The sequence below is a fragment of the Leuresthes tenuis genome, unplaced genomic scaffold (genome assembly GCF_036924035.1).
Source record: "Leuresthes tenuis unplaced genomic scaffold, fLeuTen1.0.hap1 SCAF_6, whole genome shotgun sequence".
NCBI lineage: Eukaryota > Metazoa > Chordata > Actinopteri > Atheriniformes > Atherinopsidae > Leuresthes > Leuresthes tenuis.
This window is the reverse complement of record NW_027325360.1, coordinates 9,499,299-9,601,707: the sequence shown is the minus strand read 5'-3', so window position 1 is coordinate 9,601,707 and position 102,409 is coordinate 9,499,299. Positions and strand designations below refer to the sequence as shown.

Sequence of the window (102,409 nt, the reverse complement as noted above, 5' to 3'; positions counted from 1 at the left end):
CGGCGGTGACTTTATAATCAAAAAATAGCTTCTTGCGTAAAGCTTGTGTAAAAGCTGTTAATGAGCTGGATTACACCACAGATTGAATACTGTTAGTTTTTTCTAAACAGGCATCCTTCTGAGAGGTCATCTGGCCACTCGTGTGGTCTTTCCAAGTTGTCCGCAGCCAAAACATGACTTTTACTGACCAGGATATGGGTGGAAACTGATCAGCGTTTTTTACTGACATATTTATAAGACAAAGTCAGCATTTTAAAGGACAACAGGGCTGTGGGCAGTAAATAAACATGGCATCAATAAACAATTAAAGGGCTTGACCTATAATCCCAAAGGTGTGTGTTTTCCATCTCTTCCTAACTGACCATCACAACATGAACTCAATGGCCCAAAAGAGGACACAAAGAAAGAAAAACATACCCTTTTTGAGCCTGCTTGAACCTAACACGGTGAAAGGACTTTATATCTACATCTATAAGTAAAAAGTATAATATTTTATCACGTTTATGCCAACTAATATCAGATTGTGAACTTGAAGTTAATAAAATAACATGTCAAAAGACATTGTAAGTTGTATTGCATTTTTATGCTGTTAACTGTGTATTTCAAAAGGGTGAGTAAATCATCTCTTTAAAAATAATGACCCACTGTATTCAATAGCTGCTGCGATTCTGGACTTCATACTCCAGGCACAATTAATGTCCGTGCAATATCTTATATAGTCAATCAAGTGTTTTTAACCATATGAGTAAAATTCTGTATAAAAACAAGAAATCTTTACTTTTATACTATAGGAACTGTCAGCTGGCACAAGTTATCTGCAGCGACTGTTGAATCGGTGGAAGGTGACGGAGGTAAAGGATGCCAGTAGGCACATTTTTACAGCAACAAAAATCCAATCTCACTTGACTGAGCACAAGGGGCCCTGTACTTTTCCACTTACCTCTCTGCCAGGGCAGAATTGAGTCTTTCTGGCATGAAAACTGACAGTGGCGGACAATCATTTTATTCTTCTAGGTGTGGTGTTTTCATCTGTCTTGCGTTTTCACCTTTGTGCACACATCTGAACTGTAAGAAGTGAACCCCTACCTGTGTATTTTTCAAGGCATTTTCTGTATATGTTTCTCTTTTGATCAATAATATATATACGGGAACGTCCCTGATTTTCTTTTGAGATTAATAAAGCCTAATTCGGTTCAGCTGATCGTCATAGTTTTATTCAAGAGTGAGTTTGCTGAATTATATTTCAGTTAGATGTGAGTTAAAGAAGGAGAAGCTGTTAACATTTGTGACCTGGAAAACTACATAATAAATAATAGACAACAAACACACATTGTCACATGACAGTACCGCGTGCTATATAAATATTTGTGGAAAAATAGTACGAAATTAAAATAGCTGGATGAAACTATGTTGGCAGTTGAAATAAAATAAGAAAAAGATCAAATAAAATGAGTAACAAAAGATAGTCAAAACGTTGCACTTTACTCTGCCTCTCGGTTATAAACAAACTACTACTAACAAACACAGGTGAAAAACTCAGATCTAGACTTCCCATTCCAGCTTGGAGCATATGACAGTCCGGGTCTGATATGAGTAACAGAGGTGATGTCAGGAGGGAGGAGACTGGTTTACTTCACCTGGGCTTAGTACTGCCAAAGAGTGCAAACGGAGCAAGATGGTTCATGTCCTTATTCCGTCTTTCTGACTGCCCCAGTAAGTCAGCTGTATGCCTGTTTTGAATTAGTGCATTGGCTATGTTTTGCGGCACATTGCATACAAACTGTCTGACATATTACTTTCTAACTAGAAGAAATGATGTAATAAAATGATACTGAGAAATAACGTCTCGTTGTTTTCTACTTACCATTTAGCAGCGGGGTAGTATTATTCTATGAATAATAGTAACTAGATAGCGGTAATGTTTTGAACGTTTGTTAGCATTCTTCCAACTAAAACTAGCTATTTAAAAGCAGTTAGTCGAGTATCATTAACGGGATGTGAAAATAAACGTACCTTAACTCAGAGCATGGTTGAAATAACTTTAAGCGAGGTACATTTTCCAGTAATTTAGCAGCTAAATACGAAACTGAGACCCATCTTTATAGATAAACAATCTTTGACGGAGTACAGTCAACTGCCGCTATGGGAAATCCCTAGATGGTGCGGTAGGTGTGTCTATTATTTTACCATTTCTTTCAGGAAGTTGAATGTACTTTTTTCCCTCTTATTTGTCTTGAAGCGACTTGTTGTCAAGTGTACTACCAGTGTGCAGAGGCCGGGTAGAGTTAATGCTAACCTTTAGTTGTTGGCTGCCATGGGGGACTCTTTGGACAGGTCGACGAAAATCAGCTTGTTGAAGGAGTCGGTTGTGAAGAAGCTCTGTGAGGTGCTGGATAAATCGAGCACTAAAGGATGGCGAAAACTTGGAGAGATTGTCGGCAGTGACAGGCGGTTCAAAGTCAGGTAGGTTAGAAAAGACTATTAGTGTTGTAGTTACTATTATTATGAACAGCTTTAATCTACAGATTACCAGCATGAGATTGTTCATGGGAAGCCTTTGTAAAATGCCCAGTAATTATACTCTTATGTATGCTGTGTGTTGCAGTAACCTTTTAAAGTAGCTTTTAAAGTCACAGTAGAAGGAGTTATTGTTCAATTTGTTAGACACCATGTAGATATGTTTTTCATTTGTTTATATTTTTATGATGAAGAGCTGTTCAGCTGGGATTCCAAAATCACACCATAATGACTCCATCTCCCAGAAACCTCTTCTTCTCATTTCTTTTCCTTTAAAGCCATTAAGTATACTTGTTTCCTGCACCTCAGTGATATTTTTAAAGTTTATTTTGATTCGAACTTGCCACCAGTCTGCTGTATCATCCTTCAGCTCAGATGATATGGAGATGTGCTCTCTGCGGGTGTTGGAGGTGGAAGGCAGCCCGAGCTTCATGCTGCTGAGGCTGATGGGAGAGCGAGGCTGCACCACCGGTCACCTGATTGACTACCTACAAACTCTGGGCAATTCGGAGGCCCTGCAGTGCCTGAAACCACCAGGTACAATAAAACAGCCTCCAAAAGGTTATTTCTGTATGTTGTGACGCATCCAGGTTGGTCTTTGTTGTTTTGTTATCTTTAAGAGGAATTGATGACTCATGTTGTGGTTTTGTTGTTAAAGCATTTACTTAATACTCAATGTAACCATGTTACTGGAAGCAATGTTTTATGGAAAAGGAAACACAATTCTATATATGAGATGGTGTGATTCACTTAAGAGAAGAGTTGTTGTCTGGGTCGTAAATTAACGATTAACGATGAGCACTTTCAACTCTTGCGGTTAACAAAAAATAATACATTGCATGTAAAGTATAAGAGAAAAAAAAGCTAATTCGCAGTGGACCTTTTCTCCACAAATTCACAGCCCTGCAGATTCTCATTCAGCCCCAGTCTGTTGCTCTCATATGTGGCCGCAATCTGCGCCTCAGCTGCCACGCCGTGGGGAAATCTCCAGTCCAGTACCAGTGGTTCAAATCAAGGGAAGAGGTGAGTTACAACATACAGAGACTTTAAACCGAAATATTTTCCGCAAGGAAAAAAAAGTCTGAGAGCTTTTCTCCCTATCAGGTTCTAGCATATTTAAAGGCACAACAATCTTTGTAACCAGAGGTAAATTTAGTGAGACTGCCGAGACCAGAAACTGCTAAATGGGTCGGACACTGTCAGTTGAAAGTTTTGCCTTGGATGTTTACCCCATGTTATTACATTGCAACCATTATGATCTGATGTCAGTATGGATCCAATTGTAAAGCTATTTCTGCTTGTCAGTATTTTATTAAGGGAGAGTAGAGTAGTTTATCTTTTCTTTTTGTGTTTTTTCCCCTCACCTTTATATTTTGACACTTTGTAAAATATTTTATCAGCAAAAATAATGTAATTTCCTTGTGATGTATTCTCTGGAACAGTGTTCCTTAGCTTTGAAGTTGAAGGAAATGCACAGTGAGTCACAGTTCTAAAGTCAAATAACACACAGGTTTGGACTTGAAATCTCCTACATCGGCACTTCCCCCCCCACACGAAACATTGCCTTTTTATGCCCTTGTTGTATTGTGGTACTTGAGTTCAGTTTACTGAAATCGCCAATAGATGGATCTTAGGTTGAGATTAAAATGCATGATAAACCGAGGACCAGTCTTATGGTGGGTGTACATTCCCAATGACGCTGTTTGACACATGGACACAGTCTTGGACCATATCACCTTTTATAAAGCTACCACAGAGAACTGAGGAGAGTGAATATAAAGAGAGGATGAAGTGATGACCATATGTCTGCAGACGTTGGACGCTGTGTCTCCTCTGGGCTATAATGATGTTATACTACACTTCCCAGTGATAAACACGATTCACATGTTCACAACCGTAGGTGCAAAACAGTTCCTCTCCAGACCTGGTGATTAGTCCCGTCCATCTGAAGGACGCCGGCTTTTACATCTGCAGGGTCAACAGTGGGGATGCCTGTGAATTCAGCCAGTGGGCTCAGGTGGATGTCCTGAATGTCGGCGTGTCTCCAGGTAAGATTGTCCCTTGAAGAGCACGTAACGGTTGCTCGACATCTTTACTTCTTTTGGACTATGACCAGTTACTCTGTGACTTTCCCTCCTTTTTTCCACTTCAACAGGGCAGAGTTATCATTCCTTAGATGGTCGGCTGAAGTTGGTGATACATCCCCAGTCTCAGCGGCTACATGTTGGTGAAATCCTGCAGCTGGAGTGCGGAGCCGTGGGACGGCCCATCCCTCGATACCAGTGGCACAGAAACGGAGTCCCAATCCCAAACTTCACAAAAAGAAAACTCACGGTGATATTTTACTCTTGTTATTCCTTTTATTGCTTCTCTTTGAACTATTTTTCTATTTAATTACACATTACAAATCATGATCTGAAAGCTGTAAATATGTGGTATCATCATCGGGGCTAAACATAGAGCGTGTGTGTTTCAGATTCCTCATGTGATGCAGGATCATCATGGCAGGTATCGCTGTGAGATCAGCAGCAGCACTGAAAGAATGTGGACCAATGAAGTTGACGTTCTGATAGGTAGGTTTCACCTGAGGGAGGTTTTTGGTACTGAAAATGCAGCTTCTTTGTCATTATGTCTGAGCAACTGTTTGCTTTTGTTCTTGACTAAAAGCACCAAAGATATCTGTCCAGATTACTGGAGCAATGGAATGCTCTGAAGGTAGGGTTGCGTGCGCTGGTGGATGGTTTATTAAACAGACTAACAGTCAGCATGCATTAGAGGCATGTAAATGTAAATCATAACCTGTTCAAAACTGTGAAGTGTAACTGTTCCTGCATGTGGGTTGTGATCTAGGTAACCATAGCAAAGCTTTCACAGTTTTATTTTAGTATTCACTTGCATGAATTTCGATCTGGGTAACATCATGGCTTCCAATCAACACAAGACGATGGTAGTGTTTTCAATCTGTGTTATTGTCAACAAATCCCATGAAATGACTGACAGCAACACTGAACTGCTCTTACAGGCTGAATTCAGACAATCTTGTTGTAGTGTCTGGATTTATAGTCTTTCTATGTGATATGAGAAAATTATTCAAGAAATGAAGTTATGTTGGTAAGCTGTAAGTCTGCTGTGACTTTGTGACATGGTTGGTCCCTTTATGACATTAGCTGTAGTTTTGAGGCTCGTGTCTGCATCAGATGTGACATAAAGAAAACATTGTGGTTTGTTTGAACCTCACTTTCTTTTAATTAATGTGGCTATTGTTGTCAAAGTTTGCTGGAAATAAGTCTTACAAGTCTTTTAACCTAAAGCATCTTTTTTTTCTCAATGTTTTTTTTTTCATAATTCCACCTAATCATCCACACACAGGTTTTGTTAACATCTGAAGTAACAAACTTCCTAGTGAACGGCTTTATTATGGGCATGGTTGGTGCTCACTTTAATTTGATGTTCTGTTGTATTTAATCAAACATAACTGAACAGACAAGGCTGCACCAGTCACCCCAGTATACAATATACAGCTTGCACACTTTTCTGTCGAACTCAGCGTTCAAAGGAAAATTATTCCAGGTTGAAATTAAATTTATATTTCACTTTGCAGCCAAAAATAGTACCTACGAAATGTTGTTTTCCTAATTTAAAGAGTCTTTCTGATATTAAAACTAATGCACGTGTTCGAAAAATGATAAACTTAACGTGCACTTTTTTGGAGCATGTAAAGAGCTTGTTTGCTGCTTTGTCAAACATTGCTGGCCTGCTCAGGGGGACTTGTTGGCAATAAGACAATCATGTTAAAGATTTCGGTCTACTGAGTTGACTCAGTTGCATGAAAACTTCCACAAGGTTCACTTTCCCTTTGATTGATAATTTCCCTCTTTATAAATGTTGTTAATCTGAATACTCTATGTAAAGACACTAAAGCTTATATCATGATCATATATTTGTGTTTCATTTCCTAGATGACATTTATGCAATTGGAGGAGGTAAGAGAAATCAAAGTCAGAAAGCATTTATACAGAGTTCAGACTTCAAATGTTCACTGTTTGTTATTCTTTGTTGTGTTTACTGCAGTTTTAGGTTCCTCCGAATTTGCCCTAAATAGTATTCCGGAGCAACTGTATGGTGAGTGTCTTTAAAAGCATGAAAGTCTAATCAGATTTACTTATTGTGGAGCTTCTTATGGCTTGCACACTATTTATCTATATATCACATGTTATATATATATATATATATATATATATACCTTCTTGTATCAGAAGCCACACAGGTGGTTGAAATTTGACATTTTAAAACAAGATGCAAACAGTGCATAAGACCAAAAGGAAATAAAAAACATGGTTATTGTCAACAGAAAAAGGAAACTGCAAGCCTCACAAAGGGCTGATGTATTGAACGACATCAAACAGTAACAAGTGCCTTTGTTTGGATTTCCTCACAGTATGATCCGCTTCCTTCCTCCCTGTATGTCTGTGTTATCACGATTTGTCTTTTTTCACTTTCTTTCTCTCGCTGTTACATCTACAAACACCTGAAAAAGTTATCACGTTCTATGGAAATTGTAGCCTGCTCAGCCTGCTCAGCTGCTCAGTTGACAGCTCGTAATACTGTCCAGGATCTCTCACATCATGGGGTTCCAGATTTTGGCATCAAAATGCTACACCTACAGTAGCTCCTTGCTAGCCAACAAAATTTATGTAGCTTTAAGGTGTTTCTTCATTGGCTTTGCAAGAAACCCCTCCTTTTAATCTTGCGTGGAAGAGTAGTTAAAAATTTCAGCAAGCTGACATCAGAGACTGGTAGATGATTAACGAAACAAACACCAAAAAAGTTAGTGCTGCTCAAAGGGGGTAATACTAACTTCTAAAACCCAGGATGTATTCGCTTTTCCTCAGATATCATCTTTATGAGTTGGCCCTCTTTAATAGGGGATCAAAAGTTTTGTTACTGGGTAAATTAATTATTTACCAGCAGTGACTCTTTGATTGCTCAAACTTCTGGTGGATAGAGTCTGATCAGGCCGTTGTGGTTGACCAAACAGCAAATGTGGCTTTTTGGGAAGCCAAGCTACCTCCCTAGCTTCTGTTTTTGCAGGAAATTTTTAATTTGTAGTGCCAGCTTGCGCCCCACTTGCTGTCTCATGGGAACTTTAAAAACAAGCAAAGAGTTTAACTGATATTTCTGTCAGCTAAAGCAACAACAAACTGATTTCTTTTTTTTTTTCCATGACAAAACCTCAGAGGACTTCATAAAGCAGGCAGTGTGACTAGACCGACATGATTAACCAGACAAACACATTTCCACAGACGTGGAAAGCTTGTTAATCATGTATACATAACAAGAACACAACATCATGTCTAGATAAGAAATAAAGATGTAATACTCGTCATGCAGTCATTGGAAATCGTTGTGTTAAAGCAACAGTGTTGTAATCACCACCTGTGTAACAGACTGGATTTTTCCTTCTCTCTTGTATTCGACCACAGCGACTGACAAAGTGGCCCTGCTGATCGGCAATCTGTCGTATCAGAACCACCCTCAGCTTAAAGCTCCCATGGTGGACGTGTACGACCTCACTAATCTCCTGCGGCAGCTCAACTTCAAAGTGGTTTCACTGTTGGACCTCACAGAGTCGGAGATGAGAAACGCTGTTGACGAGTTCCTGCTGCTGCTTCACAAGGGAGTCTACGGTGAGTTTGGATTTATGCTGACACGGATGGTTCTGGATGCTGTGACAGAAATGCACACATCTGAAAATAATGCATGGAATGGATTTAACCTGAGGTTTTTTGTGTTTTATTTATGATAGTTTATAATGTACGAGGTGAAATTAGAAAACAAAGTATTATGCAGAGCATTTAAAGATTCAAATGTGACCCTAAGTAAACTAATTATTTTGACCCTTTGATGACCCATTTATGTGGCCAAAATGAGATCTTCTGTATCTAGATTACATGACTCAAAAGCACGCCTCTCTCTTCAGGCCTGCTGTACTACGCTGGTCATGGATATGAGAACTATGGAAACAGTTTCATGGTGCCAGTCGATGCACCAAACCCATACCGGTCAGCCAACTGTTTGTGTGTGCAGAGCATCCTAAAACTGATGCAGGAGAAGGAGACGGGCCTCAACGTTTTTCTACTGGACATGTGCAGGAAGAGGTGTGTCCTTCCAGCTCATTACATGTCATTTAAATTCAGATAGTACTTTCATGTTCAACTGTTTGAATTCTAAGTATAGAGACTCTTCCAACGTTAAAAGCTAACTGGAGAAAGAAGGGCAAGTTTCATATCCACACAATCGCTGAAATATGACCAAATATTCATATCGATGCGTCTTTAGAACTTTTATGGAACTTTTTTGTTGAAAATAGTTATGCAACCAGCTGTTTTAAGGGTTCTAGTTTTGTCACCTGGTAGAAGTTAAGCTTATGTTCATAGTAGTGTTTTTACATTGTGGGAGGTTTTTGGATTGAAGGTATTGGATAGATGATGGCAGGCAGATAACGGTTCTATCATGAAATCTTCGTTGAAAAACACAGCCATTTATAGTAAATAAGTTTAAGAGTTTAGACATCCTATGATCAACAAGGTTTTCGATGAAGACTAGAAATAGAAAGAGGTTTCCCCCAGAGTTTAGACACTGGTGGTGGAAAGTGCAGAAATGGTTTTAGAGTAAGTGGGAAAAATAACGACTACCGTAGATAAGAGCAGTGACATGGAAGTTGAGTGTAAATTTATTGTTTGATTTATTTTGGGAAAGCAGAGATGAAGACTTAAATGGTCAGTATTGTCTTTAGAAGCGAGGGTTTTTAAGAGTGTGAGGCTTTCGTCCCCAGGGGACGCCAAACAGCTTTCAGGTAAGTTTCAGTGAACGGAGGTGAGGAAATCTGACAATGGTTATCAGAAGAAAAACTCAAACTCTTGTGATGAGGATTAGAAACTCAGCGAGAGTAGTCTGGGAGGAACTGGAGTTCCTTTTCTTAAAGTGTGAAACTAATTCCAACAGAATAACAGAATTATTTTCTTTCCAGCACAAAGAGCTGATAAGGTGCTCAGAAGTTTTATTTTTTAACAATTTATTCTTTTTCCAGGAATATTCATGATGACAGCGCTCCCAACATTATTCTGAGAGTTACAGCCAACATTGTGTTTGGCTATGCCACGTAAGTCTGAAACATCAGTTGTGATTAAAAGTCAGCTTCTGCACTGGACGTTGTATTATAAATTGCTGTATGCTTTGTGGGGCTGTTCAGGTGCCAGGATGCAGAGGCCTTTGAGCTCAGCTCCACTGGTTTCACAAATGGTGTGTTTGTCAAGTTTTTAAAGAAGCGACTGCTGGATGATGAGAAGATCACTGTGGTGCTGGATAGAGTCGCTGAGGGTGAGACGGAAAGCAAAAGTATTCTCAAACCAGGCAAATCTTTTTCATAAGAAATAGTTTGTGACTGAGGAGATCAGTGGGCTGAAGGACTTGAAAGAATCAGCAGACTGTATTACTATATTAGTTAATTGATGTACATTTATGTTATGTTATGTTTTCCTCAGGAGGTTTTTCAATAGATTTTTTTTAATGGGGAGCTAAAACCTTATTAAATGCAGCTTCATTTACATTATTAATGTGAAAGCTGTATCTGTATCCTTAGGGGATAATGGGGTTTCCTTAACAGTGAAAATAAATCACTTAAGGATCTATTTATATAATATTTTATTAAAACGGTGTTAACAACATGGACAGGAAGCCTCTTTAACTTGAATTCAAAATGAAATGCCCCTCACAGTGGAGTCAGTGTTCTGCTCCCGTAAGTTAGTTTGTGAGAGCCTAAAATTTATAGCCTGTGATTTAAGATTTTTTTTTTGTCCCCAGACATGGGTCAGTTTGATGCTACGAAGGGTAAACAGGCTCTGGAGATCCGCAGCAGTTTGTCAGAGAGGAGAGCGCTGACTGATCCTATTCTACCAGGAGACAGCGCCGATCTCGCTCACGCACACAGCCGCCAATGGGCAAAAGCTCACGGCAAGTCTGAAACTATAAATCCAAAGGATTTGGTAATCATCTGTTATCAGTGGTCTGGAAAGTCCCCATTTGCTCACTGTGACTCATCACAGCTCACACATTTAGACTCTTGCTAATGTTGACAAAGCACACAATGCAAGTGAATACGTTCACAAACACAGACACAAACGGGAGTTTCCCAAAAACAACTACTCTGTTGTTTGAAGCTGAGTCTTGGTAAAGTCATTAACACCAATTTGCCATTAGAAAGAATCTCACCAAAACTGCTCACTGTTTGGTTTGTGATTACAGTAAATAAAGAGGAGCTGTTTATTTAAAATAATATTTCTACCATGTCGTGACAAATGGTTTCAGCAAACAAACAAAGTTGGATGCATCTGATGGTGCTACAAAAACAAGATACAAGTGGAAATATTTTTACTTTAACGTTTAGAATAAAAAGAGTTTAACATATTAAATGCATCAGTGGGATTTGTGAGGAGAGCCTGAGAGCCAGTTGCCGTTTGTAAAATAAATCAAATGTTTAGGTTCTGAATCGTTTGTTTCTGCATGTCATTCCAGAGCTTCCTGAGAGTATGTGCCTCAACTTTGACTGCGGGGCTCAGATCAAGTTGGGCTTCGCCGCAGAGTTCTCCAATGTGCTCCTTATCTACACTCATATCATTAAGAAACCTGAGGACATGTCTTTCTGCCAAGCTCATGTCACCGACTTCTCACAGGTCACTTCATCCACATGTGATGTCAATATCAAATATCTGGGATCTCTTCTTCGTGTTCTGTAAAATAATTATTATTACAACTATTATAATTATTTTGAGTTGCTTTATGAAAACTTCCTTGTCTCACTGCAGGACCTTGATGTGGACCCCAAAGAGATGAACAGAGAGACTCCAGAGGAGACAGGCATCTACCTCCTGTCCAGCAGCCTGCCGCAGCACTGCCTTTACACCAGACTCAGCTCACTGCAGAAGCTCAGGGTAAGAATTTGAAGACATAAAACTCTGTACAGTACAGTCTCATTTATATATGATATATATATATATATATCAGGTATTCATTTATTTTCAAGTATTATTATTTTTTGCCAACTAACCTGGTATAACCTGGTATTTTTTAGCAGAAATTATATTCTTATTCTATCATGGGGGCTTGTCATCTTTTAATAATTTAAAAAGACTGCAGCTGCAGCCATGCTGCTGCTCTCCAAGGCTGTTCTGATATGCAGCAGAGCTTGCTCAGCAGCTAAAGGCTGAAATCTGCCTGCTAACTTGATGGGCAATTACAATAATGCACTTAGTGTAGCATGCTATCATTTGCAGAGCTTCTACTCTCCCTCAGCTCCACCGTAGATGCTTAAGTATTGCTATAATAATCCAAGGGAAATAATTATTACCCATATGGATTTCCAAGATTAAAGTCTTTAGTTTACAAAACCATAACTAATAGTATTTGACATTAAGTGGAATTAATTTACAATAAAGTATCAGAGATTTAAAATGAAGAACATATCACATAAATAATTAGTGTTCTCGCTCCTGCCAGCAGAAATTTTCGCTCACCTACCACGAGTTGAAGCTTCCGGTGCTCGTTTACATACAGAGTCGCACAGCTTCGCAAAAGTATTGTAGATTGAATTTTACATACAAGGCTGATAAAGGCCCTAAAGGCACAACTTTCTAACTGAAACATCGCTCAGTCTGAAGCTTCACTGTGCAAAACAGCATGTGCTGCAGCAACCCTCAAACCTCTGTTCCTGATGCATTTTTTTATTTAACAATTGTACCGTATTTTGCGCACTATATGGCTCACCTGATTATAAAGTGCACCCTCAATTATGGGGTCCATTTCTGTACTTAACCCATACATAAGGCACACCTGATTATAAGGCGTACGTATTACCTAATGTTCTCTGATTGGTTTATCGCTGCCGGCACACGTAGCGTATGTATTACGTCCCTGCATCAGCGGGACATGGTCCGACGGTCAAGGACAACATCGGTCGTTTTTACACTTATAAACTTATAAACTGCATGTCAGTCTGCATCACCCATCTCAGACTGAAGAACAGGCACTCACTGGGACATGGGCAGAAGCATTAATGATGACACGATTCAATCGCTAAGTACGAGCTCGATACAATCTTCGCCCCATTCAGAGTGAATGGCTGGAATCAGCATAACCCTAGATTCACGGAAGTGACCAGTTGCCATTCAATTCCAATGTACGAGAGCGAAGAGGCTAAAGTGAACGTGGCGCTGAGCGGCGCAAAGGGAGAGCGGTGAGTGATGCGGAGGGGGATTAATGCCCCGATGAGTGCTTGGCGCTCCCCGCGGTAAAGTCAAAATGGTGTGATCTGGGACAGATTTTTTTTATTTTTGGCGCACGGCTGTTTTTTGTGAAAATGTATGGCTTTTAGGTGCGCCTTATGGTGCAGAAAATACAGTACTCTTAAATCAATTAATAGAGACCATAGAGACAAAACCAAAAGAAGAACAAACTAGGAAACATACATGTGTCTCCCCTGGAAATGACATATGCAAAACAAGTTGTCTGGGACAGTTGCTGACACCTGATGAAGAAGATGAGATATTTCAGGATTAGCCAAAATCACAGCTGTCACTTAGCAAATCTTATAATTCATTAAAGAGGTTTAATCAAATAAAAATGTTTATTTCGTGGCAGCACTGTAGAAAAGTCTCAGAATCACCAGATAATCCTCATGGTCATCTGTTGCTGACCATGAGACTGAACACAGAATTACAGTTTGATTACTGGAGTTACACTGGTAGCATGGCTAAAACGAACAAAGTTAAGGGGCAATAATCTATCCTCTTATTTACCCTCAACTGAGCAGTTGTCCATCCTACAAAATATCTGGTTTAGATTTGCTTTATAAAAAGAAACTTATAAAAGCTAGACAGTGATCTCTCTGTCTTTACTAAAATCCCCATTTCTCTACCAACACTTCTTGCAACAGGAGGACCTGGCCTTCACCGTGTGTCTTCAGGGCGCTTTCGCAGCTATGGACGACGGTCATCCCATCCATTGGACCAAAAGCGTTAACATTGGAAAGCCTCTGATTTCTCGACTGGACCTCCACCGGGCGATGCGTCGAAATAGCTGCCTGCAGACCTGCCCGATGCCCCACAGCCCATCCCAAAGCCCCTGTCACAGCCCAGGTCCTGAACACCACCTCCACCTCTATCACGGGTCGCACCAGGCACAGGACTACAGCCGCCTCTCGCCACAGCACCTCTACCTGGACATCTGTGAGCATCCTCAAGGTGCAGTGGGAGGTTGTGGGGTTTCCCACTATGACCATCTCAACCAGTATGGCTGCGAGCAAGCGTACGTCTCTTGTGGGCTTTCAGGCTCACCAGGCAGGCTCAGCATCCCCATAGAGGCCAGTGACGACATCAATGAACTGCAGACGGTGTTCATCAACAGCCTGCATCTTCAGCCTCAGTGAAACCAAAGAGGCTTTAAATATATTTAATTATGTACGTCGATACCGCTGCTCTTTCAGTTACATGCTGCAAAAAGATTAATTATTTTTGGATTTTTATCTGTTATATTGCCTCAACGAGCTGTAAGCTGACTTTGTACTTTGTAAAAGTTACATTTTATAAATACGTTTTTTAATATAATGAAAGTTTCCAGATGATTGCTGCAGGTGTGGTTTTTATAGCAGTTTATTTTATGTTGATATATTTTTTTTTTCTAATCTAAGGCCAGGTGTGCACAAACAATTGAAGCATTAAATGAGCAGTGTTTTAGGGATTTAGGGACATCTAGTGGGTAAATTACAGATTGCAACCAGCTAAATACGCTTCACCCTTGCAAGAGAAACTTTAGTTGCTGCACAAATGTCAACAACCTTCTCTAGAGCTAGTGTACATTTTTCTAAGAGTTCAGTGCAACATTTAATGGGTTTAATGAAACGTTGATGGTAGACTGGATCACCCAAAGGGACACTCCACCTTGCTGTGAGGGGATGTCAGGCAGCTGATGAGGCTCTGGGCATTAAAAAAATGTTTTTGCAGGTAAGTGGGCTTACTTTTGGACTTAGTGGCTTTGGCTTAGTTTTGCTAAGACCAAATCACTCTTAAAAATGAACTGTGGAATACTATTTTATAGTCCTAGTTTTGTTGTGTACTGCTTTGCATAAGCTGGTCCATTAGGGAGAGCTGAGGTGCATCAGGTCCCCTTCCTTTTGCTTTAATATTACTATTATAAAAGATGTATGCTTTTATTCCTTATTGTTTATCTTCATTGTCCTTTTTTGAATGTCAGCTACAGTCCTGTTTTTTAATCCATGCTTGTTCGCTTCTGGGGCGACCCGCCAAGATGTGTGTTTGGATGTGTTTGTCAGCTCTCTCTTTAGTCCACAGAAGAATACATGTTGCCTTTGTTCATTCTCCTCTGTTGGTGTGATCCCGATTAAACCCCTTTATTTTTTTTCTTTTCAGTGGCAAAACAGGTGCCATAAAGTCACAAATTTGACTTTTAGAACCAGGCTAAGCATGATCTATTCATGCTTCGCTTCTTTACATACCAATCACAAGCACATTGTCAGAAATGATCTCAAGACTACCGTACGTTTGTGTAAATGTAAGAACATTTTTATAAATTAGGTCCCTTTAGGTTTTAGCTCAGTGATTCAGGTTTATATATAAATGATGTAATCTAAAATATGATAAACATACGATGGTAAATCATGTTTTACCCAGGACAGTCGAAGTATAAACTCCACTAAACTGTACTAGATTCCTAGTACAAGTACCAAAAAAATATCTGAATATCAGTGCATATGAATGAAAAATTTCTCTTAACACCAACTGAATTTCTACAAACGCTTGTACCGTTGAGTATTAAATCATAGCTCTCAGTTAACTGGCAGTAGAAAGTGTCTGTCTGAACTCAGTTCTGCATCCTACAACTTTTTCCACAACATTATAAGGCCAGCTTATTTCTTTATATAGCAGATGGCTTGATTACTCTGTGCCTGCTCCTCAGTCAACCATAAAACTTTCCTCATGTGTCATTCCTGCTGAGATTTCATCACCGTGCGCTCTGTGACGCATCACAGCTCCAGGTGGTGTTGTCCGCTGCTCATTTGATTGACATCATTGTTTGTGGTCCAAGTTTGAATGTGCAAATTAGAGGACAAAATGCCAGACTTCTCTTTAATTCAGCACTTGTTTTTTTTAACTTTATTTCACCAGAGACAATGCTTTCTCTAGATAAGGCAGGAAAAGTCTGTTTCCACTGATGCTGTGTTTATCTAATTAGATGTACAGTGAATACTGCAGTGCTGACAACACAATGAAAACCCACTGCAACAAATAATTTATACTATAATTATAATTATTATAATTTCTTTTCATCTCTTGAATACAACTTTTGATTCAAAGTCAAATAATGAAAATAATGTTTGAGAGTAACAAAAACCACATTTTTTGGAAGGGGGGATTTCAATAAAATAACTCAAATGCTGAGATAACGATAATGAGTGCTTGGTTTCGGGGGACTGAAAAGGAAAGAGCTCATTTCATCTGTGAGGATGACTTGCGTTGAGCCTGGCCTCTCAGGCCTTCCAGGTTTAAGATTACAGCCTGTTTTCAGAAGAATCAGGTGATCTGATTACATTCACCTCTGTCAGTGCCCCACATTTAAGCCCCCCCAATCTCTCTCCGACTGATTCTTTTCAAACAAAAGCAGATAGAAGAAAAGAAAATATTGCACTTTGAAGACAGACAAAGGTGAACTGGTCTGAACTGGAGTAACCCAAAAAAGGAACAATAAATAACTGCCTGCAGTCCTTGTATAATCACTTACCCAAGTAACCAGTCCATAGCCATTCAAATGTAGTTTTGTTCATGTAGGTTTTCCAGCAATAACATTAGGTTTTCTGTAATGCACATTTAAGCATGCCTAAGTTAGGGTGGCCAGGTAGCTGAAAAGTTAAAAAGGACTTGGTCAAAAGAAGCACAAAAAAAGGCCGGAAAATGCATTTCTATGAATGATTTGGATGTTCAAATGTTTTGACATCTTTGGCCATTAGTTGCACACTTAAGTGGCATTAGAAGAGGGCAGTGGACTGAGCAGTTTGAGGGAAATAATCCATGTTCTCAGAGCTTCATGATATTACTCTAACACACTAACCCTTCTATAACCACAGTACATAATGCCATGATATGCAAATAGACTCAGGCTCCCATTTTGTTCTATAAAGAGCTGAAAATGTATTCCAACTGGGAGTGACTCAGGGTTTTTTTTCATGTATTTTACTCCCCATGCACTTTATTTTTGCACTGTTTATCTGTACATTAATAGGTAGTTTTGTAGTGATAGTCCTACAGTATAAGAAACTACTGAATACTTATTTGCTCCACATTTTTTCTGTGCTTATAGGACACCATAAATGTTGTGCCACTGTATCCAGCACAGTAACAGAGCAGGCAAACCCTAATCCAACAGTTCAACCCCATTTTACCTATACTCGGTCTTTGTTCACTCAGGCAAGATTATTTCAAACAGCTAGGAACACTGAGGACAATGGAAATATTGCTTAAGAAAAAAGTAAATCATTAAGAAATTTAAAACTACTAATGTGGAGCAAATGGATGATTATACAAGAAAAATGTGTGCTCCATGTCTGAATATTCTCCGACACCATAACAAGGGAGCGAGTTCATTTCAGTGACACATTTCTTCGTTTTTAAACCTTGATGAACTCGTTCTATGATGAACTATAACCATAGTTCCCCAAAAGTTAGGACGATGTAAAATGCAAACGGAATGCAATTGTTTGTGAGTCTTAAACGTTTTTATTCACAGCAGAGCATAGAAAAACTGTCACATGCTTTGCAATTTACGAGAGACTTTGCCTCCTTGAGGTGCTCTTTTTAGTGCTTCTTTTTATTCCCAGTCAAGAAAATGATCTATCGCCAATTAACCTAATTAGCTGCTGCATGTTTTTCTCCAGTCTGTTGTTGCTGTTCCATCTTGTTTCAGACACGTTGCTCCCATCAAATGCAAGATGTGCTCTTATTTTTTTCTATGAATTAGTGAAATGTTTCACTTTCAACATTTAATATTTTCATTATTCTATTGTGAATGAAACTGGTTTGTAAGAGAAATTGGTTTGTAAGAGTTAGGGATTTTTAAATGGTTGCATTGTGTTTTTATTTACACTTCCCACAATGTGTCAATTTTTATGGAACTGGGGCTGTACCTGGCATTAAATTTACTGAAAATATGATGTGATATGAATTTTTAAAATCTAAAATCCATTTTTTGGTTGCTTGACTGCATAATACATTATTTTATTTCATTTTGTTTGTTTCATAAGTTGCTGAAAAGGCAGAATGGCTCCCACTCCCTGTTGTTTTCATAAAGGGAGTCACATCATGTGACCTTCGGCTGCCAGGTCCTCTCATATAACACGACAGGGAATGTTGCAGAAACTGTATCAACAGAGCAGAACGGTTGGGGACAGATGTATCAGTTTTTACAAAGCACACACACAGAAGCATTTTGCTTCAAAGAACTGAAGCAACCAATGGAGCATATCATTTCCATGAGCAGCCATGTAGCACAGGACACACTGGAGCAAAGCTCCGAGGTATGAACCCTGTCTCGCTGAATAATGGATGGAGTCAGTCAGCCAGCCACCAACAGGGTGCAGGGTGATATCATGGCTGCGTCACAGTGCAGCTGAGGCAGGAGGGTGTGGTGATTAGACGATGCAGCAGGCAGAGACACATTGAGGAACCTGCTTGCAGAGAGAACAGAGGGATTGCAACCATGGCAGCCTCCTGGAAGCCGCTCCTTTTTCAGATCCTCCTGATGCTCGTCTCCTGCAGACACATCAACACAAGTAAATGCAATATAATGGGTTTAATTCTGATTGTTAATGTGGCTGTGTTAGACCTCTGCTCTGCTACTTTTTCTTATTTTTTTTGGACTGAATGTTCCCGTAACCTTGATAGTTGAGAGGTGATTTCCATCTTTATTTCATACATAGTTTAAAGTTTTCTGTTGATTTTCCTTTTTTTTTTGCTTTCCTAATGTTTAATGTCCCAAAATAGTATAATTTCAATAAACATTCTTTTTATGCCATAATTGGACAACTTTATTCCATGGGCAAATACTTGTTTTCTTTAAAACAAGTACAAAATCAATCAAAACGAGGGGGAAAAAGGGAGTGAAGATATGTCTTTACAAAGAGTACAATATGACTGAATATAATCATTTGTGGCTAAGTCCTTTTGAGTGGGTTAATACCCATAGGTTTGATTCTGAGTTACTTACTTGTGCATGTTGTACCTAAGCTTGCTTTTATTGCATCTCTTTGTAGGAGCCCTTTATAGCAGCTCAATTTTGGTTTGGTTTGGAATTTTTTCCTAAAAGAAAAACAACTCCATTTTGAATATTTTTAAATATGTTTTTAGACAATGTCTGCCTATTGTCAGGAAAACCCATGGACTTCATTTCAGAAGAACAACACAGGTGGCATTATTCATTCTAAAAAAACTAAAGGAAAGTGAGAGGGCAAGTATCAGCCAGGTGCTGCTAATTAACTGCACTTGATTAACTGATCATCAGCAGGTTTATATAAAGACATATCTTCACATGCCATTTCCAAACAATTTGGAGATGATCATTCTACAGTGTTAAAGATTATTCACACGGGGGGGGGGGGGGGGTTGAAACCATTACTCATCTTCCTAAGAGCTACATCCCAGATTCCACAGGCCTCAGTTAGCATGTTAAGTGTTAAAGTTCAATACCATTGGTGAAAAAGATGGAACAAGTATGATTTCTTCAGAAACTTTGTCAGAAGAAAGCCCCTTTTCTCTAAAAGTATTGTTGGGTTTGTAAAGTTACATCTGAACAAAACGCAAGACTTCTGGAACAATGCCCTATGGAAAGGCTACCTCCAGTAGGGGGTCCTTAGGCAAGACCCCCTTACGCTACCTGTGATATGAGTGTATGTCCAGTCCTGACTTTTTATCTGTTATCTCGAGTAGAAATGACAAAAGAATAAGATGGTCCACGTCTGTCAATGAAACCCTATCATTGTCTCACAAATGCTCACTAAATATTTAGCTGAATATTCATTTTGCTAAACAGATACTAAATTGTGTTTTGCTCAATATGATGAGGTCTCATGATTGCCATCAATAGCACCTACCTGTGGTTTACTGCTTACTTAAGTTTTTTTTTCTTTCAAACAACTAATTTCTTTGTAAAACAGGAGTGTTGTTTAACATTACAACACATCCTCACTATGTGTTTACTTTTCGGCAGCTTGGGGATTTTCTGAATTCATGCACGAATAGTGAGGACATGCTTTAACTTGGCATGGCTTGTTGCATTTTACACAGATAGGTGTTTCAATTTTAGCTCATTTATTGTATTTCAGAAAAGGTCTAACATTTTAAAAGTCCATGTTATGCTCCATTAACAGATTCATTATTTTGTCTTATTAGATTTTCACATTCTTTATAATAATAAAGCCCCTGTCCAGATGTGATTGGTCAGCTGCTCAGTCTTTGTTTGTGATCTGGTGATTACACCATATTATCAAATGAGCATGTGACATCATTCTCAGGTGTTTCTTGTTTATTGTTAGGTAGGTGGCTCCCATTAAAGTTTAGCTTTTTCTTTACACTTTTGCGACCTTTTAAAACACTTATGAAATCAAAATTTGTCATTTTAGCGTATGATTATATCTTGCACATTACCATTATTCGGCTAAACGCTGACAGAAAAAAAAGCTAACAAAACAAACTCATAGTTTTGGAAGGGGTGGAGCATAATCCTGTGCTGCTGTAAGAAATTTTTGAATATGCACAAGTTAATCACTCTTTGTTGGCAATTTCATGGGATTAAAGGATTGTATGTGGACTTAACTTTAATAGTAACATTTTAGAGGTATAACGGGGGCTTTCTCTGTAAATGGTCTCCTTTTAGGTTTTAGTTGCCTGTGGTGACCAAGCAGTTCCCTTAGCAACCACTTTCAACAGCTTAGCAACCACTTAATTTGACGACCACTGTAAGTTTTCTGACTAACAACATTGCAAAACAACAACAAGTAGCTAATATCCTGGCAACCCTCAATAATTTGTGCAGAAGTAAACACCTTGTCCAAACAACTTTTGTGCGCATGCTTTTCTTTTTTAGAAGAATACGGCTGTATTAAGAATACTGTTAGCAAGTGCGATGTTAATCAAATATATACAAATAACTTTGTTAATTTTGCTGACAGAGAAATCAGCCCCAACACCAACACCACCGGTCCCCATCACTCCTCTGCCGACAAAAATGAGAAGTGTCGTCCTGAAAGGTAACCGTTTTCACTTGTCAGAGTATTTTTTTTACGATATTAGTCATATTTTTCTTTTTCCTTTTTTTTGTCTCTAGGCTTCTGTAAATGTCTCTAACTGATCTTTCGGCAGAAATTTCTAGCAAAGTGATCGTTATTCCTGTAAAGCGTGTACTCAACTGTGAAATTACAGCACAGAGGGGGTGGTTTGTCAAATAGAGATGTGTAAATAAAGCTTTGTTTCTGAAACCCCTCTAGGATCATCCCATACAGGTGAACATCAAGCTGAGAGAATTGAACTGCTGAATCCTGTCAAGTTGTCACTAGAGTGCACCTGGACTGGAAATCAGACCAAAGCACCAAATATAACCGGCTACTGGACAAAAGATGAAATTGAAATTCAGGATAGTCGTCTCACAGTGTCACTTGAGAATGAGCAGTATAATCTCAGAAGAGTGTAAGTTTTACAAAATGCACTGATGTTAGACTCTGTTTATGTATGTGTACAGAATCATTTCCCAGTATGTTTCATTATATACATCTATACTTGAATTTCTATACAAATCAAATGTAGTATTCCATTATTTTGCCTCGGTGCAGTCTGTCTTAAAATTGACAGCCCATTTCTGCAGCTGAACAACCAAGTTTTATGAGAAAAACTTCTACATATTGATTTTTAATATACGTAATATGCTTAAAACCTCTCATCGGTATATTTTTCTTTTCAGGTTCAGTATAAACAGTGAGGAAAACCTTGGAAATTACTCGTGTTTGTTTGGAAATGAAGCAAAAATTGATTTTATTGTGGCAGGTACAGATCACATCCTTTTTGCATGCTATATATCTGCATAACATTGCACATTTGATCAGCATTTGCTTTATCAGCTCATCAAATCCCTGCTGCCAATTCATCAGAATTCATGCTAAGCAATGCCGTTATTTCTGCTCTTCTCCTTTAGCTCCACATATCAAGGATGTGCGAGACAAGCCAATAGTCAGCTATGTTGGGGATTCTGTGGTGATGACATGTAAAATGGAAGAAACCCAACCTATGCCTACCAGCTGGAACTGGTATAAGGACAATGGGACAGACAAGGCCAGTGAGCTGTTAAGAATTTGTCTCGGTTGATTTTATTTATTTTTTATTAGATTTGCGTTATTTTTTAATTGACATTTGATCAAATATATATCTGGTGATATTGGTCAAATTGGTAAACATTTTTTTTTTTATACCTCTTAACATTTAGAGCTAGAGAGCATATACCTTTTTTAAAATTAATTTTATCTCATGAATGAGCAGGAATTTTAGCACCGTGGTGAAATAAGTGTTCAAATGTTAGATTTCTAGGACCCTACTGCTGTCATCACTCAGCTGATTCTGCTATGGCGATTTGATGTGTGTAAGAACACGGTGACACAGGGTTGATCCACTGCTTTTTGATGTGTGAATTATGGGAGGAACTGCGGCGTGCTAATGAAGACTTTTTTTGGGGGGGGGAGTGGCAATAAGGTGCGATCCATGTGTGAAAAAGTCTGACTGGAAGAAGTGCTGGCCTTCTGGCTGCAAAAATAACTCACTTCATTAACCCTCCACCACCATGCTTAACAGCTGGTATGAGGTGTGTGTGCTGATATGCTGTCTTTGGTTTACAGCATTATGAACAAGAACATTGTTTCAGAGGTCTTGTGGTTAGTTCGGAAGACTTTTTTCAATCCTGAGCGATCTGCCATGTTCTTTTGTGGCAGCCATTCCAAATAAGCCGTACTTGTTCAGTCTTTGTCTGATGGACTGTCTTGAACCTTAACATTTAGCATGATAACTGAGGCCTGTATGGTCTGATCTTGGAGTGAACTTGGTGAGATGTCCACCCTTGAGAAGATTGGCAAATGTAATATGTCATGTGCTTGTCACCTGAGGGTTCTGTTTACCTAATAGCACCACTTTATATCAAGACCTTGTAAGCAACAGCCAATTTTTGATCATGGCTTGTTATTTAAAACCTTCAAATTGAGAGACATACATTATCTTTTATGAGTGTGTATATAACATGTCATCAACATATTCATCAGTAAGTTACTTCACTACTGTTGAATGGCCTGGAACTTAAGGAGAACTTAAGTTTCACATTTTCACTTGTACTTAAACTGTGATGATAACTTGTGCTGTGGGATGCTTTTGCTCTGTAGGAGCAGATCTTTGCTGCTCCTCAACGCTATGAGATTACCAGCACAAAATGGAAGACCAGGCTGCAAGTGATAAACCTCACAGAGGCAGACTCTGGCCCTTATTACTGTGGTGCCGTGTACGCCATCAGCACCTCGATGAGCCATGTGGAACTCAAAGTCAGTTTTGGATGAGTATTTAAGCCTGTACATTTACTCAAACACTGAAACTTTTACTGACCATACCTAAAAGCTTAAAAGAAAAACTTCTTAAAGATTAAACAGTTTTTCTGAAGCTTTTCAGCTTTTGACGTCTTACATGAACTCTGTTTAGTTTAGCTGCTATTCAGATGCCCGACTTGTTATGTGTTTGACCAAAAGAGAGAATTACTCAAGATACTCTCAGAAGGCTGAAGATTCAAATAGTCTCATGACCTATCAGAGTTGTCAAGTAACCTTTTATTAAAGTAATTCATTTAAAACTATTTCTAGACATTTGATGTACATTTGTTAATGTCATGAATAAATCCTCACTGACAGTGGTTTGAGAAAAAATTAAAACATGAATTGCTTGTTAAGATTATTTTGTAACATTTAACTGGTTTTACATCTGAAGTGACCAGTATGAATACCTTTTTTGAAGGTTATCACCTTCATGGAGCCCCTGAAGCCCTTTATAAGCATCCTGATTGAAGTTGTCGTCCTGGTCACCGCCATTCTGATCTACGAGAGAAACCGGTCCCGGAAAAATGACGAAGAAGGTAATTAAGACGTGCGGCTGTTGTTTGTGTCATTTCGTCTTGTGTATTTAAGTAAATCTCTAATTCTTTTAAAAAAAAAAAAGATTAAAAATTGAAATTCCAATGATTTGCAAATCTCATAAACCAACATTTTATTCACACTGGAACATTTATGATACTGAAAGTGACATTTTATCATTTCATAAAAATGATTTGCTCATCTCATAAAAGTTGGGACGGGCTCATGTTTAACACCGTGCAGCATCCCCTCTTCTTTTAACTGCAGTCTGTGAACATCTGGAAACTGAGGAGACCAGCTGCTGGACCTTTGGGAAGCGATTGTTGCTCCATTCTTGTCTGATGTAGGGTTCTGGCTGCTTAACAGTCCTGAATCTTTTGTTGTATTTTGTGTTTCATGATGCACCAAATGTTTCCAGTTGATGAGAGGCAGGCCAGTCCTTTACTGGGACTCTTCTACGGACAAATGTGGTTTAGCATGGTCTTGCTTAAACATATACAAGGCCATCCCTGAAAAAAAACGTTGTCTGGGTGGGAGCATGTGTTGCTCAGTAACCTGTATATACTTTTCAGCACTGATGCTGCCTTGCCTAATGTGCAAGTTGTCAGGTCCATAGACACCAGTACACAACCATACCATCGGAGATGCAGGCTTTTGAACTGAGCGCTGATGAAAAGTCTCTTTCCTCATGGGTCCTCATGGATGGAGCACTCAGGATCTCAGAACAGTTTTCCCACATAGCCTCAGTCCATTTTAAATGAGCTTTGGCTATGAAAAGACAGCAGCCCATGTGGATCATGTTCACATACAGCTTTTTCATTGCAGGATAGAGCTTTAACCCGCATTTGTGGTTGGCACAGTTATCTGTATTCACAGACAATGATTTCTGGAAGTGTTCCCGAGCCCATGCAGGGATTTCCATGACAGAATTATGTTTTTAATGCAGTGCTGCCTGAGGGCCTGAACATCACAAATATTTGCAATTCACTCCATAATTTGAAGATACATCTTTTTCGCAGATTGTCGAACCCCTTAATCTTTATTTCAGGGACTCTGCCTCTGAAAGGTTTTCCATTCATATCCAGTCATGTTACTGACTTGTTGCCAATTAATGTGATTAGTTGCAACATGTTCCTCTTCCCAGTCTTTTGGGCCAAAATGGGCCATCTTATAGAAATATTAAAGAAGGGCGATGGGTTAAGACATTGTGCATAATTCTTTTATACGTGACTAATATTAAAATTTGACCCACCGGTTTATTTGAAGTTATCAATTTTCTGCCTTATTCTTAGAAAGTGGGACAAACGCCGACCAAAACAAGAAACTGTGAGTACTGTGGAAATTTTCTTTACAAACGTTTTTATGTATTCAGTCTTGCATGACAAAATAACTATTTTTCATGCTGTCCTCAGGCCACAGGGAGAAGATAGTGGAGAAGAGGAAAGTTCTTCCATGAGAAAGCGCAACGTTTAAGGACTGCAAACAGATTAAAGCTTCCATAAAAAGGTTTTCTTATTTTTTTAAATGGAAATATGACTTTGAAAGCAATATTTGAATACTTACTTTGAGAACTTACCATTTTAATAGTAATAAAAATATTTACAACTAGGTGGAGCAACCACCGCCTATTCAAGTGGCAAACATGTTGAGGTGTGACAGTCAGAGGGGGTTGGTGGTCTAACAGTCAAAAACATTTTGCTGGTGGTTTCCTGTACAGAAACGAAAATCATGTCGTTTACTTCTCATTTCCTGTTGCTTCTAAATGGAAGTGTTTTCTTCTTTTGAGTCACTTTCGCTGCTGTTCTATCGAAGTTGTGGTTTGTGAGCAGTGCCTTACACCCTCCAAATTAACTAACCACTCACTATGCTAACAGTTTGTTCTTGCAATAGTTTGTCTAACACACTGTATCTATAACTGTATCAAGAAAATTGTCTTCTATAAATATACTCTTATATGTAGTTGTGTATAAACTTCCTGTTTGTGCTGGAAAATTGTAATATTTACCCAAAATTAACTGTATATGCTGACAGTCGGACTAAAACGACACAAGTCTAACATTACATGAGTGAAGAGCAAACTGTCAAGTCTGAGATGATCAAAACAGTAAAAATGGATAAAAACACAAGTTTCAGTTTGAAATGAAATCATTTTATTTTTGATAAATACGAGAACAAAAAAAAAATCTACAAAGCCCAGAAAGATCAGTGGAAATTTATTTTTCTTTACATTAATTTCTCAGTTTACCCTCAGCTGTGGCTGTCAGGCACCAGCATGCAAGTGTTTTTAAAAGGGGAACTAGCCACTCTGGTTCATCAGGTCACCAATACCTCATGAGACTTTGTGGCTGTAGTTAAAGTAACTGACTACGTGCAGTAGTGTGTATTTATAGGCACATGGTTTCACTGGCTGAGTACTGTGCGGAAACAACTATTCCCTCAGTCCTGCAACACGTAAAATTTAGTTGCAATCTGCTTAACTATAATAACTGCAAATCACTAAAATGAGCCATCAACCAACTGTTTACAAGGATGGAGGGAATGAATAAATAATCTGGAAAAACTAATTTCCCTTGTGACCGTTCATGGGCTCTCTCATAAATGGGGATGTGTACAGTATAGTTCCAGTACTGCCTCAGCTTGCTGAACACAACCCAGATCTTTCTACCTTTACAAACATTACACTTTTATACAATCTGACAAAGCTCCCGCATCTGCCTCTTTCAAAAGTTTGGAGCACAAACATTCAAGGCAACTTCCTGCATATTCTCCTGCGCAACTTTAAGGCCGATTCATGAGGAACTGAACCAGCAGCTTTATGACGCCGTCGTTCAGACCCACCACCTCTCCGTCCTGCACGCTGTCGTAGAGTCGCAGGCTCTCCGTGCCCCACAGGAGGTTCTTCCTTGGATTGTTGGCGTCCGTTTCCACGGCGAGAGCCACTGTGTTGAGCTGGTAGCAGAAGAAGGAGAAGAAGTGGCCGTCTGAGATCACGGCCTGCGACACGAAGGGCCTCGACACATCCTCGTGGCTCCAGAAACCTGCGGAGGTGAGAGGAAGGTGTGACCATTTGGCCAAATTTAGACAATGACAGCAGGACACGGTTTGGTGACTAAAATTAATATGAAATGGTTACACGGACTAATATCTGAACATAGAAGTTGTGAGCAATATTTCCTTCATACAGCAATCTCAACATTTCTACAAGCTCCTTGATATGAAACAAAGGACTGAGAGGGCAACACATTTCTCTGTGTCCCCTTCTGGAGCTACTCTCTATTTACTGAAACAAAAGCAGCAAGTTCTGCCTTCAGCACAAGGACAGCAAACATTAGAAGATAAATGCTGTAGAATAACTTGGAAAAATCCACTTCTTTCTTTCTGTGTTGATAACTCACCCTGATACATGGCCTGAGCTCCAGTCCAAGCGAAAAGGCTGGCGAGTGCGTTGGCTCTGAGGAAGACCTCCACCTGGTCAGTCTGCTGCAGCAGAGCCATCCGGTCTCTGTGGTATCGGTCGGGCACCAGGTGGAACTGGGTGTGACCGTAGCAGGCCGGGTCCGGGAGCTTTGCCCCTGTTAAACGAGAGCAAGAGGACGGTTTAAAATGACACCACACAGCTGGAAGAGGGGGATTCATTTAAATAAAAAAAAAAAAAACACTTTCTTATTCTACTGATTGACACCGTAGATACACGCAGATGAAGCCTCGATTCGAGCCTTAATTGGAGCAACATCTCAACGTGGTCTATGAAGACGAGTCCAGATTCGCTATTAAGTGTCATAACTCTGAATTTTTAACCTAATTTCACTGTTTGGTTTGTCACATAAACCAGACACGTCTTTACAGCAGGACACTTGGTTCAAGTAAAAGTAAGGGTCATCATATCAAATACCTTATCGTGGTCAGATAATAACAGTTCCGTAATATTTCAAACTAAGTCATCCAACCAAGTGGTCAATTTCAAGCTTAATTTGTATCTATATACAACTATTTTTAACTATATCTAGACAAATATCTCCTCTCCTGTTGCAGGGATGCGCAGATCTGCCGTGTCATGGCACCTTGTGGAAATTGTGATAAATATATCAAATATAAAAAGCTCAAATATGTGACATCAATGCCCCCGCTTACTCATTGCATGTCATTTAATACAGTAAACGTCCATGTGAGAATCCTAAAACATGCTAAATGTGCCTGTAATGGTGCTCAATTCATTGACTGAGGGAAGACAAGCTGTGCATTCCGCTCCTGTTTTACTGACAATTCACAGGTTGAACAAAGAATTTATAGATTAGTCAATAATTAGAACAGTCATTTGATTTTAAACTGGAAGACACATCATTCAGAACATATGGCGGAAAAATCAAAGCTCGCAGCGGCCTGTATCATTTAACTGTTAGACCAGCCGACACAGTGAGGACAGAACAACTGACTCGTGTTGGTTGGCAGAAACAGAGTCACAAAACAACTGTGACTTAGGGGGAAAGAAAAAGCAGACTAACTGCGTGCTACCGCCCCCTACTGATGGAGACATTTAACTTGCTGTAACCAGAACAGCACCATTATGTTTACCCTCTGGGATCTCCACACAGAAGATGGTTTAGCTGAATCTGAACATTAACTCATGGCCACAGCGGAGGTGACGGGTCTCCTGTTGCTAAGTTACCTGTGAAGATGTGGTTGTCGTACTGCCTTCTGAACAGCGGCATCCGGTTAGGAGCATACTTGACTTCTGGAACTTCAGCTGTGAAGGAGGCCTCCAGCGGGGCAAACTTAAGGATAAAGACACAAATATATATATATATATACACACATTTCCAAAACCTGACAGGAGTATTAACTATAAAACTCTACATAAGGACCTATATCTCTCGCTGTGGTATCACCTACAATCAGAGTGAGCACCATCTCAGATTTGTGTGTGTGTTGTCGTCGTTAACGTCTGGTGTGAGAGCGACTTCTACCTGCGGAAGCTGTTGAGTTATCCTGATCTGGCAGTGCGGGTGGTCGTCGATCTGGAACCTCTGTGGCTCCAGGTGGCCTCTGCGGTGCCCTTTCGGGATGATTGTCTGTCCTCTCCTCCAATAAAAGTTCACCTGCGGGCTGAAATCTGAAAAAGGAAAAAAAAAACTAACATTAGAAGCCAAAAAAAGGCGCTTACAGACAGGTTCTGAAGTACGCTGTCTGAACATTCAGAATTCATTTGAAACCAATTTCTAAGACTTATAAAAACTTCAACTAGGAATGTAATGAAACAGAGATATGCAGAAAAATGCATTTTCGCTTGATGTCTGATGCTAAACGACTCATTTTCCTTCCAAAATGTGACCACTTGTCTAACTGCAATCCCAAATAATTTCTGAAGCAAAGATGTTTCATGTGTACATCTAACAGCCACATATGATTCAGTGTTTGCCAGCTGTAACATTTATCCCAAGCACACGTTAATAAAACAGTGACATTTACATGAGCAAAGTATTTTTTTTTAAACTTTTGATTTTACGATTACATTTGATGATTATCAGAAATGACAACGTGCTTTTTTTTTTTTTTTTTAAATCAATTTGGTAGTTTCCTTCAATTACAACATTAAATGCAAAGTTGAGGCCTTCAATTGTCTTGTGCAAAATCTGACCTTTTTTAAATTAAACTCCAAAAATAAAATGGTTTTAAATCATCTGCGCATTTCTGTTAATCGTTTACTCTACTCTGATAGTACACTTATATCCCTCATCATCCATACCCAGGCTGGAGAGACAGAGCAGTGGATTGTACTTGGTCAAACTGTAGGTGAGTTCAGCCACCAGGTTTCGCAGAAAAGGTCCGACCAGTTGGTCCTGGCGTTTGAACATGTCGGGTCTGCGTTTCTTCAACAAATGCCAGTTCTCGTGTAAAATCACACGGGTTACCAAGGCGCGGATGTCTGCGAACGCCTCGTCGTCTATCCCCAGTACTGCTGAGTGACCCGCGGCTGACTGCGAGCCTTCCTCCCCCGCGGGACTCTCCTGACCCAGAGTGAATTTCTCTGGCAAGCCCGGAATATATGCGGTTTTGGTAAAGTGTTGGTACCATCTGTCTGCGTTCCGTGCGAAAGTTTGAGGGTAGACCACAAATTTCTTCCGCTGGACACGAGTGACGAGCGACAGCTTCTCCTGCACGGGAGCAGCACATATCTTTTTCACGTGCTCCTCAATCTGTCGCAGTCGAGCAGATTTGCTTTTAGCCGTAAGAGAGGCGACTATAGGTGGATACGCGGGCTCCTTAACCACAGCCTCTGTATGGACATACTTTTGATTTCTAAATGGGGGTATTTTTTTAGGGACCAGCAAGGGCAGTCTCCTGCAGGCCGCCATGTTTCCCCTATTACTTCAATTTGCTCTTCCGTTTCGTTTACCAACGAACTAAGTGTCTCCGACAACAGCGCCCCCTACTGCGAAAATGTCCAACCAAAATGCATGCGATTCTTTTAAAGTTGAATAGACTTAAACCCCGTTTATAGTCCCCATGATAAACTTCTTTTGTTTAATTTTGATTACGACCATTTTATTTTATTTTATAAAGTGCAACAAGTGTTTGCATCATATTAGCGTCTGAGAACGCGTATGCTCTTGAATGAACCCCCGTATACGTAATAAATGGCCTATTTGAGACCACTCAAAAAACATCGTACATTTGTGTGTCGCAAGCCATAATCAGGATAATAATAAGAATAAAACAATCTAATTATGTTCTGGCATGTATATAAATTGGAGGCAGGAACAAATAAAGTAACGTATAGCAAAACTGAGTGGGATGTAAAATTATACGTTAACGAGTGTTTTCTAGTCGTCGTCGTTGCAGCAGTCTACTATAAACAGGCCCTGAGTGAGTTAAACTTTACTTAAGGTCCGCGAAAGCAGCATTACAGTTGTAGGTTAGTTGCATGGACGACGTCAACAGCTGAGATAATCCATGACATATTGGTCACGATTAACTTTGATAGTTACATAGTTAATTATGTATATTCGTCATATCCTACGAAGACAGTGCGTCGGGACCAGAGCGGTTCAGTTCAGCCGTTTGCAACATGTTTTTCGAGCTGAGGTAGCTGCCTTGAAAATAAACCGTCTTCTTATTCTCATGAACATTTGCTTTTCGCTCACTGCTGCTGAGACTTTTCACAACACCTGCCCTACCTGCTCTGGTGGTGGCTGTGGAAAACCCACAGTGTCCCACCACCAGCAAGAGGTTTGGCTTCTTCAGACACGTTTACTGCTACAGTGTTTGATTTTACGCAGTAATCGGTTTTATACCCCCCCCCCCCTCTCTCTCTGTCCCTTTAGAGATCACTTTGCACCAAAAGTGATGAGGTGAAGCTGGCGGAAGAGGCCAGCAAGAGGTACGGCTCTCCAGCTCCAACCATCTTCTCCAAAGTCATTGACAAAAGCATCCCTGCAGATATTATTTATGAAGACGAAAAGGTAAACAATCACTGGGTTCAAAATACAGTATTTATCTAATCTGACCCGGTCCACACGGAGAGGTACTAACATGCCACTGTTCTCACTGTCCCTCTTGAATGTCATTTATGTGTGTTCTCCAGTGTTTGGCATTTAGGGATATCAGCCCACAGGCCCCTGTTCACTTCTTGGTTATTCCAAAGGTCCCTATTCCTCGAATAAGTGCAGCCAAAGATGATGATGCCCAGGTAAGTTGTCCTCCCCTGACACTCAGTGAGTGGCTCCACACATCCAGAACAGGTTGTCTCTCAAAACTAAAAGACTACCGCAGTCACACACACTCTGTTTCTGTGGACATATTAAGCCTTGAGTCACGGAACTGTTAATTTCATACACTTGTGGATTAGTTAAACACAAGAAAAACTGTTCATGAACGATTAAGAATAGCAAAAGTTTTCTTCATTTTCTCAGTTTAATGATCCCTTTCTCTAAACTTTCAGCTCTTGGGACATTTGTTGGTTGTTGCTAAAAATGTGGCAAAGCAAGAATCTCTGCAAGACGGCTACAGAGTGGGTAAGTAGTTTCATTCAGTTGACAGAGTTTATGCTTGTGCTCATATTTCTTAAGATACAGGCTGCCTGTTGACCTGCACACTGAATTCTCAGTGATCAACGATGGAAAGCTCGGAGCTCAGTCAGTCTACCACCTTCACATCCACGTCCTGGGAGGAAGACAGATGACATGGCCGCCAGGATGATCGTTTCACATGCACGCCCTGCTCTGTTTTGTCTCTGCATTTCCAGCCTGATTTAATGCTTCAACTTCATTACCACGAGAGGGCGTCAGCACATTTTCTTGACTGATGTAAAAATGAAATATCACGGCCTCAAATAAAGACTAAGTTTTTGTAATGGAATCCTGAAAATTCAACTCTGTTCTTTAACCAGAAGTAATAGTTAGAAAATCTTTGCAATATTTTGTCAGTCGGTGTAGAAAGTAAAGCATTTTTAGTGCCACTGACCAACTTTAACATATATAAAAAATACAACCAAATCTTGACAATTTGATGTCAGCAACACGCTAAAAAATGCCATTGTGTTACAGCAACCTTCCTTCTGATTGTACTTTTTCATCATTTGGGACCTGCGGGAATCAAATGTGCAGTTTTTTGAGGTCTCCGTGCCAACGAGATTTCACCCGCGCATCAGTCTGTGGTTGTTGTCTGATTCTGCTCGTCATGATGCTCCAAACTTTTTCAGAAGGAGACACATCTGGACTGGAGGCAGTCTAGTGAGGCATTTTGTGCCTAAGAAAATGTTGTCATTTTCATGGTGAGATAACCACAAACCTTCTGGTGACAAGACATCACCATGAGAGCGGCGTAGTATACCTGAGCCTACGTGACTTTATTGATACTGGGCGTCTCCAATGGTATTGGAATGCATCAGATTCCCTGAGTCTTTAAACAGTGTTAATGTTGTAGATGTTGAAAGGTCAAAGGTCTTTGCAGTCTTGAAAAAGGAAAAAAAAATCTATATTTTTATATATTTATATAACTTACTGATTCTCTGACTGTTTGGGACAAAGTGTTGAGCTACATCCCATCCTCGATCAGTAAGATGAATTCTTCGGTGGATGCTCCTTTTATACCTAATCCTGACACCCTCACCTGTCACCGATTCATATGCTTATTAAAGACATTTCCAGAACACAGTTACTTAGTTACTTGCATCTTCTGTCTCACTTTCAGTCTTTTCTTTACCTCTATCCCAACTTTTTTTTTTTAATCAAGGTCAAGGTCACATTTCCTCCTATAGTAGGAAGAATAAGAATAAGTAGAATAAGAATAAATGTACCATAAAATAAGAACTATTAAATAGTTCAAGATACTGTTTTCCGTCCTGTTCTGCTAAAGTGTTTTTATGTTCTAAGATCTGAATGTACCTGGACAGATTTTTTTTTTCTTTTCCCCAACAAACGACTGAGTAAGTGCTTTCGGCCCCTTTTCAGGGCATTCATGTTGGAAGATCAATTCCTGTTTTCCCTGGACCACGTGTCAAAGTGTCCAGGGACAATCCTCTGAAACCCACATTGCCTCTGATGCATCCATTGGTGTGTGAATTTGTGTGCTAGAGAAACATGCTCTGTATACTAAGATGTGCTGTATGTGGTTACCTGTGTAAAGGCTATTTGAATGGTCAAGTACTGTCAATTCACCACTTACCATGTGTAAAAAGGGCTGCTGGACATTAGACTCACTCTATAAAATGCTATTTAGTGGCAGATATTGTGATATATATCTTCAACAACTTATATCCAGACTGAAGAAACCTGATTATGACAAATCTGGGAGAATAATGCTGAAGGAGCAGCTGTTTTAATCTTTACGAAGTTCCCATTCTAATATTTGAGTAGTGCAGCTATACATCTTGGTAAACTACTAAGAAGTTATTTGGTGTGCTTATTCTCAAAGTGTGCAGTTACAAACGATTGGTTACTGAATTTCTAATTAATCATTTTCTAGGCAGAAGCCAGTAGACCTGTCTAAGCCTAAAGAGTTAAAAAAAAAACAAGACAGCAAAGTCTCAGGAAGGAGGAGGATTTTCTACAGCCAGCCAATCTCACAACAGCTGAATCATAAACCATTTGAAAATAACATCAAGCTAATAATAAATTCATTGACTGCAGCTGAAAGGATGCCTTATCAGATAGGAAATTAACCTAATTTCACTGTCTGCAACACATTCCACTTCACGGCACTAATCATTCACAACCTCCTTGCATGGAGTCCGGATGGAAGCAGGGGGCCCGGTCGGGATAGCTGTGGTGTGACTGAGTGGTATGATTCAGTGACCTTAGTACCTGACCGAGGTTACTCTGTGTTATTGGAGAAACAGCTAAACTTTCGCCCATATTTACTCAAAAACTGTGTTCGCCTCCAGAGGATGCAGCTGTGAAGTAATACGTCAGGACAGAGGAGGAAACGAGACCTCTGTTAATGACAAGTAAAGTTAGATTTTTTTTGCTCACAAAAAATTGTCCACCATCTTCATCTCTCTTCTGAACTTTATACCAGAAACAAAGACACAAGGAGGTTTTTAAAGAGTTCTTAAGAAAACACTCCTCATATCTATTTCTATCTGGTCTTTATTGCCAACTTCTGCATCTTTTTAGACAGTCTTGTAGAAAAAGCTGCCATTGCAAGTTTCAACTGTTGAATAACTCTTTTATGGGTCAAAGTCTCATTTATCCTTATAGCCTAAGATAACTAATCTTGTTTTATCATTACTTCTCTGACAGGCCTCAACATGCATGTGTGATAATGACAGTCTTCATAAAATGATTTGAGCCGAGAAAAGTCCTTACAAGACCCCACACCCACTCCGGCTTTACTGATTAATAGGATCGTTAAAACTCTCGCCTGCTGAGTGTTACTGACTCTCACCACTACAGTTTCCAGCTTCTGTGATTAATACAATACAGCAGGTTTCTGCAGCTGCACCCTGGTGGCGTATGTCAGGTTTCAGGTCTTCTTCATCTTGATGAACCACAACCTTTGGTCGGTATTGTCGTGGGCAGATTGTGGATTTTGCAATTCTCCATAGCTTAGGAAGAGGCAGAAACCTGCTTTGACCTTATCCAAGTCCGTAGGTTGATATTTTCCCCAGAGGGCAACAGTCGAAATCCCAGCGCCAGGCAAAGGTTGATGCAGGTACAACCGGACTGCTCCTCTCAGGTTGCTGTCACTCAGCTGTGTGAGCAGAGAAGGTAAGCTATCATTTACAAAAAAAATTCCTTCAGGTCATCGGCTCTTTAATTGTTTGACTGGAAAAAATGAATGAGCAGGGCATGATGTGAGTGAGGACTTCTACGTATGTGACAGGGCAGGAGACAGTTCTTTTTTTAATAGGACTGAATGATTTTCCCAAACCTCTGTGGATTTATTCTGTACACAATACTGTGGATTATTCTTTTCTTGTGGGTCATGGAAAAGTCCAAGTCTGTATTGAGACTGAAATCTGCTTTTTCTTTTTTTGCATGAGAAACGACACTTGAACTCAGGTTTGCACAACTGGGATAAAAGATTTTTCTGTTGCCACTTCACATTGCCACACTGCACTTTTTGCAAGTATGACCTTTGGACCAGAGAAATCTTGACCCGAGTAATTGCGGACACTGCTGTTGCCCTTTTAGCAATATTTAAATTTAATTTCATCCCTGATACGTTTGTTAATCAGTATGTTAACTTGAACAAACTTGCAACGACAGCATTTTCACGATTATGTGGGTCAAAGTTGCTCAAAGTTCTTGACAAACGGTTTAAATAGTGTTGTGCAGTGAAGCAATGCCTCCTGGCACAGTATTCAGAGTTTCAACATCTGGACCACTGCTGCATGTGGATTCGAGCATCAGCACTGACCTGTTGCAATGACTTAAGTGAATGTCAGTGTCATATAAATGAGTAGAGCGGAGCTGTTTCATAATAGATAGTCTTATCTGTTTGAACGGTCCTCAGTGGAGGACATCTGAAGCATTTTAATACTGGTCTTATTTCACCTTCTCTGTTTCTAGCAAATACAAGATGAGTGTCAAAGAAAGTCCAGTTGTGACAAATGGTTTAGCACCTATGGATGGCAATACTGACAGGTATGTAGAATGAAATTAAAAATCAAAGCAATTCTCGTAATATCTGTTTCTAAGATGTTAGTTTGTTTTTTGCCTCTCATTCATTTTATTTCAATGGCTGTCTCAGCATCGCCTCCGAGGAAGAAAATACTGTGTTAGAGACAATAGATTTAAAGAGCCCCTCCACAGTCATCCCCAATGGAAAAGCAGACACAGCTGACCTCAGTGCAGCGCCAGTGTCAGAGAGCCAGAAGACTCAACCTACCTGTAACCCTGAGCCGCCGACCAAGCCTCCCAGATCCCTGGAGGCGAAGTTACCTGCTGAGAGTCTTTCAGCAGGTAAGACTGCAAGTGTTACGTTAAGAGAGTGGAACCAGCCTCAGAACTGAACAAGGCTCAGGGTGAAAAGCCTTTTTTGATTTATGTTTGCAGAGCTTAGATTTTGTAAGTCTAATAAGATAGATATAAGAAAAAAAAAAAGCTTTTGGTCTGCAATTTCACTTTATTTATTTTAGTGTTGCAAGTTCTGTGGTTATCAGCTCAGGGCTTTCCTCATTGACAAGGTTGAAGTCTATATGTCGTGGATTTAAAATGGTCAGGAGTTTTGAGGCAGTTTTGATTAGATTAGTAACAGAACAGGAGTGACACCAAAATACAGATAATTCAAGCAAAACAGTAAAAACTGTTTTACTTGAAACACCTGACTGACAGATTAAGCATGTATAAGAAATGGATTAATGAATGGATTATAGTGAATGAAAATGTATCATTTGGATTAAATCTGGTCAGTCTAATGCTGTGTCTAACAAGAGTTTGTACTTTCCCGTTATTTACTGTGAACACTTAGTTGAATAATGATGAAAAAAACAAAAAACAGAAACAAGTATGTAAATTAGACATAAGGGAAATATAATTTACTGTAAACCTGACTGTAGAGGCAGACACGCAGCTGCTATGCATCTCTGAAATACAACAGATTGTATGCTCAGAGGCTAAATTGTTGAGAATTTTTGTTGAATTCAAGTAGCATTTACAAAAGGAGCAAATAAAATAAACATTACTATCCCAGAAATAATTATAAAAGAAAATTACTTGAGGGAAATATAGAGAAGCCGCTGTACTTTTGGCAAACACTGATCTTGTAGCTCAGAGTTATTTTCTTTTTACTTCCTCAAACCATCCTTCATTGGTGGGTGTGCATACACGTTTAAGAGCTTCCTGTTCTGTATCAGATAACAGCATAGCCTTTCTCGATCACCACACAGCTGCAACTCGCATTACTCAAAGACAGCAGGTTTAACACACCCACTTGAATTCTCTAGCGATGTTTTCTCTCCTCTCGCTCACCTGACTCTTCCTGTAAACAGCGAGCTTAGGGTGCTTTGGCGTGGAGCTGGTGTTTTCTGAATTGATTCGTCAGTAATGGCGGGTAAATCCATCTGTCCCTGTTGTCCCAATGCAGAAGAGCCAAAGCCAGTTCCCCTGAAGGCACCGAATTTGGCAACTACTCTAGCCCCAGCGGAGCAGTTATGGAGCACCAGCAGAGACCAGGCAGTGAGGCTGAGGATGGAGGGCTCAGGTCCAGGCTCAGAGACTCCAGTCACCATCCATCAGATGTTCCTGGAGACAGTGGAAAAGTGCGGGGATCTTCCAGCACTGGCTTACAAAAAAGATGGCAACACGGTGACTCTGACCTGGAGACAATACTATGAGCAGTGTCGAGCAGCAGCTAAAAGTTTCCTAAAGGTTCGTACTTTTTTGCATTGGAACTTGTTTTACATCTAATATAGCTGCAGTTTACTTCTGTTTTGCATTCAAGTTATAGGAACTGCATTGTTATACTTGCAGAGACAGACTTTGTTTTTACCTTGTTTGCCTCGGAGGCTCTAAGCAAAGACATACTATGCTAGACTGGTGTTGGTGATGGATTTGACCAGTAATCTCTTTGGCCTTTTGCGTTTAATACCATTAATTTCCATCGTCCTAAAACTGAGGAACTTAAACAGCATCCTGACAACCTTTTAAATCTAAACACAATCAAGTTAAAGTCATTGTTACAGTTGAAGTTGCATTAGATGTGCAGAAGTAGTGCTTGGATAAACAAATATGACAACGAATTTCTTCTTTTGCCTTGTGTCATGTGCTATGGTAACAGTTGTATGACTGACAAACCCCAGCTGGTCGAGGCGGATGGCCACCCTTCCTGAGTCTGGTTCTGCCAGAGGTTTCTTCCTGGCACGCTCAGGAAGGGAGATTGGACTGAAGAGAAGTTTTGGGTGCAATCTGTTGGTTTCCTTAGCTAGGATATTGTTTTTGAATCGGCTCTATATGAAAGAATTCGATTATTTTGAAATTAATTCATTGGATTTCATTGGATTATGATTACAATGAATGGAACTCCAATTGGCTTGAATTGGACAATAAATTAATTAATTAAATTAATTAATAAAACAATTAAGTGCCTTGAGATGAAATTTGTTGTAATTTAACTTTAACTGAATTGAATTGAACACAGGTATTGTTTCAGGTTCAGAAGTGAATATGTGTGAAATGTACTTGCACTACATTCAAGGAATTACTGGCTGCACAAAACCTGTATCGCCTGCCCTCAGTTTACTTTGTGATGCTCGAACGGAACACTGTAAACTAACACTTGAATTTGTGAAATTTTCAGCTTGAGTTACGTCTCTAGTTTCACGGCTGCGAAGGCAGAATCCCATTTTTAAATTGAGATCTAGGTCAAAAGTAATGAAGACTTGGTTCTTTCATTTGCAGCTGGGGCTGGAGCGTTTCCATGGTGTTGGCATTCTGGGATTCAACTCTCCTGAATGGTTCATCTCAGACATCGGCTGTATCCTTGCTGGGTAAGATTTCAGCATGTCTGGAGCTGAGATTGATAAGACCTCTTGCAGTCTATTTTTTTCTTCTTGAGATGCCGCTGCACTGTTCCACCCAACATTTATATCTCATTTGACAATCTCAAAGTCTATCTTTACATCTCTGCCACACCGGTTTGGGCTGTACCAGTTTAATGCCTCAGGGATCTTAAGAAGGGTGTACGATTTGGCATTTCCTCAATGCTCTCTAGAAAGTAGGTTAGCAATGCAAAAATGACATTGTGTAGATTGTGCAACTGTGCAATAACAGTATATTTAGCTACAAGTTTTTGCTGTTCTTTATATATCTAAACGTCAGTGCTCCTCCTTTTAGGTTTCAATATTTTGCTGAAATTTGCATACCTATGCATAAACCTTTTGATTTAATTGCTTTCATTTAATTTCATCAGCCAGTCCACATGACAAATTCTTGTAGAATTAGCAATATCCACAGTGAATCATTACATGTGGATTCATGGTGTGTTTTGTGGCACAGGGGTCTGGCAGCCGGCATTTACACAACCAACTCCCCAGAGGCCTGTGAGTATGTGGCTGCCAACTGTGAGGCCAACATTCTGGTTGTTGAGAACCAGAAACAGCTCGAAAAAATCTTGCAGGTCAGGAGCTCTGTTACAGCACCAGCCCTTTGAGTATGGCTATAAAGCTGTAATAAAGAAATAGGTATCTGCCAAAATAGGAAGGAATCTGCTCTCACATGCCTTTGTCTGTCTTGTCTCTTCAAGATAAAAGATCACTTACCTCACCTGAAAGCCATCGTCCAGTACAAGGGCGAGCTGCAGCAGAAAGCACCATTCCTGTACTCAGTATGTTGACATTGCAAACATGTTGATCAAGTAGATAAAATCACACGATTATGAGACATCTGATAACACACGGTGTATGATGCCTTCAGTTGTACCACTGACATTTTCATCTTTCAAGACAAGTCATCTTTCCCACAAGTTGTATAATAACAAGATTGGACTTGAATACTACACAGCTGGTACTCACTGCAGTCAGGATTTAGAGACTTTTTAAATATAATATTTCTATTTCTGTAGTGGGAAGAGTTCATGAAGCTCGGCGAGGACGTGCCCAATGAGCAGCTGAATGCCATGATTGACAGTCTTCGAGCTAATGAGTGCTGCACCCTCATCTATACTTCTGGAACTACTGGCAATCCTAAAGGAGTCATGCTGAGCCACGACAATGTGTGTAACAGGAGGTTTCCTGTGTCTTTTTTTAAACTTGACACAACTAAACTGCATTCAGATGTCACTGACCTCAGAGCTTTGACTAATCTGCTGAAAAGATTATTATGTAATGCCACACCTCAACCAGATCTAGTCTTGTTTCCTGCTGTATTTTTATTATGTCGTTTGTATAATGAGTTTGGATGCTGAATTCAAGAATTTCTCCCCCCTCTCCCACATTAGATGACATGGACAGCCCACACAGCCTCCTCCATGATAAACGCAAACTACGGTGTGGAGGTCATTGTCAGTTACCTTCCGCTCAGCCACGTGGCAGCCCAGATGGTCGACATTTGGGTCTGCATGAGTTTTGGAGGAATCACCTACTTTGCAGAGCCAGATGCTCTGAAGGTAAGGATTTTTTTATATAGTTCTAAACATGGAATTAATGATTGAATAGTTTTGATGCTGCACGGTGGTGTGGTGGTCGCCTCACAGCGAGGGTTTCAGGTTCAACTCCTGGCTGGGGCCTTTCTGTGTGGAGTTTGCATGTTCTCCCCGTGTATGCGTGGGTTCTCTCTGGGTACTCCGGCTTCCTCCCACCATCCAAAAACATGCATGTTAGGTTAATTGGTGTCTCTAAAATTGTCCCTAGGAGTGAGTGTGTGGCTGTTTGTCTTGTTTGTCTCTGTGTGGCCCTGTGATGGACTGGCGACCTGTCCGTCACAGGGTATGTCCGGGGTATAGGCTCCAGCGTCACTGTGACCCAAATGATGGATTAAGCAGGTATAGAAAATGGATGGAATATTTTTGACTGTACCATTAATTTCCCAGGGCACTTTGGTAAACACACTGAAAGAAGCTCGTCCAACTCTTTTCCTGGGGGTTCCACGAGTGTGGGAGAAGATGCAGGAGAGTATGAAAGCCGTTGGTGCCAAGGCATCCCCACTGAGGAAGAGAGTGGCAGACTGGGCCAAGTCCATTGGTCTGCAATACAGCTACAGTGCTATGACTGGGTGAGTCAGCAGCAGAGATCATTAGATAGAAAAACATTAGTCGAATATTTGAACCATTTGCTAAACACAACAATTATTTTTTCCTAATATTTAACATGTATTCTCTATATGAGTGTTACAGTTAGCATTGGACAGGTTGTGTCACAGTTGTGATACCTCAGTACAATCACATGTGTGACACGTATTAACTACATTTTGACTTGGTTTTTTTGTGCGCTACAGGGAGAATGCAGTGCCTTGGGGTTTCATGCTGGCTAACAATCTGGTCTTCAAGAAGGTGCGTGCTGCTTTGGGTTTGGACCGCTGCAGATTGTGCTGCACAGGAGCTGCGCCGATCACAAAAGAAACTCTGGACTACTTTTTGAGCCTGAACATCCCTGTGATGGAGCTTTACGGCATGAGTGAAAGTTCCGGTCCACACACAGTGTCCATCGATGAGTTTCGCATCACAAGGTGAGCATGAAATCTCCACAGAGTGTGTCAGCTGTAATTACCTCTCTAGACAAGTCTAAGAATCCACGTGCTAACTCTTACAGGTGATATCCATTACATACAAAATAAAAACACTAGTCATCTAAAATGATGTGACCAAAAAACATTTGTGATGAGAGGGATATGAGCGAACCAAAGGAATAAAGTTAAGGACCAAAAAACAAAAGACCAATGTAAAAGTGAAAGGCCTTCATGAGCACGCCGTTCACCTCTATGATTTGTCTTTGCAGCTGTGGAAAGGAGATGCCAGGTTGCAAGACAAAGCTGGAGAATCCAGATGGGGAAGGGAACGGGGAGATCTGTCTCTGGGGTCGCAACATTTTTATGGGCTACTTGAATATGCCCGACAAAACAACAGAGGCTCTAGATGAGCAGGGCTGGCTGCACTCTGGAGACCTGGGAAGACATGACGAGCAGGACTTCCTGTACATCACAGGAAGGATCAAAGGTAAGCCGTGGTTCTCAATCTGAGAACAACTAAGCATTAGCACACTAATCCATTGAGAATAGCCTCGATACAAAAACTAGTTATTATTCATTTTGGTCTGTTTTTTTAATTGATGTGTCAGTTTTATGATTTATTGTTAATTCTATACAAAATACAAAGACACAATATTTTTTAGATAATATGCACTGATGTTTTGACAGGATGGTTTGACTAAAGTAACATCTTATAATAATGTGAAATGGGCCAGAAAAGTTAATGTTCAACAATGAACAATGTTAATAATTGACTAGTTTATGAATAGTTTATCTAGAACTAGAAGTTTCAAAGTGCTTCTCAAAGTCACATAAAATATCAGCCAATATAGCGAGAAAATACAACAACAATGATGATGATGCAAATAAAACAAAGCAAAAAAGAAAAATGTTTGAAAATGTAACTTATTTTTTGACACTTAATTATTTGCTCATGTCAGTAAAAATCGGTGACAAAGTGCCAAGAGACAAATTTGTTCAATATTTAGAAAAAGCAAAGAGCACATGTGGCAGGAATGTATCTTTCTTCTTGACCACAACATGTTTAAGTACATCTGGTGAGCCTTTTTTCAAGTTTGACCCCATGTTTTTGACAGCAGCACTTCACACCTTCATAAAGTTTTCTGACAACAACGACACTCCCAACAGAATTCTGAGGTATCCATTTACACCAGGATGCCTCAGAATCCAATGAGTACAACAGTAATCTAATACACTCTTAGCTACAGAATTTGACCCTCAGCCTCCACTGATAATAATAGTCCCTCTCACAGCTCAGCATTTGTCACACTTCAAGGGAGTTGGCACAAACGTGTCATTGTTGTTTGACAGATTCAATACTCAGGACGACACTGTTGTGTGAACACAAAGGTTTTCACATACCTCATTTGGACCATTTTGAAGTTCTCACACGCTGAGTTCTGAATGTGCTGTTAATTCAGCTGGATAAGACCATGTATTTGTACTTAAACCAGTGTTTCTCAATTCCGGTCCTCATGACCCACCGCCCTGCACGTTTTTGATGTTTCCCTCCTTCACCACACCTGATTCAAATGATCAGCTCATCACCAAGCTCTGCAGTGGCCTGATAAGGAGCCATTCATTTGAATCAGGTGTGGTGGAGGAGGGAAACATCGAAAATGTGCAGGGCAGTGGGTCATGAGGACCGGAATTGAGAAACACTGACTTAAACACACACAAGCACACACACATATCCTTGTTTAGTCTCTCTTTGTGGGTTCCTGCCACTGACTGCAGTCCATTACCGGAATACTAACCATCATAACTGAGTACCTAATCCTAAACTTTACCCTTACCTTGGCCTAAGTCGAACATAGCCATACAACAGAGAGTTGACCCTAATAATAAATAAATAAACTTGTGTGATCTAGAACCTTTGTCCCATTGAAGCTTTTTGACCCCACAAATATTAAGAATTCCTGTTTTTTGGAGAAAAAAAAATGCAACGCTCAAAACAGTGTCTGTTTTCATCTCTGAGAAATCTCCTTTGTATTTATTCATTTTTATTCTTTTGTTGCATTCTTGATATTTGTATCTTTTGACCGAACAAACATGTAAAGCTAAACATATTTCTTGAAGCCTATCGCAGCTGTCATTGGGCGAGAGGCAGGGTACGCCCTGGACAGGTTGCTAGTCCATCACAGAGACAAACGAGACATACAGCCATGCATGCTCACTCCTAGGGAGTCACCAAGTAACCTAACATGCATATTTTTGGATGGTGGGAGGAAGCTAGTGGAGAGAACGCATACATACATAGAGAGAACATGCAAAGTCCACACAGAAAGGCCCCAGCTGGGAATTGAACCTGGAACCCACTTGCTGTGAGGTGATGGTGGCACCATGCAGTCCACAGTCGCATTGTCATATTTGGAAATCTTTTCACTTCAGAGCACCAGATTAGCATCCAGAAGTCTACGAAAAGAGCACAGTGTGATGTTTATCTGACATTGGGAGAGACAGGCAATTCAAGTTTGTTGTTTTTGTGTAGAGCTGATCATCACTGCCGGTGGTGAGAACATTCCTCCCGTACCCATCGAGGATGCAGTGAAGAATGAACTGCCCTTCATCAGCAATGCCATGCTGATTGGAGACAAGAGGAAGTTCCTCACCATGCTGCTCACACTAAAAGTAACCAAGACTTCATTCCTGCAAACAGTCACAGATGCAGCATGAAAAAAAAATAAAAAAAAGCCCACAATGATGACGCCTGTGTTTGTTTCCATAGTGTGTAATGGATGACAACGGAGATCCTACAGATGAGCTGAGTCCTGAGGCTTTGGACTTCTGCAGGCAGCATGCCGTGATGCGGACCAAGGTGTCAGAGATTATAGCCAATAAGGAGCCGGCAATATACAAAGCCATTCAGGAAGGCATAGAGCGTGTCAACTCCAAATCAAAGTCCAATGCCCAGAGGGTCGGGAAGTGGAACATACTGGAGCAAGACTTCTCTGTCAGTGGAGGAGAACTGGGTTAGTTTTTAGAAATGTAATCTTGTTTCTTCTTCCTCTGGTACTTGAAGAAAATGAAGGAGTATTGTTAAGGAATGACAAATGTTTATCGTCTATCAAGTTTTATTACAGGACATGATAATGAGACTTATGATTGTGCCCAGGACACACAACCCAACACTGTGAAGTTTATTTTATTTTATTAGTAGTGATTGAACCTCTATAGCAGATGAAATGTTAATATGTAATGGTTGCTTAGCAGAGACTGAATCTTTAGTCTGATATTAACATCTGTTCAACCTTTTTTTGTCTGTGCAGGACCCACCTTGAAACTGCGGAGGCCCATTGTTGTGAAGATGTACCAGGACAAAATAAATGAAATGTACGAAGTGGCTGCAGAAAAGCAGTAATTTGTACTGCACAGTAAGCAGATACGGTTGTGAGAAGCGTGGCCAGAAACCTATAAACCTAAATGTGTTGATGAGGTTGTAAAACCTTGATTCTGATTGTCTTGTATATAACAGGCCAGAGGTTTGTGTTGCCAGAAACTGTGGAGACCTCTGATGTTTGATATTTAAGCTATTAAATACAGCTACAGCTACAGTTCTGTAGCAACTGCACAATTTTTACATAAAACATCAATATTACAGTCAGATCTTGCCATATGACACGTACAGATGACATCACTCAGCACCAAACATGCCACATGCACGGTGGGAAACACTGGATGACTTTACATTTTTACAGTTTTCAAAGAAAATGGTGTAAACATTAATCCACTGTAGCTTGAAAGATGTTTGATTATAAGATGGGTTTTTTTATTTGCAATGTAACAGTATCTATTTAAAGGTCTTACTACACTACTTGCCAGTTTCCAATCATAGACTTATAGACTTATGTACGATAATTCCCATCTGGCAAACTGGAGGTGAATAAATATTTTTGTATTGTCACTACATATGAAAAATGATCTTGGTTGTCTGTATTTATCCAATCACAACATGTGCTAATTGTAAATCATATGTATAAATTTGTGCTTCTCCATGTACAGTTTGACACATTGAAATATTTATTTTGTGATAGATTTTCCATGATTGTCAATAAAAAGTGATTATACAAACTGAGCAAATTGATTTAGAGAATGTGGAATAGTATCACCTGTATTTGTTAGTGTACATGAAAAAATTTTCAGCTGCTAACTTTTTGATTTTGAAATACAATGTCGCAATGTGCAAAGCGAAAAGATTGAAGATTTCTGTTTATGTCACATAACATATCATCTTGGTCAATGCAAAAATACAAATAAAAACAACAACAAAACGCCAGATAAATATGAATGCATAAATGTGCTTGTATTAATTATCATATTTTCTTCTTGCAGAGATTAAAAAAAAAAAAGAAAAGAAAACCTGTTGGGTGATGATGTTTGGAAATCTGTGAACTGCTGTGAAATATCTGTAAAACTTACCAACCAAACAAATAAATAATAAGTAGAAATGGTAATTGTAGCAGCTTTGGTACTACAAACTGAAATCACTGAATAAAAACTAGATTATTTTTCTTCAATATGTGAAATATCTTTTTTAAATTTGTATTAAAGGAACAGAAATAATAAAATAAAGACAACGTAGTTTATGATCCACAGAGGCAGTTTTTCTGTGACGAGAACTCCTGTCATACTTTAAGGACAGTTTCCTGAGTATACATTTAAGCTTAATGTTACTGAATTAACGCTTTCTTTTCAAATCCAATAATTGAAGTTGTAGGCAAACAGAATGGACTCAATGTTGTATCAATAGTGAAGTGCTGAGTCCTGTGTGGAATTAGCTTTGTTTTCAGTGCTATCAAATGTTATCATAGTAACATGCTAAACTAAAACGGAATAGTAAGACTAGTGCTTAACTTAACTTAACTTCTAACATCGTTAGCAAGTTTCTCTCTTAAATTATTTACAAAAATCATCAACATGGTGTTACAAATTTGATCTATAGTGTGCCACTGTTAGCCTTTACCTATACCTTGTGGGAAAAAAATGTAAACAGAATAAATCAGTTTTTTTATTTCTATACGTTATTCCACTGATTATAATGTCAATAATCTCAGTCTGGCATTGTTAGAAGGGTTAAGTTGAAATTCATTGAAATGGTTGAACACAACACAGTGGTGTGGTGGTTAGTACTGTTGCCTCACAGCGAGAGGGTTCCAGGTCCAATCCCCACCAGGGGCCTTTCTGTGTTCTCCCTGTGGATCTCTGGGTACTCTGGCTTCCTCCCACTGTCCAAAAACATGCATGTTAGGTTATTTGGTGACTCTAGTGAGTGTGCATGGTTGTTTGTCTCTGTGTGGCCCTGTGATGGACTGGCAGCCTTTCCAGATGTATTGTACCAATGACTGCTGGGATAGGCTCCAGCCCCCTGTGACCCAACTGATGGATTAAGCAGGTATAGAAAATGGATGGATAGTTGAACACATAATACTCTAACAATTCATAACTCCTAACCAACTTTCCTGTCTATCTCTCTGGTCTTTTTCATCTTCGGAATGTCTATTTAGAAAATGAAAAGTCGAAGGTACTGTACAAAATCACAGGAAAAAAATACTACGCAACAGCTAAAAGCAAGCATTAAAAACCTACACTTGACCTACACTGAGCAGAGCTACGGGGAATTTCGGTCTTGCAAACAATTCACAATCCTGCCAAAATGCATTCTTGGAGATCCAGATAAGGATCAAAGCTTGTTATCCAGATAAGGATATCATTTAGAATGGTATCACTGCAAAACGTCTTCTTGCATTGCTTAAATACTTGACCTAAAATGGACCAGCGGTTACACATTCACCTAGGAATCTTTGCCATCTGATAAAGTATACTCATAATGTTTTGTACAGGTTTAATACATGTAGCTCATCAACATGTCGTAATATTCCTGAAGTGGGTGAAGCAGGAAATGAAATATAGCTTATCTTCACATGTTACCCATTTATGCGTTTTTTATGAAAGACTGACAAAAACATGTGTAGCAGAAATTTCCAACCCAAAACTTTAATAACCATGTTAGGAAGGATGAATCTAAGCTTATATTGCTGGAGTGAAACAAATCCCTAGTATTTTTGAAAAATAATGATAATAATCAGTTAAAAGACAAAAGCTCTGTTAGGCTGAGATTTAACTGGTATCAAAGGGAGAGCAGCAACTAAAATGCTTCAGTAAATGACAGGGAATGATTAGTCTTTATCTAACCTTTTCACGTAGATGATAATTTCCTACATATAACAGTATTACAGTTAGAGGCTGGAGACTTTTGAAAACATGCCTCGTAAGTGAAGGATGGTCTTCGAACATTCATGCAAACACTTTCTGACATGTAGATGTCACTCTAATGAAAGTCTAAATGAAATAAACAAACGGCTCTGATAACATGTAAATCAACATGTAAAAATAAATAAATCAATACTTTTTATGTTTCTTTTATGGAAAAAAGCACATGTTGCAGGTTATTGCGGTGACTAACTACATTTCCAGCTTTCTATCATGTCACATCTACCACTACATTTCATTTGAATGTTTCTGGCGTGCACTCAGAGCTATTTGATTATTGTCTCTTGCTGCCATCTTTACCAGGAAACTCTGAAAGACAAAATCTTGTTTCTCAATAGGAAATAAAGAAAAAGAAAGAAGAAAGTGAAGATTAGAAAGACGCTTAATTTTCATTTTTGTTTTATTGCACATTCAATTGCGTACTCAATCTGGAAGTCTGTAGGAACCAAATCCAGACACTTCAATGTCAAAGACTAAATCAGACTCAAAAGCCACCTCTAAGTAGTTCTGTCAAAATGAATGACTAAATCATGATCATTGCAGCAGTCATCACACACATCTTAATTCATGACTCATGATTGACGTCTGTGTGGAAGTTTTTCAGTTTTTTCCCCACATCTCAATGATTACAGGCTGGGGGCGGAAGACTTTTAAAAACATTCCTTAGGTACGGGACGGCTTCTCTTATCAATGCAAATCATGATGTAAAGATCATGTAACTCTCACACACTGCCTGTCCCTGATATCACTAAGATGAACTGTCTTGTGGTGAAATTCTTTATAAAGAACTAGGTGAACTATTCAATTAATAATTACATTATACTAGAATCCAACTAATTAATTGTTAATCACAATTATTTGCATGACAGTTAACTGTCTGCTACAATTTTGTGACAGTCTGACCTTAACTCCTCCATCACCTGAATATGAAGCTGAAACATTGAGAGTAAAAGATGAAAACATGACTCCTCCTAGCTCATGTTTTAACTTTCTCAATAACTTCAAAATAGTTTATAGGATTTTGTTTTAACCAAACAGTCAAACCATTCAACATTCACTTGTAATTGTACAATAGTCCAACTTTTTCTAGTTTTATATTACAGAACTGATCGGTAGCTGTCTTTTAAATAAAATACTCCCTGTACTCAGAGATTACATACATAGTGCAATACTGCTTAAAGGCCTTCAACCATTCAAAGTCATCAACTAGTAGCTAAATGCAAGAGAAAACAAACAACTTTGCTGTTAAATGACCTTTTAATAACACGATATGGCACAATACTGCAGTCATGTGGCTGAAAATAAGTACTACACTCATGTGTGTAAGTCCTTATACTTCCTTGTTGTCATTGACAATAGAAAACACAAACAAAACCCAATGTGCAACAATGATGGTTTTCAGCATATAAAAGCAAGACAATGTTTAACAAGAGTAAATAAAAAGGCATTCATTAGACAGATTATATGATTATATGAATGTTTTCTTTCGAGTGCCAGTTCACCAAAGGTTACAAAAGAACATGTTTTCCTTCTCCAGCTGTGAAGTCTCTCACCATGAAGACAGTTCAGGCTTTATTTGCTTGAGGTCCAAGACTTAGAACAAGTCTATGGACACTCAAAGGGACTTTTTTTATGCTCACAACAGTAAAATATTTGTTTCTCTGATGATTAAAGAGGACAGTTTTTTTGGGGGGGGGGGGTTCCCCTTGCTTTAGTGTGTTATACAGCTTTTTCTGTGCAAGTAGTAGGTCAACACAGTAAAAAAAACAAACAGAGTTTTTCCTCTCCAACAGAACACACTGCTTATTGCTTATTGACATCACTGTGTAGCACATTCACATTAAGCCTGCCTACTGACAGCTTTAGGAGCGAAAGAAGCGTCAGGGAGGAATTTAGGTTGTGCCTTGTTTAAAAGATGCTATTTGCTTCAGTGAAAAACCAAATCCACTTTGTATGAACTTTGAAAGAAAGTTGATTTTTATCACCGTTTCCCTGGTTAATTTTACTGAAACTGGATCTGAGAGAGATGATCACATGCTGTGTTAGACTGGAGTGTCTTAGAAGAGTCTTAGAAGGAGGCGCTGTGGCAAAACACATTGTGCAAAGATAGGCTTTTTTTTTTTTTTTTTATAAGCACGATTGAATAAAATACAGCCTCTTAAATATTGGACTTGGAACTGTACTCAGCTGATGGTGGTTCACCACAACAACACACCTACTCAGAGAAACCTCTGCTTCGGTAAAGCACTTATGACTGCATATTGCATACATTCAATGCTCGGAGCACCTGATGTTGTATTGTAATCAGATCTTTCTGGTCTCAAAGGTTAATATTTCAAAAACATCTACGTGGTCTGATACAACGAAAGCATTGCTGAATGGTTAGGTTTTTTTGGACTTTTGGTGAACTGACACAGGGGCCTTCCTTTTCACTTGGTGGTGATGGCGACTCCCTGTTTGACCCAGGCGTTGCTGTTGAGCAGAGAGAGCATGAAGCGGGCCACATCTCCTCTTCCTACAGCACTGTTTGGGGCCTGACTGCTGTTGCTGGGCACAAAGTATCCCTCGTGGGTCAAAAACTCTTGAGCTGCAGAGGACACAGAGAGCTTTTAAAGCCATCAAAATAAATTTGGAAGATTATTAAACTTCAAAGAACCAATTGGCTGATCACATGAGGAAAGGACAATAACTTGCACTATGACTAAATGGACCCTGAGGCAGAAATCGCTCATAAACCAATATGTCAATATACAGAGCTCTGTTTTCATTGTCTTTGGTTATGTCAAGGGTGTCTGTCCTCACCTGTAGCCGGGAGGTTCTTGAGGCCGGGGGGGCGAACTACGGTCCAGTTGATGTCCTCGGTCTTCTTCAGGAAGTTCTCCATCTCATACATGTTGTTGAGGACATTTCTGATCATCGGCAGCAGGAGAAACCGGATCAGGTAAGAAGACTGAGTTCCAGAGTTTGCTGACGAACAAGGAAGGAACAACATAATCACACCAAAGCGAGTACATCTACAGCACTGTGCAAAAGTCTTGAGCAACCCCTCATTTCTTCATCTTTTGCCAAGAAAATGGGAAAATAAGTTTAGCAATTAATTGAAAAATATGCAGAGTGTAAATATTAATTATAAGGCAAATACTTTAACAAGCTTGAAAGTCAATATTTGGTCTGAGCACCTTTATTTTTCATCACAGCCTGAACCCTCTCAGACAAGCTTTCTTATCATTTCTTTAAGCAGTCTTTAGGAATAGTTCTACAGGCTTCTTGAAGGACATCCCAAAGCTATTCATTGGATGTTGGCTGCCTTTTGTTCCGTTCTCTGTAAAAATGATCCCACACTGCTTCAGTGATGTTGAGGTCCGGGCTCAGAGGAGGATGCACCCTCCATAAGGCCTGTAGTTGCTGATTTTCAGTCCACTTCTTGTGTCATTTGGCATAACTCAGCCTTTCTCCCCATTTCGTTCCTTTGAAAATAGTACAAAGACTGGACTGAAAATTAGTGAAAAAGCAGCGATTGTCTAAAGGAAAACCTTGAAAGATTCTCGGAAAGCCTGGAATACTATTGCTAAAGACCACTTTAAAAAGATCACAAGTAAACCTGACTCATTGGAGGCATAATATCAAGAAATGAGGGATGGCTCAAGACATTTTGAATAAAGTCTAAAAAGACACAAAATTACACTGTTAAAAACTTAAAATATATAGAGAGATTAAACTGAAGAATATATTGAAAACAAACAGTTTTATATGGTTTCATGCATTTCCTAAGCAGTAAGAAATGCATGTTTTCCCATCTAAGTGCCTCAGAAACCAACAGCAGAATTTTAAGATAAATTCATTGTGAGTTGATGTGATCCACTTTCCTGGCAGGTGTCCTTTAACAAGGATTAAAGCACAAATAACAGTAGGTTGATTTTATATTTGCCCTAGTGTGGATGCGAGTCCATGGCTTGGGTTTTTTTATTTTAAACTGGAACTAAATCATTTCTAATCCTTCCGTTTTGTCTCAATAAACTCAAAAACAATATTAGCATTATTATTTCAGATACATTTTTGATGAACTCAAAAACCTGCATAGTTATTTTAAGTTATTCTGCTGTTTTCTATATTCTGAGTCGATAAAAAAAAGGCAGGTATTGGAAGAATTAGGCCAATTATGTCCTTTTTGTACGCTCAGGTTTGCTATAAGCAATCGTCCCAAAGTGGACTCAGTCCCTCACTGTGCACTGAGCCAGAAGATTCCCCAAACTTTTCCATTTCGTCTTGAGATAAGTTACGGTAAGCAGCTCCATTTGCTGAAACTTTTCTCTAGATTTAATACAGGAGCTGCATTCTTGAGTAGAAAGAGTTGCTATGAATTACAAATGACTTTTTCTTAGAATTTCCTCTTAAACCTAAAAATAAGATCCTGATCTTGGCCCTTCAGAGAACCCCTGTGGTGAAAACCTGCTCAGTAGGGAGTGAGGAGGACTTTTAAGAGGCTTTAGTTTCTTAAGCAGACAAGAAAAGTTCAGTAGAGGAGAAATATTCTCTTAACTCGTGAGAGACGCACTCGTACCGTCTACTCAACACCATACTAAGACAGAAATGACAGCAAGTATATTAACACTAAACGTTTCTGCAACATCGAGGAAGTAGTGACTTATTGTAGTTAAACAAAAAAGACAGAATTAAAACAATTTATTCAGAGAAGACGTGACCCCAACGTTTGTATATTCCACTTACGTTCTGTGTACCATGAGGTCATGGTGATGACCCTGCTGACACGGGCCTCTCGCATGGCGCTGACCACAGCGGCCATGGACATGGTGTAGCCCGTCACCCCCGAGAAGAAGGAGGCCGGGAAGCCGAGGCAGGACATGACCACATCCTGTTCTTTCAAATGAGTCTTCAGACTGTCCGCAGAGAAAATATCAGCCGTCACGACCTGGAAACACAAAGGACGTGTAGTTATAACAATTTGTTTGCACTGTTTTTGCGAATGGATTCATCTTCAGTCCCGCTGCAGGGCATTAAAAGCCTCGGAAGGGCTCATGGTTGCTGATACACAGAGGATCTTTTCATGCAACATTTTTGGGAAAGCAGCACCAAAGCTGATTCTCCTGCCAAATCTCTCTTAAAAACATGTTACTCCTCTGTCTGAGGTCTGCTTAGTCACTGGTGTCATTGTTCTGGACGGTGGATTGACCCTTGTACCAGGGGTGCTACTTTACCCCAGTTTTCTGCTATTTATTTTAAGTATTGGTGCTCTGAAACATCTCAAGCCAAGCTGTGCAACACATTTGCCGACTATGGAAAGGCTGATTTATAGATTAACATGGGGGCACTGTAGTATATGGAAAAAAAAGTTAAATAGCAGTAGAATAAAACAAACATTCACATAGGAGTATTCACATGACAGTGCACAAAAACCCTACATGGTATGACATTAAGGGGCAAAACTTATTGAGTAAAAATTTAATGATAAATGATGCACAAATGAGGCAATGTCACTAAATGTGCTAGACATCCAAATGAAGTAAAACACTTTTATTCCATATTTCACTTACACCAAATGGACTTTAAACATCTTTACAGTAACATCTGAATAAATACTACATTGGGACTACTTTCAGCAGCGGATGCATACCAGCTAATTTAGTATTGAGCCTACACTGAGTGTGTTCTTGAATAATAATGACACATGTCACAGTCTGAGTGCACAGTGTGTTTGCCTCATTTAAGCTTCTGTACTTTGAACCCAAGTAATTACCTTGAGGTTGTCATGATTCACCGTGAGCTTCGCCGGGTTCCTGACAATGGCGGTGACCGTGTGACCCTGCTCCAGTGCCTGTTTGACCAGATACTGTCCAGTCTGCCCAGTGGCTCCCAGCAAAGCAATCTTCATCCTCTGACAAGGAGAGCTCAGTCAGTGCTGAAACTGATCAGTGGACTGTGATCTTTTAACTGACTGTGATGAGGTTCCCTCCCCGTTTAGCAAGCACAAGTCTAAAAGAGGATTGTCACGGTGCAATAAAGGCTCCCTCTCTGAAAAATTTTGTTTTCTCATATGACGAGCTAAAAAATGTACTTTGCTCAAACACCACAGAGTCAACGCAAAACCACTGATATGTAGGTTTATTAAAGACAATCTGCAGCTCTTACTGGGTACGAATAACTTTTTTTTGATTGATTTGATTTTTTTTCATCTGATTTTATAAAATACACGAGCATTTTAGCAGTTTTACCTTCAATGGTTATGGGATACGTGCACTAAATTACCGTGACAGACCGAGCTCAATGCTACAAAGAGAGGAGTGAGTGAGGAGCTGCTGTGATCTAAGTTTTATGACTTTTATGACAATGTGTGTCTTTGTTGTTTCCAGTGTGGGACAAATGAATTATTTCACTGCAGCGGAGGATGATGAGCTTGTTGGTCACATGTTCTGCGCGGAGACTAAGCCAACAGTGTTGACTGATGTTGGTTAGAAGATCATTCTGAGTATCTTCAAGCTAACTGCTTGAAGCTAATTGCACACAGGGCAATACAGATGCCTTCAAATATCACTTAAAAACAAAAACTGTTCACCATTAACTATTCTGTATTCAACTTTATTACTGGAGGTAATTACAAAACCCTGCTGTGTTATTTCTGTGTTGTAAAGTCAGCTCGACTGTTTTAAAAAGTGGATCAACAGCAGTGAAGGACACGGACACCAGATCGAAGGAAAGTTACCAGAATGGAAAGGAAAAAAAACAACTTGAAAACAGAACCTTCTGGGCTCAGCCTCCCCTTAATGACTGCGGTGGCCAACGCTTTCTTATTGTCAAACTCTGATGCCATCTCCAAAAGGCGTCCAGAGCACAGAGTAGCATGACTACCTGTGTCTGGGTGTTGTCTTTAGCTGACCAGCTATCAGCTGACACTTTGCATCAGTTTGTATCTCCTAATCATTCAGTGCTGTTCTGAGAACTAAAAGGCTTACGCTCCTTGTCAACGACTGCATTCCTCCGGTACAGCCATCCAAAGTACAAGGCAGTCTCAGTCCAAACTGTTTTCAGTTGTGTTTCCACAATAATCTCCAGAGGACTGATCTCTTCTGAGATAACACAAACCCACCTAACTGGCACTTACTTATGCTTCTGGACTTGTTCTGCTCCTCACGGTCACTTAAATAGATTTAGAGTAAGCATTCCAGGGTTTCTTACTGTACAGAGGCGAGAATGTTGTCACTCATTTGTAAGTCCCTTTGGACAAACAGCACCTGCTAAATGACAAAACATCAATATAATCTGGCTCTGACTGCTGTCCCAAAGTGAATCAGTTTCCGGAGAAATTAGCTCCTATTCTGTGACAACTTCAATCCCTTTGATGCTATCCATCTTGCAACTCCTCTCAGACAATAATCTAGAGGTGGTTTCTATGAATGATAAAAGCAGGCTAACGTGAAATGAACTATAAGGAAAAGAAGAGGCCCAAAGTACAAATCAGGCTCAGTTTAACCACTCAATTCTGCTTGTAAAAAATGCAAGTGTTTTTTTTTCCCTGTGAATGTTGATTTCATTAATACAACTGTATTTTACTTTATTAATATGAGACTTACTGCTTTCAAAAGGCACAACCAGTGACTCCAGTGTTGACACTCTCACAGTCCCAAAAACTAGAATCAAAGCATATAAAGATGTTCTATTTGTCTTAGTACATTTAAAAACAACACATTGAAATATTTGTGTTTTAAAAATCTTACATATAATTTTTAATAATTTAGTTTTCTTGCTCAGTGACCATACAAAATAATCACACAAACTCATGTTTGAAGATTAAAAAAATAAAAAAAATTGTTGTATAAAAATATTGATGTTTTATCAAAAATATTATATAATAATATAATATAAAATATTGGCAAATTATTGCAACTGAATAGCTGTTTCAATAAGATATCTTGAGTCAAAATTAGACTTACCTTATGGGCACGTTGTGAGAGCAAAGTACACATGAAGCCTATGTAACTGGACCTTCTATGACCTCCGTGCATCTAACGTTATCTAACGTTAGTGAATCTTCGACACACTGTTCAGTTTGACTCCGTTTTCTTCAGTGCATTTATGTTGTCAATTACACTGAAGTCAAATACAGTGAGCCAGAAATGCACAAAATACTAGTGTGTGGCGTTAAGTACTGTGCAGATGTAATGATCAGTCGGAGCCGTTAAAAAGAAACTAAATTAGCTACGTTAGCTTTCACTCACCTGCGCCATGACTGTTTACACGTTCAGGGAGGCGTTCAAGAGCGTCAGCGTTCTGGAGCGTTGGTGAAGCAACGGTCTCAAAAGTTCCGTATTTAACATCGTGAATGTACATTTCACTTTTTTGGGGGTGATACTCAGTGGGAGAATAGATGACCACTAAGAGTCAATGTTAGCCTGGGCCCAATGCAGGGTCAGCTTTTAGTTGTTCCAGGTTTTCTTCTGATGACAAATTTGGGCCACCATGGGGACAAAACGTTCTGGCCTCAGGGGATCAGATAAAACAAGAAAAATTGTGATTTCTCTTTTTAAATGTCAAATTATACAATCGAGTTTCTCGTGATCATTTTAATTTGAAACACAATCTTAATAAGCAGCATTTTGCTTGTTATTGCAGAAATATTTCTGTAAATAAATTTTTAGCTTTATTCTTTAATCCTGTTTAAGAACAGTCTAATTCATCTTGTGTTTCTTCATAATGGTCTCTACCCTTAGATCCTACAATTCGATTATGAAAGAACACTAAAAACCTATTTGGATAAATCATGTCCTGATAGTCAAGGAGTTTTTCATGACTGAACTTTTGTGAAATACAGTCCAAAGAGAGGTGGGAAAAGAAGTATGAAAATAGTTTGCCTGAAAAATAAGACATGGGCGTGATACAAAACCATTTTATTTGGTTTATCAGGAGGGTTTTGTGCTTTTCTTTCAGCCAGACTTTAACAAAGCTCCAGTGAAACGTGCCAAGCATTACCTAAAACCTCAAATGAACACATCAAAAATTCCTCTGGGAAGATTAGTGTTATGTTTTGCTAACATAATAACTCCTGTAACACTTAAAAAAAAACAGATGCTGGCCTCCTTCTTCCCACCATAAAGACTCGTCTAGTCGCATCAAGTCATTAGCTCAAGTAATCCACTTGTGGCTTGGTGCCTTAATTATGTGATCATACAGAGGGACTAAAGACTAAAGCAGCTTCAGCGCAGTGAAGAGGAGTTGGACGGTGGAGATAGCTTCATGCATCAGGCCTCTGGGATGTGAAGCTGCTGTCATTCATCCACCTACAATGTCCGGACTAACTAATATCCTACAGTTCTTGACCTGATCCTGATGGAAGATGCAACAAAGTGAATGGACGTTTAAAGATTAACTGAAACTGCAAGCAGACAGCTAAAAAAAACCTTGGAAGTGGTTACTGGATAAAGAAGGTGACCACGTAAGTAAATGGTAGATTTAGAAATGAGTCTCTAATAGTAAAGTAACAGTTTGGACTTGAATGGTAGTTTAATCAGCGGTAGAGAAGGTGGTAAAAAAGGATGGTATGTGTCTCCGTTTTCTGATCTTGATCGGGTTAGAACACAACATGAAATGTTCTTTAGTTTAAAAAATAGTCATAGTTTTAAGTTTTTGTCTAAATCTGTTTAATCAGTAAAACATCAGGCCTTTCTTGCTACATGCCACAAATGCTACAAAAAACAATCTCATGTTTAGTTTGATGGATCAAAATGAACAAGCTCCCACTGATTAAATGTAAAGCTCAGATCTAAACATGCTGTATTTGAACACTGATTTCTGTGTCACTTATCAACCTCGGACACACATTTTCCGGCTCCTCTGATTCATAGATTGCTTTATGTCAGCCTTCGTAGAAAACAGTCCTGTTTGGCCGGATTGAGGCCACAGACGTTAGGAGTGAACCCGAAGATAACAAGATTACACAGGGAATGCCCTACAAACTCTCCACCATCCTCAGCTGTTGAGTAACAACTTAAAATTGAGTCAGAGCCATTTCAAAACATATATAATGTGAGATGTGTGGCTCCAAAGAGTCTCAGGTGTTATATGGATTTAAATCAATGCTCTATTCTATTATGCAGTAACTTTATGATGTCTGAGACATTTTAGCTGATTTTAGCTCTGTGTTTTGAACAGGAACAGTCATGGGATGTGGTGTCTCAAGGTCCAACCATTTCCACAAAAACTCCAAGAAAGGTATCAACAACAATCTACATAAATCATCATCGCCCAGAATAAATGGAAAAGCTTCATGTTTGTTTCTGAAACACATTTTTCCTCTTGTTTGTGTCTGTACACTCAAACTGTATTTATAACCTCTGATGTATTCACGATCTGTGTCTTTTTCCCCCTCTGCTTTGCTGCATGCAGCCGTCACAAGTAAGCCACTTCTGTTTAACACTGTTTGTTGAGTTGGCATCGTTGTTGCTGGCCAGATGTTGGACATAACTTCCAATCTCCCGGGCTCATAAGTCAAATCATATACATTTCATATTGACTCTTAGATACAAAAAAACACATTTTAAAGCACGTTTTTAAAGCACATTTCAGAAAACAACATTAGAAACCTGGAAACTTTCTTTTTCCTGATGATGATGAAGTAAATCTGAAAGCCTTAAAAAAAAAACAATAATTTTGGTAGTTTTTTCAATAAAAATAAAAAAATCTAAAAAGCGAGACCTGCAGGTCTTAATCAAAACACACAATCGTGAAAAATCTCCACTAAACAAAACTTCAATATCTTTCACACCTGCAAATATTAACTGGAAGTCTTTAACTCCACTTAAGAAAATGTCAGCCAGCAGTGTGTCTCTTGATAAGTTGTTTCTGGGCTCCATGTTTCAGCCTTAAGAGCAGCTGTGCTGATTCAGCGATGGTACCGGCACTATGTGGCTCGCACAGAGACGAGACGGAGATACACCTGGCACATCTTCCAGTCCATCGAATATTCTGGAGAACAGGCCCAGATCAAGGTGAGGGATGACCAGAAACAGCTTCATTTTAACAGGGTTTGCTGAAGAGTAAAAGAACAACTTCAATCATTTTTTTCTCTTCTCTGTGCAGCTTTATAACTTCCTCGGCTACCTCATGGATAATTTCACACCAGCCAGCAGTGAACGTGAGATTTCTGCACACATTCAGATATATTTTTCAACAGTAGAACCGAATCTATGAGCTTGAACTTTTCTTTCAGGAAATTTGATCTCGCACATCTTCAGAGAGAATGATATAAGTCATGACACGGAGTGGGAGAGGTACTTCTGCTACAAGAACATTGAGGTGCCCGAGATTTACTCTGGACCTCATCTCACCTTCCCACTGACGGTGGAACAGGCGGTCGGTCTGTTGGAGGCCTTCAGGAACAAGAAAGTAGGTGCATGGCATTACAATATGTGTTTATTCCTTTTTCTTTGGCAGTTTTGTAGACAGAATACTTAATGAGTCTATGGGGCACAGGGTAAGGAACTCAACCAGTCTTATCGGAGAAATATAAAAAAAATATCCCAAACACAAAATAAAGAAGCCAGTGGAGGTTGATTGGGCATTTGGTCAAGATGCCTTTTGGATGTACCCCAAGGGCGGCATTTCTGACATTTCGAACAGGAAGTAGACCACTTGAGAAAACCAGGAGCACATAACACTGATGCACAGAATGATAAATAGGATATGACAGAAGACCGGCCAACAAAACAACCACAAATCTGTGCAAAATGACCAAAATTTGACTTCAAATAATCACGCTAAGATGTACAAAGACCACAGAGAGACATGGAGTGGCTACAAATACATGCAAAATTAGCCAAATAAGGCAAAAATGCTAAGAATGGAGTTAAAACGTAAAACAACAATAAATTGATCTGTATGTTTTTTTGTTTTGTTTCCTTCAGTCAGGGTTTTTAGCTCCTCTGCTAGTAAACTGGGGGTCCTTTTATAAGTTAGTGCAGACATATTAAGGTAAATGATTCAAATAAAAAAAAAAAGAAAATTATTTTCATATCAGAAAAGCACTCACATGCACAAAATTGTCAATTGTACAATTGTTGTTGCAAAGCTTGTAAAATCATTATTTAAGTGCCAGTTCAATCAGCCAGTCAAGCTGTGAATCTGAGAAAATGTTTCTTATTCAGGTACATGTTGGAAACAGGCTGCTTACACTGACAAACATCTCCGTAATATGATTTTACTCTTGTGCGTTTGTCTCTGTGTCTGCGACCTTCTTGTTAACCAGTCTTTCTCTCAGTAGCAGCTGCACTCACGTTACGTCCTCCAGCTGCTCCTGGAGACGTGGAAGCTGCTCCGCATGTTCCCAAATATCAACCGCATCTCCACCTGCCAAAGCAAAGAAATCACCGTGTGTGGTGAGAGCAAAGGAAACCGGGATTTTTATAAAGATTTTTGCCTCAAACATTTAGGTTACAGCCTCTAAATTGTGAGGATTTAGTTTCTTTACTCTGATGAAGATTTATGTATTTTTTTTGTAAATCAACATGTTCATAAAGATTGAAAACATAAAATCAAATTTGAAGGGGTGCTGTAAAAGCTAACAAATAGTACAGCCGTAAACCCTTGAGCCAAAAAATGTCTACAATGTCTTGTATGTGGACATGTGGACAGTCCCTAATTTTATTAGTGTATTTATGTCTTGCCTTCTTTACAGGTGATTTGCATGGACAGCTGGAGGACCTGCTACTGATTTTCTACAAGGTTAGATCTTCTTAAATTCACTCATCTTTTTATTAGCTCAATAGCTGAATATTTTTATCGAAACAGATACACTCTTTGTCAGTATAATCGTCTTATTTTGATGAATGGATGGATGAATGAATAACTGACTCTTCTCCGGCACTCAAGTTGCATCCTAATTTCAGGATAATATTTGTTGTAGTGTCATCAGGGTAGAGATGATCAAACATGCCTTTATAAAGTTATTCTTGACACAACTGACTTGACTGACTTGATCAATTATGGATTGTTTATTATATGGTTAAATCATGCAGATACATGTCATGCATACAGTTTAGTTGCAACAGGTTTCTTCTTTGAGTCAGCTAGTGACACCTATCGCTTCTTGACATTTATTGTAATTATCTTCCCTTTAACCTTTTGCTGCCGTTTACCTGTCAGAACGGCATGCCATCTCTTGAGAAGCCCTACGTTTTTAACGGAGACTTTGTGGACCGAGGCAAAGACTCCATCGAGATCCTCCTCATCCTGTTTTCGTTCCTGCTTGTTTATCCGTGTGATGTCTACCTCAACAGAGGCAACCACGAGGACCACATAATCAACCTCAGGTGAAAATTACACACGAGGCAAAAACTCTCAACAAATTCATCAGACGTGATAAAACCCTCATTTCCTCACTTGTCGCTCTCTGGCTGTTGCAGATACGGCTTCACTAAGGAGGTGTTGACAAAATACAAGGTAGGTTTCTGCAAACCCGAAACCCTCACATCTCAATACACTGACAAGCTGCATCCCTGCTTATCACAGTAAGTCAATATTTGTTACAGTCACCCCCACATTCCCAGGAAACCTTGATATAGCCCAACGTTCTCCCCACACAATCCCGCTCACTCCTCCTGGAAGCTAAGAGGATTTAAGATCATTAAACTAGATAATTGCAGGACATCTGGCTCCTGACGAGTCATGGAGGTCAAACAGGTCCCAGGACCCATAGAGGAACATTCGGTTCACCAGATTGTCTCACATGTAACGCTTGTGTCCTGGATTTGTCCAAATTCCAGCATATGGGATGCATTGACTTTACTGAAATTGTTTCAGTCAAACACTGGAACCACAGCGTGCAGAGACCAATCAAGTAGGAGTCAAATCATGAGTCTAACATAATGTTAACCTTTAGAATAGTTTAAAAAAACACTTAAAATATGTCTTTTGTAGTAGATTGGAAAACTCTTGAGCCTCCCATTTTTCTTTATATATTACTTCTAAGCAGCCAGACTTTCTTGTAATCTGCTAAACTGGTCTTGATAAATATTTCTCCAAGCGTTCTGATGATCTTTTAAAGCTGTAAGGCTGTAGTCCAGGAGAAAGAGGTCTGCCAATCAAAAGATCGGTGGTTTGATCCCCTACTTATCCCAGCCCATGATGCCTCTGATGCATCTATCGATGTATGAATGTGTGCCAGAGAAAGTGCTTAGAATGGTCAACTAAAATATAAATACAATATAGATACAAATCCATGAACAGCTATATTGCTTTTACATTCATGTTTGCACGTTTCAATAAATGGTCGAAACTATTTTCTGTTTTCATGGCGGTGTATGCTGTAATGTGTGGTGTTTTAAGGCTATTGCAGATTACTGTATGTGTACAGACAAATCTAATGCATAAACTTAGGAAACTGAATATTTTATACAAAAGTTAATTAGTCAGTGGATAAATAACCATGAGGAATGATCCACATGTGGTAAAATGACTTGAAGAAGTGCTTCAAGTGTGATACCAGGTATATGATACACAGCACTGAGAACTAATGTATACCTCAAAAAAAGAGAAGAATACAGACTAAAATGTAGTTTATTCAGACCACTAGTTCCTGTTCTCAGATACACGGCAAACGGATCCTGAAGCTGCTGCAGAAGATTTTCAGCTGGCTGCCACTGGCAACAGTCATTGACCAGAAGGTGCTGATCCTCCACGGAGGCATCTCTGACACCACGGACCTTGGTGTCCTGGCCAGATTGGACAGACATAATGTGAGAAAACATCACGTGACAAACTCAATGAAACTATGATTTTTGACAGTTCATTAAATCTGTGTTCCTCTCTGTTTTCCCTCAGTACGTCTCTGCGCTGAGGCCTCCAAAGAAGAGGAACCAGATTTCTACAGGGACTTCTATCGAGAAAGACATAGAAGACGATCTCTTAAACTCCAGCAGGCTCTCTAATCGTCGGGCCTCCCTCACGTATCCCGCAGCCATTGGAACCCGGGACTGCTTCCACAACCGCTCACTGCAGAACTTCTCCAGCCACCTCAAAGTGAACACGGAGAATGAGCTGGAGAGCCAAGGTGGGAGACAGATCAGAGAAAGATCAGAGAAAGAAGTTTTGTCTGTGTCCAGTGACTCTATCAGCAGTGATGTCAAGGAAGAGTGGAGGCAGGTGAGTGTGTTGAGTGTTTTCTTCTAAACCATGACGCACTTACTGTATGTTCACAATGATAGTTTAATAAAAACATCAAACACATGATTTCTGGTAAAGTTAGGAATCCTATTTGCCTGTGTTTCTCTGCATTGGCAGATTAGCCGTTTTTTAAATTCAATTTATTCCTGGAAACTGTTGATACTCCGACTTGAGGTGGTTTCAAATAATACATAATATGCATTAGAGGAAATTAAAAACAACTTTGCGAACCACATTCGGGATGACAGAAATTAGCATTAAACAAATAGGTTATCTTTTTCTGCATTTCATTCAAACTTGTCAATGCTTAAATTAGTCTATGAAAACACTTTCTAAGAGGTGATCTCCAGGTGTCCTGAAAGTATCTGAGCATCAAAACAAATGGATTAACTGATTAAAAGACAATTTTAGTAACACATCCATTCCCATTTCCTCTTAAATGAGGAAATAAGGATTTTCTTTTTGTGGATTATATTGGATGTGATACTTATATTGGATTTGATTATATTGGATGTGATTACTTCAATACTTGAAGTAATTTATTTAAAAGACACCATGTACACAGTTCTGTTCCAAGAATGTGTAATATAACAAATTGGGACTAAATCCAGACTGTTTGGTTTCTTAGGCCATAGAAATACTTCAGTTTTAGCCGACAGTGAAACTTGAATTGAATATTAAGCCAGCAGCATGTTTGTCGTAGGATTTCTGAGCTCATGCAGTTCATTCAGTTCGTTCCAAAAATATGAAACAATTTCTTTAAAGCCATCAAATACACAGCACAAATAAGACTGAGTTGAATTGTCTTCTAGATTCTAGTATTTAAACACATTGCCTAGTTTTAGAATATTAACAACATTGCATTGTATTACATGAACCCACTGTGACTTGATGCAACAGATGTGTGCTTTTACCTTTCAAGCCTCAAGCGACCCACGTGTCGCGTCAGCATTTTGATTAATTAATGGGTCAAATCAAGTGTGATAAAATTCACTGATCAGCTGACCAAACTACATTGACAGAGATGGACCATAAAAAGGTTGAAATGATTGAATTGAAACTATTTTCATCAAACTAGATTAAGTTTTAGTTATTTCTACAATCAGCACAATGTTTTTTTCTCACACGAATGTCTTTCTGGACCTTCAGACAACAAAAAGCTGATAGGGAATCATGCTGGACGTCAAGCACTAAAGATCCAGGTTAGAGTTGAGCCTTTTCTGATTCACTGTTAGGAGGCCCGACACTCCTCCACCTGCTTAAGTCGTAAGTGTGTCATGGAGAGAAACATGTTTTGTTCAGAAATCATGACCTTTGTACTTCAAGCCTTCTCCGGGAGTAACTAAGCTCTCTCTCAGTGACCAGCTTTCAGAAGACAAGCTGTGTCTTCAAATGCTGTAATCCACTGCGTCACTAATCTCTCTGTATCTCTGTATCTGCTTTTCAGACTGACCCCAATCACCTGAAGCATGGGCCGCAAAATATGTTTTAAAACTTGTCTTATATTTTGGAAAACTCCAAACTCATTTAACTACAAACGTTTTCATTCTCTGAAAAAAGCTTAAAGGTCAAATTTTAAGTGTTTGATTAATTTGTATATAATTTGAGTTGATCTGTCCCCATTTAGTTTATGCTGTGCATAATAATTCACTTTCACATCCATGGTACAAAACACAGTCCGACCAGTGGTGTCAAATGTCTCTATTCAGTAAACTGATCTGCCGGTGGTGGTAATGTACCAGAAAAACAAATTTAAATTCAAAGAATTCATTAAATGGATTAAATGATAACTGTTGGTTTATTTTTGAAAATGCTATTTACTGATATAAGTTTTTGTCTTTTAAGTCTTTGTGGTATTTAAAACAGTTTAAAAAGCTGACACAGATTGAAAGTGAGAATTTTGTGCATAACTGCAATGGCAGCTAAATTTGGAATGACGGGCTGATTTACTTTCCATGGTTGTTTTTTTTCTTTTTTAATAGCAAATCTCTGTCCTGTGATTTTTTTTTCCCTCCAGATCCTGGACCTGCTGTGGAGTGACCCGATGTCTCAGAACGGCTGCATACCAAACGAAGTTCGGGGCGGAGGCTGCTACTGGGGCCCAGACATCACAGAGGACTTCCTGAATAGACACAACATGCAGCTCATCATCCGCTCCCACGAGTGCAAACAGGATGGTTATGAGTTCTGCCACAGCCGGAAGGTCAGCTCCAACAGTGACGCTCACGGTCTCAATTCAGCTCTTTACCTTAAAGATAAATGTGTGTGCTGACAAATGCACTTTCCTGGCTGTTTCTGAACATTGACTCTGACATTTATGCAATTTCAATCAGGTCCTCACTCTGTTCTCTGCCTCCAATTACTACGATGTGGGGAGCAACAGAGGGGCCTATGTGAAGGTGGGACCAGACCTCGTGCCTTATGTGATTCAGTATCAGGCCAGCAGCATGACCAGAGAGCTCACTGTGAGACAAAGGTACAAGAAACTACCAGAAATTACTCATCCACAACAGCGTGAATCATTTTTGTCTATGTATCTATGTACACGATTAAATAAAATGTTATCAATAAAAGGTCGATTGAGCTGTTAGAAATAAGGCGTCACTGTAGTGAAAACTGCTTGTTTAGTTCAAGGAAATCATAGAGAAGACATTTTGGGATCTATGATTGTTTGTTTATTTGTTCATTTATTGCTGAGAATCCATTTTATGACACTGGAAACAGTGCAAAGATAAACAAACAGAGCACAAGAGATCAATTCCTGAGCACTGCAAAGAAAATGAAATTATTTCCAAAAATGCCAAATTACATCTTTGGATAATAATTTTCACAATCATTATGAAATTAGCTTTCTGTCTGTTCTGTCTATTGTTTCAACTCTTGTATTTCTTGTCATCTTCCATCCATCCATTTTCTATACCGTCAGTCCGTCAGTCGGGTCGCGGGTGGGCTGGAGCCTATCCCAGCAGTTATCGGGCGAAAGGCAGGGTACACCCTGGACAGGTCGCCAGTCCATCACAGGGCCACATAGAGACAAGCGAGACAAACAACCACACACGCTCACACTCACTCCTAAGGACAATTTAGAGTCACCTAATTAACCTAACATGCATGTTTTTGGACGGTGGGAGGAAGCCGGAGTACCCAGAGAGAACCCATGCATACACAGGGAGGACATGCAAACATTTCTTGTCATCTTTTTTAACAAAAAAACTTTGCATACAAGAAATTAATGGTGAGTTTAGCGGGTCTATACTTAGGACAAAACAAGAATGAACAAACACTAACAAATAATGAAACGGTAAAAGTGTAATAAGCAGCCTATAAAACATTCTAAACCAACAAAAGAAAACAAAAAGCAGAACATATTGAATCCAAGCTGAACAATGGAGATTAGATTGACTCCCCGGCTCATATGTAACTGCATACTCAGCTTCTACAACCTCCAACTTCCAGGTTGAAACTAAACTCTCCGCTTCCTTAAAACTCAAGTCGAAACGCTGCAGCAAAAACTGGTTCTGGCTAATAAAATCCTCTTCACATGATACTTACAGAGGTCACAACAAATATTTATAACCGCACATTTCAGGACAAACATACACTGAAAAAGGTGAATACAGTAAACAGAAATTATTCTGCAACAGCATGCTATATCTGGTCGGGATCTTGTGTCCTTGGCCTTTTCCCTCTTCTCCTCCCTCCTCCTTCCTTCAGCTCATTTGAGACCCATTGTTATGAACTTGAACTGACTCAAGACCCTTTTATCTGCACACAGTCGGGTTCTGATTGTTGTGTGAACATTTTTACCCCTACTGTTTCTATCTGGATGATCGTGTGAACAATATTGGATGCTAATGCTTTCTTAAAGATCGCCTGGTATAGGCGACATGTGAAAGTGTGCAGAGCCTACAAAAACAAAACTATCTGATATTACAGAGGAATTGTGTTTACAGTGTAGGAAGTCGGGTAGGTTTATTTATATTTAATTATCTATTCTTTTTTTTGTTGTTGTTGCTCATTAGTCTGGTAATAGTATATAAGAAATCAAGAAAAAAATTAGAAGATTAGAATAAAGACATTTGTGAAACTTTGGAAAACCTTGGACTGTTTCAGGACCAACACTAATTAAATTAAACAACACTGCTGTCCAATCTTTTATGTCCTCTGCAGTGTTGGCCGAACTGAGCGCTCAGCCCTCAAAGTCTTGCGGGAGCAGCTGTTTGCGCACAAGTCTGACCTCATCTGTGCCTTCAAAAAGTTTGACGCAGAGAACACAGGTGCGTGTGGTGTGACTTTCATGGGACAATTCAGTCCTCAGCAGATCAGGTGTTCGTTCATTTTGTGGCAGATCTATTGTATACTTTTCTTTAGCACTGTTGTTCTCAAAGGAGAAACGTGAGCGCACACTTTTGTGTCCTGGATGCAATGTTATAATACCCATTTAGGATAATATGTGCAGACCAAAAGTCCAGCAAAGATTTCAGAGTTTCACAGAAACTGCAGCCAGAACTTGTTCAGCGATCTCATTTCAATTAGAGAAGCACTTGTGTGTGTCATAAAGAAAGCAAAGCTACATTGCAAAAAAAACTTCTTTAAAAAAAAAAATGAAGAGCACACACTCTGCAGAGAGCAACATGTCAAGGCTGCTGTTGCACTTTAAACAAATGCTGTAATGACAATGAAACATAAGAAAAACTTGGTAACTGGAAATAAACTTTCCCCTCTGTCAGGCTTAGTGTCTCCAAGCGACTGGGCCGCTGCGGTGGAGAGTGTGATGCACCTCAACCTGCCCTGGAGGATGCTTCGCTCTCAGCTGGTCGTCTGCAAGACCGGCAACGTCATGATCAACTACTATGAATGGTTCCATGAGCTCGCCATCAAGGAGCCCAACGCAGACGTAAGGATGTATCAACTGTGCCTTAACTAACTGGAAATACTGGTATTTTGGGATCAATTTAAGATGTGGCTAAGTGCATTCATATTATATTATTCTTTTTCTGTATTTCAAACCGTTACGCACTTCATATTATATGAAAAGGCAAAAAACCTCAGTGAGATTAAAGATGCTTCAATTATGCATTTTTGTAAAGGTTTAATCCACTATATTCAAAGTGAGAAGAAAAAGCATGGGAAAGTTTACTTTAAAAAGATTGAGGGAGAATCCAGACTTTTTAATATTTTAAGTCAAATTTTGCTCAGGGCCACGAAGCAACACGTTTCCAAAAAAGTATTTTCAGATACCACGAAACCACAGCAATAATAGTTCCACATTTTGTAAGTGTGCGCACACGTTTTCAAGCTTTTATCTTTCTTAGGGACACATGTTGACTCCCTTTGTGACTTACGCTATTATATCTAACAAAATACTTCCAAGCTTTTTAATGTTATGATTTGCAGGAGAAAAAAATTAAGCTTACTTAACTACCAGTTAAAAAATAAGTCACTAAACTCCATTATCATTGGTTCATAGTTAAAAGTGAACCAATATCCATAACTGCCAGGCAAAAAAGAAAAAGAAGAACGAAACCGTTATTTAAATGTACTGGTTTAAATGTATAAGCAGCTAAACAAAAAGTGCCAGGACATAATGTCAATTTTTATGTACAATAAGGTACCATAAGGAAGCTTGTGTACAGATTACACTTTCGACTACTCTGAAAGCAGGACAGCCTCCTGCTTTTGTCAGCGGCAGCATCATTGTGCTGTGCTGTTCTCTAAACCAATTCTTTTGTAGCTCAAAAGCTCACCAGGTGTGCTTTTTTTAATGCACCAAGGAAAATGGGAGACTTTCACTAAGACACTGAAAGTGTGGCTTAAACAACTTCAACCAAATCCTTTCATATATTTTCCATGCCATCACCTCTGGCTTTGGCAAAGTTTGGCTGTTACTGACAGGTTGCATTGTAGCTGGCAAACTCATTCCCTCAGTACTGTTCTCACAGTGTTTCTCCTCTTGCAGCACATTGAACAGAGTCTGCTGGAAACGTTGTATCGCCATCGCTCCACTCTGGAGACCATCTTCAGGATTGTAGACACAGACAACTCAGGTAAAAAAAGTACTTATTAGTGAACCAAGGTTCATGCAGGCTCCTTTTAATTCTTCATGGGCAGCCAGGTTTTACTACCACCTTGTGGTTTATGTTCTAGAAACACACAGATATACTATAACCTGCATCAAAATGCATTAAATCCAGGGTGAAATTTTCCTTATTGAATTAAACATTGGGCGTCAGGATTCTGTTTATGTGTTTGAATGAGGTCCCTTAAGCCATCGGCAGTGTGTGAAAGAGGCCACGGCACGTAACAACCTTCTGATGAGGATTAACCGACTGATCTAGAGATGGGATGGGATTAAACAAGTTTGTACTTCCTCCCTCTCCTTTTTGGATATGGAAAGCAAATTGTTTTATTATTTTCAGTTTTTTAAAATAATTTCTTTGTATTTATTTTTACGTTGTCTCAGACTGTTACTATTGTTTCTTTTCTTTTTTGCATGTTTGAAATAAAACTTTTCATAATCTTCATCATCATCTACTGGTCCTTCCCTCATTTCTGATCAAACACACCCACAAAAAGTCTTTTAGTTTTTTCTTTCCATTTTTTAAATCCATATCTTTCATCCCTTCTGCATCTTGTCTTCTTTAACCTCAAACTTTCTCTTTCTCCTCAGGCTTCATCACCATGGAGGACTTTCGGCAGACTTGGAAGCTGCTGAGTGCCTACCTAAAGATGGAGATCACGGACGAGGCCATCTCCGACTTGGCTGTCACCATTGACAGCAACCAGGATGGCAGCATTGACATCGATGAGTTCATGGAGGCCTTCCGGCTCACTGACAAGAAAAGCCGGCTGGAGCGGGGACGCAGCATGTTCATGGGCACCACCAATGACCTCCAAAAGCTGGAGGGAGATCCCGACATATGACCAGAGAGAGTGCAAAGACTGTAAACAGAGTCATCAGCACGCAGCGGAGGGGATTGGAGGGGGAACTGCAGCCAACGTAAGCTGCTTCGATGACGCACATGACAACGCAGGACGATGCCGAGCAACAGCTGCTTGGATAAGAAGGGATTAGAGAGAGGTTAGAGATCAAAGTGTAGGACTGCAAAGGTTTGCCCCACATCCTGCAGTAGTGTCATTAACAGAGGAAATGTGACACAAAAAATGTCTTTTGTTGGTTATACTAGTTGTTAAGCTCAACAGAAACAAAAAAGGCATCATACTTGAACTGAATGCTTGTTAGAATAACAATATTAGACACAGTGATGATGTGGATTTCTGAATTTTGTATCAACAACTGTTATCATTTTTACCAACAGAAAACTTTGTAACTATGTCAAAGACTTTCTAGATGAGGAAATAACTGAAGACTGACTCTAGATGACTTATCATCCCTACCTCCATCAGAAACCAAACAAAAACTGATTCAACAAGAGTTCAATCAGAAGAGCATCCCGTAGACACATGAAAGCATCAAATGCAACAGTTATTAAGAGAAAATATATCAAGAATACCTCAACATACCTCACATTAACGTTGTTAAATACAATCTGCATGACTGTTAAGATAACAGCACTAATAACATTAACTGCCATTATTTTTTACTACAAGAAATGTTTGGGCTCGCAAATGATCAGTGACAGGTTGATGATGTGAGGGCACCTGCAGTAGATAACACATTCCTTTAAATGATCAGCAAGTACACAAAATCAATCACAAGTACTTTCTAATGTGTGGCAGCACAGTGATGTCATGACATTAATCAAATACAGCAATGCATTTTTAAAATTGTGGCTTTTTAAAAAAAAAATGAGTAAATAATTTAAAAAAGGTTGTATTTTTGCAAAATAGCAAAAAGCATCTGAAAAGTCATTTTAAGCATCATAACTTCAGTTCAGCTCAATTAAAAATCTGTTTTATCTTTCAAATCAAAACTCAAGTAATTTAAAGCTGCTTCACAAAGTAGGATCATGGCCATACAGTATTACAGAGAAAAGCAACAAATACCACATCAGTGAGCTCAGGATTATTATTTTTGTATATAGTTGTTTAGTCAGTAAAATGTTGGCAAAATGTAAAAGAATTCCAATCATAGTGTTTCAAAAGTCAACAACTAAAACAAAGTAACAATGAGAGTCATGACACAAAATGAAATGAAAGGGGAACATGTCAAAATTAAAGTTCTTGGCAGAAAGAAAGTAAATAAGTTGGCATTTTAAATCTGAGTAAATCAAAGAAGCATCAAGCCATTTATGTCCAAAGATTCTGCAGGTTACCCTCCTCACTGCTAAGCCACGTTGTGCCATCATGTTGCTGCAGCAGCTCAGAGAGGACAGAACAGCGAGTCTACAGCAGATGTTTTGTGTTTTTCATTGACCAAACGTTAAAAGTAATGTGCTTCCATTTTGTGCTGCTAGGTGTCACTGCATCCAACACATAATTTATTTTCTAAAATTCTGTTGGAAAACTTGAAACAATTCATCCGTCTCCTAAAATTCAAATAACCAATAGTCCAAAACTCAAAGTCACAATAAGTTTACTGTGATTTAAACCAATAAAAGCAACATATTCTCATATTTTTAACACGTTAACCATTGAATGAATTCTTAGAGCCTTAAATCTTACACATCCTCAGTTTAAAAACCTAAAAAAATATGCATTATTTGGACCGGCAGATTTTTCTCTCTTCTCCTTTCAGTTGACGTTTCCTCTGTGTTTGACTTATCGGTTTTTCTCTGTGAGTCAGTGTGCTGTTGTCACTCTTTTCATGGAGTCTTGCATCAAAATGTGAAATTTGTGCAAGTTTGTTCTTTCTGAGACTTCATAGTTATAAACAAACGATGAAATGAGAGAGTACACTAACTAATGCAACCAACTGTTGCTGGTGCCTTAGCTGTAGAAGCATTTGAAGTGATGTCTTGAGTGCAGTGATGATATTTTGTTTCAAATCCAGCTGCCTATGATGCATCAAGGTCCTTTCTGTTCTCTGGACGGAGAACTCGTGATTTTAATCATGTCTGTACTCGAATTGTTGCTGTGAAGTTTGGAATAGTTATTGCTTTACAGGACTAGCTTGGGGATTTGGTAAATTTGCTGATAAAATAGACTCAAAGCTTCCTTACTTGGTTAAAAACTGTAGCTAGAGATAGATATTGCAAGATATGGCATTGTTGAATATTATTTATCACAAGAGACATAAATCAGTGTGAATGTGAAGTTTATGGTTTGTTTTTCTTTCTGCCTGCTGAACGCTCCATACATTTCAGTCAAATCTGTAGCATTAATTTCTACATGTTTCAGCATGAATTGCGAGATTACCTTTTAAAAAAATCTTTTGTGGGTTTTCAACTATAATATTTCTATTAAGATTGTTTTCAGTTACTTTTATTGTTGTGATATTTACAAAACAAGGCATCATCAAAGAATGCAAACGGGACTAATTTAAAAAAGAAAAAACAACACAGTTTACGTTGTTTGACAAAGTCCCGTAGGTAATGCCTTACTTTACTTTATTTTTCATTTCCTTTTCATGCGAATATGTAACTATATAATTAGATCATTTACTAGTACAAGTACTTTGAGACGCACATGGTTTAATTAAAGCAATCTTTCTACACGGGTAATAGCTCTTCATTAATTTTCATTAATCAAATTATTCAATTATTCCAAACGTTTCACACAACTCACAGCTGTGAATAATGAATCAATCCAGCACTTATTTTCTTATTTCGCTACTTGACCCAGCTACTCCCCTTTTTTCTTAGGGGCAAACTAGCAGCTCCTGAAAAACTTTCGGCAGGAAATCAAAATGCCTGAATTTTCTGTTAAAAGTGTCAGAAACGCTGCAGGTGACGTAAAGCAGCAGAAACTGAGGCAGCTAGAAGGCAGCAGCTTCCTGGAGTGGAAAGCCCTAAAATATTAAGTAATTCTTTTGTATTACTTGTGTTATGAAATCTCCCAAAGCAGGGACAAATTAAGATTTTGTGAGTCCTTAAAGATGCCTGCACATATCTGATATTAAATTCATATATATTTACATGATTAAAATCCAAAATTTAAAATTTTTAAATAACACTAAACGTCTGCATCTAAACATCTGCTTCAGGAAAATGAAATACTTAATAATATTATAATTGCCTTTTTCTTTCTGCAGTCAAGTCCGTTTTTATAGTCACCAGCAGGGGGCGCAGCTAATAAGCTGGTTTAACATTTTCACACATCTTTCTCAGAATTGATGAAACCAAGAGCTCACTGAGTTTAAACATAACTAACAGAGGAGATTACTGTGGGTAATTACATCATGAATGACAACAGATAACAATTAATGATGTAAAAGTAAGCAGAGAGTTTAGACCTAAGCGAACGTCTCTGAGGTTGAGCAGCAGTAAAGTTCATTGATTTTTCGCTGCATTATCTTCCCCAGATTTTGATATCCAGACAGGTGGTTGTCATGCAGAACATCATCCTCCAGGTGCATGGACAGTAAAACCGGTCCAGAGCTGTGTGCACTCTGAACATACTGGAATTCTGAATCATTTCACAAACCAATGTTTACATTCAGTCAACTTTTACCTGGAGGAGGAGTGTTTGTTCTGCCACTGAGCTCTTTACTATTGGGGCAATTATGTGGGAAGATTAGTACCAGTGTTGAAAAATAGGTCCTTAAATACAGATTGCCCATTTGTTGTTGTGAATTATTTGGAAATTAAATACATTTGATTTACGTTTTGAGGATTTGGTTGTAATGAGAATAGATTAAAGATATTTTCATTTAGCAACACTGTTTAGCCATTACAGAACACATATATCTGTGAGGGCAATAAAGATCATATAGATCTACATATACATAGATTTATATGATTAAAAACCACATACATGTACCTCAGGAAAAAGAGCAGTCGTCTGCCAATCAGAAGGTCGGCAATTCGACACCTGGCCTCTCCCGGCCACGTGTCAGAGCGTCCTTGGGCAAAACACTGAACCACACATTGCCTACGATGCTTAGAATGTATGAATGTGTATGATAGAAGAAAAAAGTACTGTGTAGTAGTCTGTTAAACTGTATATAGTTGTATAAACAATATGCTGTGTGAGCATGGCATGTACAGCCTGTGGCATGCAGTGTAAAAGCACTGAGTGGTCATCTATAAATGCTATAAACTCCGACAAGTGCTATAAATCTGTTGTTCAATGGAAATGCATATCAAATACTGAAGTTGACAAGCTTAATTGTTCCAAAAGTTACATACAGAAATATACTAAGTTGACACAGAGGCAAAAAAAAGACTGAAAAAGTTGTGAAATGCTAAAAAAAAAAGAAAAGATTTAATAGGTTAATTGGCGGCAGGTGAAAAAAATATGGCACTGTGGCCCAAAAATCGTTGAGCAGCTGAAGTCCTGCACCAAGCAATAATGGGAAAATATTTGTTCACTTACAGAACAACTACAACTGGTCTCCTCTGTTCCCAAACCAGCCCACTGTCACAAGAAAATGTGATATAAGTAACATGTTACACTGACTGTCGTTTGTGTAACCAAGTATATATTGATTTTATCTCTGACATTCAGCATTTATCTATTGATTTCTGAGTCTAACAATATATTCCAGACCTTTATCTGTAAAAATAATGTGCAACTCAGAGTGCAACACCACTTTTGACCACTACTTCACTCGTTAATAAATCGTATTTGAACATTTTTGTAGTTATGCAGTGTCCCATGCTTGATGTATTGCCAAAAATGAGACATTTTACACTAGGCAAATTCAGGTCTGTGATGATTTAAGAGCCCTGAAAGTGTAGTAATTTTAGCTTTTTAAACTGCCGTGAATCACACTATGATCCAACATAGTTATAATTCATTCTGGAGTTAGACTGCACGGACTAAATACTCAGAGTATGCATGGTTAAAATAACAACAATGAAATCAGAAGAACTGAGGTGGTTAGATTAGATCAAATATAAAAAATTTAAGTTGATTTGAGAAATTGAACACTTATGATGCAATGTTTCATCATATGTTGAAAAATGGATCTTGATTGTAGGGACTACAGTTGGTCTCTGTAGAGTATTTCCTTGTAATCACCAACTTGAACATGTGCTGCCACCTCATCCCCCAATGCAGCTCTCACATGCTGGTGACAAGTGAGACAAAGAAGATGGCAGTTAGAGCCAGTTTTCCTGTGTAATGTTTACTGTCTGCAGGTGGTCTTAACAGCTGAAGAGCTGCTGGAGCTTTGTCTTAATGAACAAATGCGAATGTGCCAAAGGGAGTATGTGAAAGCACAGGCTGATGTTATGTATGACTAAAATGGGATATGTGTACTTTTAAAGGTCCAAAGTGTACTTTTAAGTAACATTAAAAAGGGTAAGAGATCAAATTGTTCTATCATATAATCGGCATCTGTGACTTATTAATTAAACTGCCAGCTTGCACATAAATTATTCTTCAACATATAAACCACACTAAAACAGTGTTATAGAATTATTCCTTTCCAGGTTGTCACGACTAAATGAAAGAACAAAAAATCAGTTGCACAAACATTTATATAGAGGAGTCAGTGCTCATGAGAAGCCTCTTAGAAATGCAAGCAGTTATTTGGAATCTCTTTCTAGAACTTGAATTTTAGCAATAATTCAACCCTTAATAAAGAAAATCCATGAAGACAAAAGGAGTGTGATTAAAAAAAAAAACAGGTATCTGAGGAGTCAGACTTAAATGACACCTCAACTGTTGTAAATCCCCTGCAAGAATTATGAAAAAATGTCTAAAATTCCCTGGTTTAAGCCTTTCAACTGACAGTATTTTCTGCTTTTTTTTTTTTAAATTATAATAAACTGAGGAATTGGGTGTTTTGCATAATTTTTGATGGCATGACACTAGATGCTAGGAAACATGGAGCAGACAAAGACCCCACATCCCATTTCGCCTACATTAAATCTGTTTGAGCTTATTTATGGTTGTTATGTGTCTCCACTTGGATTTTTGGAGCTCTTTGAAGATCACTTTGAATTTATTTTTATTTCTATTGTCGGTATGTTTCTCTATCTTCATGGGTTTTTTCTTATCTGGTCCGTTTCTCTGTCTGCAGCCATTTTCTCTATACAGTTTTTTGTGTCTCTGTAGTCTTTTTTTGTCTGTTCAGTGTCTATTTTGTTGTTTTGGTTTTTAAACTGCATTCATATTATTTAGATTTTGTGTTTCCTCACAGTGGTTTTGAGTCACTCTGTGTCACTCTGTTCTCTTTACAGTTTGATTCATTTTCCGATGAGAAATTAAAAAAATGTACTTCAAACAGGCTCAGAAAGCCTGTACCTTTTCCCAACAGACACACAATACTTCCATCTCTGGATGGATCTCATTTTAAGATTTGGTAAGAGACTTTTTATTCAAATTTCCCTATTTTACATTGACTAATAGTTGAAACAATATTAAAAGATTTGCACCATACTTCCAATTCTAATTTGTATCAGAGGTTTTCCACATTAAATGTTACATTAAGGGGTACATTAAAAGACACAGGCAGTTTTTTTCTGGTAGGGTGCAAGAAATGTGTTCATTTGCATACAGAGCAAGGAAAAGATAGTCCATAAAAAGTGGACACACATTTTTCAGGAGCTTTAAAGAGTCACAATTCTGCCATTTTTTATCAAAGAAATTAATTGTTTTATCCTGATGAGGAATTTGATAAAGGCATGGACATGTTTAATAGCCTCTGTACACCGTGTCTCCATCAGGGAGCACAAAGAGAGTTACAGGGCTAGAATGGATTAACCTTTAAACAGTACAGCCTGTAACAAACTTTTAATTTAGCTCTTTTTTTTTTTTTTTTTTTAGTAAATTCTTGTTTTACTGTCAACACGCCTTGTTGTCCTGTACAAATTATAGCAAACTTTTCTTAGAAACTGAAACAGAACTAAATAATTTTTTTTACTATTTATAACTCAGTATGAGCTTTTTACTGTGTAGAACATTAAGTCTGATATTTACTTCCATTTTACGAGATGCTGAACATGATCAATAATTACCTTGAAGTAACCCCAGTGCTGTTGAAGATCAACTGAGTCCTAAAACTCGTGCATATTTGACAGTAATTTGCAGAGTGAAGGAGAAAATGTGTCTGTGCTGATGCCCACAGACCCTGAAATGATCACCTTGAGGGCGGAAACAGATTATGTGAGTTCTTGGAAGCGCTCAGACAGAAAGAACTGCACCGAGGCTAACAGACAGCATAATAAAGACAAGGCTGCTGCTGTATACACATCATGTTCTCATAGATTTGTGGATTTATGTTTGATACGGTTCGAGATGAGCAATAGTAACGTGTGACCTTCTACACTCCCTGAAAACCTGCCTGAACTTTCTCCTTATGCCGTGAGCTTTACAGTCAAAACAGTGATTGAAATCAAAAAGTCATGTTTTTTTCCCAAACATAACTTGTTTCTGTAAGGTTTGTCCCTGATGTCACTGGATGGTTAGGCCAAGGCCTATTTAATTTGTTAGGGGAAAATAACACTTTGTCAAACAACTCAATGACGTTTTAAAACAACTGGCCTTCAGGTTAAATGCACGGGCCATTTGTTGGGTAAAAAAGGTATTATCTGCAGTAGTTGGGGAGCTGGAGAAGTTATTCAAACATAAGTCTCATGGATGGTGCTGCAGAATGAAACGGTCAATGGTTTGATATGGTAGAATAGATCATTTTCATCAAAGTTTCCTAACTTAAATGTAATGGTGTAAAAAGTATAGTGTTTACCTCAAATACGTAAATACACAGTCAGGTGAAAAAAATAAGGTTTATTTTATCACGGCATTTAAAAAAAAATTAAAACAGTAATAACCTGTCTTTACTAGGTCCTAAAAATAGGTCAATACAACATGTGATAACACGGCATATGTCATTTATTTATAATAACCAAAATATGGAAGCAGTGAGTGAAAAACTATGTGCATTTTTATTGCTTCCCTTATTAAAGTTGATCATGACCAGATCTAGAAAAGCAGAGGTTCTGTGTTGCTGTGTGCTAACAAAATATCAATGAGGAAAGTCACCAGAAATTATCCTAGAGACACATTGATCTGGGAAGGGTTGAAAGTGGAACTGAAAAACATTCTTGACAGTTGCCAATCTTTGCAGAAGAGGATGTCCTCGTCAATTCACCCTAAGGTCAGACCGAGCCTTAGTTAGCATGTCTAATGTTTAAGTTTATGACAGTAGAGTTAGAAAAAGACACAGCAAGTATGGCTTGTTAGGAGCGGTTACAGAAGAAAGACTCTTCTCTCTAAATAGAACAAGGTGGGCAGCATGGCTTAAGCTGCATCTAAACAAACCACAAGACTTCTGCAACAGTGTGCCTTAGACAGATGAGATCGAAGTGGAGATGTTTGGTCATAACGCACTGCAACATATTTGGAGAAAAGAAAAAACAGCATAACACTTCATACCAACTGTCAAGCACGGTGGTGAAGGAGGAACGATTTGGACCTGAACACTTTACAGTAGTTGAGTCCATCATGAACTGTAGGTATCCTAAACGATCCTAAACACAGCAGCAAATCTGCAACACAATGACTGAAAAAGAAGAGAATCAAGGAGATGAAGTGGCGTAGCCAAAGTCCAGACCTCAGACGGTCTTCTAGCCAATATGACCCCATAGGCCGTTTGTTCATGCAGACCAGAGATAAAGACGTTTTTTAACACAGTTTTGTTGCAATATCAGTGTAATTCAGATGTGACGTAATCAGTTACTCACACCCTGCTTCTGCATTTTAGCTTAGAGTTTGTTAAATGAATAATGACAGGGTAAAATGTATCATGTGTTGTTCATCCGATGTTGTAATAACCAAATTCTGAGAACTGTTAGACAAGATTGTTTTTTTATTCAACTTTTTTCTTTCTTATCATGTCTTGATGTGTAATTTAGAACAGCAAGATGGTTACTCTTTTTTGCCCAAGTTTTAAGTAGTGAGCCTAATAAAAAAAAACTGCAGTTTAGCTGCAGCCTGAATTTCACATACTTTGGAACTTTTGTTCCAACTGTGCTGGCATGTCATCGGTAAATCAACATGAAGAAGTTGTTGAAAAATGTTGCAAACAAAGGCACAAAAATAGCAAAAATATATTACAATTCTTACTTGAATTTATATTTTTTATCTTATGTTGGGGGAAAAAAGACAGTTTGAAGCTGTAATGAAAAATATTGTGAAATATGGCATATTTACTTGCTCTTGTACAGTTACAGGTTAGCTTAGCCAGTTAGCATAACATAAATTAGCAATGCTAACCATACTCTAATACATTTTCACAGATAAATGATTCTAGGAGTATAAATTTGGTCTTGTATACTAAACAGTCAAGAGTGATTTGATCTATGTTTAAGATTAATGCATTAAGGTTATAACTGAAACATCTGCATCTCTCTTCCCTTTAGTTCTACTTACATCTTAATTTTCTTCATGTTATATTATTCATTGAGATGCTTTAACGTGTGCTCATAAAAGTCCATAGCCAGCCTATCAATGACGCTAATCTAAACCCTGCCTGGGAAACTATCCCTTCCTTGTCAATCCTCCAACAAAGGTATTGACTAATTGTCTCAGCTCTACTTTATTAAACTTCCGAGCAGTTTGATTTATTATGAAGTATTATTTTTTGCGGATCTACTGCAAAAGACTTCCATTTTGAATTTTTAAAAAATCATGTCAAATTGAGCAGGGAGCATGAAAGGCAGAGTTTGAAATCTTTTAGTTTAAAAAAAATGTCTCGATTTAAATTCACATCCAAGAGTTTTAAAGGATCACTCAAAAAAAAAAATTTAAAAAAATCACTTGACAGAACTTTTCTTTCATGAAATGATATATTCAACTTTTAATAAACCTTGAATTTTGATCTCTGATTTTCAATTCAAATCTGAGCAGCTTAACACTTTGAGTTCAGAGTAAGATTTTAAAAAAAAATCTTATATAAGATTAATTAGATTAATTAGCCTTAGAGTATAATACCCTCTGAGATAAACACACAAACCACACAAGTGATCTGCTTGAACATTCAAAAGAGAATTTAAACCACAAAGTTAGAATGATAGTTGCAAAAAGAAATGAAACGACATTAAAACACATCCTGTTAACCTCTACAGTTTTATTTCAAAAACTGTATTATTAAAACAAGACAGCAGACAACCTGCGTGAACTTTGCACTTTACTGCAACGTTTAATATTTTTTTTGCAAATACACTAGAAATGTTTACAAAAGCACTGTAGAAACATCTGTGCAGTGTAAATTATCAAAACTAAAAATGGATATTACTTTGAAATAATTTTGCACCTAACATGACAAGGGGGATTGTCATTTTCAGCAGCAAAACAAATTAGTATGTCTTACAGGAAATGTCTGTTAGAATGTTGAAATGGAGAGACGTGGTCGTTACATAAGGAGCAAATGAAAAGAACAATTATCTGAACAAAAAGGTTGGTATGGCACTACTGCTCATCCCTGAAGGAGGGCTTCATTCATCTAGATATGTTACACAGCATTCTGCTTTACTCAGTCAAGATAATCAGCCTTCCAGCGAATCACTCCAGTTATACAGAAATAGTGCTTTGCTTCACAAACACAAGTTCTCATACTCAAACACAAACAGCCAAAACTTGAACCACTCATGGACTCTTTACAGCACTGTTCCCCAATGTCACAAACTGGTCCATTTTTTTTTTTCTGTATTGTTAGTGTGAAGAGAAAAAAAAATTAAAAAAAAAAAAAAAAAAAAAAAATCAAAACAAGAACAAAACTGAAATGATTAACAACAAAATGAGCTTGTAGTCAAGCCGAATATTACAAAATATTTTACTAAATCACACTACAGCAAGGAAAACACTCCTACATGAGTGAAACTAAGAATTTACAGAAATTCTGAAAAATACAACTTAAATATTGTGTGGCCCCTTACAAACATCCAGTTCAGTTTATTTTACACAACTCTGTATTGCTTTGTCTTACATAATACTGAGATTTTTTATGACTCAGAGAGCATTGATTAATTTAGTTTGCTTTGCACAGGGTGAAAAAAGCAATACCTATCAAATTTCTCTTTTTCTTTTGCCTTGATGTAAAAGGCACATGTACACATGCATTCACAAAACACAGTTGCAAATACTTCACTCAAGTGGTGGCACAATTTTGTCTTTTTTTTTTCTTTCCCTTTCCCTAAAAAGGTAGGTGGTGGTTTTGTGGCACAGCCGTTATCACAGAGAGTAAACACAGCGCCCAGACAGATCTATGTAGGTTATCTTTGGTCGAGCAGAGACGAGCCAGCGGGCTTGAAGGACTAGATTTAAAGGTCAGCGTAGTGGAATGGAGAGGAGTGATGGCTCAGGTGTGTGTGTGTTTGAACAAGATCACATTCACGCAGCTCTCTGAATTAAGGTCTTTAAGGTTATAGTAGAGATATTCAACAAAGTGAACAACTGTGAGCCGTGAGGTTACACAAGGTGGAGGTTGCATGCATGGGAGAGGAATACAAAGGCCTTTTGTGAATTGCTTTCACTTTAGAGCAAGAGTTCAAAACTGTTGGGATATATTTGCTTCGTGTCTCGGAGTTAGAAGAACATCAGCAAAGCGACTGCATCTACTCATCTATTATGAGGCTAGAGCAGAGAGACGGTTAGCTTAGCTTAGGACAAAGACTGGAAACGGGAGAGAAACTGAAAACATGCAGACAGGTCTTACTGCCAACATCTTTAAATCTCTCTCCGACTTTTATTTAAAATAAACTAGCAAGATGCAACACAGTAACCCGAGAGCTTTACAAGTGCTTAAAGCTTTTTGGAAAGGGCCAGGCTAGCTGTTTTGCCCTAGTTTCCAGGTTTGTGCTGAGCTAACCAGCTTCTGGTTATAAGACAGGGTGGTATCCAACACTCCACCACAAAGCAAATAATTGTACTTCAAAAGGACTCTCCACCAGTGTGTTACTCAACCCAGAATCTGACTTCAAACACCAGTCTCAGATATGCCAGTGACTTGACCCAAAAGGGTCAAACCACCTTTCCTCCCTCAACTAACCCTATAATAAAAAAACAAAACACAAATATACATGTGATATGGTAAGATCACCTACTAATAGAGGAATAAGTGGTTTAAGTGTGACAACTTTACAAATACGTCTCTATGGATAAGTGTAACTGCTAATTCAGATAAATGGCAGCAAGCTTTGGGCTTTGTATCTTGTGCTCAGGTATTACAATGGTTGGCAACACAAAAAGCCTTCAAGATTTAAGACTTGAATGAAAGCCCCTGTGGATCAACCGAATGATAGCACATTAAAGGTAAATACCCCGTATACAAATACAAGTCCATCGGTTATGGCATTTTCAGCAGCAATAACAAATACAAAAGTATATCAAAAGAAGACACTCCATGTGCTGGAAAGCAGGTCACACAGAAACATGGATGTCTGTTGCCCATTTACAACGACATCCTTCACAAACAATACCAACCGGGACAAATTGTTGAAATGTATTGAACACATGGACCACTTGCATTGAAATAAACAGGACAAAAGCAACCAATACCAACAAAGACAAACCAAGGGAAGATACACACAGAACAATTTCCAGGAAAAGTGCAGGGATTTTTCCAGTTTGACAGTATTATGGCCTTAAATGCATTCGCCACCAGTGACCATCAGTGGGTGTGACATGTGACAAGACAAATGTGGTGGACAGAGAAGTTCAAACACAACAAAAGACAAACAGTGATTCAAGTGCTGTGTGCCGAGTTTGCCTGAATGTCTACAGCTCCTTGGCAAACTGAATGACTGCACAGCGGCGAGTGGAGCACCTGCCTCCCTCTCTTAATGGTCACGGCACTTGCCAGTGTCTTTGACAAATCAGCAGTAAGTGTAACAGGGTAAAAGACCTGCTAGTTTTTTGTGAGAACTGTTTTTAAACAATCCAAATTGTGCTTTTTCTCATAGGCAATGGTGTAGCGTTGACACCGAAGCAAAGTTGGCGTCTGTAAGCACACCTAAGGACTGCCCACTGGATTTGGTCAGAGATATCTCTACAGTTCCCCTTTACATATGTACAATAAAAGTTTCCAGCTTATTTGAACATTGAACATAAAGAACACGCTGAACCACTGTAAGGCAGAAAGCAGGCTCAAGTCTCCCTTATAAGTTCTGTGGGTGTTTTTTCTTCCTTTTTGTTGTTAATGTGTGACAAAGCCAACAGGTGCAACTTTTCTAACAATTTCACAGCTAACCAGCCATCACCTCAGCCAAGGTGGACTTTGAAATGTAGCTGAGGTCTCTGAATATTTCCATTTTAAACTAGTGTTTGGGAAAAATTAAAACTATAAAAAAGGTAAGGCGGGCAGGAGGAAGGGTCAAATTTAGGAGCATTTGATGTTTAACACTACACTGTGCCTGCATTAGGAAAAGACAGTTGTCCATCAAAAACACTGACTGGGAGATAAGGGTGCATAAAAAAGTTCCACTAACTCATACTGATGGTGTATCCTGTGTGTGTGCGCATTAATTGGTCTTACAAACAAAGGCAAAACATTAGGGTTTGGCTCAGTCAATTGTTTTTTTTCCTGCCTACTTTTACAAAATATACTGGGTTCAGTTTTGTTAGCAAAACCATTCAATGGTCCGAGTGCAGGAGCTCAGTTTTGTTCTAAAGATTCAGTCTACAGGGGCATTTTAATCTGAAAGCTCAAAATTTCTCCTCAAGCAGCACTGATGGAGAGAAGAGTGCAAGAGTAAGACTGTAACAACAACAACCAACTGTCGTTCATGTGAATGCAGAACACTCAGCATTTATTAGCCGGTAGAGTCTGCTCAGAGGATCATGCATCTGTTTGCAACAGTGACATCTATGCTACTGTGTTCCCTCAGAAGAAAAATGGAAAAGGCTTGTCCTGGCAGAGCCCACTCAGAGTCCCTTCGTGTTCAGGGTCATCCAGGACGGAAACGAGGTTTAGGGTGAGGGGGTTGGTTGTGTTGCAGTACTGCAGGCAGTGAGGGCCATGCTCAGCAGGTAGAGTGGAAGAGGATAGACAGTAAGAAGAGGGCTCAGTGAGAGGAGCAATGTCTTTGTTGACTAAACAATCACTGGGTTTTGTGTCCCACTGCTTTCCCCATCCTCCCCACCCGCGGTAATGTAACACCCCTGTGCTGCCCTTCCTGAGCTCCACACATGAGGAAGGGGATCCTCGATCAACACTTCTGCGCCTCCACTGGAGACATGGCAATGTAGGAGCCATTCCTCATCGGCTGGTTGGCCGGCGTTTCCGATGGCTCCTCTGGTTTGTCGCTGACTTGAGTATATGCCGTCTCATCTTTTGCCGTCTGAGCGGGAAAAAAATCATTGAGAAATACAATGTCAGTTCAAACCACAGAAATGGCGAGATCCCAGCATTTCTTTCAATACAAACATTAAAATGGGAGTGAATGTTTTGACTGAAATGCTTACTGTGGACAACAACAATCCAAATATACACCAGTTACAACAACAGCAAAAAACATTAACTTAAAACAGCAATTACAAAACTTTCAGGCAAGAACTTAAAAAATAATGTCATGTTGCATAACCACAATTAAAATGATAATAATCAGATGATGATAAATTAAAAAGAGAATAGAAAACAAGGCAAAACTGAAGACTTACAGTAAAAGAATGAAAAGCTTCAGTAAAATCAATACGTTTTACTTCATTCTAAAACAGAAAAAGAAAAAAGGGGGGTTACAGAAAATTATAATTAGCACATGGTTAATACAACACTTCACATTGCAATTAAGCAGTCTTAAACATCATCTTATTGGTAAGCTAAAGGCCTCAACTTAAGGGCTTCAAGGAGTTTCTAATAAAAGGATACCACTCTTGTGGAGCTAGTTAGCCTAGCTTAGCAAACCGATAGCCTGGCTTTGCCCAAAGACCCAAACACCAAAAACCCAGTAGCTCAGTTTTTATCTCTTGTGTTTAATCTGTACAAAGCTGGACTAGTTGGAGCCAGTCGGTGTACTTTTTTCTTTTTTAAAACCTTAGAAAGAGCCAGGCTACTAGTTTCCAGTCATTCAGCTAAGCTACAATCATTTTTCTCCTGCTGCAGTTTCAAGTTGCCATCAAAGTGGCATCAATCATCTAATTTCTGTCTCAGCTAAACAGGAAGCTTTTCAAAAAATATGTTACAGCACTCCTTTAACATGTTCCCTCTTCACTGTGAATAACCTGAACTAAAGTAATCTGAGGCCACAGTTCAAATCCACTGGAGATAAGAGGGGGGACATGTGCTGTACATTTTTCTCAGGTTACTCCAGTTCAATAACCTGCGGCTAAACTAGGTCGTAGCTATGCTGACTGATGGGGAAAGTAAGACAGTTCTTCTTCCTGAATTTGTCAAAGATGCTGTTAGGACACATTCAGCAAGAAATAAAAAGGCACCACTTGATCCAGAACTGTAGGAAACTGTTCATGCTGGCTTTGCCGCACAGCAAATGTCATGCAATGTGTTAGTTAACATGCGCTTGGTTTTTGGTTAAAACTTAAAACAGCTCAGTGCAGTTGTTGCAGGAAATTGTTAAACGTGCAAAAACCCATTCAAAACTTTCAAATATAGCATTTACTGTGATATGGAACTACCATCTACCATTAGCTTTGGTCTCATTTACACTGTGAGCTAATGTCAGTGGGCAGCACACACCTCAAGTCTAAGTAACTGTGTGGATTATTACTATAGTTCAGTGCACAACGACAGCACTACTCCCTACCTTCTTCTGGCGGTTTCGGCAGAACAAGACGACGAGCACTAGCAGCAGGATGATGCCCATGCCCACGATGAGCAAGGGGAAATTCGACACAAGAGTCACAAGTAGGAGCAGCGTCCTCATCTGAGCTGCGGAGTCTTCGTCAATAGTTGCCGTCTGGGGTTGAGAAAGAAGAGCGTACCGATTTATGGTTCGTTCAAGTTTACGGGAACAGCTTTGGTTTGTACTGAGGAGAAAACTCACCTCATTGACGAACATGATGGGGAAAATGGTCTCATTGATGAACTTAGTTTTGCTGCAGGGTGGAAAAGAGACGGGGAGGTCAGGGAGGACATCTGGCTCAACACATGGCCAAAATATGGATTGAGTGAAGCAACAGCAAAGTATGTCAGAGTTCAAAGTTTGACTTACGGGAAGCCTTGGACTCGCTTTAGAATGATATTGAGCTGAGCTCTCTTACAGGCGCGAATGGGGACCCCTGTCGTCTGAAAGAAAATAAATAAAAAATATGTTCTCTATCCTGTTCATCGAGATCATTATGAAAGTTTTGCTGTCATATTTGCATTTTAATTTGAAAATACTTCACAAGTCATCTCTGAAATGTAAGCTTACAAAAAAACCAAACATGCTGCAGAACCATCAATACAAACAAAATAATGCTCAATCATTTACTACAAATCTTAATCAAAACAACCATGCTCATTTATGACAAGTCAACAGATCAAAATTCAACACAGTTCCTGGTCTGTGATGATATTAATAACAATAAGTTTGTTGTACCGGCTGCAAGTCCAGGTAGGTCTCGTGCTCTTCCTTGTTGGGGTTAAGCCCATCGACAGCATTAATATACTTGGGATCCGCTTGATAAAAGTGGGGGAAGGAAACCACGATGGGAGCACCTTGAGGGAAACAAATCAGACAAATGCACGTGTGAGAAATTTGTGTTGTGAGATGATGCAGGCTGAATAACAACTGTCAGAAAAAGATCAAAGGGAAGATGCGAGATAAGATGAGGAACTATCAGGTGTTTTGTTTTGCTCTTTTTATGGCCATTAGCTGATAGCGCCTCAGCAGATGATAGCTAGAAAATGGGCGTTTTAGCAATGAACCTGCCACAGTAAAAACAGAAAAACTTTCATAAGTCAACTTGTATCTGCTTCAGTATTATGATAACAGCAGCCTGAGTGGGGTGGACATTACTTCCAAATTCTTCTAAAGTAGTCGTCCCACAAATCCAAAAACGGCACATTTACAGAAGAGAATAGGCCGCCGTGACAGACAGCAGACATCATCTGGCATGAGAACAAAACTCTGCTCATTAAAGACTTAATCATTACCTTCATCCGACTAAAACAAAGCAAGGATTGTTTAGAGAATATTTTCGAATGGCAAACTGTTCATGTTCATGCTCAGATAAGAGACAATGCAATTCATCCAAAACACCAAATACTGCGAAATATTAATTAAAAATGCTCTGTAGGAATAACTTTAGATTACAGCTGTAAATAATGCATTCACTTGTAAGTCCATTAAATGTCAATTATCAGTGAAAAATTAGCATTTGATCCAAAGTCAAGTGGCATTTCCTTAGGTACCAGCAGTAGGTGTTTTTGCATGGAAATAACTGAAGCAACCCCAACACATTTGTCTTTGCTTTGAAATACATTTTTCAGAGACTTTAAAAGCACCCAAACTACTGCCTTGTACTTGCTACAACACCCCCCCAAACAAACCCGACCACTATCAGACAGTTTTGATTACGATCGGTCTGAACTTTTCATATTTTACTCATATCCTTAAATGATCCATTGTATTATCTTTGGTTACACTTGCCAACTTAAAAAGGTGCTGCTTTATTCCTGCACAAGATTCTAAAATTCTGAGGTGAAGAAATGTTTTAATTTCACAACATGTGTGTGGCTTCTTTAAACCTTAAACCTAGTTTCAGAATGACACCACTGTGCGTGCACGAGCTCTGGATGTTGATTGGCTGCAAGAGAAGCATACAAGACAGTTCCACCAATCGGACGCTTTTGCCTCATATGAATCAGAGGAAATGTGGTTGACTGAAACTCAGGTCAAATTTAAATAGGGTGCTCCACCACGTTACCTAAAACATGAGTTTAGAAACGGTTTTATTCTATGAAAACAAAGCAGAAATAAAATTCTACCAATAATTCTAAAAATAATTTTAACGAAGTTGCATATACAAACAGAAAAGTTCAGGGTTACAGTAGCATATCTCTGGATGATACTACATCGTCTTCATGTGTCAAGCAGAGCAGAGATTCCCGTTATCAGAGCAATCCCGCTCCACTCAATGGCCGCCATAAAACACATCAATAATCTGACCACACACTCAGCACAGTTAATCATTGACCCGTTATTGAGTAAAATCTGACATGGTCAAACAGAGGGAATGTCAGATAGCAGCCATTGGACACAGTGATGACCTAAAGAACATTTTTGAGGGTATGCGCAGAGGGGAAACTGTGTCATGAAGCTGGTTCGTGATCAAAGGAAACTGATGAGTAACTGGGTCAGGCTCTGTGGTAACTGAAAGGGGTGAGAGTGAGAGGGGGCAGGCCGGCGTTCGTACCTTCTCGACAAACGCTGACTTTGAGCACCCCGGTGCCGAGACAATCTCCTGCTGGCACACAGAAGCCTGCGTTGGCGGGATTGACTTTGGGGTTCATGAGGACGTCATTGGGGGGTGCAAAGCGGTAAGCCTGGATCCCTTTCACCTCCACATCCTCCACGTAAGCTAGATGAATAGAACTGACAAAAGACAGAAAGAGGTCATTAGATTGTGTGAAATCCTTAAGGAAGCAACAAAATGGCTGCCGTCTTAGTTGATAAATGATTATCAAATGATTACTTCCTGCAAAATAATCTTCATGATGCCCTGCTAAGCACACATCAAACTCTTTCCTTGTGTTTTCACTCCACTGGAAGCCTTATCGGAGCTTGTAATAACTCCTGCCCTCAGTGCAATCAGTGGATATGTGGGCACACTGACTGACTCAGCTGTCATTTCCTACCATAAACCTCACTGGAAGACATAGTCCTTGCCCTGCCAGGATGCTTTGACTGTAAACAAATTTGTAGCCATACAAGAACACGTGCATACCGGCAGAGATCTGCAGCAAAGATGTAGAGCAGCTCGTTCCTGTTTATCAGTGGGTGGAAGACGGCGCCGTCGGTTCCGTTGATCATGTTGCTCTGATTGGAAGACCACCACGACATTTTCCTGTTGATCAAGAGGCAGTATGGTTGTTTGTATTATATGGGGTGAAAGTAACTTTTAGTCAAGTTTAAGATACAAATACAATCATGCCATTAATTTCCCCAGTGTATCATTTCATATGTATATCAGATCAGAGAAAACAGCAAAAATAGCCATTACAGTTCCCCCACAGTCCATCTTCAAATGTCTTGTCTGACCAACAGTCAAACCCCCAAAGACTCTCAGCTCACACTCATAAATGTCAAAGACATTTTTGTTCAAGTTAGTGTAGTATTGCTACTTTTACTTGAATCTGAATTCTCCTCACTGGAGTGGATTCTACCCACATATGCTTTTGAAATTCAAAGTGCACATTGAGTCACTTTGGGTATCCAAACATTCCCTCTGCAATCCTGCTCTCCCTGAAGCCAGAAAGCAAAGGACTCTGGACTTTTGGAAGGAGGTTACGCAAAAGAGAATATCACTGCAGGGAAGTGGGAGCATTGCGCTGAGAAAAGTGCTTCCTGCACTTCAGGAAAGTAACAAAAAAAAGGGGGTTCTTTTCACAGTTCCTTCCGCAGACCTTTAGCAATGTCTGACATGAGTCTTTACCTCAGGCCATTCCACGTGTCGATCTTGCCATAATCCAAGTAGTTCTGCTCGCCGGTGTGGAACACAAACTCTCCTTCATGTGTGCCATTTTTCTGTGAAAAACAAGACAAAGGTTTAGAGAAAGCAGCTGTGACAAACCACGGTCCAGAAAGCAGTGCAAAACCTGCCAGTCAGTCATAAACAGTGTTTATGTCTGTTGACATGGGACCGTGTTGAAGAATCACTACCTTGCATTTGTTCCAACATGTCACTTAGTGGTAGTAAAGGAGACATCAGCACTGAGAGCTCACACTGAAGACATTTTTTACTTTTAAATTACTTTCATTGTCAACTATTCTGTCAATCATTTTCTTGATACTTAATAACTTTTTTCTTTAAAAATCAAAATAATGAAATGTCCCACTTTGGACCATTTCCCTCTATAATTTGATGCCTTTCTAAAACTGCAGTTTAAAAATCACCAATGACAGTGAAAACCATCACTTGTTTCTGTGTTTCAACACAGTTGGTCAGCAGATCATTTGACAAACTGACTGATCATACGCAACCCAAAACGCTGCACTTCAGGGTCATGTGACTGTTTGCATCACCGCCTGCGACAGCTGCAGACGTTGCTATATAAACAGGAAGCATAATCATTTTCCAACAGCACGTAGCCAGTGTCACTTCTCCAGTCACTTTACCACAAACCTCTTTTTATTCGTCTACTTAGCAACCTCTAACAACCAAAGGACAGCTTTCCTGTGGTTTTGCATACACACACACACAAAAAAAAGAGAAAACTCACTCAGTAACAACAAACCCCTCTGCACCCAAACTCACCTTCCACATCAGCCCAAAGTATTCATCCACATCAGGCTTCAAGGAGTGGATCTTTGTGAGCACAGGGTCTTTGAAGCCCCACAGAATTTCGTGGACGGTGCGGGTCATAAACAGCTCGACGCCAAGGCTGTTCATGTACATGGAAACAACAGTTCTCAGAAAAAAGGAGTAGGAGCTCAGCTCGTTCATCGCCGCCTGGGAACGACAGACAATGTGAAGAAAAAATACAGTTAGAGATGGGAAAGATCCGGAGCTAAGAGTTGCAATCAGACAAAACACAGCTTCTCTATGCAATACTTAGTGGAACTTGTGGCAAAACTTCTGGTACTGGTGCATCCAAGTTCCTGTAATTTGCTTGTCTTGGCCTGATGTGTGTTAAGTTTATATGTTTGAGACATTAAACTGTCATAACAACACAAATGGGACAATGGCTTTTGGTGAGGAGGTGGAATCACAGTATGTGTGAGGACATAAAAGCTCAACTGTTAGTCAGATCTAGGGGTCATGCTTCTAGACACACTGTCTCACCACAAATGGGATGTTGACGGTCCTGACGATGTCAACCTCTGGGTTACCAGCAGACTTCTCAGGCACAAAGACAAAAGTTTTTGGGTTCAGGGCGTAGACCTTGGTGCCGTTTTCCAGGAAAGTTACATTTTCCCGTGGCCTGTATTCCCTGGTGTGCAGAGGACAGTGGTCAGTTAGTCCGGATATCTTGTGTTTTCATCTCAGAGAGCCAAATAACACCAGATGGCTTTCCTTAAACAATAATGGCTAAAATGATAAATATTTTTGTCAGATCACTTTATTTCACAGACACATCAGACTTACCTGTAAGTATAAGGGCCGATCTGTTTAACAGATGCCTTCCCGCCTGCTAAGAACTCCTCAGGATTAGTCACATTGAAGAAGTAATACTCCATGTAAACAGGTGGAGGTGGATTTTTCCAGGACTCAAAAACTGGGCTCTTCTCCGTCAACGTAAGTTCCTGCCAACCAAAGAAGAAAATACACATTAAGACTGAAGAACAGCCAAAGAGAACAACACATTCCAACGTCTTGTGTATAAGTTATTGGAGCACCTTTAAAGCTTTTCGCTATTCTGAAAAAGTGCCACCTGAGAGCACACACACAGCACTTTTCAGAGAGTAGCTGGTCTCAGGCCAATACCTCAAAGTCTCAGAGTGAAGCAGAGAGAAGCCCTTCAGAGCTGAAAGACCTCGAGACAGGCAGCAATTGTAAGCAAAAAAAAAGCACACGGTCTCTGACTTCAGCAAGCCTGGGCAAGAGCTACCAGTCAGCCCACGCAGCTCATCAACATGTTGCAATGATAAAATAGAATTCACATTTGGAGCATTAGCCACCAGTTTACGAAAAGGATGTCAGGTGAGATTTGCATTCAGAATATGGAAACCAAAGCAGGCGCAGAACGTAAAAGGTGGTTTCACCCAGTGGTTTTCCAGCTGTTTTGGCTGTGTTCATGGGAGAATGACATGCCTGAAAATTAAAGCCAGTCGTGAGAGACCCTGTTTGACATGAGCCTGGCTGCCACATGTCTGAACACGAGAAAATGTGACGTTTACCCTCAACTGGGAAAGTAAGCCAACTTCTTTCACTCTTGGGGGTATTTGTAAAATATGTTCACGAGGACGGAGTTCCTGTAAATACTCTGTCCTCCGAGTACAGAGAAGTGTACTTAAGAAGCCATACATTGTCTTCTGTCGACATTTAAAGGCACTCGCCACAGACAAAAAAATAGCTTAAGGTGTGGCTGAAGCTTCCTGTTTAAGTTCCAATTTCCAGCATTCAAACACGATTTGCTCAATAGAATCGTTTTGTTTACCCATCTCCCTTTTGCTCCTACACAGAAACTCAGAGATCAAGCTAAACATCCACCAATCTTTTAAAAAACGTGACACAACGGAAAAGACAAACAATGTAGGTCAGTTTAGGTGAGTGATTATGAGTTTGACTCTTTTCTCTGTTAAAAATCTGAGCCCAGATTTTTTTCCAATCACAAACAATGGAATTGTGTGAACTCAATGATACCCTTCATTAAGAACAGTGAAGAAGGCCATTGATAGTGTTTCAGACTGCAAAATTATACCTTCAGACTGTCTTGTTTTGTTCTTTTGAGAGGCCAACAACCAAAGACATTCAGTTTACGTGGAAATGTATCAAATTATCTATTGATTTCTTTTCATCAACGGATCACTAACTTGACGAATTAAAGCAGCTCTTAAGGGCTTTATCATTATGCCTTCATGTAACTGAAAATCCTTTGCAAAGGTTTTCATTTCTAATGACTGAAGAACATTTAAAATCACAGAATAATCAGGGTTAGTTTGCCATCACAGTTGTGTAGTTTATCCAGGATGAGAGAAGACTCAGTTAAAAGGAACAGAAAGTATTTAAGAAGCAGGATTCTCTCGAGTCTTGAGGACTCTGGTTCTTAATCAAAAGCTGAACTGAAACCAGATAATGCAAAGGGAGGGTATGACAGTAGGCCAATTGGCACAGATGAGCCAGTTTGTTCTTTTTTTTTTAAACAATAAAACCTGTAACAAGACTGAATCTCCATGTTTACGAAACCAAACATGCAGCTGCAGTCTGTGTGAATCCTTGTGGGGTTTTTTCGACCTTGAACCAAGGTCTTTCAAAGGGCCTTAATCAAAGCTATATGAACATCGTTTATCTCAGAAACACCTTGCTCTTTCACAAACAAAGACTCAAAGCTACGTCTGAGTCATAGGAGTAAACATTGAATCTAACTAAGCTGTAGCCAAGAGGCAGTTTAGGTGTGGTGTGAGAAGATCCAGCTCCGATCCGCTAAAGTTAAAAAACGCACAATTAAAAACAAGAAAAGTCTATTTTCCTCGGTGTCTCCAGTGTTGAAGGAGCTTGCTCTGACCTTGCTCTTCAAGGCTTTTACACTTCAGTGAAAAAAGTCCAAACCTGCCTGTAAGAAGTGACATTAGTGGGTGTGTTCTTCTTTTCAGCTTTGTCATCTGAGCCAAACAACTTAAGACTATTGGAACAAGAGCAAGGTTTAAGGAGATTGCTGCCTGGTAAAAATCATACCCGAAGGCCAAGAAGTCTGTCAAGTTTGTCACATGACGTTTGCGCTACTTCCCTCCACACAGTCCGTGTCGTGGAGGTGGCTTTGGCTTTTCTAAAGCAACTCTGCAACATCATTATCAGAGAGACCCACATTCAGCATCAGATTAGACAGATTTTTTTTGAGTCAGTTCAACATGCCCGGGCCAGCCTAATTCAATGGGAAGACTGTGCCCAAAGAGGATTAGCTATGCTGTCATTTCATGTAATCTGCAACTGCATCAGAGTCAGATCCCATGCTGATGAACTTTAACTAACTCTCTTAATTTGGGTCCCCTGGGATGCTGCCTTGATTCAGAATTGGAGGAAAAACTGGACCCAGGCCAGTTTCATGCTGATGTGTCAGTAAGACACCTGGGCTACCAACTACACTGGGTGGTGTTTTTTTCTTTTTCTCTCTAAACAACCTTGAGAAGGAGCAGAGACATAGTGATGTTTCACGCTGGGGATAATAAGTTTCACAGAAATTCCAACGCAGGGATACACCTCCGGAAAAGGAATGCAAAGCATTTTAAAGGCCAGAGAGCTGCCAGTGGGGTCTGCAGGATGTGACAGGGTGTCAGCTGCCAACAACCCCACCCCGCCAAGCTCCCACTCCATCAACTCCAAAATGTCCTAAACTACAAGAACAAGCTGACGTTTAGCATTTAGAGTATCGCACCATCATGAGACAAAAAAGCAGCAGTGCTGCACATGAAGAAGTTAGCCGGGTTGGGACTGCTTACAGATGCATTTTCAAGACCTTTCCTGAGAAAACATTTCTCGGTGGTTAGCCTATAAGGACTGATTAAACTAATGCAGATTTGGCAGCTGGATGCTTGCTTTTCCATAAAGTTGGACAATGGACATCCTGCAAAGGATCTATCACTGAGTAGGACTCATCACTTGACTGCCCGCTCACCAAGACTCCCTTCCCCCACCTCTGCTCACAAGATTTCTACTACTACCACCCTCTAAACAAACCATTAAAAAGTCTGTGTGAAGCCTGTATTCACAGAATTGTGTCACCGGGTCATGCGCTCACTACCGGGCAGTTTTTCTGAAGCATTTCGCCTTCCTCCGTTTTCCCGCAGTCAGTAAAAAGCCATGTTAACATCAATCAAATAAAACCAAAGCCGCAGATCCGTTCAGTCACATTAAACGTATTTTAAAAGGGGAGAGACGTGCTGTACAATGAGATAAGGTCACCCCAGAGAGCTGCGCGATCACAATTCCCTTCAGTGTGGGAGTTGCAGGGGATTTCTACCTACAGCGCAGCGTTCTCCGGGTATTTTGTGCCATTTTTAGAACACGTACATGCAGACTGATCATCTGTCTTGGGAAAAAAAAAGCTGAAGCTACACAGCTTTGTGGCAGGACATCCACGCCACACGACCCCGGACCTTGCAGTTCGCTGGCGGGGATCGTTTTGGGTTCATCCTGCAGCGCCGGGGCCGCAGAATGCAGCAAAAACACTCATTGCAACTGACGCTCACAGCTAAATCAAAGTCAGATATTTCACTCATGCACACACTGGATGGTCTTGTGACAGTGCATGTGCCATCACCGGTGACATGCCGATTGCGCATTGATTGGTCAATGCGGATGAAACGCTACCATTTAAACCCTTAAGCGTGACAGATGACAAAGATTAACGCAGAGAAAATGACAGTATCGTTTAAATTGTACGTTAGCATGGTGCTTACCTTTTTTAACCGACTGTGGATCATTGTTTGGAAGACTTGAGCCACGACCAGGGCGATCCCCACTATCAGGAGGTGAGCGCAGACGATGCCGGTGGCGTAAATTGCACAGGATCTCCGGGTCATGGTGCCGGGCGGGTTGTACTGGCCTCACAGACGAACAAAAACTTCACCGAAGTCGACGATAACTTTGAAAAAATGCTAAACTAGCGAAAAACGGGGCGTGGGGTTGCGAGATCTCCGATCTGTCGTCTCCAGAGCAGCTGCTGGGGTTTGAACTTCTCTCTTCACCGTCCGGGCGCGTCCCCCCACGGCGTGGCTGAGATGAAAAATGTTGGGACTTCTTAAAAAGCTAAAGAAAGAAAAAGTCAGACTACCCTTAAAAGAGAGGGAGGACTGAGCAGCTCTGAGGCGGTGGTGAAATGAAACAGCAGCTCTCAGCAGATCGGGACATAGAAGAAGAGCTGTTCTCCTCCTCCCCTTCCTATTCGCATAATGAACTCTGGCGAAAGCGGCGTTTTGGGGAGGACGCACAAGGTGGGTGTGTGTCTAAGGAGAAAGCCAGTGTTTGTAATTTTCTTACATGGCTGATGTCACCACCCTAAACACTCATAAAATAAATATACACATGACACGTAACTCATCTGTCTTGTCAGAAATATTTCATTTTTTTTCCATTTCATACGCTATGCATTAGCTTCTGGTGAAACTAAATAGCTAAAAAATATGATTTTGACTTGTACCTCACGGGTATGGTTATATATGTTTTTAAATTGCTGCTACTTATGAGATTACAATGCACAGCCGGGCTGATAGGATTGTGAATGAGTAAGCAGCAGCGTGCTCGACCACAATTACGAGCCGGTGTTAGTGACTCACCAGGCAACGTTTTAATACTCTTATCGGAAGTGATTTGATGTACAAGTGGAGAGAAACATGTTCTCAAAAACTGTCTAGAAATGTCACTTTCATACTGGGTAAACCTCCCACTATTTTTGCTACACTCGCGGAAAATATGCAGACAACGAAGTTCCGTTACCTTATATACGGAAAGCGCTATCTCGCCACGTCGTGACTCTTTAACACGGCGCCGTCATGAAAATAATGCATTTCAGCAACCAACGATCGTTGAGGACAATCCATTGTTTGTCTGGTAGGGCCCCTGATTGGCTATCATCCTCACGGACCACCGTCTTGAGACCACCCCCTCTGCGCGCTGATTGGTCTGACGATGGTGCGTGTGACATTGAAATTCATCGACTGATTTCGGGGCGGGGTTGTTATAAATGGGGAACCCGGCGAGGTTTTCTGTGCAGCCATAAAGTGGATGTTTAGTGGCTTCTTCAGAACCATACACAGTGTCTTAGAGTAGAAAGAGAAAAATGTGGGTGATATATGTCCTGCATTGTAGTCATCGTGGGCCGAATGGCCATCAAACATTAACAAACATATATCACGTTGTCAAGAAATAGAAGACAGGATAAGACAAAGGAAGATGCCATGCTGTGAACAAGACATTATTATCCTGAAAAAGAGGTGCTTCACTTACTGTCCCAAAGTTTTTTAACCTTACCAATCACTTGAAATGTATGAAGTTAAAACAGTTGTGCATATGACAAGTTTTCAACACTGAATTCCTTTTTTAAAAAATGTTGCAGGATGTTATGTTATGCAAACACCTAAATATAAAAGTATTTTTTTGCATATTTTGAATACATAAGCAAAAATATAAGAACACTCCAATGCTAGAGCGTATTACCTATGCATTGGGTAATTTGAATAAAGGAATAAATGTAGAACATTTCTGCTATACTTTCAATGTGCAGCACTATCACAATTTTAAACCCTTCTTTTGTCTTTAAAATTAGATTTTGCATTACAAGAATCTTTTCTTGTTAAGAGAAAAAAACATTCAGTTAGCAAGATTTAAGCAATATGGATGCTTGTGGTTTTTGTTTTTCATTACACCTGATTTTCCTGCGATCTTACATCAAAACTGTAAAAACAGTGAATACAGACACTTATACATTGTGCTCGTGCTAAAATGAAGAATCCATCATACATATTTTTTTTACCTGCTCACAATGTGTAGATTTACGGTCAGACCACTCCAATCTCTGAAATGCAGCATGATCATCCCTTAACAGTGACAGTGAATGTAAATCTCTTTTTAACTCAGAATTTGCCTGTCTGTATCATAGACTTTCATTTGCATGCCTTAGATAGTGCAGTTACATTTTATGAACAGCTTTGAAAGCAAATTTTCTCAGTCAGCAGCTTCATCTAACCAGAAACTGTTCAGAAACAAGATTGCTTGCTCAGTCACCACTGCCTGTACACTATCTGTGTCATGTAGTTTTCTCCACCAACATTTAGTCAACAAGAGGGAGGTCCCAAGTATTATCTCTAAAGGGAGAGGTGAACATAAGCACAGATTCAGACTAGTTATTTTACCCCATGGCCTCAGATTAAATGGTGGAGCCAATTTACACAAGGAGAACATTTTTTGACAAAAAAAATCAGAAGAAAATTGACTTTGTTCAAGACTTGTCTGTCTGCTTTGCTTTTTATTGAAACAAGATGTGCCTGCAGGATTGTCCTGCAAAAGACTGTGAAATGACAACACAGGCATACAGGAACTCTTCTACATGCCTGCTCTTCTCATTATCCCTCTCTGTGCAGTGGTTTGAATTAACAATAAAGCTTTAACATGATTCCTTACAGGCAAACATATGTCACAATCTGTCAGATTTCAGTGGAGAGAGAGATTGTGTCCATTTTCAATGTGACACAGAGAACAAAATACAGCACAGACAGTAATTTTGCTGCTACACTAAAAAAAAAAATCCATTTATTTCAGTACAGTACATGGTGCTATGCAGCACTCGGCTGCTGGTTCAGTGATTATTGATTTTGCTCTAAAGCATATTGTTCAGGAGGAACTCTAATCTGTGATATATTTTTTCTCACCATTACAAAGAGGAAGGTGTTATGGTTGTGAAAAAAGGGGAAAGTTTATATGTGGCAGCTGGGAAATTTGGTGCAGCACTACTTGAGAAGTCGCTGCTGGAAGACCCTTTGAGAGATTTACTTCACCACCAACGGCTGCAGTTTAATACCTGCTGAAGTTAAAGCTGTTTGTTACTTAGTAAATGCCATCACTGCTTTGCAATATGATTCTCATGAAAGTTCTGGTGAAATTTAGTAAGGATGTGCGAACCTTTTAAAGTTAGAAAAGGATAAAAGGGACATTTCTCTGGGATACAGAGGCACTCAAAGCATTCAACTGATGTAAGGCTGGAACAAGACACCGGGAGCTATGAGCTACCACCATCCTTGTTTACAGGCAACACCAGCTGCTTATCTCAAGAGCAGACTTTTACTCAGAATTCTCATAAACGAGATGCCAGTGCAGATACCTAATGAGACAAAAAGGCTGGCTAAATCGGACACTGGTCCAAAGCTCAAACGGTCATTAACAGATTCACCACATTGGCTGCAGCTCTCCTCTGCAATGAACCTGAATCATCCTTGTGAAAGCTGCCAGATCTCATGAGTGATCTGTTTCTCATTCACTCGACTTCATTGAGGTTTAATTGGTGTCAATCCTGCTATAAAAGCTGTATGGGCAAAAATGGAAGAACTGAAAGGTGAACACGGCCATTCACAGTCTTACATAATCCATTCATAGATAAAGTTGGACAAAAGACTACAAGTTTACCTCAGGAAGTGATATACATCTTATCATTTGATGTTACTTACTGGAAGGAACAGACTGGGCTGGACTCTCACCATTAATGTAATTGAGTGTTACCTCATTGTGCTAGGCTGTGTGGCAGTCCCAGAGGATGGGGGCTGCAGGAGGGGGCAGCATCTGTTCAAACAAGACGGGTAAAAAAATGCAAAAGAAAATCATCAGGGGGGAAGGATAACAGTCAAGTAATGCAGCAACATTGTTCCTGCCAAAAGAAAGGAGGGTGGGGGGGTGGGAGGGTGAAGAGGGGTAAAACAGTTCAACCTTTGTAATGGTCTCTTTTTATGTTTGGTCAGCAGAGCGACACTGATGTCTTTCTCTTTTTTTGCTGCTGAAAGCAGCAAACTTTCAAGGCCTACAGCAAGCTGCTTGACAACTGGAGATAGGCATTTGTTTTCCATTTGAAATATCTTTATGTGTGCCATCACACAGAGGTGTTTGTGGTGAGAGTAAAGCCGGCACAGTACGGATACAAACAACAACATCTAACCAAAGGGTAAAGGATTTTATAAAAGCTCTTAAAACTACTGTCTGTTACCAACACAATACATTCACTGTGTTGTGGCCGATTTTGTCCCCCAACAGCCACAACAAAAAGAATTGCACCAATCAGAATTTTGGTTCTTTCATTCAAAGATATGGCTCATCAGCAAGCGAATTTTGTCTGGACAGAAATACCTATTCATGCGTTTGGAAAATAAAGCAAAGGAATGTTTCATACATTTTGCACCGTCAACTTTCCTGAGTCATCTGTGCTTTACGGCAGATTGCATTTTGGAGCAATTTAAGGTAACCAACCTCGCAGTCATTATAATAAGCTCAACTGACGTGGCAAGAATGAGCTGCTGAACAGTACCCCCCGCTTAAAATTCATGGCTGGATTCATCGTGAACTTTGTAATGGTTAAATGTAAACATCTTTAACCTGATGAATAAGATATCAAATAATGCACGTGGTATGCAAACACTGATTAGTATTTAAGACTGACCCATCCTTCAAATTTAATTGCTATAGTGTATCCAGTAGTAGCTGTACAAACTGTACAGATAACATTGCCAACGCCCATGCTCACAACCTCCCTGAGGTTATATCTTAATGTATCACCAAGGAAACAAAGATAGACATGTATGCCTGAGCTGAGACAGTTACTAAAAAGAAAAAACGATTAAGTCTGACAAGATCATAATACCTGTATTAATGTCACAGTGTTCAGCTGGTACAACACTAATATCTCACAAATATGCTGATGGCGAAAGATGGCATTTTTTGTACCAAAAGCTTTCTGTGGTTTCAAGTTTGAAAGCTGTTGAGCTTGCCACTAGCATGTAAAAACTTATCTGCACTCAACCCATGACCAGCACACAAACATAAACATGGATATCCATTATCTTATCTGGGTATGCTGGCCTTGCAGCTACACTGGAAAGCAAATTGTATTGGTTGCTGCCCCGACAGGCAACAGAGTTTATTACACTTTCGTGCCATTAAACTAAAGCCAACTGGTTCCCACATTGCGACAATGCTAACTGGCTCTCCATTCTGGTAATTCTCCAGGTTCATTTGCTCATTAACACTAATCAAGGCTAAGTTGAGACTGATGGGAAAGGGATTAATCTGTTGTTTTATACACATGTTAGATGATCAATTAGTTTATTACAACAGCCCAGCTGCCAGGGAAAAATGTTGACAACCTACATTCCTACAAACTACGAGTAGATATAACATGAATGTCGATGAACAAACAACTCCATCTGACATCACTTTTTCCTTGACCTGGACCAAATGTGTAGCATGCGGTGCCAAACCAAACAGTATCCAAGAACTAAACAAGAAAATAAAACAAAGTCAGACCCATAAGATAGTCAAAGCACATCACCTCGAACAAAACTAGATAAAAAAAAACAATAGCCCCACACAGTACTCAAAACCAGATGTTCAGGACAAAAGTTACACAACTTATACCCCCACCATCTGTCCTCCCAGTGCATATCATGGAGGTTCAGAAATGGTGCGATTTTAACATATCTCCGGTTTTTGATAAATGTAAAAATTAAACTTTTTGCTTCGAACATTGCATTTCATTAGAGTTTGTTAAATACTTGTTAAGATACAGTGCTCAAAATCATAAATGTAAACCTTGTTATGATGCTTGAGGAATGATCAGGGGGTCACAGACGTCAGCAGGCTTCATTCTCTGGAACCATGTATGTTGTTCAAAATTTCACAACAACCAGTTGTTCAGTGCAATCTGCATGCAATCTAATTGCGTTAGTCTAAAGAAAACTGGACTTTTGAAATAGTTTATAACTGAAGCTCTGAAAGCCAGACTAACACACTCAGATAATTCAGATGGGATTTCAAATTCTGCATGTTTGCTCTCAGCTAGACTCAAATGAGCCTAGGCACTCTGCACATGCTCCAAACCTTCTACCTTTTTGTAGAAGCAGAGATGCTTTAGTGTATATTAATAAAACTGAATTCCTCAAGAAGTTGCTCTCATTCACATATTGTTCGGTTTATTTTGTCAGACGGATTGTGCATCAATATGATTACATCAACTTCTACTTTGGTTCATTTTTGAAATTCATTCCTGTGCCTGAGTCACTCTGCTGGGAAGAACAAAAGTGATGATTTATGCTCAAGTGTTCAGGCAAACATCTCATGGATTTTAAAAAATACCCCCCCCCCAAGGATTACATTCTTTGTGACTGGAACATATAGTTTGTTTTGGTGTAACGTGCTAATGTGAACACATTTAAACAAGTTTGATCTTGACCTTGGAAACTGATTGAAAGGAAAGTCTTTTCTCATGTTCCATATAGTCACATTTTACTTTCCTTACAGCAGATGGAAGGTAGACTGGGACTGAAATATAAAAAGGTAGTTAGTTTAAATCTAGAGATATGATATATGATGGCCGTATCACAGAATTAAATAAATGCTTAAAAAGCATATTTTATAAAAAAATTGTTAAACTAACTCTTAAACTTTAACATACAACAGCACAATCTATATCAGTTTATTAATTTCTTTATGGTTAAGGAAAACAATAACACTCCTGTTAGTGAAAGCTTTTTTTAAACCTAGTGTTTGCACCATCCAACCTCAAAACTGTGAAGTAAACAAGCAAAGACTTTCTTCTTAAACATTTCCTCTGGACATGAAATTTGGGAGGAGCCGCAATTCTACATGACACCAACAATCCTCCTTCTGTAAAATAAAGAAATGTGAAAACCAAACACTGCCTCCAACAATCTTATACCATTTCCTTATCTACAGCTCCCTTCTTAAACCTACACTGCAGAAACAACATTAACTCTTTCTGTAAGTATGCCTGACACGGTAAGCTTCGTCCTCCATCCCATGGGGCTGCACCACGGTGGAGCCTGGTACCAAACATTAAGTCACAGAACTTGTGAGGCAGAGACAGTCTTTGTAAGGCCAGAGTCTGATATACAGGCATAGTTGTGGGAGTGGAGACTAGTGAGGAGTGGCAGACCTTTTCACTGGAGGTGATTAACACAAACTGAGCTATTCAGTGTGAAAGGGAGAGGACACGACACTAAAT

The 102,409-nt window shown here is 39.4% G+C and overlaps 8 protein-coding genes across 10 annotated transcripts; 5 read left to right on the top strand and 3 right to left on the bottom strand.

The window, feature by feature from the left end:
- The first annotated feature begins 2,221 nt into the window (after positions 1-2,221).
- On the top strand, positions 2,222-14,950 carry malt1 (MALT paracaspase 1). The gene is made up of 17 exons (XM_072387496.1): positions 2,222-2,463; positions 2,888-3,054; positions 3,419-3,540; positions 4,418-4,565; positions 4,673-4,851; positions 4,994-5,090; positions 5,185-5,232; positions 6,477-6,500; positions 6,589-6,639; positions 8,001-8,204; positions 8,498-8,675; positions 9,608-9,679; positions 9,770-9,897; positions 10,381-10,530; positions 11,092-11,249; positions 11,382-11,507; positions 13,508-14,950. Exons 1-17 carry the CDS (start codon positions 2,315-2,317, stop codon positions 13,997-13,999), a joined length of 2,493 nt encoding a protein of 830 aa, XP_072243597.1. The 5' UTR covers positions 2,222-2,314; the 3' UTR covers positions 14,000-14,950.
- Positions 14,951-18,074: 3,124 nt separating this feature from the next.
- Positions 18,075-26,335, top strand: emb (embigin). Its single transcript, XM_072387493.1, has 9 exons — positions 18,075-18,412; positions 20,807-20,884; positions 21,122-21,320; positions 21,592-21,674; positions 21,823-21,959; positions 23,051-23,206; positions 23,670-23,787; positions 25,078-25,111; positions 25,198-26,335. Exons 1-9 carry the CDS (start codon positions 18,340-18,342, stop codon positions 25,256-25,258), a joined length of 939 nt encoding a protein of 312 aa, XP_072243594.1. The 5' UTR covers positions 18,075-18,339; the 3' UTR covers positions 25,259-26,335.
- Positions 25,955-30,178, bottom strand: mrps30 (mitochondrial ribosomal protein S30). Its single transcript, XM_072387492.1, has 5 exons — positions 29,529-30,178; positions 28,750-28,895; positions 28,452-28,557; positions 27,181-27,357; positions 25,955-26,823 (listed from the first exon to the last, which is right to left on the bottom strand). The coding sequence occupies exons 1-5, from the start codon at positions 30,136-30,138 to the stop codon at positions 26,564-26,566; spliced, it is 1,299 nt and encodes a 432-aa protein (XP_072243593.1). The 5' UTR covers positions 30,139-30,178; the 3' UTR covers positions 25,955-26,563.
- Positions 30,179-30,676: 498 nt separating this feature from the next.
- On the top strand, positions 30,677-32,149 carry hint2 (histidine triad nucleotide binding protein 2). 2 transcript variants are annotated; one of them, XM_072387495.1, is made up of 5 exons: positions 30,677-30,868; positions 31,108-31,245; positions 31,368-31,472; positions 31,725-31,797; positions 31,890-32,149. In XM_072387495.1, exons 1-5 carry the CDS (start codon positions 30,782-30,784, stop codon positions 31,979-31,981), a joined length of 495 nt encoding a protein of 164 aa, XP_072243596.1. In that variant the 5' UTR covers positions 30,677-30,781; the 3' UTR covers positions 31,982-32,149. The 2 variants fall into 2 exon arrangements, with proteins under 2 accessions (XP_072243596.1, XP_072243595.1); XM_072387494.1 differs by lacking the exon at positions 30,677-30,868 and adding an exon at positions 30,875-31,012.
- A 2,733-nt stretch (positions 32,150-34,882) lies between these two features.
- On the top strand, positions 34,883-45,491 carry LOC140309570 (long-chain-fatty-acid--CoA ligase ACSBG2-like). Its single transcript, XM_072387491.1, has 15 exons — positions 34,883-34,992; positions 35,797-35,871; positions 35,978-36,189; positions 37,313-37,596; positions 38,626-38,714; positions 39,223-39,343; positions 39,470-39,550; positions 39,788-39,937; positions 40,163-40,330; positions 40,754-40,935; positions 41,158-41,388; positions 41,658-41,875; positions 43,919-44,058; positions 44,156-44,399; positions 44,697-45,491. The coding sequence occupies exons 1-15, from the start codon at positions 34,931-34,933 to the stop codon at positions 44,786-44,788; spliced, it is 2,349 nt and encodes a 782-aa protein (XP_072243592.1). The 5' UTR covers positions 34,883-34,930; the 3' UTR covers positions 44,789-45,491.
- A 3,444-nt stretch (positions 45,492-48,935) lies between these two features.
- LOC140309569 (flavin reductase (NADPH)-like) lies at positions 48,936-55,932 on the bottom strand. The gene is made up of 6 exons (XM_072387490.1): positions 55,644-55,932; positions 55,284-55,340; positions 53,453-53,590; positions 52,426-52,627; positions 50,500-50,664; positions 48,936-50,284 (listed from the first exon to the last, which is right to left on the bottom strand). The coding sequence occupies exons 3-6, from the start codon at positions 53,585-53,587 to the stop codon at positions 50,127-50,129; spliced, it is 660 nt and encodes a 219-aa protein (XP_072243591.1). The 5' UTR covers positions 53,588-53,590; positions 55,284-55,340; positions 55,644-55,932; the 3' UTR covers positions 48,936-50,126.
- A 2,111-nt stretch (positions 55,933-58,043) lies between these two features.
- Positions 58,044-69,909, top strand: ppef2a (protein phosphatase with EF-hand domain 2a). The gene is made up of 16 exons (XM_072386852.1): positions 58,044-58,101; positions 58,567-58,694; positions 58,786-58,840; positions 58,916-59,091; positions 59,966-60,080; positions 60,380-60,426; positions 60,847-61,013; positions 61,107-61,143; positions 62,289-62,438; positions 62,524-62,844; positions 64,883-65,068; positions 65,199-65,341; positions 67,036-67,142; positions 67,596-67,762; positions 68,825-68,912; positions 69,536-69,909. Exons 1-16 carry the CDS (start codon positions 58,044-58,046, stop codon positions 69,787-69,789), a joined length of 2,199 nt encoding a protein of 732 aa, XP_072242953.1. The 3' UTR covers positions 69,790-69,909.
- Positions 69,910-80,049: 10,140 nt separating this feature from the next.
- On the bottom strand, positions 80,050-95,584 carry scarb2a (scavenger receptor class B, member 2a). Of its 2 annotated transcripts, XM_072387488.1 has the most exons (13): positions 95,091-95,584; positions 91,120-91,277; positions 90,817-90,964; positions 90,289-90,483; positions 89,467-89,558; positions 88,759-88,878; positions 88,228-88,406; positions 86,409-86,527; positions 86,040-86,113; positions 85,872-85,923; positions 85,632-85,784; positions 84,532-84,579; positions 80,050-84,212 (listed from the first exon to the last, which is right to left on the bottom strand). In XM_072387488.1, exons 1-13 carry the CDS (start codon positions 95,211-95,213, stop codon positions 84,081-84,083), a joined length of 1,593 nt encoding a protein of 530 aa, XP_072243589.1. In that variant the 5' UTR covers positions 95,214-95,584; the 3' UTR covers positions 80,050-84,080. The 2 variants fall into 2 exon arrangements, with proteins under 2 accessions (XP_072243589.1, XP_072243590.1); XM_072387489.1 differs by lacking the exon at positions 84,532-84,579.
- Between the last annotated feature and the right edge of the window lie 6,825 nt (positions 95,585-102,409).

Bases quoted from the DNA above. Each gene is read 5' to 3' on its own strand.
- scarb2a (XM_072387488.1), bottom strand. From the start codon at position 95,213: ATGACCCGGAGATCCTGTGCAATTTACGCCACCGGCATCGTCTGCGCT. The intron at 90,965-91,119 runs GTAAGTCTGATG...TCTGCACACCAG, and splicing joins ATCGGCCCTTATACTTACAG to GGAATACAGGCCACGGGAAA. The intron at 85,785-85,871 runs GTGAGTTTTCTC...TCTCAACCCCAG, and splicing joins CCATCATGTTCGTCAATGAG to ACGGCAACTATTGACGAAGA.
- LOC140309570 (XM_072387491.1), top strand. From the start codon at position 34,931: ATGCAGGTACAACCGGACTGCTCCTCTCAGGTTGCTGTCACTCAGCTG. The intron at 40,331-40,753 runs GTAAGGATTTTT...TTAATTTCCCAG, and splicing joins CAGAGCCAGATGCTCTGAAG to GGCACTTTGGTAAACACACT. The intron at 44,400-44,696 runs GTTAGTTTTTAG...TTGTCTGTGCAG, and splicing joins TGTCAGTGGAGGAGAACTGG to GACCCACCTTGAAACTGCGG.
- hint2 (XM_072387494.1), top strand. From the start codon at position 30,905: ATGAACATTTGCTTTTCGCTCACTGCTGCTGAGACTTTTCACAACACC. The intron at 31,246-31,367 runs GTAAACAATCAC...TGTGTTCTCCAG, and splicing joins TTATTTATGAAGACGAAAAG to TGTTTGGCATTTAGGGATAT. The intron at 31,473-31,724 runs GTAAGTTGTCCT...CTAAACTTTCAG, and splicing joins CCAAAGATGATGATGCCCAG to CTCTTGGGACATTTGTTGGT.
- LOC140309569 (XM_072387490.1), bottom strand. From the start codon at position 53,587: ATGAAGATTGCTTTGCTGGGAGCCACTGGGCAGACTGGACAGTATCTG. The intron at 52,628-53,452 runs GTAATTACTTGG...TTGTGTTTCCAG, and splicing joins TGAATCATGACAACCTCAAG to GTCGTGACGGCTGATATTTT. The intron at 50,285-50,499 runs GTGAGGACAGAC...TGTCCTCTGCAG, and splicing joins CAAGAACCTCCCGGCTACAG to CTCAAGAGTTTTTGACCCAC.
- ppef2a (XM_072386852.1), top strand. From the start codon at position 58,044: ATGTATTCACGATCTGTGTCTTTTTCCCCCTCTGCTTTGCTGCATGCA. The intron at 59,092-59,965 runs GTAGGTGCATGG...TTCTCTCAGTAG, and splicing joins AGGCCTTCAGGAACAAGAAA to CAGCTGCACTCACGTTACGT. The intron at 62,845-64,882 runs GTGAGTGTGTTG...TTTTCCCTCCAG, and splicing joins TCAAGGAAGAGTGGAGGCAG to ATCCTGGACCTGCTGTGGAG.
- emb (XM_072387493.1), top strand. From the start codon at position 18,340: ATGGCAGCCTCCTGGAAGCCGCTCCTTTTTCAGATCCTCCTGATGCTC. The intron at 21,321-21,591 runs GTAAGTTTTACA...TTTTCTTTTCAG, and splicing joins CAGTATAATCTCAGAAGAGT to GTTCAGTATAAACAGTGAGG. The intron at 21,960-23,050 runs GCCAGTGAGCTG...TTTGCTCTGTAG, and splicing joins AGGACAATGGGACAGACAAG to GAGCAGATCTTTGCTGCTCC.
- malt1 (XM_072387496.1), top strand. From the start codon at position 2,315: ATGGGGGACTCTTTGGACAGGTCGACGAAAATCAGCTTGTTGAAGGAG. The intron at 4,852-4,993 runs GTGATATTTTAC...TGTGTGTTTCAG, and splicing joins TCACAAAAAGAAAACTCACG to ATTCCTCATGTGATGCAGGA. The intron at 5,233-6,476 runs GTAGGGTTGCGT...TTCATTTCCTAG, and splicing joins AGCAATGGAATGCTCTGAAG to ATGACATTTATGCAATTGGA.
- mrps30 (XM_072387492.1), bottom strand. From the start codon at position 30,138: ATGGCGGCCTGCAGGAGACTGCCCTTGCTGGTCCCTAAAAAAATACCC. The intron at 28,558-28,749 runs GTAGAAGTCGCT...TTTATCCTTAAG, and splicing joins TAACTCAACAGCTTCCGCAG to TTTGCCCCGCTGGAGGCCTC. The intron at 26,824-27,180 runs GTGAGTTATCAA...TCACCTCCGCAG, and splicing joins AGCTCAGGCCATGTATCAGG to GTTTCTGGAGCCACGAGGAT.